We start from the raw sequence: 117,173 nt of genomic DNA, 5'->3' as shown, positions 1-117,173 counted from the left end.
ATTGGAATGCAAGAGGGTACACAAGTATGCCGAACAGCAATAACAGCAGATGAGTTCTTTCCCACCGCGTCTGCCCTGCACCTCCGTTACAACTCTTTAAGGAGTCCTCAAAGGATTGCAAAGTGCTCTATTGGGTTGCTTAATTTTTCAGTTCATCACTTGGTGTATAATATTACCACGTTAAGCACGTAGGTAAGAACTTAGAGTTAATCTTTAGTCTACAGCGTTAGCTGAACTCCCCCAGCAGCAGCTTCTGCGTGCCTGGTTGGACTGTCTGTGCTATCCTGGTCACATTCCTGAGCTTTACATTCACAGCTATATTTACTCGACTCAGAGTCTGCGAGTGTGTTGCAGTGTCTCCCAACATACATCCACCTGTCCCTATTTGTAATACTAAATAATCACTGTGCCACTGTATCTCCGGCACCAGACATCACTGTTAATACTTCAAATGTTGGAGGTGAAATAGCTCTCCATCATTCTTTGTGATCTCTGGGACAATATTGGGATTTATTAGCCACTGATCCACAGAAATGCACTGGCTCGGCTATTTTGGTTTGAAAAGTACTCCGTCTTAACGAGGATAGACCTCTACATACATCACTCTGCTGTTTGGAGGACTTAGTTTACACTTTATGCCACTATTTCACCTCCAACGTTACATTACTTGCAAACATGGAAGTATAATGCTTTTGAGTCACTTTTATATTTTAGTATAATAGAGAATTCAAAGGCATATATTAAGATTTATATTAAGCAACATACTTTCCTTCAGTCACAAGATTTTGATATCCCTGTTGATAGCGTCACTCACAGGGTTTCTGCAGAGTTATCGAAGTTAAATTTAAGACTTAAGTCCTTTTCAATACCACATAAAATGCACTTTAATATCCATTTTATGACCATATCGACCACAGTGATATGATTAAATCATTAGTTTTTTACTGCTTTCCAGCATTATATCACAATAATTAATCAACACAACCTGGGCTCATGTAAGTGTCATAAAATGGGTGGATTCATTAATCAATTAGGTTTTTCAATTAGTTTTAAAAAAAAAAACGTTTTAATACCTTCGAAGGCCTTTTTAAGGGAACTTAATTTGATGTGTTGTCGATTTTTTTAACTATATAAACCATTGTTGCGCTCAAGCCAGGCACTCACATTGCAACCCCTCCAGTTACACAAGATTGGTGTTTAAACAACAAGCACATCTGGACTACATCTGGACAGACTAATCCTTAAATAAGGACAACTGCTTACTATACAGTACGGTGTGATTTCCATTTAAATTAATGATGGCCATTAAACACTGAACATCCTACAAGCGGGGACAAGGGTACTTATAGGCAAACTTTAATTGCCATCAGTGTAATTACAGCATGCGATGTTGTTGGCTCCTACACCTCCCACACTCTACCAAGGCTTTTTGTAATAAACGCAGACATCACAAGCAGCTCCTGAGGGAAAGCATCATTTACACAATTAGCAGCTGAACTACTTCATGAAAAGTTAAAATGAACACCTCATCTGACCTGTGGCCTGCCTTGTCCATAATTCAATTCTGTAAATATTAATACCGTCACTCGCATGAATAAAACACAAGACTTAGACTCCTTTCATTTCATAGTTACTTTAATTTCTCTGTACAGTTTAAAGGAGCTTACAAAAAGGTCGGGTGAGGTCTAAAACAGGTAAGAAAAAGCAGACAGAGCAACAGTTTTTGAAAAATTGAAATTACAAACTAAGTTTTCTAAAGAGACACTGATCATTCTTGCCGGTGTGCTATTGTCCCAGGTGACGACGTGAGTTCTCGTGGTGATATACGGTCACGCGTCTCGGCTGATGAACCCCCTTCCCTTTGTAATCTCTCATGTGGTGTTCCGACTGTTGAGAAAAGTAAAAAAAAAAAAACATCAACACATTTCATTTAGATTGACAGCAGTAAGGACAGCGTGTGAAACAAAGGTCATGGATGTGGACTGTCACGTCTCGTTATTCCACACTGCTGTGCCACGTGTAGCACCTCCATATATCTAACAACAAGCTGTTCACTCATTCTCTAACACAAATGCACTGAATACACCTGGTACCACTTTGTATTTATAACTAATATCTTTATTAATGCTCAATAAATAATATATTAATGTTTTATAGATCAGTTGCAAGCCATTTATGACAACAGATTCTGGGTTGCCACAATCCTAATGGCTGGTATTTATCTTCTCTCTTTTTTTAATAATGCAAATGCATCATCACTTCGGCGGGTGTTCATGTTAATAAGTCGTTAATAACTGGTTATAAACATCAAGTCTGCATCATTTATTAATAGTAGCAAAGTAAAATAGTTGTGTAACTAATACTATACTTTATAAGTTAACAGAAAGTGTTCAGCCTACAAAACTTGCCTCGGAAAACGTCACTTTACACAAAAGATGTATCAGCTAATTACACTTTATTTGGTTATTAATATACAATTTAAATATAGGCAACAATAGAAACAATACTGTGTCTGTAGGTGGGGTTTTAGAATACACATCTATCGGGCAAAGGCTAAAGCTAAACGAATCATTTTTAAGCATTTGCTAACGGAGCGAAAGCCAAGGAACAACAACAGATTGGATCAGTACCCACATCGGCTGGCTGACATTATTCGCAATCAAACATGGATGTAATTAATGTAAAGGCTTAGTGAGTACATAGCCTATGATTCCTACGCTTATCCTCTTTGACCAATGAGAAAGAAAAGCCATTGGTGACCGGTAGTTTGACCACAAGCCTGTTAAAACAACTCGCTTTAAAGTTCATCGTCATAATCTTTATGGCATGTTTTAGCCGACGTGGCGTTATTGGAGCAGACCAGAGAGCTGTACGTATGACAAACACGCCACTGTCATGCCATTTGTGCTGAATCTTTTTTGCAATGTCTCATCAGCAGACCTTTAGATGTTTATTGATTGATCAAAAACTGGATATGGAGTCAGTTCATTTATGTACCCTAAATGTGAGCAGTATTTGCTGACACCAGCAGTGTTTAACATGCATCCAAAATGCAAGACGCTTACTGAGTGAAAAAGGTGAAAGTCCTCGATTCAGCAAATGAGAGAATTAACTACTGCAAGTGTTGACTGAGATTCAAGAGCTCAAAGTGAAATAGTCCCAGAGGGTTATTGGCGAAATAATGCAATTATTCTGCTGCAAAACAGATTCCATACGGTATCAAAACCACCGCAATCAACTTATACCTCAGGAGGTTGGACAAGATAAGCACAAAGTTACTTTTTGCGATCAGTTCTGACAAAGTTGATTGATGCCTTAGACCATGAGCTCAAGCTCAAAGTGAATGCCAGCGCTACAGAAGCAGGGAATGCTCACCTGAGTGGGACATTTAGAGGTGATGCTGGCTCAGCTCACACACTCCAACAGGAAAAACAGCTTTTGCGGCAAAAGCAAAAAAAGGGGCGAATGTCAAGTGTGCTTGAGATACTGTCAGAGCAAGACATGCACTTAAACAAGTCTGTTGTCTGTCCTCTGGGGGAGTTTATTGTCTCATTTTAGATGTTCCCTGATGTTTACATTTGAATGGTGGAAAGGGAACCAGTGTGGCGATGCCTTCCCCCTGACATCTGTGCGAATGCCTGACATCCACGGTCGAGTCTGTTAAGACGTTGAACCCGTTCTCAGTAATCCATTTACATGCGGACTAAGTGTGGAAATTGCTGTCGCATGCACATGTTTTTCTAGTGTCACACGTAAATGGAGAGGGGGGGTGTCGACTTTCCCTGCAGAGGCAGGGCTCACTTCTTTCTGGACACTTTCTGGATACTTGGAAGACGAAATGGAGTTTGATTTAAATTAAAACTCTCAGTTTAAAGCTCCTTTGAAGTATCAGGATAAGTAATGACACTGAACTGCGTAATCCCTGTGAGTCACTTAAAGACAGAGCGGGAAAGAGGAGGAACTGAGGCAGGTGAGTAATTGAAGGCTGCGAGGTTGGGATGGACTTACTGGTATCGCTCGGGTGTTATTTATCATGCATGGTGCTTGTGTCAGTGCTGCTATAAGGCTCAAAGCTGTGCTTAGTATTTGATAATGAATACTGGCACACGAAGTAATCATGTCCTTACATTCTAGTACCAGTATACAGGGCTGTGTAACAGCAGTTAAAGAAGGGACGGACACGCAGCTGGGGGCGATGAGTTGCAACATGCACACAATAAAAAAATAAAATAAAAACTCTAACATTTGAAATGAATATTAATAGTAAATGTGACAATGCAAGACAACGACAAAGTATAAAGCACATATATTATCCCATTGGATTTTAAAAGTGGGTTGTTTTTGAAAATGGCCACTTTTACTAGTTACTTTTTTTGGCTGGTAAAATATTTGACATGCCAGGTAAAGGAATATAAATTAACTTTATAATTTGTGAACTAAGAGAAGTCCTGAAGTGGTATGCAGATTTATGTTCTTAGACTAGCGGCTCTGCAAGCCGGTATTTAGGCACTTGAAGCTAAATGCTAACATCTGCAAGCTAACATGATCATAATGATAATATGCCGATGCTAAGCAGTTATGTTAACTGAGTTCACCATCTAAAAAGTGTTAGCGTGCTAACATTAGCAACTTGGCAATAAACAAAACAAAGTACAGCTGAGGCTGATGGGAATGTCGATAGTTTTGCATGGGTATTTGGTCACAAACCAATAAGAATAAGTGAAATGTTGACCTGAATGAAAGGTTATTCATTCTGAGGGGAACATAAAAGTCCGTACCAAATTTCATGGCAATCCATCAAATATTTGTGGTGATATTTCAGTCTGGAACACAGTGGTGGACCGATCGACCAACATTGCCGTCCCTTAAGCTAACATGGTTGAAAACCAATCTGGTTACAAATAGATTTCCTTTGGTATAATCTTACGAATCCAGGTGGTCTGAATCTTATTCTGTTGCTCTGCAGAGTAAGAAAAAAATGGACACTGGTAACCTTAGCTGTGCAGTGCACCACCGTGTCAGCATGGTGTGCAGAGAGAAGAGAAACAGGGGGCGAGGTCTCCCTCGTCCGGCAGTGGATTAGTGGATTTGGATTATCTGGGCAGACTAAATTACCCATTAGGGAAAATTGTAGCAAGCTCTTTCAGAGGAGCTGCTGACCACCCCCCCACACAATAGTGTGTACAGCATGGCTGGCACACATATGGGAGACACCCGAGTGACCAGAATCCGTAGCATTCACCACCGTTCATAGGAATGCCTTAAGACCCCAAAAGGTGCACCCACTGGGGAGTGAAGTGGCACATGTAGAGATGGTGCATGTGTCAGCAAAGCAGGATGTGTTTAAGAGCTGCTGATCATCACTTACTTGGTGGTGGGGGGGCACAGAGAATGACAGTGTGGTTGGGGGAGGGGTGGGAAGTGGTTTTGGCTAAGCTATTTTTATCTGGATTCCATGAAGACAGCTGCCATCCTCCCGAGTGTCGGTGAGACTTTCCATCACCAGGAACAGCGACACAAAAGAAAGAAGTCACTCTCACTATTGAGTATTTCTGTTACATTTGTGGGGTAATGATAATAAAAACAACTCTGTCATTAATGCTTTCATAGAGGCCAGTTGTGGATTGGGTGCTGAAAATCTCGTAATCTCATCCGGTTTAGCTGAAAGCATTACAGACTTTGGGCTCTGTAACTGCCCGTGTGCCTCTGTAATCTGCCCGTGTGTCCAACTGCAACTCTTTACCTGAGACATCAAATAGAGCGGCCGCTGATCAAACATCATTTGTGATAACGCTGCTTATTACGAGTCTTCAGACAGAAACACAAAACACATTTATCATTTATTTGTAGCCAATTCTCTGCAGGAAGTCTACCGTTTATATATATATATATATATATATATATATATATATATAAATATATATATTAAAGACCATCAGGGAATAAGGATTCGAACATTTCAGTATGTGGGTGAGTTCAGGTCACTTTTTTTATGACCGTGACATTCCCGACCCGTCTGGTGAGAGACCCAAGATAAGGATGACAGAGTGACGGTGACATGCTCCACAGCCATAAGCCGGGAATGTAATTCCGTCGGTGGTGGATCAAATGCCACAACATCGAGTCTCTCGATACAGCGCCGCGGATCCCCATCAGCATTCTCCCACAGCCCAATTTAGCACCGCATGCGAGTCAATGAATTCCTCCCTGAAGACGGAGGAATGAGCTGCATATCAAGGATTTAGCATTAATTAGTGAACAGTGTACACGCGGCTCGCTGCCGTGCTGTTCTTCATGCCACCTCGAGTTAAACAGAATTTAGTTTTGTATGACGATCCTTCAGAGGTGATTCTCCTCTGTATTAAGGAAATACTAAGCACAGCCGTGCTCTGTGATGCTGTGAAATTATGTTACAATGGACGTCAAGACGTTTTGGTAAACGTTAAACTCAATAAAATCAAAGTATCATCTCTCCACTTTGCAACATAACTTATCGAAGCAGCACGCTGAAGGCTGTAGATCATTTAACACTTTACTGCTTCCAAGAACATAAAGAGACACTACATTACACACTAATGTTGGTTTCTGTTCCGTTTCATAACTACGAGACAATAAACATAAACAATGAGCGATTAACATGATGCATTAAGAAATACAATTTTGAATAGACAAATATTTTGAGAAATGTTATTTATTACCACACTTTCATGTAAAAATATATCAATGGGGGGGGATTTACTGCAAAAATCATCTGAAAAGAAATATATAACTTTTTTCACCATTGACCACAATTCTTTGTGTTACAGTTTAGCATGTCGGGCTCATTTAATTTTGGTTGTAGGCAACATTTTTGACATTTATTTACAACCGTACTGACATATGCGACTGGACTGAATTTGAATTTGTATACACCTGCAGAGGACACCATTTCCCATCATTCAACGAAAGACTGAACTGTTCAGGAGATTAAAAGTTTTTGTGCATTTAATATGCTTAAAAGTGCAAAAACAAAAACTTACAAATGCTGGACACAAAATGAACTAGAAACCAAAAAGTTAAGTTTTCTATGATTTTTTAAAAAACCTTTGTCCTAAGAACATATTAAGATCAGGCATAAACTTCCCAAATGAACATATATAAGTAAATATAAATTGCAAAAACGTTTCCAATATATACAAAACCTTTCTAGAAAAGAAAATGCATGTATATCTTCTAATTCACTTTTCTTTATTTAGCCCGAATGCAACACAGTCTCCGCCCTATTCCCTTCACACATTATGTGGCACGAGGAGCTTGATTGCAGAAAGCACTGAAGCAGTGACGTGGACGTTTAATAAAACTAGCTTCTCCAACTGGCAAATGTTTGTGGACTTGATCTGGAAGAAGAAACGACAGACAAAGCAGAGAGGGAGAGATTATTGAGAAGAGTTTCAATGCCAGTTGTAATATTATTAGATTTATCACAAGCTCTGCACAATTGTTTTTGCATTTGAAGGTATGGTGCCGTTATTGGATTGAAATATTTCTGTCAGCATGAGATGGATAACGGCTTCAATAAAGTGTTGGAACCACAAGACCGATATTAAGTGATGCTGAGGAGCTTCATGTATTTAAAGAGGACAAAAAGGGGAAATTATTAAGGGATTAAAGAGGAAAAACAAACAAGCAGTCGAGCTGGACAGCTTCGTAAGAACAAGAACATGAACGTCTTTTGTAATTTATCAAATATCACTGAAATTGAAATGGAAAGAAAACGTTTTCTTTCAGCCAATGAACAATGTTGTACACGGTTATCTGATTTGAATATGGTTATTTTGTGGTCTGGTGTTTTGGGGTATTAAATTGTGGTTCTATATATATATATATATATAGTTTCAGTCAAATTATAGAGGCTTGTTTTGCATATTAACCAAAACAATAATAATAATCTAATCCAATGAATGAGTACAGTTTAGCAAAGCAGCATTGATATGAATGTACTATGCAGGGAAGTCACAAAAGAACAAGTGAAAAAGACGGAGAGAAGGATTATTAACAGCATGTGAACATGTCCGATGTGCTAAGCCTCGTCTCGAAACACTCCGGCACACTTCAGAGCGCATTTCACTGGAACACACCCCGGGGAACTCTGGCTGCCATGTGACACGCAGCAGCAAATGGAGAGCGAGAGAGAGAGAGAAGCAACACAAACGAAGGAGAGGTAGGAAGTGGGATTGAGGGACGAAAGACCGAAGCAGTAGTGATGGGAATGAAACTATAATCACAACGGGGCAATTAGTAAGGAAGAGCTAGGAGAATGATGTATATTTAGTACGGTAAATTTGATCTATTGGACATTTTTAATAGATTTTAATACAGTGAAATAGCATTAAAGCTCAGTTTGAATCTAAATGAATAAAGAGAAGGGAAAAGGCAAATAAAACGTAATAGACGAGGCGGTATTACATCTGAAAGGTTCTATGGGGAATCGTGTTGTGGTAGAAAGATGCGAGCTTCACCACAAGCACAACACACTGCTGCAAGGGACGAACAGGGACATGTGGGTCTGTCCATTCATTGGTTCACACACACACAAAAAGACATCAATTCAAATGAAATGTGTGGACCACACTTACTGGTTTGTAGAGCCAAAGGTGTTTCCAGAGAATCCTACCAAATGGAGAGAAGTGATTAATCGGGGGATCGTAGCAATAAAACATTACGACTGTGGAATTTGCACCCAAAAAAGGTGAAAACCCACAATTGTAATGCAATGCTCATTTCAGACGCACGATGAATCACCACATACTGGGTGGGCAACTACAATTAGGATTTGCACTGCTTGTATAAATTCATAGGATGAAAAATACTGGACTGAAAATGCTTCGTTGCCATTACTATGAATATACTGAAGAAGAATCGCATGCCGACTACACTTGAGCTACTGATCGTGCTGCTTAACAATATGTAACTAAGTGCTGCTGAGCAAGAGGACATTTGAAGACGACGAGGGAAGAAAAGAAGTAGCCGTCTCACCTCCCGCCTGCGGTGGCTGTTGTCCGAAGCCTGAGAAGCTGCTGGGCTGACTTCCAAACCCGGGGCCCTGTTGTTGTTGTTGTTGTTGTTGTTGTTGTTGTTGTTGTTGTTGGGCGAGGCCCTGTTGTTGGGCGAGGCCCCCGAACGACGGAGCGCTCTGAGTGGCTAGAGCGCCAAAGGACGGGCCGCTGGGCGGGGAGGCAAACCTGAAAACAGAAGCAGACACAGAAGGCTTGATGTGGTTAACAGCAACAAAAACTGTACACATTCCTTGTGTAGCTGCTACTGTGTGTGTGGATTGCGAGACAGGGGTTTAAGAGGTAATCCCACTCCCCTCGACTCCCATGGGGAAGAATAAGCAAAACAGAGGGGGGAGAGAGCGAGCAGGCCAGTTTAATCTGCAGGCAGCATGACCCTGGAGTGAGATTATCTGAGGGGGAATAATCTAGTCCTGCACAGTGCACCAGATGTTTGGGCTCATCAGAGCCACGCTCACTGTAACAAAACACATGGTGGACTCACAATGGTGATGAAGCTGGAGAAAGCATTAGAGCGGGATTAATGACAAGTAGGAGAAGATTTTTGATTTGGAACGAGTCTGATTTGGTGGGGGGCTGTAAGGAATTTTTCTGTCAAATTTAAAACTTAAATTTTGGGTTTGGAAGAAAACAAAACGTGTCTGTATTGCAGTGTGAAAGCAGCCTCCCTCAGTAAATGGACATGGTTTCAACGGGGCTACTAAAATTTGCTCCATTTGGTAAATTTGATCATCACTATAATGTATAATAGAGGGTTTAACGCCGTGGTGAATGGTGCTCTTCAGTAGCTTTATGTGTTATGTGTGAGTGATGGCGCACTGAGCGAGAGACGAAGCAGATGTTCCCTGCAAGCGAACATCAGCTGCTCTGCTCACGCCTCTGTATTACAAAAACGGTGCAGACATTCTCAACTCTCAGAGTAAACAGTTGGTTTAATGTGTTCCACTAAACCTTTTAACCTTTCACAGAGCACATTAAGTCCCTTACCCATATCCTCCCATATTGGCTGCCGCGGTTCCCTCTCCAAACACTTTACCAGCCGAGGGAACATGTTGTTGAGGAACCATGTTGTTGGGGAAGGAAGGGCTCGAGCCGAATGCTGCTCCACCACCAAATGCTTGGGAGCTCCCGAAGGAAGGGGGGCTTCCAAACACCGGGGCACTGCCAAAACCACCTGCAGGGAGGAAAACAGAAAAGTTTTGTAACAGAAACCAGCGGAACATATACATGGTCCTCAGCACTGTTTCACGAGCAAATAAATATTACAATTAGTATTGTTCATATCTCCAATACAAGTCAAAATGTTTCCCTATTGTATTTCACAAGAAGATACGGTGACAACAACGCGTCTTGTTGTTTACAGCACATGTTTCGAATCGACACACTGCGACAGCTTAAAGACGGGACGAGTACTTCTCACCAACTCAAAGCCACGGAGGTGGGCGTGGCCGGGGGGGAGAAGGGGTGGACTGAAATTACAGTCAGGCTAACCAGCAGGCCCGCAGTAAATAATTGATTGAGCTAATGTAACAAGATTACATTTCCCTGTACGTAGAACAGTGACGGGGCATTAGTGTGCTGAGTGGTACCGACATCCCAGTAGAGCTAACAAATAGCTGGGAGGGCTACCACAGCGACCAAGAGTGATAATGTTTCTTAAATAACTCATTCTAACTTTTTTTGGGGTATCAAATGTGCATATGCACTGTGACTCGGTGTGCTGAGAGGTAACCCTGCATCAGCAGTGTTCTAACAGGCAATGACACATCCTGACTAGCTCCCTGTCTGCTCTGCTGGGGTGAGGAGATAAGAGCCCCTTGCTGTAGCTCAGGTGATAAAGGAGAGAGCAATGTCAGCTGATGTGCAAGATGTCATTATGTGTAGAGGCCAAGGATTGCTATTATAGCCTTCCCACTATCACAGAACCTCACACATCGCTAAACCAGACCCCCCAAAAAATGTCAAACAGAGAATATCAAACACCTCTAATACGAGCCATATCGGGTGAATGTGTGTGGAATTATGAAATGATGTAATTACACCACTATTTACATTTGCTCGGCCTTTAGCTCAGTTCTAATTGAGAAAAGAAATCCCTACCTTAAGGACGTATGAATCGCATGAGTCTGGGTCTGAAAATGTCAGCACTATGAACGACACTATGAATGATAAAACGTTAACTGCAAACAAGCATCAATTGCATAGAGTGGATGAGAGCAGGGTGAGCCAATAAGAACCAAACTACTATTAGAATAAAAATGAACACGGGGGAAGCTGTACCTGATTTTGTCGGACTAGAGAAGGAGCCAAATCCCTGGGATGCGACGCTCCCTGCACCGGTGGTGAAGGTCCCGCTAGGTTTCTGCTCGCCGAAGGACGACTGTCCAAAACCAAAGGTCTTGGCACTGCTACTCCCAAACAGACTGGGTGCACCTAAAGGAGATTAAAGTTTTGTTTATTCTGCTTCAGTATGATGAAGCTGTGACACTCGCTCAACAATATGTGAACAGAAGTTGGAATAAAAATATTTGAGCCATCTTTTTGTACAGATGGCGTTAGCGTACCTGTCTGAGCGGGCTGCCCAAACCCTCCGGTGGGGACGTTGGTGCCGAATGGGTTCTTGTTGGCAGCGTCTTCGCTCGGTTTGCCTCCGAGGCCGGTGAAGAAGCCTCCACCGGCAGCTGAGCCCGCTGGGTTGGTGGCTGCATTTAAGCCAAACAGAGTCCCACCAGATGACGGCTGCTGCTGCTGCTGCTGGGAGAGAAATGTTAGTTAGACACTCTGTCCAGAAGAATGGAACTGGTTGCTCTATCATTCAATCAAAAAACTGTAAATAAATCAGTGGATGATACCTGGCCAAATACACTTCCGCTGCTAGCTTGTTGGCCAAACACAGGGTTGGCGGGGGAGCAGCCGAAAGCTGTAATTAAAAGAAAAATAGAGTCAAGACAGAGACAACCTCAGCGCGACTAGATGTCAGGAAGCGGATGATGCCATAGAAATGTTCTAGTAGCCGCTACACATATATATATATATATATATATATATATATATATATCTTCCTTTTCTTCCCCCGATATCATAAAACACAATAAGTGAACTCTGAGAGACAGGAGAGGCTGCGTCTTACTGCTGAGTCGATACATTAACATCAGCTGTCAAGACAAAGACATTCCCATAATATGCTGGGTATTCAGAGAATCTATGGGAATGAGACAACTCCCCTCAAGCCACCCTCTTTACCCCCCCCCCCCCCAAACCACCCAGGCAGGCAGTAAGTACACCACAGACACAATTGGATGTCTTCTCTGCTGCGAGATGACGGCTTTCCATCTGAAAGAAGTGTCACATTTGACGTCTGACGCTAGCTTAAACATCGTCAGACACAACTTAACTATTTGTAGCGGTGTAGTTCTGATTGGTATAATAGAACAGCACTTTTGAGTGACAACAACGTCTCCAGCTGACTTGTTGTTTTTACGGCTGACTGGTTCGAAATTGAGAACCTTGTGCACCCGATGCCTTTGAAAGCCTGGAGGTGTCGTTTTCCTTTATTTATAAATAGTCACAGGATTCCAATATAATACTGTGTTGTGGTGGAATAATGTAATGACTTCAGACGGGTTCAGTGTAGCATTAGTGACATTGGAACTGTAAATTGCATATGCCATAGAACACGGAAGACAAAAATGAAACTCAATGAGGAATCTGGGCATCTTTAATCTTTACAAAACTATTGCTTTATAGCTAGACTACCATTGCAACCCACAGATTTTTTAGAAATAAAACTGTTGGCCACAAATTCTCACCATATTTTAAGAATGAGCAGTAAGAAAAGAAGCGCATACTCACACTCACCTGACGGCTGTCCAAAGCTGAATCCTGTAGACGAGGATGTGGTGGTGTTACTCCCAAACACAGACCCTTGTCCGAACCCTGAGCTCTGGCCAAATGCCGGTGCAGTGGTTTGTCCGAACAGCCCCGAGCCAGTGCTGCTGGCTGTGATGGCACTGCTTGTGCCAAAGGAGAAGGAACTGGCGTTGGTGGCAGTAGCGTCACCAAACACACCTCCGCCAGCAGTCGCACTGTTAGAACTCGCTCCGAAGGCCGACTGGCTAAAAGAAAAGCCGCTGGGTGTTTCGGTGTTGCTGGCAGGCTGACCAAAGCCACTCACCTGGTCAAACACAGATTTGCCAAAACCAGTTCCAGTTGGTGTACCGAAGGGAGTTGAGCCAAAACCGGTGGATGCTGGCGCTGCTGGGGATGAGGGGGCCGCTGGGACCGCGGGGGCTGAAGGAGCTGGAGGAGCAACAGGTTGTCCAAACACACTGCTTCCAGCTGTAGTTGCTGTACTGTCAACAGTAAGGCTGGGGGTGGCAACTGCAGTGGCAACTGTGGTGATAACCGGTATAATACCAAGGGAACTGCTGTCTGTCATTGCAGGAGCAGGGTGAGTGAAAATGGAACCTGGTTTGTCAGAACTGGGCACCTGGAATGCTGTTGGAGCGACCTGGGAGACGGGTGCTACAGCAGGGGTGGCCGCAGCTGAAGTGGGCACAGGAGCAATGGCGGCGGCGGTGCTGTCTGGGGTGGCTTCTAATGCGGGAGCCGCACTGGCTGGTGCTGGAGCGGTGGCTTCAGTTGGTGCAGTGATGGAGGAGGGAAGGTTTGCGGTCAGGTTAAATGAGGCCAAAGGAGGTGTTGGTGCTGGAACTGCTGTGGCTTCTGTCGCAGTGGCGTCTGCTGCAGGCTCGAGTACTACAAAGGGACTGCCGCTGTCTCCAGCTGGTCTAGCAGCAGGTTCTTTTTCAGGGGGCGGTGTGGCTTCCGAAGGTCGCGGGGAAAACTTTGGTTCCTCTGAGGAGTCTGAAGGAGCTGCAAGGAGACTACCGAAAGACGTAGGTGAAGCTGAGGCAATGGAGCTAGACTGGGGAACAGAGAAGGCCTGCTTGGGGTTCGGTTCAGGAGGCTTGAACAAACTGCCTGACGCTGCTGCCCCCATGGACAAGTCTGCTACTGTAGAATCTTCTGCAGACTTCTGGAGACCTGAAGCAAAGCTAAACTGCGCCGCTCCCTTGCCTACACCAAGTGCCGTTTCCCCAAAGCTAAATGAGCCAGCAGCAGGTTTGGCGGCTGAATCTTTAGCCTCTTCTCCGTGGCCCACACGCAGTCCAGAGAAACTGCCCAGAGTCTCTCCTCCAATTGTCTTAAGGGGCTGTGGCTCTATCCTGAGGGCAGATGTGGCAAAGGCAGGTTTGTCCCCTGATGTGTTTGGAGGCTGGGTGGGAGACCCTGTGCCCAGAGCAGGGGAGGTGGATGTTGGGGTGAGGGCGAATGGCTCTTCTCCCGCCTGCCCAAACATCTTGCCATTTCCACCGAAGGAGAACTTATTCACATCCTTCACTGGAGAGACAAATAAGAAAAGGATGGGTGCGTGTACATTTGCCATCACCCTAAGTCAATTGAACGAGAAAACCAATCAAATCAAGCAAGAGGCGGGCTTTACTACTTTACCACTGACTTCCTGTTTTTATGCCGGTAGATATCGTTGGAACGGACATTGATATTAGCGATAGTTAATTACGATGATATATAGAATTTTCCCCTCCTCCTCATTCAGCAGCAAGAGCTCGACGTCTGCACTGAATCATTTTTCCCTCCATTATTTACATTTCATCGCTGCTCCCCCGGCTCATCAGCTGGTTTGCCTGACTCGCTTTGCCACGGTGCGTTTTTGAAGCGTCCGCGCCTGTTGCGCCGCGATCTGCCCCTAAGATTGTCTGATAGCAAGCTGCTGTATCGTCTTACCTTGTGACATTCCAGCTCCCTGAGTAACGGAAGCAAAACTGAAGCCTGCAGACCTGCAAGAGAACATTTAAGTCACAATGAACCAAGTGAAACTGAATATATGGGCAGAGTAATATTTCCAGAGGGATTGATATTGCCATAGCCAAATAGCCAAATGCAACCAATAGCTACGTCCACCCACAAGCTGATGGTCAAGTGCATTTTTAAATAATGGAAGGTCTTAGTTGGTCTCCCCAGATCACATTTGATTGGATACATACATTGATGATTATGAACATATAATATGCAACATGTTAGGCACACTTTATATTTCAGAATGCTTCTTTAAGTTTCATAATTGACTCACCCTGATGCAAAGGAGAAGCTTTTGCTGGTGCTTTGCTCTGCTGAGAAAGCAGGAGCCACTGAAGCATCTGTTTTAGACGATTGACCTGAAAGACACAGAAGTTTATTACCCGATATCAAGACAGAATCGTCACCTCCTTACACTCTTGTTTCCGTCTACACTCTGACATTGCGTTCACTCTAATCAATTTACAATCACTAGAGACCATATCATATCATATTCAAAGCTATTGAAATGGCATTCAGCAGCCCAAAAGTGAAGGAGATCGATTCAGAGATGTCAGGGTATTTCTCCCGTACAGACTCGGTGTCTATTCTGGGAGGATTTGTGTAAATGTTTTTAATTATTTGTAAGGGTTGGAGATTCACAATGTCCGTGATACGCCAACAAAGACGGCACAGAAAAGACGCTATGCTACGAGTCCCAACCCGGCATTACGCAGAAGCAGTACGACAGAAGTAAATAATACATTTTTTTCCAGACATCAAAGCAGAGTGCTGTTTCAAAGATATCAGTTCTTTTAATCGATTCAGAACAGCCTCGATCGCAGCAGCAGTGTTGCCTGTAGCGGCCTCCATTGCTGTTATTATTACTCCTCTGTTCCAGCGTACAGCGGCATTAGACCCGCCCCTGGTGCCGATTGGTTTATCATTAAAAAAACAAACAGCTTAGAGGAAACTATGTATGCTCCTGTATCTAAGCAGTGCTTACCAAACACAAAGCCTGTTTGTGGAGAGGTTGTGCTTTCATTGGACATCTTCTGGATACCTTGGGAAGGATTCTGTAAAGACAGTTTTTAAACGGGCATCGGCTATTAGAGGTTAATTCTGCAAAGTCTTAATACAGACAAACAGTATATCCATTGTGTATGATTAAAAGACCACAGGTTCCTCTGAACACACCGCTATATCTGCTGCAATTTGAAGGCAGATGTAGAGAAAAAGTGAGTGTTTATGTGCACACATGTGGCTGGAGATCAGTATGTTTTGGGTCATTCCCATTAAATTGAACCGTGACGAAGATTTGAGCGAGGAGTTCTCATGTCACCAAACTGCAATTTGTAACATCAACATGGGAGGGAGCTGGGGCATTTCTCACCCGTGTAGTTAATGGTCCGCCTTCGCATGTAAAACTGTCGGCAATCTGTGAATTGTCACAAGTTGAACAATCTTTAAAATTGCAGGCAGAGGAATACTAATACTGAATGTGCTTCATCTTAAGTGTTTAAAAGACAGCATGCAAACGGACAAAATACATTGAAGACATGTATGTGCGGCTGCACCAAACAGTTCCACTTGGAAATCTCAAACACTACAGGTGGTCAAGTCAATATTGTCATATTTCTTTTAATCAATTAACCTTCTTTTTAAGAGAATCAGATTGTGTACTGAATGACATACAGCTGTGTGGGTGTACAAACATATGACAAGATGATTGACAGCTTGGGGAGTGATGGGTAGATGTAGCACTCACTCGTTTGGCCTGGTTGGAAGACACTGTTGCAAAGACAGGAGCTGCTGGATCTGGTATTGATGAGCTGGGAAACAGAGCAGAACAAAGAGTGGAGAGAGCGTTCAGTGTTTGGTTTGTTAGAATTCTGTCCACGTGGATTCAATACAACTCACACATTAACATCTAGTGAGATGTTAATGTGTGAATGAGGTATGCACAACCAAAAACCTGCTCTCTGCTACCAAGTATTTCCTTTGTGTAGGATTCCTTAGCTCAAAGCCTAAATGAATGGTAGTTTAAATTTTAACCAAATCTTTAACAATGTCGATTTTGAAATTCTTTGTTTTGGTAAAACTAAATATATCGAGCTGGGAATCACATGAAGAAATGTCTGAACCGTTACACTACTGCGAGATAAAAGAGTAGGCGGGAATCAGAAAAAAAAAAAAAAAACACATTCAGAATCATCTTACTCTCACAATGCCTTGCTGTGCTCGTTAGTTATTGTGAGCAGGCTTTATTTGGGGAAAAGCCGCAAGGACGGACGGCCTGCCGAAATATCAAGCACAAAAAGTGGTGCACAGCCCAGTGAGGCAGAAAGAGGAAGGTGCAGGAGACTGGAAGGGGCAGAACGAGAGTGTGTGAGTCATGCAGTGAATTAAGAGTCCAATGAAAGACATGAAGAAGAAATGGAAGTGAAAAGGATAACGGTATTAAAAGAGACAATTAGACAGTGTGCATAGAGTGCAGTCTATTCACAGTTTTGTTTTGGCTCCATTCTACAGCATACTGTTTTTTTTTTTAAACATACTGTTATATATTACATCATTACGTCACTGTTTCATTTAAAATCCAGTGTGCTGGAGTAGAGCCATGACATACAAATAAGGGAGGTTTGTAAAAAATGCAGGAAATGGAAGCAGAATTTTGAGCTGAACATTAAAAAAAAGGTAAGACTAAATAGACAGTGATATTTATAAGTGTATAATTATATGGAAGAGATGGGATACTTGAGGAAAACAAGCTAGAAAGCAGAGCCTCGTGAGATTAGGTGGAGTCAGTGACCTGATAAATGTCTGCCGGGGAGACGCATTCAAAACAAGCAGCAAACCCCTGGAGGTCTACTCGCTGTATCACAAATAGATCCATGTGGATACTGGCAGGATTTAACCTCATATATATTATAGAACATGTTTAATAGTAGACTGTATATACATAGACAGGACAGATAGGATAAGATGGATAGATCAAAAAAAATAATTATTAAAAGAATAAAAAAATTTGCTTAAAAATTTGAATTTTCAAAAAACTAATTGAATTGATCTGCCACGTTAATTAAACATGTGATAATACGACTCTATTCCAATTCAAAGTGGACTGCATGAGAACCAGTTAGGACATACATTGCTAAAACGTGTCATCAGTTAGCGCCCACAAACTACAAATCTTGTGTGATTGTTTACAATTATTCTGTAAAATAAGACAATGAAAGTGTCTGTTTTGTTGATATCATTGTCACTGTATCATAAGAGCCATATCCAGACCTGAAATATTAAGCAAACACCACAGAACTTTGGCTGTATTCCTGACTTTAACTGCCTGAAACTTATAAAAGTAGTTGTCATAAGACTTATGTATATATATATATAGTTTACACTTCATTTATTCAAAACCTCCCCTACCGTAACACAACTATCTGTCACTAACTTAAGGAAATTTCCAGCCATAACTCAAAAGAAATCGATATAATTGTTGTGTTTACCTGATGATGTTGGAAACCGGCATAGGAGGCCCTTTGTCTCTGAGCTCCTGGACATTGACCACCTGAGGAACCGTCTTCAAAGTGGACTCTGTCAACGTAGTGACCACAGCTGGTACACACACACAAATGCATATGTAACCAAATCACACACAGATGGACATACAGTATATACACACAAACATATACATGTTTATATTTTAAAAAGGAACACACCAGGCAGGTGTAATTATATGAATTTGACATATCCATGGGGATTCATGCCTGGTTTGAATTGTACTGAAACAGTTTTGGTAAGTGATTCTAAGACATGATGGGGCAAGCACTGTGCTGGGTCGTTAAGCTACCAGGTTGATATTATTTCTGGAAGTCTGTGTCTCCCCCTGGTGAATTACAGCGGGCACAGCAATACAATATTATACAAACAGCTTCTTAGACACACAGTGTTGCCCAGAACAACTTAATACATCTCCCATTAACCATTTAAAAATAAACTAAGTAGTATTTTCAACTGCTCCCCCTACCTGTCTTCTGATTGGCCATCTGCCTGCGTAGAGCAGCAGTGGCTGCAGCCTGCTGGGCAGGGATGGTCCTCTCAGATGGTGGGGCTCCATGTTTTACCGTCTTTGTGGCGAGAGCAGTGCTGTCCGCCCCACTGAGGTTGATCTTATTGGTTGGAACTGAAATATCAATACAGCAACAGTTATGAAACAAAGCATGTCTGCTAGTGTTTGGCAGCAGTCCTCTCCTGGCTTTGAAGGACAACTTTAAAGGAATAGTTAGTGTGATTTACTCACTAGGGCTGGCAATAGGGCTCAGTCCGAAGGGTATTGGGTGGATTTTTGTTATGGGAGTTGACTGGATGGCCCCAAAGCCAGGCGCGATAGAGGGGGTCCTCACAACTATGGGGTGGCGGGGGTTGGACAATGCTGGAAGGATGACCGGAAGCGGTTCTGGCTGTAGCTCCTCCTCCAGCTCCAAGTCAGCTGGGTGAGGCTCCAGGGACTGGGACAGGGATGACGTAGAGCTCACATCGTCCAAGTCCTCGTAGTATTTAGGTGAAAGGAAGGCCGAGCGAGACAGGTTGGCTGGAGAGAGAATAGACGAAGAACATCTAGTTCACCGATAACCGTGGTATAGCTGTATTATGGTAATATTGTTATTTTTCTTTGTTTGACTGCTATTGGAGTCCATTTGAGAGTTTTCGTTTCACGGAATGACAAATTTAAAGTCAGTGGACCGAACTTACACAAGAAAAAATGACTTGTAACCCTTGTTAAAAATCAGTTTGTGCAAGACGTGTGTACCTGGTGCAGTTGAGCGGACAGGAGGCATCTGTCCCTTTGAGAGGAAGTTACGCAGCTGGGACTGTTTCACTGGTGAGATCTTGACTGCTGGAGAAACGTATATATGTAGTATATGCGGAAATTGAGAAATTTGATAGCCTTCATTATTTTTATACCAAAAATATATAAATGATACCTGGAGACTCGGATTTGGTTTTAGGCGGGGTGGTGTCCAGCCTGGCTTTCAGGAGTGCATCCCTTAAACTCTCAAGCTCGCTTTCCAAACTGTCATAAAACACAAATACAAGTTGTTTAGGTTGTGAACAACAACACATTTTCTAAAGAGCTGTTTGCAGTGTACTGGTGCAGATAATTACAAATCAATGTTAATGTCCCATTCCACACTGAATCTTAATAAAAATCTACAAAATGCAAAACTCATTCATCCCTGAAATGTTCACATTCCTCCATCTCTACGACTGTTCTTTGCCAGCTCCTACCCAGCAGTTGTTTCGGTGGCGGCGCTGCTGTTTATAGTTGGAGCGGTAGTCTTGTTGTAGAGGCGCAGTGAGGTGAGTTGCTTAATCAACTGGTCCAATCTGTTCTTCTGTTGGTTGATGATGTACAGGTTGTTGGCCAGCGTGGTGAACAGACCCTCACGCCCCGGCACGGCCATGTGTCTGTGAAGAAGATCATCATTTCATAACAAATTATACTTAAACACCAAGCTTTTCAGTACCAAATTCTTAAAATAGCAGAAGCTTTGTGCTTACTTCTGCTTTTTCTTCTTCTCAAGGTGTTTCTCCCACTCCACATCCAACACGTCATTGACGTCTTCCACAGCAAACGTGGCGTACTGGTAGAGCCTGCGAATCTCCTAAATAAGGAAAGAAAAATCAATGAAATAGAAGAAATGCTAGGAGTGTGTAGGCGACTCATTTAAAAGGCTTTACGAAGAGTATCGATTCATGCAAACATTTCACCTTGAGGTGCTCCTCGCTGCGGGGGTCCAGAGGTTTTTTGTACAGCAGCTGTCTGTAGTTTCTGTCTCTGCTCAGCTCACTCTGGGCCTTGGCTTCTTCTGCACCAGCAAAGCCCTCCAGCAAGGTGGTCTTCAGTGTACCAATGTCCCCATGGAGAGACTGTGAATGAGAAAATAACATGAATTCAACTAGGAGACACCACAGCAAACGTACGACAGTGAAACGTAAGACCATTGCATTGTGGGTAGGAGGCAGTTGTTGGGTGTGGGATTTAGTTTTGGTTTTCTAACCATGGTCTTACCTCTGTTGTTTCCTTAATCTCCAGGGTGAATATATGGAGGTCCTCCGACTCCTTCCTTAACTCCTTCATCTCCTCATTGGTGCCAACCTTGAAGTCAGCTCTCGCGCTTCGTGCCTTAAGATCGTCCAACTCCTTCTGGAAGTGTGCAATCTGATAACAAGACATGTTTAGTTATAGTTAACTTGGCAATCCTTTGTAAATGTAAGCATGACTGCTTCACGTGTGTCAGAGTTGTAGTATTAATGCAGTTACGAGTGAGCAGGAAATAGTCAATTAATCTAACCTTACCGATGTTATTGAGTCATTTAGTCTGATGTCATTAATGCTTTATAACTTGGGGTAAATTGTGCTGTTTGTGAACCAGTCTACCCAGTTTACATCATTATTATATCAGATTTTGATCAAGTGTCAGGCCAGATATGTCGACAATGATCTCTTTTACTCTACAATCTCAACGGGTCATATCTTAAGAAAACAAGCAAACATCAGTTCTGCAAGGTTAGCGCTAGCTAGCTAACCTAGCTCAGTTAGCTTACAATATGTAGCTAGCGTTCCGCTAGTATTTTTGTCCCCATATGGTTTGGGCCACGAGGAGAAGTGGTGCATGGTACTCTAGTGTGTATTGGATGATGTGTCTCACCTCCTCCAATATACCGGCCATAATGGGATCGGAGTCTTTCTTTTGCTGCAGCTGCTTCTCCAGGGCCTTCACACTAACAGCTGCCTGCACGGAGAAGTAATAAATAAAGTAGATTAAAACCAGTAGGAAACACACAAAAAAGCTAAAACGTCTGTATTTTTAACACAATTAACACTATGGTTCTTTAAATACTAGGGTGAGGCTCAGTGCCTTCCTACGGTGGATACTATAGAATAGGAGTAGAAGGGTAAATCTAACAATTTAACGCTTCATCCACACACGTGCTCTCTAGAGCGCCATTTGTTCTAATCCTATTTCTATGGTAGATATATTTATCTTTTGACATATTTTTTAAATAACTAAAAAGGTCTCGTCAATGTATGAACAGATAAAACCCTTCAGAATAAACAGATAGGACCTGTGGAGTTTGGACACGGCCCTGGGCAGCAGGAGCAGGTTTCTGGACGACTGCGGGCGGCATGCTGGTTTGAACTGGACGCACTGGGGCTGAGACACAACCAACAGCATTAGAATCACAAGCCCGAGCCATGAAACACTTACCATTTAAAGAATTCTTTGATCAAATATCAAAGAAGAATGACTGCAGCAGGCTTACTCAATACAGCTGGTGGCTTAGCGACTGAGAGCAGAGGGGCGGTCAGACTACTGGAACTGGGAGCAACTGTTTTGGGCAGCGGGGGATTGAAGGAGAAAGACTGCGGGGACGCTGCTGGGGTCTCCAGTGCTGAAAACCTAGGGAAAGAGCAGACAGATTTTCTGAGTCTTTGTATGTATGTATACAAACGTCAATGTCTCCATTGCAATACCGTGATAAATGATAGGTCCAAAATGACTTACCTCTCATTTAGATTCAGTTTTACTGCTGATGGGGAGGCAGCAGCAATGCTCTGGGGTGTTTGAACTGGAACTGGGGCTGCCATCGCAGATGGTTTGATGGAAGGGGTGAAAGAAAATGCTGAAAGAGCATCAGCGGCAGGTTTGGAGGCAAACGAAAAGCCAAGGGACCCCGATCCAAAAGGTGCGGGCACCCCCATTGAGAAAGGTGGAGGAGCAGAGGTGGCGCATGTCGTCGGGACCGAGAAACTGAAGCCCGATGACGGTGCCATGGATGTCGCGGGAGCAGCGGGAACCATGCTGAACGGGGCAGCGGAGAACGATGCAGCGGGGGCTGGAGGGGTGGAAGCAGCTGCTAAATGAAGACCGAGGTTCGGGAATGGAGCGAGGGCAGATGGGATGGAGGCAGCAATTCTGGGTGGTTGGGCTGCCAAAGAACCTGTGAACAGAAAATAAAGTGGCTCTCATTTGACCTAATCACACGCTGGGCAAGTTGTGTCGACAAGACCAAGTCACTTTTCTCATGGTTCTTTCTTTGGCACAAAATGTGTTGAGCCCTTTAGGAGTAAAAGCAAGCACTTCACAGTCTAGTCGAAGATGGTTTGGCTTGATTGACGGGTCTCTCAGGCTGTGAAACCAAACTCCACTTAAAAATGCCCCTTTAGAAACCAACGGGTGGCATGTCAGATGATACGTCCATGAATTTCAACAGCCTTTGATGGCATCACACCAGAAAAAGGAAAATCTTGCAAACACTGACTGACAAGACTGCATTAGATGACTATCTCTTCAGGAAATGTATCACTTCACGTCACAGGCTCTCTCACCTGGCTTGGGCAGTCTCTCCCCCTCCAAGGCGAGGACAGTGGGAGCTGAGACCAGTTGCTTAACCCCAGGATTGAGGTTGAGCAGAGCAAATGGGCAGAGCAATCCCTCCGTGGACAGCATCAGCATCGTGGGCGCTGGAGGCAAGGTCTTCTCATCAGCTGTGAGAGGGTGGAAAGATGGGAGACAGACATTCAGACAGAGAAACACCATAGTCTACATGATGTGCAGAGAAAGACTTAACAGCAAGTGCTTTATGCTCACTATGCCATGTTCAAAATGCTGTTTGTGACTCATTCTGCCCCCCCAGTGGTTAAAACAAGTACCCAGAGTTCAGTTCAAATAAGGGACAACCGTCCTAAGATGCCTCATTTGGTAAAGCAGTCCATCGCATCGCCCCAATCTCTTCACACCCACTTCCCTGCACTCTCCAAAAATCATGCAGTGCGCTGTGGGCTGAAGAACCAAATGGCAAAACCCAGCCTAAACCAACATTTAAATTATGTCTGAGTGTTCACACTCCGAATTAAAGATGCATTAGTCAGAGTTGAGACGCATCAAAAAAAGTACACTTTGTCCTCTACAGCTTTCTCAAATTTTCCTGAAGTATAACTTCATCTGTGGGTGACAGCAGTAGCTGCTCTTCAAAGACGTTCCAGTGTTTGATTCATTACCGCTGACTCACCTCTCTGACTATTGTCCTCTGCTTTACATATTTAATATGCAAAATACGTATTCATGCAAACACAGCAAATGCGTCACAAAATAAAATGATCCTAAGTTATACACAAAATAAGCACACAACGCAGAGAACAAAACCAAAAAACAATAGCATCCTAGTTTGTGTTGTATTTCAGTTTATGGAACTAGAGTCCAAAGTTAATGAGAAGTGAAAGTGGTGACAGCGAGCGAGCAGAAGGGAGCGGCACATCGTAAACCTCATCAGCATTCTGCAACCGGATCGTCTGGGCTTTGTTGTTTGTTGTGGTCCTCTAGCTTGCCTGAGACATTTTAATGAGGGCATTTTTTTTTCTCTAACTCTTGTTCCCCTCCCCTCACTTTCCCTTTCTAACGTCTCACTTCAGATAAAGGTTTTGATCAGACTATAATCATGTCAAAATGTTGCTTCAATTGCAGGTTGTTGTTTTCTTTGTTTGCTGGGGAGGGAGTTCTTGGAGTGACGGGGAGAGATGGGGCGAGACAGCAACAGCAGCTCTACGTGAGCGTCTGGCAGACAAAGGCATTTAAGATAGAACAGTGTACTGAGACGGCAGCTTATCTATATTCTTTACACACGCTGCAATACAGCACTGCAGTGGATGCTGTATGCACAAAGAAACCTGATGGATTTCAGCCTCATCTGATCATTAGGGGAGTATTGAACATAACTTTTAAGTGCTAAAACAGACTTTACTAGGCTCCACAATTGGTGTTATTTCGCCAAAATTGGTCAACTGACCACCACCTTTAGTGTCGGCTTTGCCAAAGGGAATTAAAGACAACCATTGGGGGAAAGTGCAATGGTATTGTGTCAATGTGCAAATCTGGTCAGGCAAGTGAAGAGAGTGACTTACTGATGTGGATCTCCTGCTGGCTGGTGAGGTCTATGGCTAAGCCGAGGGGCAGAGTGTCTTCATTCGTCTCGGTCACTGGAAGCTCAGCCCGACTCGCGTCTTCCAGGATCCAGAGCTCCCAGTTCTAAAAAGGACAACGATCAGTCATGGTCATCACAGTCTTTGAACAAGTCGAATTCTACACTTAAGACCGAAGATAACACTATTTGTTTTGTAGTGGAGACCTCATACAGTAAATTGGAAAAACTTCAGGATATCCACAAGCTGTCCTTAAGAAGGCTAGTTAAGCAATCGGCATTGGGTTTACTTCACTCCTGGAATTTAAATGGAAAAATACACCTTTAATTTCTAGTTATATTACTAGTATAGGTACCTTGTCCTCTGGTCTGGCGGATATGACGCTGACTTCAATGGAAGCCGCTGATGCCGCAAACACAAGGTCCCTGGATGAAATAAATAGGTGAAGCAAAACATTACACCAATTCAACAGGACACTGAAATAAATCAAACTTAAGCTGATAAACAACACAATGATCGTGCTTTTGGGTGGCTCCTCTAAATGGTGGTCATTCTTACCAGTCCTCCACATGGCTCAGAAAGTAGTGGTGCTGTCGCTCAGTGCAGCTGCCGTACACCGTGTCACTAAAGTTCAGATACTTTGTCTCTATCTTCTCATCCTTCTTCTACAAAAAACAAAAACATAAACAAATCACACTTCAACACATTTGCTTCATGTACATTCACACGCTGGAACAACAGATGAAACGTCTGTATGGTGGAAGCATACTAGCTGCTTAATGGTTTAATTTTACCAGAAAGAACGCCACCACAGATACTGAGAAGTACATGCTGGTCATTAGACATCCAGCTGTGATTTAAAATGTTAAAATACTCAGCCACACAGTTGAAATGAACATGGAGACCTCAGTAGCTCTATGAAACCAACAACAGCCTTATACTGTATGGCTTAGCCGTCATTTGCATGAAGCGTCCTACTCAAATTACAATACTTACAGAGGCGCATGGGAGCTGCAGTAGCAGCCTATATGTGCCTACAGAGCCACTACACAAGAATACGGTGACAGCACAAAGCGTGTGGCCTTCAAAGCTACAATATAGAATCTGGCAGAGCATCTAATGCTACACTGGTTTCTTCACCTTGCTGTTGTGGCCATGTGGAGAAAATATCTTCAATCAAACACGAAACATTCACGTGAATTTCAAAAGGAAATATATTTAACTTCATTGAAGACTGGAGGGGTGAAACCCGGCAATAACCCAAATGTGATTGGGTGGAGTGTGGATGTAGGGCGTACTCACAGGAAGGGAGATCAACACTAGCTCGGGAGGGGTCTCCAGGGACCCATCTGCAGCAGCGTAAACCACCGCAAACACAAAGGTTCTCAGCCACAGCACATCCAGAACTGTGAGAGACAACGGGAAGGAGAGGCATTAGCCGCAGATGGGATTCAAACACAGTCATGAAAGTCAAACTAAATGACGTAACATGTATTATACTGGTTTTATATGCATTTCATAATCAAGCTCAGTTTTCGGGCGTACAACACAGCTGTTAACACGTTTTTATTGGTCTTACCTTTGACAGGTTGGTCAGAGGTGTAGAAGTGTGGACATGGGATACATTTTTTCTCTTCCAGTGCCTTTTCAGAGGAGGAGAAAGTCAGTTATCCATCTTGTCAGTCATTGAATGCTGCAGCTCTGACGGAGCAATGAGTGCTTTATTCTTAATCACGGTGATTTAGGTTCACTTACTGGTGTATACTGACTGACTGTGGAATTCATTTTTCCTGCAGCGACTTGTTTTCCTTTTGGACTCCAGCAAACTGTGTGAAACAAAGTACATTAACTAAAGATATAAGGAGAACAGGTGAACTCAACTAGTATGCGCAGCCTCCCACTTACTACATGTGATGCCGCTTGAAGCTGGTAGCTCAGCCTGCACTCTGACACCGTCGGTAACATCCAAAATCATCAAACGGCCGTCAGACAGAGAGGCAGCCAACATGGACACCTGTCCAGGATTCCACTTCAGGTCTTGCACTACAGTGCCGGGGGGTACTGCTGGCAGTAAGGATGCAAATGGAAGCTTCTGTGGTCTCGCCTGGAAAGGCAAAAAGAAAAGTTGAATAAATGAACATCGGGGAAAGAGAAGTAGTCACATTTAAAATGTAGACTATGCCCATCTGCAGTAGAGGTTCACAAACTTTGGATTAATGAATTTGAATTGAATTTTAAATAACTGCTGAATGTGTTTTCTTAATATTCGGGGCTGCTGCACATAATTGGATAGCTCTGGATGATAATGTCAGCATAAAAAGTTCACCAAATGTCCATTGGAACAGAGTCAGCACATCGGACAAATACTTAGTGGAGGATCGTGGTGATCCCGAGACCTTCAGTGCTGCACAGCTAGCCGATCTTCAACCATCTGTTCATGTTTGTTAAGTAAACAAACACATATAAATACTAAAGCAGTCACCTTGTTCACGAAGGTGCGGACGTCATAGAATGTGAGGGACAAGCCCGCCCCCTCAGACATGCCACACACTGACAAAGTGAGCTCATCACAGCTGAGAGCCAAGTGGTGCAGAGCCAGTTCCACAGTCACCTCCGCCAACGCCGCTATCCCCTCGACTAGAACAGAAGAGGAACATTTGATTGCATTGTGGGAAAGAGACATGGGAAACTAGATTGGATAAATATTCAAATTCAAAACTGTACGGTCACACGCATACTTATTTCGTTGGCGTTGCCGTCAAACGTATCAGCAGACAGGATGTCTCGAGTTTGGTAAACTTTGAATGTTCTGTCGAGCCCGACGAAAGTTAAACCAAATTTGTTCGAGATGGTGAGCAGACTGCTTCTTTCTCTCGGCAAATCTTCAGCAGGGTCAAAGACTCTCGTTTTCTTCATCTGACGAAACTGAAAATCCTGAAGAAGGAAACACACAAGTACTGATTGTTACTTTAGGGTGAACAGTTAGGGGTGGTTCACGTTATGTGGTTCCAGTTCAATAACTGCAAACTAAACCGTACCTCCCTCTAGGATGAAATGCAATACAGTACAAGAAACATTTCTTTAACTGTGGGAAACATGAAGCGGCCTGCTTTGCTTTTAAACAAGTAGCTGACCTACTTTCAACTTGACTGGTTGGTGCACAAGTCGGGTAACGTTAAGTGACGCAGAGTCTCAAAATGAAAGTTTAAACCTAGGTTGACGCAGGCACGTCACGTTAGCTAATGATGCTAAGCTATATCTTAGTTACTAAACTTGACAAGTGTTAAATGTCTTAATTTCACACACAGGACATTGTTAAGTCCCATACTGTCACGTTAACGTTCAACTCTTTAATGAGAATAACGTTACAAGATGTGGCGGATGTGCTAATAGCTAACGTGTTAGCATAAGTAGCTGGCTACAACGTCAGAAGATAAAAGTAGGTTTTTCTTTACTTTTAAGCGGTTAACAACGTCTCTAACTGTTATTGTGTCCAAGTTAATATGGCTCCTTAACGTTGTATGCTTTGTGGTGTGGTTATCTAAACGGAAAACATAAACCAGGCCAGCTAGCCAACCAGCTAAGCTAGCCGGAACCATAGAACTCAGTGCGAGCTAACATTAGCTCACACATGCTAACTTGTCAACACAACTTGTAGATAACGTCATACCTTCATTTCCCTCTCAGGAGGGGAGTCTGTGTCGTCACTCATTTTGAGGGACAGAAGCTGTTGCTTCTCCTGTAGATCTCTTGTATTTTGTTTATTCTCTCCTTGTCTGTATCTGAGACAATTTTCCGATCAACTTTTAGTCTGTCAGCGCAGCTGAACACACGCCGCGCGATTTTGCCATAGAAAAAACGTCACAGCTACGCAGGATGACAAGTAGATCCCAGAGCACCCTGAGACCACACGAGCTCGACTACACCTCCTCTACAAAATGGGGACAATTTCTGGCATATTTTTGGAATAATGTAGGGTACTATTTAAAGACAAACACAAAATAGATCAAGCTCCAATGCAGATTAAAAAAAAGAAGAATTTATGAAAAAATTACGTTAACAAATTCCCCCCCACAACACTATTACCAAGCCATTACTCCACTTTTCTGTCCTGCAAGGATTCGGTTAATATCAATCTAATAACAAACACTTTGCGATTAAATCAGTCAAATAACATTTAACAAATAGGATAGCACAGAGGCCTCGGAAACTAAACTTTAAGCACAATTAAATTGCTTTTCCTCAAATGGAAATTCTAAATCGACCAGGACTGAAATCTTAAGGATTGTGATTAACTAACTTTTGTCAAGATGTGATTTCCCTCCTTGAAAATGTCCTGCTATATTTTATGTGAATCCAAATGTAATGCATTTCCATAATACATCACAACTTGCAAACACTTTTCAAACAAGGTTGAAATGAGATCCTCTTGTGTAAAGGGTATTTGTGATCAAATATTGGTATTGGTCAAATCCCTGAAGGTACACAGCTTTCTTATAGAAACAACCTAATAGCATATACAAACGGAGACAAAAGAAAGAGGAGGGCAGTATATGGTGAAGTAAGGACTTTTATTAGAAAGCAGAGTTTTCTGTATTGCATTTAAAGAAATCAGGTACTCCTGGACTACACAACTGAAACTGGTGATGGCAAATACCATGATGGGAATGAAAGGTAGATTCTTATGCAACATCAAAAGTGGCAACTTGCATTTCTGTTGTATATATTATTGATGCTTGAGTCAGAAGGCGCATAAACATTTTAACATTTTTCATTTGAAACATAAAGCAGTATCAACACTGAAATTGTCCCATCCCAGTTTGCCTGGTCCAAGCCCTGTCGATAGTGAAGAACGTTGCCACGATCAAAGTGTAGGGTTGCATGATAAGACCTTTTGCCATATGGACTATTGTCCATTGAGAGGTTACCAATTAGCCCAGACTTAGGATCAAGTCCGGCACATGCTTATTAGAGCGTTACAGATATGGTCCATGTCAACATAGGACAGCTCTGTTCACGAAGCACCAAGGTATCAGTCAAACATCAGTCAGTCCTCCTTGCAGAGACACACACTTATAACCAAGAAGGCTCGAGTTTATCATGTCCCTCCCCTCCGGAAAGTAAGCTAGCACAGACCAAAGCAAGCTGGAGAAAGACAAAGCAAATAGCAAGAGCACAGCAATTCATGTCAGATCTCCCATAATGCACTTTGGGTCTCATCCCTATTGTGATTGTCAGCGCTCTGAACACATGGCTTTAAAAGTTGAGTTTTCTCGTCGTTCGCCAAACCCTCGGTCACTCTTTCCTACAATTTTTCTAAGTAGTTCTAAAGTGCTGGCATTATGTTCAAGGACACATACATACAAACTTTTAGTGCATTTTTTCTGAGTCTGCTGAAAGTTCAAATGCACACTCAACTGGGTAGTTAGTCTATGAATTCCACTCTTAATCACTACTTTGCTGTCATTATAATAGTTTGAACTTGACGCAAACAGTCAATAAAAGGCCTGGGTGTGTGATAAAAATACAACCCTACTCGTCGCAAGACTCCAAAGTCTTTGTTTGCTAACAGTGACAACAGTTATTCAGCTTAAATTACATGGTGCATAAAGATCAGAGGTTTCATTGGGTTAGAGTGAGTGTCTGAATGGCATGCATTTTTATAATACAAGTGTCTCTTTTGCATATAAATGTTTCGTTTTCAGAATAAACCAGTCAATGGAACAAAACTGTGCCCATCAGATTTTACAGTAATGGGGATGAACGGAGCACTACGTAAGGTTTTAGAAAGTAAGTAACAATTTATTTGCAAAGAAATGTTTGTGAAAACAGGTTATTTTCAACCAACAATCCCAGTCTATCTATTTTATTGTTATTTCCAACGATCATCTAGGTGAATGGCAGATATTGCAAAAGACAAGTTTCTGTCATTAAATTTAAAAAAAATTAAAAACAATCTTAACTACAGAGTTTTCTGTGAAGGAGACACTGGTTCAATCAAAAGATATTTGTAAAATACATAACATTACATACATTTTACATGAATTTTTGCTTTTAGCCACTTCAAACAGTTCACCCTTCCCAAGGCTTAGCCGTGACATTCTCTGAGAATATCTCAGTTTATAGTGCAACATCATTCAATTTTAAATCCACCCTGCGCAAGAGAAATAGACCTTAAGCAGAAGAGAAGCCAGAGAAGTTTTTCCTAAAAAGGTTGGAATTTTTTGTTGGCCGGGACAGAGTCGGACATATTTAGCTTGAAGGCAGACGAACAGTGAAAAAGCTCAAATGTGAATGCATCGAGGGAAATAAATGTTTATGCACGTGGGATTATTTAGTGAGGACTATTCCAAAGTGAAGTCTCTCAACGGCCTCATCATAAATTTCAACACGGGAATGCAATAGATATAATTTTAAATACTTTTTTTGGAGGTCTGTCAATTGTATAAATAATGTGAGGATGTCAGTCCAGGAGGTTGTTGCTGATTAGCTGTTGAATGCATCTAAGTACAGTAAATCTGTTATGAGTTCAACTGGCAAACATAAAGTGAGAAGATGAGTGAATGCAATATTAATTCATACTGAGCAAAGGTTCTTTGATTCCAATTTTAGAAAGGGAAAACATCAGTCAATGTCTGTATCCTACCCCTACATGTACTTTGTCTTGTTCGTCTCCGATCATAAAGGTTCACGTCACAACAACATCCACACAGTCGCAGTCTAAGGCACTGCTCCACGCCCCTTTATCCCTACAGGGGAGTATATTAATGTCCCCCACCCTATATTATTTACGCATCCATTTGAACTGGAGTTTATTTCATATTCCTCAAAGTTAAAAGTAGTGGCCGTGCAACAACAAAAAATTGCCTGTAAAAAAATAAAAAGAACCAAAAGCAGGCTTACAAGCTATTTTGTGATCTGAAGTAATAACTGTGAATTTGGTTGACTTCCAAAATGATGTACATTTTGGGAAGACTGTTACCTAAGTTGACAAATCAGAAGTGCAGGTGATCTCATAAAGTCCAGTAATAAAGAATATCTTTATTTTTCTTGTAAGCAACTTTAGGAACCGAAGCTCAATAAATTAAAAACAACATAAAGATATCATTTGTTGAATCTTGAAGTCTGTACAGATTTGTGAACAAATTACGAGCTTGTTGGGGATAATATAGAATAAACCATAGAGTAATAAAAGCATCACCAAGTTTACTATGTTAGAGAAATACTCCCTGCTGTTCACTACCTTGGAAGACCAGTTTAAAAATCATTAAATCACTCAAATGTAGGCTTGAACATCATACAGCCTCATGCAATTGAGGAAAAAGTGAGTCATATAAAAAAAACGAGTATTTGACCATTATTCAATCAAGGCTTGGACCCCTCCCCAAAGCAGTGCTACAGTTTACATTCACTCATCATCCCAGTCATCCCATCACAGCCCTGTTTCATCTATGGTGGATCACAATTACTCCAAAAGAAAAAGAAGAAACCTAGATACTGTAAACGTTAATATTATTATTACCTATTGCAATTATAACTCTGTTTCTTGTGCAGAGCCATCTTACAGCTTCTTCTAAAGAATCCGACAGAAGTCACGTAAACACAACCTTTGAGCACCGCACTGAAGCAGAAACAAACGGATCAAATATCTCGGGCATATACTGTATTTTTTTGCTTGGTTGTTGGCTTATGCCATCAATTTTTACAGTGGAAAAGTATTAATTTTGCCAATAACCTTGGGGCTCATTCAATTTGATGGTCTGACCTTGTGATTAAATGTGCTTTGACGCGAAAAACAAAAAACATACAACAGTGTATCTCTTAAAATCAATGCACAAAACAATAAAGGAAGGTTGTTTGGACTATGTCCCTATACGCGTGGCAGAAAGCATGAACAGCAGAACAGATATCAAAAAGAAAATGAGTATGACACATACAGGTTTTTGTCCGTTAGACATTGCTTCACTCCGCCCCCTTCCGAAATATAGAAAGTTATCTTTCAGAAAGACCTCTCTTTTGTCTTTACAAACCCACAATCTTCTCATCAAATAAACAATCAGGGTGATGTGGAGGACATTTTCAGTTTTTAGTACAGTCACATTTTGCCTAAACTCCTTAGTTTCCCACCCTTTGACGTCGAGTGCAAATGCAATAAGCCAGCAGAAATTGCTCTTATAAGTTTTATTCAATAATTTACCCCCCCCCCCCCAACCAACCCTTCCCCAGGAAAAAAAAAGAAATAAACAGGATGGAAGCAGGGCTATGTAGTCTCGGTGCCATTAATCACACCACCACATCAAGGTGAAACAGTGCTTCTCTCTTCTACTGCTCAGTGTAGTGCGCTTCCTCCTACTACTCCATTCATTCAATCTCCTCTACACGTGGCGACAGCACGCCCCAGAGTTAGAAAAGACACCGTAATCGGTATTGTGTGAAAGGCAGTCGATCCCGCGTCACATCCCGGTCAGTTCCGGACACGTGTCGGACTGAGGTCACATCCCAGTGAGAAATGGAAAGAAGTCCTTGAACGGCATATCTGGAGGCAACAGTAGCTGTTTGCTTATTTAGATGCAGGTTTGTGGCTTTGTTGATGTTTGCAGTAATTCTCTGTATCCATTGTTCGTATTCATGCATGCAAGCTTGGGTTTTAGTGCATGTTCTTGTCCGTGTCTCTCTCTTTATCTCCAAGACAGAATGATGTAATCGAAGAGGATTTTTTTTTTTCAAAGATGAAAAGCACTGTTCAAATTTGTTTTTTTGGGACAGTGAATTTTTTTCCTGCTTCGATGCAGATATTAAAGGCTAAGTATCATAAGGTGTGAAATGTGCACATATGTGTGTGTGGATCTGTATGTGTGTGTGTGTGTGTGTGTGTTTGGAAGGGGCGGTCTGGAGCAGACACAGGCATCACATTGACAATCTAATCCAATATGTCACGGCCAGATATGCATGAAAACCCAACTCCATGTGATAGATTATTTGTTGGATTGTCAGGAAGTCTTTAGCTTTCCTAAAAAATGACGTGGCGCTTTAACACAAAGGAAAATTGTTCTGTCTAACGATGGTAATGCAGTAGATGACCTTTAATTATAATACAGGTGTCGTTATATATTCATACATATTTATCATACAACAAATAAGCTGCTTTTTAAAAGAGCTTCGGGTTTTTTTTTTCAAAGGTTGCTTGGGTAATTTTTTTTAGATGTGGCAAAAAAATCAAAAAACAATCATTTTATATACCATTATACCACAATCCATAAACTGCCAGCAAAGGCGCCGTTGCTTTTGCAAAACACTTGAAATTATGAATCATTCCAGCCGTTTGTTCTGCTATCAGGTCTTTGACATATTGCTGCAGGAGCCCGAATACTGAGTAAATACTGAGTATACTAAGGAAAGGGTGGAGCAGGAAGGGTGGCTTTTCTTCATGTGCCATGCCTGTGTCTACATTTTTTTATGAATGATCTACTTCCACTATCAGTAAGTATGCGTGGACACGAGCACACGGGTGCGCATGCATGTGTGACAAATTCCTGTATAGTAAGATGTACGAGCGCAGCTTCTTGTGCCGAATAATTCCCGTTGAGGAAGCACAGAGGAGAAGAAAGAGTGGTGGACGAGATGTTAGAGTAGGAGAGCAAGCCAAAGAAAATGCGGTGTTAAAACAAATTTCACAACGTGAGCGGCAGCCCGAAGGGACATTCACTGTCCGTTCACCCTCAGACCTTGTCCAAAATTTTCCACTTCCTGCGCGGGCGGCGTGTCGCCAGAATTGCCTGCCTCAGCTCCTGGGATCAAAGTTGGCGCCCCCAGTGATCCGTCCGCACCTTCTAGCCCAGCATCATCCTCATCTTCCTCCTGATCCTCCTGGACCACTCCCTCGCCTTCACCTTCAGCCTCTGCTCCAGCTGCCCCAGACCCGGGGCTGCTGTCTGCCAGCGGTGGGTGAGTCCTGAGAGGGTCCTTGCGATCGGGATACAACCTTTGGTCTAGGGCCTTGAAGTCAGGCTCGAAGGGGAGGGATACCCCTGGTTGAGAGGCACTAAGCGCCAGGCCCAGACCCACAGCAGCACCCATGCCCATTCCTGCACGGTACACCTCCATGCCGTCAGGCAGCATCGACTTGATCTTGGGCAACCATCGCTTGCGGACACGCCTCGCATTTGTGCACATGTCAGCAGCAATTACATTCATTTCACTCTCCTTGAAGTTAGGGTTGAAATTTTGACAGTAGACTGTGAAAGAGAGAAAAAACAACAAACTCCATGTTGACAACTTGTGCTCTTTTGCAATTCTATCCCATATATTTGATGATTTAGACAGTGAACCTACGTTTGACAGCGTTGAGGACCCTGCTGTCCAGGGGTTTCCTACTGGGGTCACTAGTCGAGGAGCGGATACCTGTCCCACAGCTATTGGCTAAAGTGTTTCTGCAGGGACACAGAGTCAACACCAGGGGGCAGAGTCAGCAGCAGGCACATACAGTAGACAAACATGGGAACACACACAACCAACCGCATTGCACAACATGGCCACAGATGGAGTGTGAAAGTTGGTTTGAGACAACAGCGGCAGTGTTGGAGTCGTACAAATAACTCAGATCTTACAGTAAGCCCTTAAAGACTCGTACAAACTGTTCTCCTTAGTTGTGCATATCTTTACACTCACCTATCGAAGAACGTGGCTAGCAGACGGCGAAGCAAGACTTTGTGTTTGATACCAGCACATAGATGACAATTCATCAGCTGTCCTCGAGTCATGAACACCTGTGTACCTGGTGTAGAAAAAAAAAAAAAAAAAGGATTTGCTGAGAAAACTACTCGTATTACAATCCATTTGTCTTTTCACATTCTAGGACTTTGTCCTTTTTCTCTTTGGCCCTATTGCCAGTTAATCTTTTATTCTTCTGCTACAGTTTGAAATTAATGTTCAAGGAGATCTTTCACGCAGGTAAACAAAGCTCCAGCTGTGACAAAGTAAAATCAGAAATCGGGAGAGGAATTTATGTTGAAGGCCATAAAAACAGCACACTATTAAATTACTTGGCTCTGCTTTCTTTTGAAAAGCATCACTTTCACATTCATGTATTGTATTCTGTATCTTTCACGCCGACTATGTAACTGAATAATCTGCTATGTTCCATTGTGTTTTTAAATTACATCAGAATCTGATAGAATCTGCAGCATGCGGTAACTTTTTGACCTCTTGTACCAGAAGGTTTTTTAAGTGATTACTGACTCCAACTTGCAGTGTTCAGGCTCTGTTCTTTTGTCTGAAAAGATTCAATACTAAATTGATTAAACCTCCTTTATATGAATTACATTATCTACATGTTGAATGGTACCTGGTCTCTTTGAAAGTCTCTGGTCTGACTGCTAAGAGCGATGTCTGGCAGTCACACCAAAGAGTTCAGTTTTTGTTTCATCATACCAAAAAAATATATATATTGTTCTTCATGCTCTCAGAGCCCTGTAAGGGCCATTTGGCAAACTCCCAGCAGGCTGTCATATGCTTTTTACTCTAGAGTGACTTCTGTCTCGTCACTCTACCATAAAGGTCTGATTGATGAGTACTGCAGAGATAGTTGTCCTTCTGCCACGGTCCTCAATCTCTGCAGAGAAGCTCTGCAGCTTTGTTCTGTCCCTTTCACATCACCACAGTGATGTGGCTCAAAACTACCATGTCTGCCAATCAGAATCGAGGGTCAGACGCTACTAAACGTTGTTTTCATTAGTGATGAGAAGTCAATTGAATGTTATTGATGTCCTTCAAATGGTTTAACCAAAATGTCCTAATTATATGGCTTAGCTCTAATTTATTTTAGAGCTAGAGTCCAGTCGCGATGAACGGTGATGAGTAGAGATCTCTGACGGCAGTCTCATACGGGTCAAATACAGGTCTCTTGCATAAAAGGGTAAGAGTCACTCGGATGTGGGGAACCTCCCACAGTTACTGATTTTTTTGCGAATAAGCGGCTCTAAACAAAAGCCTTAATTTTAAAGGTTTTCTGTTTCACCTGCAGTTCTCTCATGTCCTGTATTTCACGTCATCAGTTTTATTTGACCAACAATTGAATTTTAAATGATCTAAATGTGCAAAAGGGTGGAAGTAGGAATACTTTTCAAACTCACTACATACAAGTTACTCTCTGCATGTGTGCACGTGGTCAAATGTGAGCAAGTCAATGCGTGTGAGTGAGTGTGCGCGTGCCTACCAGCTACCAATTCCAGCTTCTCCCCAGGGTCCCCCTCAGTGTAGAGCTTAGGGTGGCAGCGGTAGCCTATCTGGCTGATGAGGCTCGCAGGCAGCGCCACCAGGTCCCTGCGGATCAGCACACAGTTGCGGCTCTCCAAGGCCAAGGGCATCGCTGCCATCTCTGGCTTCTCCTGGACTGATAAAAGCAAGCGAGAACAGAAAGGGATACGAAAGCTTTTGTTACAACAGCAAAACAGAAGCAGATAAATATGGATGCGTCCAGATAATTACTATAAACTACGAAAAACAACTAGCATCCATACCCTTCCGTGCCCTCTATCTAAAGAGAGGCTACACAATTTAATTAGTAAAGCAGGTTTGTGTAATCTCAGACAAGCTTGTTGTGTTTCAGAAATGTTTCAGAGCATTGCAGATGTATCCCAGATAAGTCATGATGCTGCATCCGCAACTTGAGTTTTTGGACGGGGGACAGATCCGAAGCTGGGTGTTAGGTTCTTACTCACAAAATGATTTCCCCTAACCTCTGGGATGACTTGTGAGAGTATGCACATGCACGCACCTCCTGTGCACGCACATGTAAACACAAGCACAAGCACAAGCACACGCACACACACACACACACACACACACACACACACACACACACACACACACACACACACACACACACACACACACACACACACACACACACACACACACACACACACACACACACACACACACACACACACACACACACACACACACACACACACACACACACAGAGAACAGGAGAAATACATATTTTAAATGCACCTGCACATGCACCTAGTGCATCTAGAAAAGTTTGATTAACGCATGTGCATTCACACTTAAACCTACCACACACGCATACACACAGGAAAGACGTGCATGGTTCTCAAATATCCCACAATGTCACCCTGGGGTGCTCTGATTGCAGATAGAGTGGCTTTCATCAATATCTGAAACTCTAGAATTTGACAAAGCTGCAGGATGTGTGGTGTGTGTGTGTGTGTGTGTGTGTGTGTACACATGCGTACGTGAGTTTATGTGTGAATGCAAACACAAGTGTGAATATACTGTAGCATCTATGCCTGTATGTGTAGGCAAACCTGCACCGACATGAAAACTATAACAAAATGCAGTACAGACCAGCTGTTGTAGCTGTGATAAGGAGGGTGTTGTTGGTCACGATGCACTCCAATCATAACTCCATGAAGCTATCTTTATGCTGAGAGAACCCACACACACACTGGAGGCACAACATCCTGCTTTTTCAAGATGCTCAGGATACATGATTTATGAAAGATTCAATAATGGAACTGGGATGAAATGAATGTGCATCAGTCTTTTTCTTTCTGGACAATGAGGAACTATGTTCCATAAATCGGACATTCACGGGTGTATACAGTATTTCTGCAAGTCATGTCGAGTTTTACTTTTGTGTCGGTCTGATATCAAATTAATTTCCTCCATCCGAGCCAAAGGCAACTGAGAAAGTAATTCACTGACTCAGGTCTTACATGAATAGATTTTGAAGATATTGGTGAGAGAATATTGATGCCAGCTTGACATTTAAATTGTCTTGTTAGCATTTTCTCATAACCGACTTTAATTGCTGGAGTTTAGAAGTAAATACTATAACAGCAATGAAATATTCTTGCTCGTTTGTCGGAAGATACCAAAGTAACATTAGGTTTTGACTTTAACTGAGAACATAATGTATTTTTAGAAGTTTTTAATGATGACAAATATTCAAGAGTAAAGCTTCAGCGATGAGTGCTCTGCACCAAATACACCAAAAGCACTGCAACACTTCACGAAAGATTTCATAAAAGCATCAATTCAACATAATACTCACTCCCGTAAGGGTTAGCTGAACGCCCATAGAGATGACTGTAGGAATCCTCTGTGATCCCATCATAGGGCTCTTCCTCAAACTCCTCATCCTCATTCTGGTAGGATGTAGGACTGTCAGTGGTTGGCAGGCTGGACGCTCCAGGACTGGACCTCTCAACTCCGGCTCCTCCTCCTGTTCCACCCCCACCGAGTCCTTGAAGGTGGTAAGAAGGCAAACCAGGGATGGCGGTCCCACCAGCCGTCGTGTAGAACAGTGAACTGGCCCTCGCCAGCCGACTCCCCAACTCCGAAGACGAAATCTTGTTTTGCGCCAAATGTGTTGTCAGGGGCGTCGGGTCGCCCCCTTCTAGTTTAATCTTACGTTGCGACATGAGTAGGGATGGAGACCAGCCCGGGGTTCCCAAAAGGGCAGCCACCGCTAGCCCGTTTCCATTATTACAAGGACTCTGCGGCTCGGATCCTGTTTCCTCTAAAGACCCTGCTGTTTGCGAGTCACAGTGAGGCGAGTTTGCCTTGAACATTAGGTCCATGCCTCTTTCAACTATATGCTGAATCTGGAGGTAGCCAGCTGTGTACATGACCACCAGCTGTTCACTAGCTGCCATTGTTAGCTTCCCTGTATAGCAGAAAGTGAGGATCTGCTCAAAGCAAGCAGGTGTGACTGAGGAGGGCAACTCAAACTGGCTCTTGGTGGAGCTGCTGAAGAGGTCACGAAAGTAGAGGCTGCTGGCAGCCAAAACGGCCCGGTGGGCTTTGAAAGCCTGACCTGGTTGATAGAAATAACAGAGAACAGAAAGAAAAAATAATTGATACACAAAAATTCTAAAATCTTTTCAAAGTTACTGGAACTAAAATAAGATTTCCTACGCACAAACCTTTGACCAGGATGGATACATCGCAGTAGTGTCCCAGCAGGCGCTGCTCATTAAGGGAGCCCAGAACTGTGGCTCCAAAGTTTGGGATCTCCACATGGAGCAGCTGGGACATGTTGGCCACAGAGGAAGAGGAAGGTGGGGTTTCAGATATTCAATGCAGACTCCGCCACTGAGAGAGGCATCTGCAAAAAGAAGGAATGTAGAATGCGTCGGTTAAACGAAATGCAGTGACAAGGAAGGAGTGCAAAGACAAAGCGTGAAAGAGGAAAAGACATGCCTGAGGTATAGGCAGAGAGGCGAGAAGGGAACATTGAGAGAATCTTAAAATGAAGGGAAAGAGCAAGAAGGAAAATAGAGTTGAGATGAAGTGAGAAAATGAATACGGTTGAGGGAGAAGTGAGAGGTGTGTGAAAGAGAGATGGATAAGCACAGATAGTGGGTGAGACAGTAGAGGCAGGAGAGAGAAAGGAGGAGTCAAGTCAGTCCACATAGAAAAGAAAAACCAATACAATGCTGTGCCTAGTGTACATGAGGACATTGTGAAATACCTTCAGGCTATGTTGTTTTAACTCGACTTAAATTCCCAAAACCTTGAACTCATTCCATGTATTGCACTTAGTGCATCAAGCTCGGGCTTTGCCGACCTGTAAATCTGCCTTCACAACAACTTTTCTAAAGGAAGGAAAACCACACCGAATACAACCAGTTTTTCATGTCAGAGTTTAGAGATACTTCTTGGTTTTGCTGACTCGTTCTACCGTTGTCAGCATTTACCCTCTTTCTAAACCTGGAAACCAAACAACACAACTCACGCCATACACACAATCTCCCACTAACTTTGATTTCATCCTTCTCAGTGAAATACTCCCGGCATGTTTGCGCCATCTTTCCCTCCCTGAACCTTGTGTCATTGTTTTTTTTTTTTTCTCCCCACCAACCCACACACACACACACACAAACATATACGCACTGGTTTCATTATTAAGCAATGCTGCAGAACAGTTTCCAGGAATACAAACTGAAAAAAAATGTCACCGCCTCTCTCGCTAACACACACTCTCTTGCTCTCTCTCTCCCACCTCATGCACTCCATACAGACAAGCATGCACTCTGGCTTACTTACATAAAAGTGTAAACGCCTAAACACACACACACGCACACACACACACACACACACACACACACACACGCACACACACACACACACACACACACGTAGACTACAGGCTGCATAGGGAAATTACTGTGTACTCTGGCACGCAAGCACTCACCTGGGGAAACCAGCACACGACACTCTCTCTCACATGCACAAATGCAGAGAAAAGCGCTCACTGTTATCCCAGACAGTTCTGACCTGTGTAAGCCAGTCTTCTGGTTAAAACACACCATGGAGCCTTGGCACTCGCTAACACACCAGCAGCAGCCGGGACCAGGACAGAAGAGGAGTAGTTAGAGATGGAAGGAAAGCACTCTGATGTACTCCGTCTGGTCGACTCTCTCGTTCACTTAAAGTGTCATTCCCACTGTCTCGAAGATGATTCTCTCCCTGCTGTCTGACTGACTTTTCCTCTGTCTGTCTTCCCCCGGCCTATCCTCTATCTCTATATCCTCCAAAGCCCCATTCTCTTTGCTCACTGTCTGCCCTAGCGCTGTCTCAAAGCCTCCCTCTGCTTCCCTGTCATTATCTCTCTCTGTTTCTCTCCCCTCTCTCTATTCTCCAAGGGTTGAATTCAACAAGTGCCGCTGTAGAGAGAGAGAGAGAAAGAGAGATAGAGAGAGAGAATGGGGAGGGAGAAGGAGAGCAGAGCAGAGCGAATCAATGATGAAAGGAGTGGGAGGCTCACTGTGCGAGTGTGTGTGTGCATGTGTCTGCGCGCGTGTGTCTGATCAATGCAGTATCTATACGTCGCAGGGAGTGGGAGGGAGAGAAAAACACAGGCTACAGTTACAGACAGAGACTGGGCAGAGCTAGAGAGAAGCAACGGAGGGAGGGAGGCAGGGAGGGAGGGTGGGAGGGAGGGGAGAGTTGAGACAGAGAGAAAGTCATTTGAGGACAGTACGAGCAGAGAAAGACAATTAGGTTGAAGCAACTTCTGCCACTTGCCCCTGGACACAGATGCCTATATGGTCCAACAGAAAGGGGGGTGGATGACTAAGACAAAAGAGAAATGAGAAAAGCTTCCAGAGGTCACAGCCACCATTAATTAATTAAACATAGAACAGCGAAACTTCTGAAATCCCTTTTTGACGCAAGTCTGGAGAGAATGCGTCACGGCGTCTTGGTAAAGCAGCACTTTGCTAAACTGGAAGCTTAAATACACACAATCCTCTAATCCTTCCAATTGTAGAATTGAAAAGGTTCATCAAAAACACAAGCTGTCATTTCAACGTATTTCCCCATTGTCTTACAAATTTCAGAGGGACAATAGTTAAAAAAAGAAAAGAAAATGGTTTTTACTTTTGAGCAAGTGTTGTGTATTTTCTCTGAATCATGCGAGGACCTCTCTGCCAAACACCTACACACAAGCGGAGAGAAGTTCTGGCTTCACGCAAGACTATTTTGTATTTTTTTCTTTTCTACATGAATCGGTAATTTAACTGATTAATTCACGCCTCCACTTTGCTGGCTCAGCTTACTGAGGTGACACTTTTGTGTTTTGTGTTGACCAGCACATGGAAGGCTTCCCTAAATGTTGCTTGATGTGGACGAGGGAGGACAGGAGCCAGATGTCACAGCCTGTGACAGGGAAGCAAAGATAAAAGAGAACAGCTAACAGAAAGGATACGTTCCAGAACGATGTGTGTGTGGGAGGATCAGAATGCAAAATTGCTGTGACAGATGAGTGCGTTTGTACAATACTGTATGTGCGTACACACATACACATGTCAATGTTGTGTAATTCTTGCATGTCGGAGCAAAAACACAACGGAGGAAGCTCTCCGACCTTTGCACTGCATTTCGGTTGAGGAGACGGTAAACGTTTCAGCCAGTGATTTCGAAATCATTTCACCTCAACACACAATTTGTAAAAAAAAATAGTAAAATGTCCCCAGAAAGACACATTGTGATTCTTTTTTTTTTTGCTAAATAAACCTCAAGTGGTGAAAGTTGTGCTAAACTGAGCAAACTTTTACTCCTCAGTCACAGCGGAAATATGAAAGGGAGGATATCACAAAGTGTTAAATAAAGTGAGTCAGACTTCGGTTTAGAGAGCTTTGCCCCAGCAGTGTGATATCTGCATGGCACATATAGCCACACATGAGTGAGCACACACAAAAAGCACAGTCGAACGCAGGAGACACAATTCTGCGAACACACTTAATCGAAACAGACGAACACACATTCCCCCCCCCCGTTCTCCTAAACGCACGCCAACACAGTCAGGTAATCTCCCCGTGCACACTCAGCAATGGTCTGTCTGTCTGTCTGTCTGTCTGTCTGGTCTGTCTGTCTACCTGCCGGACTGCTTGTCCATCGGCCCATCAATAAGTTATTGTGACTATTGTGTCCTTACATCTCCTCCTTGGTTCTCGCCTCTCCCTTTTCTCTATCCTTCCCGCCCTGCATACCACATACACACTGTCTCTCTGCCAATTAATGCACACAGGGCTGCATTGCAGTGAGGTTGGCACGTGCCACGGCAGCAAGCACAGTACAGAGTCTACAGACATGCATGTACGTGCCAGCCGGGCAGAAAGAGAGGGAGGGGGAGAGGGGGATGGGGAGGAGAGGAGAGGGGGGCAGTGAGGGAAAAGAGGAAGAGGGAGGGGGCGAGAACGAGCAAAGGAGAGTGAACGGAGAATATGTTGAGTCAGGCAGACAGGACGGCGGTGTGGCACACTGCACATATATACACCGACACACGGCCGCATTCTCATGTAAATGTATGCGCCACAGAATCTGAAGCCGATATGCATGCACATGTACATTACTAGGACGGGCACACGCATTCAGAAGCCCATAAAAGCACACACACACACACACACACACACAAACATTCACACGGATATTGCAGCCTCCTCCCGCCTGCATTAAATAGACTTTGCACATCCGTGATGAAAGAATGTAAAGGCATGAACTCCCTCAACGAGTGACTACATGTGTGTGTGCGTGCGTGCCTCTCTGCTGCCTGTGTCCTCATTTCCTTCTGTGTTTGCATTTCCATGTCAAAGTTTCTCGCATACCTAGGCGTGTTTTGATAATCAACGTTATATATGCGGCTGTGACTTTTGGCACTACAGACACTCTGTCAGGCGTGTGCACATGTGCACGTATGTTCGTGCATGCGTGTGTGTGGCAGCGTAGTTTGTGATTTAAGATATGAGATCTGATTGCTGTTGGTTGCTTTGTTGGAATGCGTTACATCCATTTTAATCAAGGATTCATACCTACGCACAGTGTTATTAACTGTAGCAGCAGGTCCAGGCATATTTGAATAATGTGAAGAAATGAAACGATTCGCCAGATGGCAGACAGACACATACATGCACACAGACTTAATTACTAGTTACACTGTAGCGATACCAAATAACAATAGGGTATCATTCAAACACAAGACTGCAAAAGTCAAACACAATTATGACTCATGTATTTGCAATTTAGTACTTTATAGAACAGTTCCACTAACTTGAATCTAAAAGTTAAGTTGGCGTCATAATAACTTTTAATCAAGATGCAGATAATAAAAACCTAACTAAGCTGAACATACAGTCAGAAGACAAATACAGAGAAGTCATCACGCTAATTCATATTTTATTACAGTACGGCAATGCACAAATAAAAGGAAATTAGAAGACATTTTTGAAGTGCGCTGAATAGGAACAGCTCCTTCCTCTCTTGCTTATGTTCCCGCTATACAATCTCAATATGAACAGTCCCCTCGTTATAAATATTCAGATCCTGCAGTTGTTCTCATGTCTAAAGTGTACCAGACAACAGATTCTATCCACGTTGAGACGGCAACGCTCCCTGGCAACAGTTCTACCAATCGGGACCAAGCGGGTGTCTGACTGAGTCTGTCTGAGTATCATTATGGGATGTCGAAAGAGAGAGAAAGAGAGAGAGAGAGAGAAAGAGAGACGCTGCTTAGCACTGCTTTTAATGCAACATCATTCTCTGTGTATAGACCCTGCTGGGTGACGTTGTCTGCACATAGTCAGGATCAAAATCGTCTTTTCTTCAAAAAAGAAAAAAGAAAGAAAAAGAAAAAACCTCCCTATGATTCATGCAGTTATGTAACAAACAGACAACTATGAAATGATTTGTTGTGGGCTGAATGTTGTCTGGTATATTTCCACTTGTATTCACTTAATATGCACCAATAATGTAACTTGTGGTCTGAGTAGGAGAAATGGCACAAGTACCTGAGAATGTATTTCTTGTGCTGGAAACAGAATGACCACGTACAGTTTTCTGGACGTCAGCTGATTGATTTGTTGAATTTCTGGTTATATGAATCTGAAGTCGCCTCTTAGCTATTCACTGATAAACAAATCCATATTTTTATAATAACAACGAACAAATGACCGTGCGTAATGTGAAAAGGGGTCGCTCAAAGTGACCAACCCTAAAGAGACAGATGTTTTTCTCAGGAGTTGTTCGAGACCAAAAAAAAAAAAGAAAACGAGCTAAAGGAGATTGAACGTTCGCCGTGTGTCCAGCAACACAACTCCAAATAAATCCTCATCGGAATCTGCAGTAAGTGTAAATAGGCTACTGCGTGCTAACAAGTTAGCATATAAAACGTCAGGGTGGGTTAACAGATCGTTTGCTAGCAGCGGACAAAATCAATTGTAGCTACAAGTTCATTTAGAATCACGCTATGTGGGTTGTGTTCAAATTTATTCTAACAGGTATTGTATTAGGAGCCGTTTGAACGATGAAAACTAACGATTCTTTTTTTGAAATACCGTTTTTTGTAGCTATTCTCAATTTTATAACAGAACTCAATTAAATTTGCGGTTTGAGATTCAGACTGGTAAGACATTCATAATTTGATACATTTTTTTTAGTGCCCACCCCTATCACATGCAATATTAACTGTTATTGCTACTGTAATTAGTGGACACGGTTTATTTCCCCTAAAATCAATCAGTCAAAGGCTCAAATGTCATTTGTATAAAATGACGAATAACATCCATCCATTTCCTAGTGCAGGGACAAGGCAAAGGTGCGAACATGAACACGTACTGCAATACATATGTAAAAAACGCAGCCGCTTTATGGAGGAAGACAGCACTGCAGCAAATTAACGACCTCTTTTTGCAGCTTAAACTCTGACACGTCTGTGGTTGGAGACTTCACCAAACACAAAGTTGTGACAGGAAACTCCTGTAACGGTGGGCTACCGGTCTGTGTGGCTTGTAGTCGTGGTAATGTGCGTGAGAGAAAACGAGATAGTGGTAAAGACAGAGGAAGAGCATGTCCGTGTGTGCGTTTGTGAGTGTGTGTGTGTTGATGATCCTCCTGAGGCAAAGGCATTGCTAATGAACTCCAAGTGGCTGTGGGAGGTAAACAAACAAACAGAAGCAGCGGCCACTATATCACACCAAACTCCAGCGACTAGACACACCCATATGTCAACTCACATATACCCTTTGAATATACATGATGGCTTTTGGGCGTACAGTTGAGAGCTGAAGAGATAGAGGGAGAGAAAAATTGAAAAGGTACATTAGGGGAGAATAAATTGAGAGAGGCGAAAAAAGGAGGGGTGGAATAGAGGAGTTAGACGAACAAAAGGAGCGAGGACAGAGAGAGGGAGTGTGTGTGAAAGATGCAAATAGAAAAGAACAAGAGAGAAGTTGACAAAGCACAGTCACGGGGAGAAGAGAGTTAGAGAGAGCAATAGGGAAATCAGTCTGAGTGATAAAGAAAGGTAATGCTGAAAAAAAGAGGTCTGGATGAGGAATGAAACTGCGGAAGCCAAGACGACAAAACACACAAAGAAAATACAAAATGTTGTAGAAAAAAAATCAAATACCATTAAGCTAAATAGACCTGATTGGCTGTAGCAATAATTTTATCATTCAAAAAATGATCAGAATGTCCAATAATTTGGTATGTGGTGTAATTTCAAACCGTTGTATTTGGAAGGCAACAGATGAGGCCAAGTGATATCAACAAACTGACACTTTGTTCTAATCAAAAGACATTCCACCTCCACATTACTGACGCCAAGATGTCAGTTCCAAAGAGTCTTCTCAGACTGCTATTTTCTGGGAAACAAAATCCTGCTACATGACAGCGGAAAAGGACAGAAAACACTTAGAACAACAGGCAGTTTTTTTTTTTTTTTTTCCAGTAATACTCATATTGCAGAAGCACAGGGGCCAGCGGGTCGTTCCAGTTTATAGCAACACATAAGTGTGACGTTGGAGCAGCAGGGAAACTCACGCAAGACTGAGATGTTTTGAACAAACACTGACACAAGACCGAAAATTCCCCCCCGATCTCCAACTTAAAAAGGAAGCTACGAAAACCAGCACAGGAAGAAAAAGGAGGGAAGAGAGAGTCCGCCAAGGCGAGGAATGGCATCAGTAGAACAAATGCGTGGATGTTAAGCAGCAGCATTTGTGTGTGTGTACACAATGATACAGTATACTGCATCACGAGTGCCATGTGATATTTCTTTGGGGCCAGTTTCATTCTGATAAATCCTTTACATTGGCATCGGCTCCCAGCTGCCATGTGACTGGTGGGTGTCCAAAGCGTAACACACAACTGTACATTTTGCATGAGCCCAAGGGTGCTAATTTCATGCTGGTGTGCACTTATCTTCTGCCAGCAAAGTATCAGTTTTGATGGGCTCAGGCAGATTTGCCCATTTGGTGGTGACATTACTTAAAAATAAACTGATATTGTTCTCAATTTTGGTATGCATGGCATATTTAATTACAGTTTCATTGCAAAAGTTGGGGACTTGTATGAAATAATTCTGTAAAAAAAAAAAAAAAAAAAAAAAAGGGAGGGTTATGCAGTTTTTTCTTATCCTACCTTCATGAAGGTAGGGTTTACGGCAAGGCTCATTTTATCTAGGTGTACCCAATTGTCGGAGCAGTGTGAATGCATAGAAATTGCGAAACTTTTTCACGGTACAAAGTGTATGTGAACAGATAACAGCGTTTGCCCTTGGCATCACAGCGGGGGTGTTGAACTCCTGCTTTGACAAGGACATCGGTTTATTCTCCGGAGAAGCCTTTGTTGCATCTCGAATGCGCTCCCTCATTTCTGTATACGGAAGGTAGACAGGTTTGAGACGGAGCTGATTGGCTGTAGTTGACGCCTGCCTTTAGAGCTCCTTGATAATTTATTCTTGCAAGTACAATTACAAAGCAGGGGTGTTACTGCTGTGCTCGCGCTCCTGGCCACGAGACATCTGATACTCAAGTATGCTAAAAACGCAGCGGATTTGTGCAGTTGCTTGCACTTTTGTTTGGAAAAGCACAGGGCCCTAAAACCCCATGGATATCCTCCTTAACGTGACCTTCATCTGGGGACAAGGGCCATGAGTGGGCCTGCCGAGTGTCACACAAGGACTACAATTAAGTTAGATTTCACAGGAGGTCTGCATGTGTGCGAGTGTATGTGTATCAATGGAGACACTCTGTATGCTTTTTTTTTTCTACCAAAACGTGATTTGATTTTCATGGTGAACCAGACAGTGAAAAATGGGAAATGGGGTGAATCAGTATGAAATGAAAGCATATCAGTGGTGATCCTGCACACGCTATACAGAACAGAGACACTAAGTGAACAGAGTGAGTGAGAAAATATTTCATTGTACAAACCGTATGCATTTTTAACATCGATCTGTTGAATAGATTGACTAAAAATTCATCAATAATCAAAACATTTTTCATGTTCAGTGTTATTTACCATAATGCGTGTCCTTAAGGTCTATTAAACCCACGGAGTGCATTTCCTTATAGAAATTCTTACATTTCAAATCTTGAATTGTTTCCATCCTGCCTCGGTTGGCACATTGCCGTGTTTCTTTGTGCATTAGTGCCACCGACTGTGGAATAGCGTGAAACCGGTGGAAGAAGTGTGGATTGCGTCGCCTGCATCTGTGCATGCTCGTACATGTGCGTGTGAAAAAACAAAAACAAAAACGGGGACCTACTCATAAAAACATTGCTACTCGACAGGGTATGATTATTTTTTCATTTTTAGGTTTTCAGATTCACCATAACGTTCTTCTTCCCCTCCTCCCTTATACTTCACACTCCAAGTGTGGTTGGAATTTATATTCGTCTTTATGTCAGCATTGTGATTCTTGTCTACGAAGATTCTTAGTCATCCAGGTCAAATTCGATCTAGAAGCCAAAGCGGGCTGGATTTGCCGTTTCAGACTCATCCAAGGAACTTCAAAAGGTTCTGGCGGGTGGGGAGTTCCCGGGCGTTTGAATCTCAAAGAGCTTAAGCTTTGCTGGGGGAGTTTTAAGCTGATAACGGAAACAAATAAAAAATAAAAAAAAATTTGAAATGTGGTTTCAAACAGTCAGAGTGTTTAGCTAAAATTATTTTAAAAAAATCTGAGCAAAATAGTTATTTATCAATTTCACAGCCTCATCAATCCAAGCCCTGTTAGCTACCAACATTTAAGTAATGTGAAAATGACTGCACTGTAACATGTACGTTTTGGGAGAGTGCCTTGGAAAGAATAACTAACTTACTATCCAGGGCTCGTACCAAATTCCTATTGTTGTTCCTGAAGCACAGCTCCATCCATGAGACTAAGGAGCTTCACAAGTTCTTCCCTTTCTCATTTACGCTGAGAAAAAAAGTCTCCTTTGCCGGTCTATAGGTTTTTACCAGCTGCAAAGCCATTTCAATGATAAGGTCTTTAGGCATTCATGTGTTGGGAGAATGTGACACATTATGCCAGTGAATGTTCATCCAAGAACAATTAAAAATGATAAGGATAGCAGCTGCAGCAAGAGTGTCAATCAAACAGGGGGCAAGTGAGAGGAGAAGGATTGTGGCACCTTTACGACAAACTGTGTTAAAGTTTCCAGTGCATATAGCACAGTGAGTATAAGAGTGAGCGACAGGAAGAGAGTGACACAGAAGAAGAGAGAGAGGGGTGGGGTGGAGGGGGGGGATATGGAGATGATGAACATGCCATTTTGATCACCCCGCGCTGTGCTGAATGTTCTGCAGTGACACATGCGTGACATCAGAGCAGCCCAACATGACCGCCAGAGGAGCCCAGCGCAGTGCAAAAAAAATAAAAAATGAGGACACATCTTTCAGCATCAGTGCCCCACTGTCTACAGACAGGCATACACAAACACACACCCACACAAAGACATATACAGAGAGAGAGCAGCGCCCACATCGGCTGAGCCATGTACATTTTTTTCAATTAGAGCAGACAGAATGCTTTAATTCATCATCTTGCATGCAAGAGAAAAAAAAAAAAAAAAAACAGGAGTAGGGGAACGAAATGCTGTTTGATATGATCATCAGGGTAGGTGACTCAAAAGGCCGTCTCATGACATGGGACGTTTCCCATAATAAAAAAAAAAAATAGAATGCTAGTGTCTAGTGTTACGTGCTATAAAAGCCTTGTTTGTTCAAGTGCACAGCAATACATTCACATTTATTTTGAGTGCATTACCCCCCCCCCCCCCATCACACGCAAACACCCGTCAGTGTGACCTAAGAGTCTCCCAGTCAGCACCAGACTAAGCTGGCATACATGTGATCAAATAACATGCCACCTTGGTTAACCTCATGGCCAACACTGAGAAGGGCCCGAGCTGACCTCTGCGAACAGAGCTTCTCAAGTCAGAGTTGAGAGAACATTGACTAAATGAAAAGGGCATTTTTCACAGTCGTATGTACATATAGATGGGGGTCAAATGAGGATGAGTGTTATTGCTAAATCATGTGGTAATTCCACAGAATGAACTCACACAAAAGTGTACGTGACTTAAAGTGCTTGCTGTTGCGTGATCCTGTACTAAAGTCTCAGTTATAATAGCCTCCCTTAAGGAGATAACATCGTGAAAACTTTAAACAGGATGTTTTTTTTGCTTTTAGTAAAAGGTTATTTTGGTTTGCGGATGGACTGACAATATGGCCTATACTGTTTTTCATATAGCTACAAATGTATCAATTCAAATAAATATATTTTCAATGTTAAAGTAATAGTTCCACATTTTTGGAAATACACTTATTTGGTTTGTTTCTGAAAGTTAGATGAGAAAATCAACCCCACCTTCACATTCATATATAGATATATAGATATGAAGATACCGACAGCAGCTGGCTAACTTAGCTTAGCACAAAGACTGGAAACAAGGGGAAATAGCTAGCCTTGCTCTGTCCAACGGTAGAAAATAAATAAATCTGCCTACCAGCACCGCTAAAGCTCACTAATAAACACGTATCGCATTTGAAGAACACTCAAGTACAAAAACATCAAGTTGTCCATTTAAAAGGAGTTACGTGCTGGACTATTTTTTTGTTTTTGGTAAGGAGCAACACCTGACAACGTTTTTTTGTATGGGTGAAATAAACGAGATGTAACGTGTTACATAGTGAGCTTTCGGGGAGCTGGTAAGATATCTTGTCTTTTAAAAAATTCGAGTTCTAATCCTAAATTCGAGTCCTAATGCTAAAGGCGCTAACCGGCTGTAGCTACGTAGCACATCAAGGGATGATTAAGTTAATTGTTGCCTTCAGAACAACCACAAAACAAGGGACATTTCTATAATTTAGCATATTAACAACCAATAAATTTACAGGCAAAATCAAGTCAGTGTGGCTTTCCCCCTTCTGCAGGAACACAACTGCAAGCATCAGGTAAGTAATGCTGTGATTTTACAGTAATTGCAAACGCATGTTAGCTGGGGAAATGGGAGGGGTGTGTGTGTGTGTGTGTGTGTGTGGGGGGGGCTGTGTAGTGAAAACTACCCGCCTCAGATTCCTGTCTTTTTCCACTGGCTCCTACCAGCATTCTGCCAGGCTGTTAGGACATGAAGAGCACATACAGGACAGGTCATCGCCACAGAGAAGGGGTCAGCCTATTTGCTTTCCTCGCTTACTACCTTATGCGCTAATTAGCATGCTTTGTTTACTGGCACGAGTCTAGAGAGACTTGAAGTTTGCAGCGATTTAATTATGTACAGCACACAGCGAAAAGAGCATGGAAAATTGAGGTGGGCTGCAAGGATAAATGCCATCCACAGTGCTCTCTCTCTCTCTCTCTACTTCTGTGTGTATCTGAATGATTCTGTGGGTTTTATTTATGCGTTTGTGAATTTGTGTTTGTGCATGTCTGCATGAGTCACCCCCCCCCCCCCGAATTATAGGTTTGACTTTCACAGTAAATCGAATGTCCCCTCACCGAAACTTGACGGATCTGAGAAAATTTATCAAGCTACAGTCTTCAGTTACAAAAGCCCTTGCAAAGATATGGGGGGGGGGGGGGGGGGGGGTTTAAAATGTTGGTATATTTAAGGTCACACATTCTTCTTTAGAGATATTTAAGTCAATACAAGTGACCTTATGGTTGTGAGCCCTGACATAAATACACAAAAGGAGTTCAACCAGAGTTCCCCGAATGGGAAATCATGTGCCAGGCAGTGGCGGGCCGTCAGGGCCAGCTAAGCCTTCTCTGCTGGCCTAAACAGAATCACAAAGTTATGGCTATTTTATCATTTAATAATTTTTCACAAATACACTACATGTATTATCATTTCCCCCCCCCCCCCCCCATTTGCTTATTTTCTCATTGCACAGCTCCTGTCTTCCTCTGTTGCTCTGCTTCCAGCCTGCAGCGCTGCTTCCAGCACAGCTTGTTTCAAGGAGAGCTTTTATCCAATCAGATTCAGCCCCTATTTCTCTACGTAAGAGAGGCCCGAGGTCCTCTAGGTAGACCTTGCAGATTAAAGTAAATGGGGACGATATTGTTGATTGTCATAGTCTTCAACCAATCAGATCTTTAGTTTGACATGTTGGGCGTATTCTTTGACGTGCCACTGCTACCCAGGTAGCCTGCTAAGTACGTCTGCATTAACGTGCGCCGTGATTGGTCAGTGGGCCAGCGTGACTTTTGTCAAACAGAAAGCTAGCTAGCAGATGTTAGTGTTTACTAAGAGTTCAGGTTGAAACATATGTAAGAGAAGTTATGACATCTCTAGCGTTTTGCTTGGTGTAGATTCTTTTTTTTTTTTTTAACCTAGCTGTGTTTTTTAACACTCAATGGCTGAAGGAGGAGAAACGGGTTTCTCAAGACCAGAAAAACTGGACATCACATAAATATATGTGACTGGTTCATGCGAGTTTGTTCTTGTTATTGTGTTAATTACGTTGATTCCGACTTGTCCGTTAATGACAAAGCATCCCGTCATCGCGGGTTTTGCCGCGGTTGTTTTCCCGTTAAGCTAGTTTAGCGTCGCCTCAGCTGTTTTTTGTTTCATTTTTTTTTGTTCCGGGTTCAGAGGTCACAAAGCCCGTTGTCTGTTACGTGAGCGCAGTCCACCGAAAAAATTATATTTCCCACAATTTAAGCTTCTGCATTTTCCAAATTCACTAGTATTATTCAAACGTATTGTTCGGTTCGTAAGCCTCGTACCGAACGGTTTAATACAAATACGTGTATCATTACACCCCTAGAAACAAATAACGGTAGCTGTGGCTCATAATTAGGTTATTCAACCAGGTATAAAATGCACGGCCCAGAATCGCCCCTAATACATGTTACAATACCAAGTGAAACAAGCTCTCTATAAGGCTACATAACCTTCATTCATTTTTTTATGTGATGATGCCACAAATACCATAAAATCAGGCAAAATAGCTTCGACTGTGAAGTATTAAATAAAATGTTCCATCCAATTTGGGAATGAAATCTCATGACCATCAGAAACACGTCCTTATCATACTTCTTGACACATAATTCTTCGCTACGGCTACGTGCTCCTATTCATGCTGAAAATACTTGGAACAATCAAATGTGCACATGCTCCCTTTCTTTTCTTTTTTTTTTTTCTTTTCTACTCAAGCACAAATGAACACACAGACACACACACACACACACACACACACACACACACACACACAAACACAGGCACGACATTCATGCCATGTGATCTTGCTAGGCATTATGCCAACGGCCAAACATGTCACTTACCAGAAATCTCTGAGACAGAGTGAGAGAGCGAGAGAGTGAGAGAGCGAGAGAGAGAGAGCTAGACAGAGAGTGTTACAGAGAGAGAGTTGGAGAGAAAGAGAGAGAAAGAGATTCTGCACATTTGTCAGTTTGTGAGAGCTCCTTCTTGTCGAATGCAAGTACAGTACATACACATGGAACATGCGATTTAGCTGCTGCAGTTATCAGCAATGTAGTGTGTGTGTGTATGTGTGTGTGTGTGTGGGGGGGCAGTCAATTCTGAGAAAAGGAGAGACACGTGATCTCTGCGATCTAATGTGGAATTGTTCTGAGGAACATGCCATGTTTACTGTTCATTGTCTGAATTCTTGGAAGGCTTCCTGAAAAGCACGTAGCCAAAGTAGCCCAAATGAGCTACAGTTTAAGGTTCCTAATGGCTTTAGCTGATACTCTCTCTCTCACATTTGCTCCCTCGTTATGTTTTTTTTTCCACGTTTCTGTACTTCAGCATGTACATAAATGCACTGTACCCGTGTGTCCGTGCACAGTAAACAACAAACAAAGTACTTAATGGTAGTAGAAACTCAGATCCATAACAATATTACCATCTCTGTGTAGACTACAAACCACTGGGGGGGATAAGAAATTAATTTTAAGGGTGCATAAATAAACAAAAAGCAACAGATTTCCTTATGATTTACCTTAGCCTCAAATCTGTGTGAAAGACTGAAAGTAGGAGGGACTGACAAAAGGTAGTAGTGAATTCCAAGAGCCTGCTACATGACTTATTCATTGGAATGAGCGGTGCATTTGAGGAACTGCCCAACCCTTTTTGGCAATCACCTTTTAACATGCAGTCTGGCTGCAAATTAATAGTGTCATGTCTTCCAAATTCATTGAGGGAGTCTTACACATATATATCATCAAAACCCTTTTTAAAAAACTATTGATTTAGGTGGAAAACGTTGCCTACCGGGTAGCTGTATCAGTTAGAAGACAGACCAGGGAACATTAGTCATTTGGACGTAATTTCGTTTAACTAAGTTAATCTATTTTATCAGCAGTGCAGCCAGATTCACCTATAAAGCCGTCAATCTGATTTGATGAGAGTCCCAACTTAATTTGGGCTTTGATGAGAAAATATGTGGACAAGGCAAGGTCACCGGGGCCTCCGACTTTGTTTACTATTAATCTGCATTTCAGGAGATGAGGATTTATACCCCTTTAAAACAGGAGCTGTATTTAACATTTAGAGTTAATATAGCAGAAAACAACCATTTGCTATGTGAGGAAAAACATGGCTACCTGGATAAACCCGTTCCACCTCAGGTAAACACTGTTAGCTCTGTCAGCAACTTTTTCGCAATAGTTTGCACTTTTAGAGCCGTTAGATGAGCCGGCTCGCCGTCGACACGTTGAGAGCCTTCGAGAGGCAATCGGAATGCTCCCAAATCCCGGATCTCGCACCTCTAAACCCACACAGAGTGTTGGTTCTTCTGTTTCTATCTTTCAAACCTTTTTGGATGGCTAACACTAAATTCATCTCAGAGTTATGGACCTTACCAGGCTTTTATACTGAACTACCCCCCGATACTGACAGACACCATCAGCACATTAAGAAGAGAACCAAACTGTCATATTTTTATATTCCATCTCTCTGGTACATTAGTTTAAGTGCTCTGCGAAATACTACATGACAAAACATTTGCACGTTGGCCAAACAGAACCAATAGGAAATGGTTCATATATGCGAACAGATTTCAGTTGCCGCCACTCAAAGGAAACAAACACCTCGACACCTTACAAACCGCTGGAGTGCAGACCAACTGATATGTGTAGAAAAGGTAGATACAATTAGAATCGCCTTCTTCTAAAACATACAAGTCACATTTCTGACGTCACAGTTAACCTAAACTGTTCCAATAGCAGCAACCAACATGCCTGAACACACCAGCAGCAGCAGCAGCAGCAGCAGTTGTGCTACATAGTGGATACAAGAATGTATGAGAATATGATGCATGACTGGTGCCCTGTATCGCATACCATCAGCAATGACTCATTACCGTCTCAGGAAAGGAAAATCAAACACACATAAACACACTCCCCACATGAGTATACACGCATATAGAGTGCAGATAAAAGTGCACCAAGCAGACACACACACACACACACACACGCAGAGCAAATGAAGGGGAAAAAACTCCAGGTTCTGAATGTTCCAAGTGTGTTATTGTTGTCCTCAAATATTTGTGTTCTCAGAAATTAAGAATATCATAGTTTGTATAACCTCAATATGCCTTTCATGTGTCGAGGCAACCTCAATTCTAGTTAATTCAGGGCTGTAACAAGAGATGAGGCAAGCCTCTCGCAGCCTTTGTACTTTCTCCCTCTTTCACCCTTCTCTACCAGTATCCGCATCAGTTATATTTGAAACTGTGCTGTCGTTCTCTCTCTCTCTCTCTCCTTGACACTCCCCACTTGCACACAGCCCTGGGCCCCCTTGTGGAATGCTGTATAATGTGAGGCCTATGGAGGAAGGGCATCCCGGGACACAGCGAGGGCACACACACACACACACACACACACACACACACACACACACACATGCGCTAACACACTCACCGACACACGCAAACACGCACACACAGACAAATACAGCTGTTGCGAGCCATCACAGCCCTTTGGCAGACGTCCAAGTCAAAGTCGAGTGGCGTTGGAGGGCCTCCGTTTCGAGAGAAAGAGAAAAAAAAAAAAATGTCCCACATTTTCCATGTATGTTGTGTTAAACACTCAAGATAGAAGCTTGGCAGTAAAAGACTCCCATTACCCCAATCTGATTTCCCCGTATTTAGGGGGGAGGGATATCGTAAACCACCTTGTAAAAGCTACCTTTAAGTCTGGCAGGCACACCTATGGATTCACACTGTTTTACTAATTCAAAAGGGAAGTACGATACACCTTGTTATGCCCCATGATGTTTCTACAGGGGAGAAGCAGAAACAGATGGGCACTAAAAACGCTCAAACACTCTGAAGTGGGACTCAAAAGTGTAAAATGGCGAGGAACACCACTACGCCACCTAAATGATTCATACGAGTCCATAAGCCAAGCTGTCGTTTTAATGTCCAACCTGCGCGACACCTGTCTGGGGACCAGGATGCTACATATACTGTAAGCTACACACTCGGTCTGTGTCGAAACCACATGACAGAGATTAAGACGTGTAGACCATAACTAACTTGGAAATATTTGGGATTTTGTATTTTTCATAGTCATCTTGAGAATAAATGCACGGCTTGGCGGCGGACTAGAGAATAAGAGCAGGGTGACAGAGAGAGATTGTGTGTGAGAGAGGGAAGGAAAGTGACAGGAAATGAAGAAAATTGCCACAAGTTGCATGCTGGCTAGCCACACACACACACACACACACACACACACACACACACACACACACACACACACACACACACACACACACACACACACTGCACCCATGTATGTATATGCAGGAGAAAGGGGGGGAGGGGGATTGCATGTATACTCGGATGACTCCTGCAGGGTTCAGGTGAGGTAAACAGCTGACACTACAGCAGGCAACAATAAAGTGTATGAACCACATTTTTTTGGCCCAAATACTGTATAGCCTGTGTCATGTCTTGTTTTGTCTCGTGTACGTTGGAAACATGTTAAAGAAATACCTGGAACTAACAATGCTGACAATTGAATGCGTGGAAAATGCTTAATTAAGGTTGAGAATTTGGGAAGCCAGCCGCATACCGATTACTACACTTGTGCAACAATGACCCACACAGCAGCAACTTCAATTGATTGGTGTAAAGTAGGCCCATTCCTTGACGCAACAATGCAACATATAGCACTACAATGGATCCTTATGGGCGGAGAGATTTTTTTGTTTTTTTTGTTTTGCCTTCATCGTGACGCAAGACCGATAAAATCGTGCCTCTTTCTCTACTCATACAGTTGCAACTAATGACACCACTATTTCCTGTGGTTAAGAGTTTAAAAGTACTGCCCGGCTTTATAATTAGACTACAATCATTTATGGATGGTAAAGAGGTACACATAGGACTCCTTAAATCATTCTAGTACCGCATGGTACACCTATTATCCTCCGCGTGAAAACATTCACGTTTCGCGAGATCACTTCATGAAAGTTTAGGAGTCGTACTTAGTTTAGCTGGTAGTTTCATCTAAATTAACTCCCATGCTGTAATGTCAGCAGACAGTCGGGGTGTGCGGTCTGCCTATTGTGGCTCTAAAGAAGCAGCAGCGAGGGGATAATGCACGGTAAAATAAAAAAAAAAGACCTATGCGTCACACAAAAGCTAGGCATTGTAAACATCAAGCCAAGACAGAAGGGGATATATTTACCCGAAAATATGTCGCTATTCCATAAACTGCGGCTGTCAGCTGGCGCAGATGTGGCAGGCTTTTCTCTCTTCGGATAACCTGTAAAGTTTGCGGGGTGTAAAAAAAAAAGCAACCCCACAACAACAGCAGGGCCCGGTTTCCCCCCTCGTCCGCTGGCTCACTCTATATCACTCCAGTCCTATCTTGGCTGCTCGTCCCTCGCTCGTCTCTCTCGCTCTCTCCCCCCCATCTCTATCCCACTCTCTCTTTTCTCTCTGCCCGCTCCTATCCCTTTGCAGGAAGTGAACGCCGCTCACATGAACAGTGCATGCAGCCTGACATCATGCACCACCCGGTAAAGAGTTATTTTTAAAGACGCAGACGTGTGTTGTTGTTTTTTTTAGGAGGACCTGCCCGGGTTACTGTAGGTACACTGTAGTCTACGCGGCAAAACGGACCGTCAGCGGCGTTCGGTCATACCGTGCCGCCTTTACGGACACGCGAACTCGGTGCACTCTGCGGGGCTTAAAGGTGCAGACTTCTGTCTGTGCTGTACCAAAACCCACGCGGCGAGTTAAAGCCCGCTACCGACGCTGGGTGTGATACGTATTAAGGGGCCTCATATGCGGCTGTGAGTAAGACAGGAGCTCGTTGTGCTCCTAAAGGAAATGTACATGCGTGGTTGCCTCACATGTCCCAATGTGATGACAGCTCACGCTACACGGTGCGCATGTGCGCTGTTCTGCTAAATTATAAGCGCCAACTGGCGGCGGTGTGACCTCAAGTCAACTTTTCTTTACTGCAGGCATGCGATACCACAGTGACACAGCTCACTAAATAAATCACTGCTACTGGCTCTACTGTACTTCACGGTGGCAGGATATTCGCCATGATTTTCACAAAGAATGCAACATTATATATTTTGAATGTTTATATGACCATATACATTTGAATGTATTTTGTATACTTCTATACTTCACCTATTTGGTCTTGCGACCCTTTGAAGCCAAATTGCAACCACTCGCCAAACTGAACATATTCAGACATGCCATAGTTGGATGTTAAGAAACATAATTATCCTAACTCCTTAATCATCTTGTGACCCCTGGAAAATTGATCACAACCTCCAGCTTACGGACCCCTGTCGTAAGTGATCGACGTTAAACTACAGCAATCTATCATACTATTTTGCAAATCAAATCTTTTCTGAAAAGAAGCATTCAGACACCAGCCATCAGATAAACGTTGAGTAAAACACATAATCAACTGCATTTATAAATTCTGATAAAATGGATTTACTTCCTGGTATATGGCCTAACCAATTTAGTAAACGTATTTTGTCACTTCCCACTTATTCCTGTGTAAACTTATCTATGTAGGCCATATCCCAATTTGTTGCGATTCATGATGGCACTGGATTATCTTTATTTCTCTCTCTCCTTATTATATTATATATTATAGCTCATCTGTAACTTTCTGTCATCTCACGGTGTAAAGGTTTTGTTGAAATCTCCAATAAAGTACCATGTATTTTTCTGTACCAGGATGAGGAGTCCTGTGATATTCCCACATGGTTTTACAGTGTGCTGATGGCATCTGATAGAATTCACAGTGCACTTATTGTACCTCTTAGTATTTAGACAGTGTATGGTTGCACTGTATCGTCCCTACATGGACTATCATGTGTCTGTGGTACTCGGTAGCGAGTTTATAATGTCATTATACGTAGGTCGGTGCCGTAACTACAAATTCATTAAGGTTTACAAGGAAATTAAAGATTTTTCATCATGACTTGCCGTCCAGCTTTACTTGTAAAACTGTAACTGGCCTAATAAAACGGCAGCGGATTTTGTTCGCTCCCGTTGTTAACCGCGGTCTAGCAGCAACACAGCAGATCAAACTTTGGGTGAATGAAGTTGACGTGGCATGACATGCTTCATGAACTTCAAAAGATAACCAAACACAAAAGAGGCGTCAATGTCAATCAATGATCTGGACAAAAGTTTTTAAAAAAATGAAACCGACCAGTCATTCAGACGTAAGCAATCAACTTCAGCTTTTCAGACAAAAAGGATAATTGAAAATGAGCAGGCCACGACGTAATCATCACGCCTACCTTCTGCACCATGTTGACATTACAAGACAACTCATGTTCTCTAGCGCTCCTCTGTTGTAACTGGGCTGTCGGATCGGCCCAGCTCAGAGCATGAGGCATATTACGTGTTGATCCTCCGAAAGAAAAGCTTATTGTTTCCCCCCCTCCCGATTATCTAATTACAGCCCGAGGCCATACCAGTTTCAAGCATGTCGCAGTCAGGCCACCAGCCTCTGTGTCGAAAGCTCCCATCTAAAGATACTCTTTTGCTCTGTTTTTTCACACGAGCCAGATAAAACCTAAAGGTGATGCTTGGCACACTTATCCTCGCAAATTATGTGGGGTTAAGTTTAAAAGGCTTTTTTTTTTTTTTTTTTTTAGTGCCTCAGCCCTCCGATTCTGTAAGCATACTCAATGCCACGTGAAAACGAGGCTATATAAGGTGATTGGGACACAGCCATTGCCATTGTTATGCTTGGCAGGCACGGCGGGGTCTAGAGTCGTGGCTGGTGTTTGCGTGCTGGAGGAAGCTAAACAGAGAAGTCTGTCAGAGGCGCTCTGAAAACAACGTGTAAGAGATCGACTGATGAAACATTTGACCTAAAGACACTCTCAAATTCAATTTGACCCGTCACACACACTCTTGTGACACAGCTCGAGGCATGCTATCATGGGTGTTGGCCAACACAGTAAACACATTCACTCGGCCATGCGTTGCAAAAGCACCAAACATTTCATTAACAGGAAATACATTTAATAACTTTACAAAAAGAGTTGATGGTCACTTGTTCTCCTATTCTTCCCCACCATTTTCACAAAACCACATTACACACACTGTTGGACAACTTTCTTTCTTTTTTGGTCACTTTATCCACCATAAGATACCGAGTCTCTGTGGTACATGTATGTTTACGTGATATAGTAGTTTGTTTACACAACCGTATATCTCTCAACCTGGGAATCGTGCTACAGTTTTCCGATGGGGGGGGAGGGGGGGGGGGGGGCCCGGCGCGTGGCATTTTTGGCACAAATTACATGTCTTGCATCAGACGGCCATGATGCACATCATTCATATGTTCAGTCACTTTGACATGCAACATTGACATTTTCCATTATCGTAAACAAATGAGTTTCTAGTCAAGATTTCAAAAAAGTTGTGAAAACGGTTTACAAATGGCATGAAAATACAGTTGTAATTGAAGCGATTTTGACCCTATCGGTCTCTTGAGAGTCCTACATGATGACTCGTGACTGACTTCATGCATCAGTGTTGATATTCAGCCGCCAGGTGGTTGTCTCCCAGTTATACAGGACCAACAATCTCAAAAGGACTGTCCACACAGTTGTTACAGAGGTTCTTAATGGGCTCTATCATATCTGAAACTAAACCAAAACGATTTTTGAGTTGACGTCGAAGGGGTCTTCTCGACTCGAGCCGACAGTGATGCAGAGCAGTGCTACGGGCCACGAGAAAGGTAGATGTCGTCCCATAACACCACGGTCGTTCACATCTGGAGCTACATGTCCACGAACACCATGAAGCACCAGCCGAGGCCCCCCACCAGAAACATGGTGATCTGCATGCTGTAGATGATCAGGTCATTAAGCACCCCAAAGTCCAGGCGCCGGTGCCCTAGCAAAAGCAGAATGATGGACAGCTTGTACTGCAGCCGCAGGAGTACGCGCACGCTGACGTACTGCACGAAGAAGAGGACGGAGAGCGCCACCCAGAGCAGAGAGGTCAGCAGGCTGCAGCCGAAGTAGAGGAGGAAGCGGAGGAAGCTGTACATGCAGCGGGAGCGCAGGTACAGGTCAAAGTTGTTGTACTTGGTGCGCACTAGCTTGGAGGCGTGCGTCGACCCGCAGGCCGAGTGCATGCAGGTGGTGTGGGGGCCATGGAAGCTGCGCACCCGCCGTGGGATGGGGATCACAGGCATGGGTGGGCTACAGGAGCCCAGCGCAGTGCACAGGAGTCCCAGTGACAGGCGGAGGAAGTTGGCTTCATTTGGTTGTGGAGCAAAGAGTGGCTCTTGCAGGAGCCCAGGAATGTGATGTAGCTGCCGGTAGGGCCCGTCTGCTTTGAATTCCAGTCAGCAACGTTTTCCCCTTTGAATGCAGCAAGAAATTACATTGTTACTTCATGTTTTTATATATATTTTCATAACACACACACACACAGTACATTGTTGCAAACCTAAAACGAGGAAATGCAGGCCCGTTGGGTATAGCTATATTTCAACAGATGGGTGTAAGCTTTTGTCTGAGCATAAAGCTAACAATGTGTGTATTAATGGCTAAATCATAGCTAGCACACACTATATCCTGCCTAAAAAACTATGAACTTACATATATATTGTGGTCTAGAAATAAGTCATCGTGCAGAACCAATGGTAATCTTACATGCAACACTACGACGACTTCCTCCTCACCAAAAAAACAACAACTGGCGTTTGAGTCTCAGACGACTGGAGCATTGTTTCACATTATAGACAGCTGGCTGGTGACATAAACACACGGGATTTGTTGTCTTTCTTTTCCACGATGCACTGTTTCGTGCCAGCGGAGGTGAGGCGGCGGCGACGGCGAGCCGGGTTGCGTGTACGTCGCGTCGCAAAATATACGAGTCATCCTGCTGTGACGACAGCTGCCGAGTTAAAGGGGAAGTGCTCCTGAAGAAGGATGCTCGGTTTTGGAGTTCAGTTCACGCAGCCATATGTTGAGCAAACATTAAAGTGGGATTATATATTGTTTATGTGTGTAATTTTGGCATTGGGAGGGTGATTTCAGTTTGCTTTTAGATTCAAATCTACATTGGTATAATTAGTAATTTTCCCTACTTCCCTAAAACAAAAGAAAGAGGTAGATTTCAACCCCATTTGGCCTTTGGAACTATTTATTTTACAATATTTTACAACATTGACTACAAATACACACGATTCAGGAACTAAAACACCACAAAATTATATATATATATATATATTTAAAAAAAATTCTGATTAACAATTTTCAGTATTTTTATAAAATCATTATTTCTGCCATCCCACATCTACCTGCAACATTTATGTTAGAGGGCTGGGTAACTTTTCCCCTTTATTACCAAAACAACTTGCACTGCAAAGGTCATGTGTGCATCCGTAGTCATGAGTCTGTAAATCTCACACAAGGTTGCACAGTGCGTCTACACGCAAGTGTGTGAAGCATCTCTCTCTGTATATCAAGTAACCTTCATTGTGCAGATTTATGGGTTGCCGGAATGATTACATGCCAGCTATCTGTCAGCGAGCCGGGTGGCAGCAGGTGATGCTAAATCATAATACGGCCTTTAAAAAAAAGTGAAAAAAATAGTTTATTGCAGTTTTTAATAGTGTGCTGGATCACTTTGCTGGGAATTTAAAGCTGCATTATACAAACTAAGAAAAACAAACCTTATCATATTTCAACAAACACTCATAAAACTGTGTACTTTGCTTTCACATTATGATCAAATATATCAAATAACAATTTGAGTGGCGGCCAAAGTCTGAAGTCAGCTCGGACCAGACAAAGTAAAGTGGCTGTATATAAAATGGAGGGCATTTTGTCCACAAGAGAGCGCTCACTCTGCACCACTTATGTATTTTAAATGATAAATTCCCATTAAAAGCAAAGTGTGAGAAGTGTCAACTGCCACCTCAGTCAACATCAAAGCTATGAAGTGGTAACTGGCTGCAGCCTAAAAAACCCACCTAACACCAGCCATACTGTGGATGGTTGATCCATCTGCGTGGCTTATTTTTCTAAGTATTCTCCTTGAAGGCTTTCTGATAAAGATTTTTTTTAAAGCTTGGGGTCATATGTTGAATCCATTAGAAGAGCTGCTTACAGTACTCCCTTTCATTTGCTCGTGTAATCATGTAGCCTACTTATGAACTTTTTGTCATATCTATTCCATCACTGTGACAAACAACCTTAAACCGAGGCACTGGAATCTTGATTTAGTAAAAAATAAGAAGCTTCTTCATTTTTAATATTAACAGACAGTTACATCAGGGGATTTATCATAGGAACCGTGAACATTAATTATGGCCTCATCCATATCTTATGAATTTTAAGGTACAATCTGAAAATAAATCACATGTTATCCCATCAAAGCTCATTCATAGTTAACTTCATCGCTATTCAATCATTGCCCACCTGTGGCCACAGTGCCAGTGCTTGCAAAACGTCAGTATGGTTTTACTTTTTAAGTTACTTTTTGTTATTTTGAGACTGCAGTTTTGAACACCAAATATAACTCACTAAATCCCAAACTGAAAACTTCTTAAACTCGATATCTCAGATACAGATACTGCTGATCCTAGTAATCTTAAACTCACAAAATACTTCCTTACACTGTAAATCGCTGAGTTATCACACCCATTTAGCAGTAACTTGGTTCGGACACTTTCTTTCTTTTTTTTTCTATCTTTGCACTGAATTGGATTTTTGGGAGAAGTGCAGGTTGTTGCCCTTCTTGTCCCAGCTGAAGCAAGAAACGTCTCTGCCTGTCTTCCTCCGTAACTCCCTAGAGAAGTGTTCTTGTAATGGGTTGCAGTATTTTCTGGTTAGAAGATTAATGGTGGTCTTTTAGAGAAAAAAAATACCTTGAGGGTTATCCTTGCTTGTCGGATAGTGAAGAACTATCCCTTCTCAAGGATACTGTAAGTAATGTTGGCCCAGTAGAACAGGACACTGGTTGATAAAGGGCAAGGAATCAGAATGATCTCCATGAGACTTCACATTTATGTTGGCCAAGTGAAATTCAAACCTGAGCATTAAAAATGTTAAACAGAAACAGTTGAGGACAAATCTTAAACGACAGAAAGGTCAGAGGAATCGTAGAAGGATAAGTTGCTGTTAATTTGGTTACACTTTGATTGTTAAAGCACGCAAGTTTAAGTATATGATCTGTAAAAGTGTGTCAAAAACTGACAAGACACAACCTACAGTTGTCCAACACAGATCAGCTGTTTCTTTTTTAATGAGTCTAAATCACATGAGTTGACCTATTTACAAGGCTCATTGATCAAACAGAACAAAGCAACGTTTGAATTTAGTTGCGATGCCAAGTTCCAAATTGGTGCTTCACAATCGGCGATCTGACATAATCTGCTCACAGGAACACATGTACAATAGGAGAAGTTTTCTCTATAAATAACAATCATACCGTGCATAATATTTAAAGAGAGAAGGTATTTTTCCCCTTTTCACATGTTTTGTATTGTCTTAAACGTTTTAGAGCATTTTTATTCTTTCTTGAGAAACAGTTGGATGAAGCTTCCCTTGTGGGATGTTGGCCTGGAGATGAGCACACTAGAGAAAACATTTAGATTTTCCACCACAGGAGGGAGCTGTTTGTTCAGGTTTCACTGCATGTAAACAGTGCTTTCCAATCGTGCTCTGATGAGGAAGCAGCACATTTAAGTGCACGGCACCAAGCTATATCTCTTCCTTCTTATATAGGCGTTTTTTGAACAAACTCCAGCTCTGCTGTCTTTGATAAATGGCCACACGCAGCACTGTTAAAGCTTCTAAATAGTGCCAAGTTTAGATTTTGCCTTTCCCCTTCATCTGGTTAATAACTGCATCCAAGCTGAGGAAGCTCCTCTGTCTCGTATCATTATCAAGAAAAACGATGTCAATAAAGTGGATGCTAGCAATTTAGGCATCCAAGTGCCCTTGTAAAGGCTGTATACTGGTTGTAATCATACATTACGACAATATTATTGACTCGTATTTCTCCCCTCCAAAACATGAAGACCTTTGGAGTATTGCCTCGTCTTCCTGAAGGTGGAGGTTGGTCAGGGAAAGCGGATTCTGTGCAGGTTTAAGTGTCTTTCCAAGTTTGAAAGCAGCTGAAGAACGGTGCCTTTAAAATGTCATCGCCAAGGCTGCTTCTTCACGCACTGACAAACTGCAGAAGGCCAAATCTGCTCTGTACCGGTAGCCTTGTGGAGTGGCAATTGCGATCCACGGCCATCCACCCAATGCATTGCCGTCATGACCCATAGAGTGTCTGGAGTAAGCAAGATTAAAGGGGCAACATGTCAAAATCCTCTTTGACTCCTCCAAATACACTTGGGCTAAATCAATTAATTCATTAACTAAGTAGAGGTCAAAGCCAATAGTTGAGCTAAGACAAATTGAATCAATTAGTCGGGCTAATAAGATGAGGGAGACTTTAATTAGTGAAAGTTTCTTCAAAGCCATGTTTGTGCTGTGCTGCGTTATGAAGCAATGGATCTCCTATAGAAAGATCCATTAGGCCTGTCAGAACAAACTTTGGCCACATGAAAACATATGCGCGTCTACCGTTTTATGTGCTTTCTGTCCTCTTTTATTTGTGCCGAAGAGATGTAACGTGCGTCTCTGAGCGTGTTTTCCGTAGAGGAATCAAATTATAAATGAAAAACGTTTTTATTTGAATTGAAATGAAGAAACGAAAGAGGAGAAAAGGGCCTAACACTGATCCATTTCCAGGCCACTTAGGTGTGCAGACGATGCCAAGCCTCGGAGAGCAAATTAAGTACCCAATTAAATGAATTAAAATAAATCATGATGCAGGCAGTCGGGTCAGACAGTTGCTTCCAAGTTTCTTTGCTATATAAAGCTGAATTATTAAGGAAATCGCCCCAAGCCTGTTCAAACACTTTCAATCTTCCTCAGTGTTTTTTTTCTCGTGGTTTCATCATCTCTTGTGTCTGTGAAGTGCATGCATCTGTGTGTGTGTGTGTGTGTGTGTGTGTGTGTGTGTGTGTGTGTTTCATAATCCTGTCAAGCCATCTGTTTTCATTAAAACCTGCTCCTGTTGCTCCATAGATCCCAAGTATTCATCTGGCCAGATGTTACTTTGAACTATTGTAGCTCAAAGTTTTGCTGGTTGTTTTGCACAAACCTTAACAACTCTGAACAGCTTAGTCAAATGTGTACAATTAATTTTAAAAAAAACACAAGTTCACATGTGTTATTGTTTTCTTTAGGGCTTTGAGGACTCCTTGGGGAAAGGCTTAAATTTAAAATATAAGAATTTTATCCAACATTTTCATTTAAATATTGCACTTTTGGCCTCCAGGTTTTGCCTTTAAATAGTAACCTATTAAATAACACATCCTCTCCTTTTGGTCCATCTTGTCTCTCCTTCTTGTCCCACACGCGGCTGGATTGTGGCTGGCTATTGTTAATCCTTGGCATAAGGGGGTTAGGCTGGATTATCGATTATCATGTGGAAACATCTGCATGCGTGAGGAGGGTGGTGAAGCTGCATTTGAATCTCCAAGACTTCACATATCATGAAGATCATCTCCAGATCCACTCTCAACTTGCCATTTTAGCACACAACAGAATATTTCATCAGTCACCAACTATAGGAGGTTCAAAAAAAATCAAGGGTTTAATATACCTTCAGTAAAATTTGAAATATTATTTTGAACAAATAAGAAAACTCCTCTCGGCCACTTTTCAAACAGGCCCACTATGGATTGTGCTGATAACTTGGTTACTCCAAGAGAAATAAAAGACCGGTTTGGTTACTTGGATCAGGATATCTAAAGTCCTTTTTAACTGTACTGTACTGCCATTTTGTTACAGTGATAAAAAAAAAAAAAATCTGCTACCAATCTATCATTGGTTTTGTGTTTTGCATTTTGCATATAGACCCATTCTATCTGCATATAGAGCCATTAGTATGCAGGGATGATTTAGAGGGCAGGGGAGACTAGGGGGATTAGGCCTGATTCAGTCCTCACTGGGGGGAGTTTGAGGATGGAGAAGGTTTACATCAACAAGCCCTGATTTACGTTGGTGAACAGATGGCGGAGAAATTGCTCTGTTTGGAAAAGATGTGCAATTTATTTCAGTTGATATTGTAGCGAGAGAGAGAGAGAGAGAGAGAGAGAGAGAGAGAGAGAGAGAGGTTCCTCATCACTGCTTTTAATTAATGCAACATCATTCTCTGTGTATAGACCCTGCTGGGTGACTTTGTCTGCACATAGTCAGGATCAAAATCATCTTTTCTTTAAAAGAAACAAAAAAACTCCCTATGATACATGCAGTTATGTAACAAACAGACTATGAAATGATTTGTTGTGGGCTGAATATTGTACGGTGAAAAACAGGCTTTTCTGAAGTATGACGTGACACTGTGATATGGGCATGTCTAGGAAATGAAAAACTTAAAACCTTGGTACAGACGCCCTATGAGGGTTTGGTGAACTTCTTTTTATCCCACATGAGTTTGACCTGTCCGCCCCACAGTGTCTGGAACAACACCCCTGATGGATACCCTCTTGTCAATTAAGGATCCATACACTACCATTACATCAAATAAGTGGAAACATGATACAGTTAACACATACTGAATTTGATCAATACAGCCCACTGCCACTTCCCATCTACACACACGCACACACGCACACGCACGCACACGCACACACACGCACACACGCACACACACACACACACACACACACACACACACACACACACACACACACACACACACACACACAGCATTTTAGTATATCATTGATTTATGGAGATTCAGCCTGCAGAAACATATTGATCCACATGAGGAAGTTTTGATGGAATATGGTGATTCAGCATTTTAATGATTGATATAAACAAGTGGTCCCAAACGTAGTATTTTCTACATTTTACACATGACTGAGAAGTGTGACAAAAATGTTATTTGTAAATCCAAAGCAGTCCTATTTAAAAAGTGATCAAGGGCCTGTTGATTTTAACCAGCATGCAGAGAGAGAAAGGTCAATGCTAACGAGAGTACCTCAGTGAAGGCCGTGCCAATACAGGCAGTTAAAACTGAGACGGGTTAGAAACCTAGCGTGTGAGATAGGACTGGACGTCAGTCTGTGCTTGTGTGTGTTTACGGAGTGCAAGAGAAAGGATACCAGTGCGGTAAAGCTCGAATCACTAGCCGCCATTAGCCTGATTGGCCTGAGAGGTCAGCAGGGGTCAATTGATGGGTCAATCACATTGTGGATTTGATGACCCAACCGCATTGGTTTGGCAAATAGAGGGCTTGGACGCTGGACACGCTCTCCCTCCCTCCCTTTGTCTGAGTTATTGTGCACGCCAGGGCTACGTTACATTAACACAGAAAAATCTATCCGATCACTTATGCTGATTTACGCCTGGACTGCGCTGCCCCGTCAACCCTCTTGACCACCTCAAGAGAACATTTTTAATGCAGGAAGATTTATGCTGCAAATTACTTCACAGTAGTAAAATACGAGTGCATGAGATCTGACATCTGAGTCAGTGGGTTCGTGTTGGATTTTTTTCAAACCATACTCAGTATGAAATTTGGTATTTTATGTGTGATGTTTTCAGATCCTTTCCTTAAAACAACGTCACTACACTGTAATTGTGACTCAACATCTTTTCACTATTATCAATTACGGACATCAGTTCAAAGTAAAAAAAAAAAGAAGAAGCCAGACCTACATGTGTTGTGAACCAAAACGTGGCCTAGATAGAAAACACAAGATAAACGCATCAGTTTTCAAAGCCCGTCTCCCACTCTTTAGCAAAGTGCCAGGAGATCTGCGTATCTTTATCGGTCGCCCCATTAATGATACAGCAAGTACAAAAGTACCCCAGCTCGGATACCACTCTTCTTTTAACCAGCCAAATCCAGATCCGTCTGAGCTACCAGAAAGGAATACCTCCACACGCTGCGCCCAGCGACATGGTGTCAGGGGTCAAAAGGTTGAGGGTCAGGAAAGCAGGTGACCTAACCTCCATTGCATCACTCCCATCAACACACCAATGAAAGGATTAAAAGGGGGAACCTGTTAACCGCATTTTATTTCCTTTTTTGTTTGTTAGTCAGCACCTTTTCTTTTTTTCTTTTCTTATTATCTGACTGCAGAGAGAAATAAAGTCAAACCAAGATTTTAACAGAAATTACTAAAAATCCAGACCAAGAAGATATTCTTCCTCAACATTAAGTCCATATGTCTAAGTAAGGAATACACATTTTTTTTTATAAATGATGTAATATTATTGTTTATTAACAAGTTCTCTATAAGCCCTACACCTTCGCTTCACTAGCTTGATGTAATCAGGCCATGGCCAGTTAGCAAAATGGTGTTTTAGAAAGTAAAGATTACAGCAAAACTGGGATCTTGGGGGAGCAGAGCAACGGTGACATATCATCATCTTAGAAAGTTAAAATGGGGAACAGGTTAGCAAACAGTTGCACATTTATGCAGCCACCACATAAAAAGCAAACTTTGCATTCATTTGGAGTTATGCTTCTGGCAACGTAATTAATGCAAGTTCAGTATTCATGGCTCTGGTCTGGTCTCCCATTCCTGAGGGAAATATCTGTCTCTTTAGCAGATAAATGCTCCACTACGTTCAACAGCTAGTTGCTAACCTTGTCTGTCTGCTGTTCGGTGGTGGGCTGGTAGAGTACAGGGGGTTTATTGGAGCTTTTTTTTTTTCCAGGAACAGCTTCTTGCTGCATCTGGAAATCCTGCTGATGTAAGTAAGTAAGTAGTGAAACCAGAACAAAGACCTGAAAGATGCTCTAAAGCTGCTCAGGACTCAGAGAAACATTAGAGTTATGTATGTGAATGAGCGAGCCACCTGTTTCACATCCATATTGAAATAAATATATTGATAATTTAACTTTAATAATACAAATTTGAATATTCCTAGACCCAAAGAACATTCAATTATAGATTGCATGGAGTTACAGAAGCTAGTGGAACTCGTCTGTCTTTCGCTTTTTGCAGAATTCCCGTCTTACTGCTACATCGTCACTCGTTAGGGACTCCTTTTCTCCACTAACCCTTCACCACTATGAGTTTACTTCCTGCTTAGCTGTCCACCCCTTTCTCCTACATTTCCCATCTCCACCGTTGGCTCCGGACGGAACACACATAAAATGTATCGGTGAGTGAAGCAAATGGAACAAAAATCAGGTTTAGGATATCAGTCCTCCCGGCTGCCATTTTGACAATAGCTGTGTTCAGCAGTGCTGCAGATCAGGTGTCCAGCTTCACACACGGTGACCCCAAGTCTGCAGGTTTGCGGTTACCTCCAAACTCCTCCAATATTAAACACAGACGTCTATTATCTGCAACTGGTCTCCCTTTACACAGGGACACACGCAGAGACGCACATGCACGCACATACACAAGTGTCCGCCTTCACACGCGCACACGTATTTTGCTTGGTTGTGTTGTGTGCGTTTGTGTGAACTATGAGGACAATGGATGGGCTCACAATGAAATATTTAAGGAAGAGCAGCAGACAGCCTGTAAGGTGCTAGAGGTCACATCACCGGGAGAAACAGGTAACATCAAACTCTGTGTTATGTGCTTAAAGCTGGAATGGGCAACATTCACTTCCTTTTTCTTTCCTGCAGTTGTTTCCTGCTCCTGTGGACATCCCTGGTGTTAGCTTTAGCTTTTAGCACATGTGCTTTAGCTCAATATTTGTGACCAATACTTGTGATATAGTTTTCTTTGTCAATTATTGTTTCCTTTTGTTTCCTCACATTGAGATATGAAAATATACTTGAAAAACAAATGATGAAGGAGTGCTATTTTCGAACTGTTATTAAATATTTTTGTTCCTATGATCTCGGTTTTCTTTTTTGAGCAGTGGCTCCTACCAGGATAAATAAATCCCTCCACAATACCTAGGATGTCACAACATTTTCGTGCTACAAGAGGAGACTTGCTTAAGAGCTTGTGGTGGCTTATCCTGCCCAGGTGGGGTTTTGTCCCAGTCAGTGAGCTACAAAGAGTGTTTAGCCTCTCCTGAATAATCCAATGAGAGCATCCGGTAGATGGAGGCCTGGGGTTCGAAACCTGAGAGCGACATCTGACACACAGAGAGGACCTGGGGACTGGATGACTTCGGGTGGTTGGTGGTGCTGGTGGTGCTGGTGGTGGTGCTGGTGGTGGTGGTGTGGCTTCTGGACATGTCACCTAACCCACAGCTCTCTCTGTCCCCCCCCCTCTCTTTTGTCTGCCTTGTGGATGTCTCAATGGGGCAGAGTGGGTAGTGGTTGCAATAAACACACTCTCTCACCTGGCTTTCAAGGTTCTAGTTTCCACCTGAGAGTCTCTGCTCTAGTTTTGATGTATTTCTGTGGACTGGCTACTGTGTGTGTGTGCATCTGTATTCAATATTATTGATAAAATAATATGGTGAAGAAACGCTTAAAGAGGCTGCCGCAATATTACCTCATTCAATAAACTCTGATGCCATTTAAAAAAAAAATCTAAATAGCTAGCTAAAACAAATATATGGTAAATGAATAGGCATTTCCGAAATGCCATGTTGCACCTTTTTCATACATTTCGCACCAAATACGTCATGGTGTGGTCCAGCCGTGACAGAGGTCCATGTCCTAGCTGTCAAGCAATCATAATTACTGTATATTTGTTGGCCACCTCTACGACTCGCCCTGAACGTGGTGCTCAGTAACTTATCGCCCCGTCCCTAACCTTTCTGGGCAGAGGGAGCATCCATCATCTTAAAGTGCGATCTATTCCGGTCCACATTCAGTCAGGAAGGGAAAGGCCTGAGCCAGCGTGTGTTTGTGTGCGTGTGTGTGTGTGTGTGTGTGTGTGTCGGCACAACTTATGGGCTGTCAGCACAAAGTGCAGAGCCTTGCCGGAAACCGACAAACACCGAATGACTGACAGGGACATTGCGCCGTTATGTGTATGTGTGCATGTTTGTATGCTTGTGTGTATAATCATGCACATTAAACCTACCTTCAGTTATATTTCTCTCTTTGCCTTAAATCTTTCTGGTTTTTTTTATGCCATTTGTCACGTAGTGAAGCAATGTGCACAACCACCACTTATCATTATGATGGCTTCAGTGCTGTCACCTAGAAATGTGACTGTGGCAAATTAGACAAGCCTTCTTTAATCATTGCTGCAGCAATGGCGTTCATGCTTTCCCAAGACTCCTATAATTGTTTATTTTTACATTTTAATGTACCTCTATGTATTTTCACATCTTACTCCCAAAAACATAATAATTTCCTTCTTGGTGACACCAAATGCCAGTAAAAATGTTGCTATCATCTTACTGCTTTATCAGTACACCTCTGTCGCTTCTCAGTGTAGCTCTTATTCTCACATTTTCTCCTACATGACTCCTCCTCCTTCATTTCTCCTTTCCCACTCCTTTTCCCCCACTTTCAAATGTTCTCGCCTCCTTTTCTACTCCCTCTCTGTACCATGTGATCCCTCGCTCCATCTCTCCCCCCGCTGACCCTCCTCTTTCCCATCAGCACCCCGGGGCTGATGAATGCGTGGCCTACTATTGATCGCGATGGGTGATGGATGATGGCTGGGAGATGAGTGATGGGGTGCAGGCAAAGGTGCCAATAAGGGGGCAGCCGGAGGGTGGGGTCTCCCCTACTGGCGCTAATGGGAGAAGACTAGGGTAGACGGGCGTCCAGCCCCGCCTTCTCAACCCCAACCACGTTCGGTGCTGCGTTTCAGCTCTGCTTTGCATTTTCTTCCCACACACAGCATCTGTGGGTCACGCCTTCACGTCCAGTTTGAGACAGGCCTCGCATTGCATCCGGTGTGTGTTTATGCATGTATGTTCTGTCTAATTGCACGAGGCTGCAGAAAGTGTTCATGTGTTCCTGTATGTGTAGCCATGAGGAAAACAAAGGGTAAGGGTGTGTAAGTGTACATGTGGAGGAGAGAGAGAGAGGGGGGGGGGGGAGTACCCAAGTGGTGGTTAGTACGAAAAGATGATGGATGATGGGGCAGGAGGGGAAGACTGCTTCGCAGCTCCAAATTGATATCCCAGCAAATGTTTTTGTCTGCTGTGAAAAATGGTGCTGCAACCCTCATCTCCACTGCCCCCCTCCTCCCCTCCTCCCTCCCTCTCCGGTTTCTCTTCTCTCGCTGCAGTGAATCACACCCTGCAATCCATTTCCAGCACCCAAAGCTTTACTTCCCGCTCCCCGGCATCCTGACAGCAGCTGATCACCACATCAGGCCTCATGGCTTTCCCTTCACATTGTATACCGGGCTCTCATTTCCTTGTTGCCATAGAAACCTGCTTCGGATTATTGTTCGTCACCCCTCATCATTTATCCCCTTCTTTGCCTTGCCCCTCCTGGTGCGGCATTTAGAGAGAACTACCTATCAGAGACTGATCAGCTGTGGACTATTAGTGTGGCTGTTCAGGGAGGGGTGGAAGAAAAAGTAAAAAGGCCTCCAGGGAGAGGTTGGTTGATTCTCTAATTGAGTGGGATGATGTGAAAGTTTGGTAGCCGTACAGTTTAGAAAGGCTATGCTGTTCAGACTCTTCTAATGTACCCTTTATATAGTATAGGTTTGGGCAAATTTGTGAACAAAGTAGATAATTAAGAGTAGTCTAAAGAAAGAGAGAAAATAGATTAAAAGTATTCAAAAGATTATAAAAGCAAGTTGAGATGTATTTCCCCAACATTCCAGGCAGACATTGTTTGTTCTGAACAGTATGAAAATCAATGAGATGACTCATGAAGCTTGTTTGGGTTGCGCAATCCATCACAGTAAACATTGAGTCTGGCGGTCTTATCATAATAATGTGACTGAGACAAAACCTTCACCATTGTAGCACAACTCAAGCAGTCTGTTACTCATGGAGTACTTCACTTTCATATTCCACAAAAAGGCACGGGTACCAATGGCTGCCTGAAAAAGTACATTGACATTTCTCAGACACAGACGCATGGTTTGCAAAATCATGTAGAACACATGTGTTTTCTAGTAATTTGGACGAAACATGCACTGATATAGACTTCTATGTTTTTAATCTAAGAATGAAAGTCGCATTGAACATCTTAAATACAGAATATGACAAAGGATTTATCTTACACATAATATACATTATGGTTTTAGACCCAAATAAATTGGTTAAGATATTCTTGCAAAAGTTTTGGCTTGTTTACAACCTGTCTCACCACTTTTTTTCCGTGCCTGAGTTCACTGAAGCAATGTCGCCACATTCCCAGAAGTCAGTGATTACTTTGGTGAGCACAATAAAATCCCAATCGATAGAAATGCTGGAAAAACCTAGAAGAAATAAGACCCATGTTGTTATAAATCTATTTGAGGTTTTATTTGCGTTGCTATTCCTTGCAGTTCATGCAGTCTGTGTGGGTTTTAACGACACATTCACACCATTGGAAGGCATACTTGAAAGTGCTCCATGCTTCATGGTTCTGTGGAAAATCAAGTGGTCGGGATGAGAAATGAGAGAGTAATGTTGGGAGAAAGGGATCAGAGAGTTGAGAGATAACAGGAGGGATACATGTAGGGATGAGCTCACTTCTTTTTGCGGTGCTTAAGGAGAGAACCATCTGCAGGAGAGATTTTGCCTCAGATTAGGAGTGAGGCGAGGCTCCAGTGGAGAGGATTACGCCCGCGAAACAGAAGCAACACTAATACACGACAATCCGGCTGCCTGGCTGGAACAAGCTCTGCCACCCACCCAGGAAGACACATTAAAAAAAGAAGGAAAAAGAAATACAGAGACTCTGTCCTAAAAAACACACATACTTATATCAAAAGAGGATGTAAGAATTCTTGGAATCGGCAGCAATGAGGCAGTGGGCCAAGAGCAATATTTGGGAGACAAGTGATAAATATTTGTCTCTGCAGAGATCATAAATCAGCTGATTATTTATCACCCTGACTGTTCTGTATCTGGAACACCTTGTTAATTTGTCTGTTATAAGGACATTGTTTTACTGCTGTTCATCACTGAACACAACATTGACTAGATTATAAGAAATTCGGCTGAACTTCACCAAATGCTTTGCTATGAATGCTTCATCTTTCCTCTTTTTTTCCATCAAAGAAGTGAAAACTTTAACGACAGCATACTCTAAATCTGAGGATAGAGTCCGGCTATGTTTGGCTCCAGGATATGTCGTAACTCTAATCCGAGTTCACTAACTGGGCTGCCCAGTAAAGGGGCCAAGAAGCCTACTCCCATAAGACCAATCTCTCTGACATCTGGGCCTCTGCCTTTCTCTGGGCTCCAGACAGATGTTGGTTGATTGTTAAGCTCCCAGGGTTCTTAGGGAAGGAGAAGAGATGGTTGCCCGTGGTTTAACTGTGTTCTAAAATAGCTCTGGGTCAATCAGGCATGCTAGTATGACAAAAGGTTTGTGGATGTTGGCGTCAATTGAAAGATTATGTAGTGAACTTGGTTTTGACAATCGTTTCAATATTATGACCCTTAAATTATACCGATAAGATAAGGGTTGAAGCTCTCTTTAAGGTCATGTTCTCAGTTGTTTCTTTGAATTTGGGGTTTAAGGCAAACATTTGTGTAGCAATGTCCCGTCTATTGGTTGGCTGGTCAGTCCACTACTTTCATCCAGGTTGAATTATTTTAAAAATAACGTGGATTGCCACAAAACTGCCCCTCATCAGGTCAAAAATATAACTATTTTACTTTGTGACTAAACACTTGCAAAACTAATGACATTCTCATCAGCTGTGTTTTGTGATTAGGAGTAATCACTACAGTAAGCTGCTAACACACTAAACTGAGTTGGTGAATATTGTAAACATTACACCTGCAGTAATATCAGCATGATTGTTAGCGTTGTCCTTTTGAGCATGCAAGCATGATGATGTTAGCCTTTAGCTCAAAGCACTGCTGTGCCTACGTAGCCTACAGCCCCACAGAGCAGCAACAATGTTACACGTGCTGCCCTTTGTAAAGGCTAAACCCTACAAACCCACACTGTTTAGGCCCAGCAGGTCAAGGACAATAAGAGCTTGGACTCATGGCCGTTTTCTGCAGCCAAGGCCCTGAAAGCCATTTTCCAACCAATTCATCATGATAAACCATAAATACAGTTAGCTCTTTATTGCTGAACATGCATTACAATATTAGCATATTGTTTATGGATGAATCAAGTCAGTGGACAAAAGTCACATTGTGCATTTTTGTGTTGGAACAGGCAAAGGTCACAACATAGTTCAGGTAAAAAAGAAAACCTTCTCTGCTGCTTCATCAGATCCAACTTGACGTCAGTCAGCTGTTTTCTAACCACAGAATGACCTACTATGGTAGACATGCAGTCAATGTAAACGTGCTAATACTCCTATCAGGGTCGTTTTCCTGCCCCCTGCTCACTTTAGCACTCTTGTCCAGATTTACAGTTTGGGGGTCAGACGACTTGTTATTCTCAGTGCAAAGAGATTTATGGACTTAGGGTGAGTCTCTCTGGTCAGCCAGTACTGAAATAATTAACACATTACTGACACACACACACACACACACCTACACACACAGACAGTTATCACAATGAATTGTACTTATGTTTATTATAAGAATAAAGCCTGCAGCTTTACTGTTTTGGCTCACTCTCACTGCTCTCGTAGGGAAATTCCCGGCTTGTGCAGGCAGCTGTTTTTAATGAAGAAGTTTAAAAATTCCCACTGTTCACTTGCTGCTGAGCACCAAATGGCAGACGGACACAGTTAACAACTATAGCTGGTGAACATAGTGGAGCATTTATCAGCTAAAAGAACCAAATACTAGTTCCCTCAGGAGTCGGAAGAGACAAAACAGAGTGAATAATCAACAGGAATACGTTTCAAATTGTAATCCCTTACACTACTTGTTACTGAACAAAATAATCACATTATTATGAATGACTCAGTAATGTGTTGCATCCCAACATGATTCCGCAGTACACACGTTTGTTGATTAAACTGTGTTGCACTCTTACTTCACATGGATTTTGGTTTATCTCTGCAATTACCAAGCGTTCTTTCAAAGTCTGATAAGTGCTCTCAAGTTAAAATGCATCATTATATTTGACATGCCACAATCCAGTGGGCATGGATAACATTTTGCTTCTTACCATAGATGCTAAACTGGGAACCCACTTTTTTCACCCCATAATGTCCAATTGTCTCTCTATAATAGCCATGATATAGTTTGATTGGTGGATTAAACACTTATCCCTCCCCTCAGTCCGCCTTATTGATTTTCCCCGTCCCTCTCTCCCCCCCCCCCCCCCCCCCCCCCCCCACCTTTCTCAACCCCCCTCCTAAAGGTGAGGTGGATGCATGGCCTGATAAATGGCAGAGGATTGATTTGTATTTAATTAACAATTTGCTGTAGACTCTCTCTCCCTCCTCGCTCTATACCCCATCCCCACCCCTGTCTTCTTCTCTCTATATGGTCTCAGACGGCTTGTGAGACACGCAATGAGGAGAGGAGAGGTGATGCATGGGTAATTTATAGTCTGATCGATAAGTCCCGGCCTAACATCTACACTGCCTGGATATGAGGGCCGGAAGGAGTGTCGGGGTCCACAAACGGGCAAGAAGGTGACTAAAAACATAATGAAAATGACAAGACGCGATTTGTTCAGATGCTAAAATAAAGGGTAGAAAAGTATGGAAGTGGGGTACGACGCTGAGGAATGACGGTCAAGGACATTAAGAGAACTAAAGGATGAACAAAAACATGAATAAGTGAGAGAAAGAAAAACAGAGGTGAGATTAGTTTTGCACTGATGTTGGTGCACTTACTGCAGAAAGCCTGTCAGTCTTTGAACAACTCTTTTTTCTAGCACTTGATATAAAACTATTGAAGTGGAAATATGACCAAAAGGAAATACAATGAGTCACTGTTGTGTAGCAGCTTTTGTCATAGTCAATTTGAACAGATGCATTTAAAGCAAACTGCTATGTTAAAACAATGTCTATTTTTTTTACAGATTTACATTTATTACTCAATTGACAGAAAATAAAATTACAGTCATATAAATTATGAATTAATCCTTCAAAAATATCTTTGAAGCAAAAAAGAAAACAAATATGATATAGTTCCAGCTCCTCAGTTGTGAGGACTTGCTGATTTTTGTATTATGTGACTGTAAAAATAATATATTTGGGCTTTGACTGTTGCTTGGACAAAACAGGCAATTTTAAGGTTTAAGGTTATTGTGATTTTCCTTATTTGAAGGACAAAGCAATGAATATCCACTCACGCACACACATACACACAAATCTATACATATGTATATATTCAGTATATATGTGCTGTTATTCAGTGATCCATCCATCAGGGGGCAATGCTGAGTGTGAGTTCATAGTCTCGGAGCTCTTCAATCAACAGACAAAAACATGAAAAACACCTCTTCAAGCCAACTTGAGACACCCGATATATGCTCCACCTCTCTGTGCAGCAAAAAGCAGCCCTCATTATGCTAAAATGCTAAAATGCCTCAAGAGAAAACAGATTCTCATAAAAGCAATGATGCACGCATAAGATACAAGTGTTTGCATGACTTTAGAGAGGCAACAAATTAATTTACCCAGAATGAACCTGCACCAAGGTGAGAACAAAGACAATTAGTCGGTGCTGCCCTGCCGAACCCCCCCCTTCAGGATCACTGGACACCCCCCCCCACACCGACAAAATGGGCCGTTTAGTGGGCACAGTGCGGGATGAGACCGCAGCATTTACAGCCCTCCCCATAAAAGTGTTTTATCACATATCTTGTAATGCAACACATTAAGGGTTGCTGTTGTTATTCCCAGCAAGGTCATTTTTACCCCCTTCCCCTGCGTCTTACAGTCTACATCAGCGTCTCGCTCCCTCTTTCTCTCCATCTCAGCCTCTCCTCGTTGCTGTTCTTAGCACGCCGTGACACCGAGACGTGATGGTATTATTATGCCCATAAAGGTGTGAACACTGGGAAAATATACACACAAGCAGGAATAGCAGAGGGCTACATGGTGACAAGGTTATCTGTAGCATCGCAGCATCCACCCTACATTCCCGAGCAATGGTTTATCTGTGTTTGTGTTTACTTTTTTGTTTCCTTTGGTTCAGCTCCTATGCACATTTCTTTGTTGGGGAGCTTATGTGAGATGTGTGTGCACTACGTTTCCACACCCTGTGTGTAACCAAGTGTGTTTGCACAATCTTCTGTGTCATTGTTGAACCGCTTTTGAGTTTATCTTGGGATTATTATTCTGTCAGACCTACTTTTACCTTTTATCTGTATTTTATTCAGATTTTTCATCCAGTCATCATCTTAATGAACACATAAATATATATTTTTTTATTATTATTCTTCCCTTCATATTTAAGTCCACAGGCTTTTCTGGTAATCCTATCAGTTCGGCCTTACCCCCTAACCCCACAACTCTCCTCCAGATCCAGCAGTAATAAAAGAAAAGCATAATCCAGTGTTTAGAAATATCAGATTTGCTTGTTGGAATCCAACGAGCCATGTTGGATTAAGGATGGCCTCGGCTGACACACAGGCGTTGTCTCTGAGCCCCCTCCATGGACGGAGAGACGGGGAGAGAAGTGTGAAAAGCACCAGTTTGAATAGTGTAATGGTGGAGATGGCAGCAACATGAAAAGGTGTCTTCATCTTAAACACTGAACACAATCCTGGCAAAAAAAATCAAAGCATAAATTAACAACACAGCCCTTTTTCAAGCAGTTTGGTTCAGAAATAGAAATATAGTTCTTTATTAAACTTAAACAATTACCTTTTGCACACTGTATGTGTCTTTATTTTTCATTTGTGTGTGTGTGTGTGTTTGTATATAAGGGTGATCAAGAGAGAACATGTATGTGTGTGTTCATTTTATTTATGGCTGCCAGGATTTGAGATGATAGAACAGGAAATTGGGACGCTTTTTCATTTTTTCCCCTTCCTATTTTACGGCACCCCACTCATTTCTTTAATACCCTCTAAAATCTAAATCCGTATGCACACATGCATCCTGGACAATGCCCCCGATGTGAATTTTATGTAAAACGCACCCATAACTCTAGTCGACGGTGTAACATATGACTCTATGTAATTTCATTACGTAAAAGGGTTTTGTGTTTGTTGGAGAGCGGGATGTATGTGTGTGAGAGAGAGAGAGAGAGAGAGAGAGAGAGAGAGAGAGAGAGAGAGCGTGGGCACGTGCACTGTTTGTGGTTGGGGGGGTTAAGAAGATAGAAGAAGTGATTATAAGTAAAGCCTTATTTGTGTCATGCCTGTGCGTATTGTGCAGGGTCGAGGGTGAGTGTGTGTCAGCATCAAGATCACAAAAATGCAAAGTGGGCTGAGGCATTAAATAAAGAGGAGAGCCTTTCATTGACATTAGAGTAATCCAAACAGTTTTTGTTTGGGAGATTTGACCATACACTTATATAGGCAGGCAATCTCCATATGGGACTAAATCGAAAAGGTCAGATCCCAATAATTTGTAATATTCTAAGTAATGTAAAAATGAGGCTGATCTCAACTGCGATAAACCTCAGGAGGAATATAAATGAAGATTAGAAATATGCCTTATTTTGTTAAGTATATTGTATTATGTTGTTTGTTGAAAACAGCACTTACATACTATACCAGTAACCCCATACAATCATGGATATTGTAAAATGTATTATTTAAAAAAAACATGTGCTGTGTGTTTTCTATATGATAGTTTGTGATGACGTGTACTCTACTGTATGTCGTAGTGCATTTGTGTATGAATCTTTCAGTGTGTTGTTATCACTCTGCATGTCTGGGTGGGTGTATACAGGTTAATATCTCTGCATGCTGCTCTGCATTATGCCATAATTCTCACATGTGTCCTTGTGTGGATTGCATTCAATTACTGTAATTAGAAGTTGAGCTAGACTGAGTATTTTATCTTTTCCTGCATTGTTGTTTTTTAACCTTTTTCTCTCCATGTTTGTGAAGCAGCCCACTGCAGGCGTGATGCACTGAACTGTTTCAGGATTGTGAGAACAGGTTGTTTTTCCTCCTGTTGTGTTTAGAGATGTTTCCCATTTGTCCTTTCTGGATTTTTTTAGGCATTTGAAAAAGTCTTGGACGGTGAAAAAGCCCTTGTTATGTAGCTTTAGCTGCAAATGGAAATATAGTCATGTCACTCTCTTTCCACTCAGTATCTTTTATATTCTCTCTCTACATAAACAAGTATACATCACACACACACACACTGCACACACATGTTAACATCAATGCACATACACAGATGCACACCTTTTCTTTTATTCAGGATGTGTCGATCTTTAAATGTGGAATTCATGCTCTGCCGATATTGATTGGGGTGGTGTGTTGTTTAGTAGCAATGGCAGCGAGACCATGAGTGTATTTGTACAAATATATTTGTGTGGTGGGTGGGTGTGTGTGTTATATGTGTGTGTGTGTGTGTGTAATCTGTACCAGACACTCCAGTCTATTGGATTGAGATTCATTCGCTATTTAAGGGTCAGGGTTCGGGCCACGTGTGCGCTGCATGCCTCACTGATCAATACCTCCGCCACACACCCTGCCTGACCCCAGCATTTTGTCACCGTAAATCCCTGAGCTCCCCTTTCTCCTGTTCGCCACCCCCTCATCCTCCTTTCTTTTTTTTTTTTTAGCTTCTTAAGTCACTGAAAGACGTGATGGATTCAATGGGGAGCACTTTGTAAGATCTAAATACATTTAATGTAGCTGGAGATGGCCCTTTGATGGCTAATGCTTCAGAGATTCAAGAGATGGTCTGGTCTCAGGAGGGATGTGCTGAGGAAGGTTGACTCAGTTTGTGGGAGGAGGAAGTTGGAAAAAGGGCTTTGATGTTGAAATTAGTGGGACGCTCTGCAGTAAGAACCTGTTCTCAGTGGAAAATTGTACTTGATTATGCAAAAGGAAGTATAATTTTTTCAACTGATATACACAAAAAAGTCTGCTTTTACACTGAACCCAAGTCATACTGTATACGTTTGTTGGCTAAGCTAAGGGTTATATAGTAAAATTGCTCTTAACAGAAACTGTAGCCTGTTGAGCCCCCCCCCCCCAAATGAACCAAAAGCTACGTACAGATTTATTCTCTTGTGTAACAAACATTAGGACTGTATTATGTTCAAAGGATATGCTATTTCTTTTGTATATGTCTGACATAAAGAGGCAATCAGTCGACACAAAGAATTTCCTGGCCTCCTTTTTCTGCATCTTTTACACACACACGCACGCACACACGCACACTTCCACATGCACAGGTACACGCAAATACACGCACAGGCAAAAATAAAAACGCACAGCACATTTGCCCTTCCTCGGTGCCCTTCACACACGCTCCTCATTGCATACAAAATGCAAACACGGTGCCCCTTCACCTCCCATCGCTTCTGCTCTACATACCGCCCTCCCTCCACCTCTCCTGCCTTCCTTCCTTCCTTCCTTCCATCCTTCCCTCCATCTCTGGGCCGCCGCCGATGGCAGCCGTCACATCGCGCAGACTTGTCTGCCTGTCTGCTTTGATATAGTGGCATAAGGTTTGCCTGATCACCAAGGTCAGGGACGAACAATCTATTCAATCCACTCATTATTATTAGGGGTATAAATAAATTTGGATGGGAGACTGTACCTTGAACCTTGAACCTTTGCCCCGAGCTGAAATTTATCTTTTTACCATTTTTTTCCCTGTTGCTTGGTGACAAAAGGTGTCTCTTCCTCAACCTCTCTACAGCTCGCTCTCTGGTAGTCTGTGGTCTAAGTGTGCAACAAATCCATTAACTGAATGAGATGGATGCTGCCACTCTACATATGCAATATTAAGAGATGCAGCTTCCACATAGACACATATCCTCTTCCACTAGACGGATGTATCATTTTATTAATGTATGGCAGTAATATTGTTTTAATTTTATTATAGAAGCAGATACATAATAATCTACATTTAAAGTTATTCATTCTTGGTCAAATTTAGGAATTTTTACACTGACATGAAATACTACACCCTAAAAGTAATTATAAATCTTCAAACCTTTTATACCTGCCCCTCAACATGAGGTGGTTTAATAGTTGGGATTTATAGTACAGCTTTTGTAAAATGTATTATTTAAAAAGAGACACAACAAAGGTGGCTGGGTGGATGAAAATACTGTTAATTCCAATCTGTGAAGTTGGTTGATGTAACCCTGCAAACACCGGGCAGAAGGTGAGAGCATAATGCTGTCTTATACCTTTAAGGTTTGGTTACAACATGTTAAACGAGTAGTTTAACTTTGGGAGGTATTCCTTTCAGTGCTGCTGAAACACGCAGTGTCTCTTGAAAAGACTACACTACGCTGAGAAGAGATCAGCTCTGTATGAATGTGTATCAACTATGAATCTCCAAGTCGCAACATATAAAGTACATGAACCTTTTCGGATACAATATCTAAGCTTTAAATCACAAGCACTGTACTGTATTCTGCTCCTGCAAGAGTTCGCCGTCTACCTCTTGCTTTTGTCCCTGATCCCCCCCCACCCCCACCCCACCCCCGTTCCCCCTCCTACCCCGAGAAACCAAATTATAAAATCATCGAGAGCATGATGAGATTGCTGCTCGGTTATTAATCTTCAATAAATACATCTTGACCCAGGGATTAAGTGTGTGCCCTCTCCACCCCCTTGTCCTCTCCACCCCCCCCCCCCCCCCCCCCCCCCCCCAGCTACCCCAACACACCACCCTCACTCATCTCTCCAGAGATGCTTTGACATGAATTATGAAGAAAAAAAAGGAAAGACAGCAACGGGGTTGAGGGAGAGAGGGGCTGGAACAAATGCTCCAACCTGGATTGACTGTTTTTCGACTGATGGCGGCGACCTTGGGGGGGCGCTCGGGCTGAAGCAGGATTACTTCTTCTCGCTGGGAAAGACAAATAGCAGAGCTGGAAACGGTCAAATGGAAACCTGGGCACTCATGTTCAGATCGGTACAATTCATTAATGTACAGACGTGCTACGGTTACAACATGCTCGCAACTCAGAAATGTAGAAAAATCATATAAACCTTTAAATTACAGCATTAGAACATCTTAATATACCATATTCAAAAATAAAACAATACTCTATATAAAATGATATATCATAACTAATTGATTATATATGAAGTGGAAAGCATTCTGCAATGTATATGATCACAAAAAGGAACTCATGCACCTGAACACTGTTAAAACAGACAGATAGATCCATAAACTCTAATCGGTATAACATCACAGGTAAACTGTGGTCCTGCAGCTGCTTTATATTGTGACAGATGTCTTCTTGTTTTGTCAGGCCTAATGAGAGAAGACCTGACTCCTGCCACATGTTTCTGGCCTCATTGATTCCCCCCCCCCCCCCCCCCCCCCCCGCGCATACGCTGAACCCAACAGGGCTAAGCAGGGGGGAGGTAAGGTGAGCTCTAACTGGTGGAGACAGTTGAAAAATGTAAAAAGAAAACCCCAAATTGACATTGTAATTTGTAAAATGTCAGTGAACATGCACTTGGTTAACTCGGCAGGTGTAAACATTAAGAAAAGTATATAGACAATATGGGGTGATGTAAAGTGTTGAATGGGAACTGCAGCATCACGCTGAGAGCGCCAACATTTCTCAAGGCATCACCTGAAGAGCATTATTGCTACTTTAACATAGCTTCATTATTAAGTGTAATAATTAGGTCGTTTTTGAGACAGCTATGACACAAAAAGCTTAAAGGAATGCTTGAGGACATTTTTGGCTTTTTTGCAGGGGGTTAGATGTTAAGATCGATAAAACTCTCATTTATATTCGCTAGATATGAAGCTGCAGCTTAGTTTACAGTTTTTTTAATATGGATTAAACATTAGAGGTGCTGTCAGGCTCAGTTGCTGTTGGCGACCTTTCTGATCAGTTTCCAGTCACTATCTCTCTTTTCTCCAATGACGTACTAAGAGGCTCTGAAAAGCTTTGGCCTAATTGTAGATGGATGGTGCACACAAAGGATGTGCCTGCTTCTTGCCACACGACTTGTTTGACTCTGACTGGCTCGACACGATGCCCATCGAGTTACCTCTCTGATGACAGGTTGCTAGATTACAGGTATGAAAAAGAAGATAAGATGAAATGCATCTGTCTGAAAACAGCCACCTGGAAACAATGCTCTAAAAGCTTGATATCCTGGCCTCTTTTCCCCACTATGAAGCGATATTCTATAACATGCAGGGCTTGCCGTCCTCGTCTCCCCTCCCTCCATTTCATGCAGCCAACAATAAAAGTGAGCCACGAGCTCTTCGACTACCCTCTCCTCCCTTTGCCACTTCAACTGCTGGCTTCAAAACAACAATTATACAAAGTGATTTATCACCTCCTTCAGCCCGAGATCAGAGCAGACTCTGTACCAGCAAGACCCTCTTTGATGATCGTTGTCAAACAACGCATTGCCGGTTGGATTTCTGTTGGAAGCAATGATCATGTGTGTTCCCAAAAATACTTATCCGTTCTTTGGGTTTTCCAACTTTTGGATGCAGGAATTCTCAATCTCCCATGTCTCTCTGGCTCCTCCCCGACCCGCTGTGGCTCTGAGCGGTGACAGCTGAGCAATGGCCTTTCCCGGGAGTAGCGATAATTGAAAAGCGCGATGGCTGCTGGTATAGCGACCATCTGTGAGTCTGAGTGGTTTGGTGAGTGTTGCATTCGTGGGCGGGGAGGTCGAGGGTTATGTGAGAGCCAGACAGCCTCCCGTGGGGAGCTGTTAACACCTCATAGCTGCCGAAAGGCCCCAAGATGGCCCTTTGCTGAGCCAAGGCTCCTAATGAGAAAACGGGTGATTATCCCACTGTGAGGCAAATACAAACAAGGTCTGTTATGAATCCTGACAACAGTAACAAGAAGGCAAAATCCAGCACAAATATGTTTAAAGCATCAGTATTTACATTTTTCTAATAACCTGTCTGCCAGTGGCTGTAAAAACACAGGTTTGTCCACAGCAAGCGGCTAAACCTTTTTGTTTTGTTAGAATTTGTTTGCGATAAATCAACCGAATTGTGGAAGGAAGATTTATCACCTATAAAAAAACAATTAATGCTGAAATGATTACTCAATTATTCAGTTGATCCGTGGAAAATTAATTAAATCCAGATTGGATAATCATTTGTTTTAGTCATTTATCAAAACAGTGTCAAAATGCAAAATAGCTGCTTTCTTTGCTTTCTAATATTAAAAATGGACAGTTTTTTTATGTTCATTTTTATTTCATCCAATCCATACAGTAATTGATGATAAAGATACACTTGATCATAAAAAATAATAATTGTTAGAATTCTGTCAACTTTTCATGCCATTTGGTGGCTTGACATATATATCAAATGAACCCGTAAAGCAGCTGTCAATGACGATACTTGAACAAACACGCTGTCTGAAAATCAGTATGCTTCTCATGGCCACTTCCAGGGTAATGCCCGGATGAAGTGCTACGAAGATTGCATAAAAAATGACAAACATCTACATGCCAGCAGTGAGAAGAAGCGCTGAGTGATACATTAGCCGATACATTTCTAATACGAATGTCCCTGGGTGCATTTCAGTCAAGCATTCCAGACAGATTACCAGATATTGCATTCCCGTCTAAGAATGAAATGAAGAGATAATTATGCGGCCGGCGGGTAATGGAGAGGTGGAGCCGTGATAGATTTGATTAAAGTTGTCAGTAAAAACACACGCTAATGACCGTGTTGATTAGTTAGATTGCTTTAATGTTAGATTGCTGCCATTAATCTACAGCATGAACAAAAGTATCCTGTTGGTCAGTGCTGTGTTTGCAGTTTGTTTGACTCTGTGTGTGTGCACCAGCTTGGAGACACTCTGTTGTGTGTGTTCTTTCTTTAACTCCACAGTCTATTACATTAAGTTTTAAGCAGCTTTTAAGCTAAGTTTGTTTGTGTTGTTATTAGGAAAATCTAACTTTTTTTTCTGATAATTTCATTGAAAAATAAAAACCCAATTCATATCTTCTATTGAACATCTCTCTTAGTTTTCCTAGCACCTTTTCCTTTCCCATATCTGCCTCTATATACAACCAGAAAGCCCCAACCACTGCTGGATCTTATTCATTAACAAGTTGCCATAATTGATTGATATCTGTACCGCAGATAATCCACTGTGCTCCTCGTCTTCTCTCTCCCACATCCCTCCCCTCCTCCAGAGATCCCCAAATGAAACGCTGCTTCCATGCATCCGTGCATATATTAGGCACACACACACACACACACACACACACACACACACAGACACACACACACACACACACACAAATTCACGCACCAAGCGGCCTCCCCTCCGTTGCCGCTCCATTAGGTCTGAATTGTAGCTGTGATGTGTGGGACCCAAGGGAGGTGTTATTGTCAGACCTGATTTACTTAGCACCATCTGACATGGGGCTGGGGGGCTTGTGTGTGTGTGTGTGTGTCTGTGTGTGTCTGTGTGTGTCTGTGTGTGTGTGTGTGTGATAGACACCAGGCGTGCTGCCAGGCTAAGAGTCCTTTACAGAAAGGACAGTCAAAAGCAACAGTTTAACAGTAGCTGCAAAGAAATAGGCAACCTCAACAATCATTGGGATTTGAATTTATATTTCATGATTTACACCTTGTCGTTTATATTGACTAATTGTTATACTGTCAGCACTGGTGATTTTATGAGGAATCTATTTTCATTTTTTGTCTTGTAATTTAGAAACTTAAAAACCACGTTTACTGTAATCAATTTAAATATCATTAATACACTCATGACATGCTGTACTTTAAAATCTGAAATCATTTCAATACATACAGACCAATTGTTTTCTAAAATAATCTAAACTCAAAATATACAATTTCTACTATATCTGATATCATCTGAACACACGCTGTAGATTTAAGCAGAGGTCTTAACTTTAGATTCATGTGCTTGTAGAAATATTGAGTTAAATGTGTGGCCTATGGCGTTGGAGTAGAGATAGAGCTACAGGCCTTTAGACAAAGACAAAACGAAAGACGACACAGTTCTAAAGTTGGAGAATGAGGGAGAGAAAAGGTACAAAATTGTCCTCTTCGTCCGTGTGTCATGCTGCCAACAACAGTCGATGAAGTCTTGTACCAAAAAAAAGGAGGAGATCGTTAAGGGGAGACCCTAAAGTTGAATAAGGTAAAAAATAAAGAATGTAACTAATAGATATCACCTTGAAACTTCCCCTGTTGATCAAAGGTTTTTATGAAGGGACTTTTGGATATCAACTCCATAAATCCGAGGATATTGTCAAAAGCCATAAAAAATGTTTTTAGGAATATAGGGTTATATAAATCAGGGTGTGAATGATATATGAACAAACCCCTCTGCAAAAACCTTTAGAATATAGATTGGAATTGGTATGTGTAAGTGCTACTGAAGTGGAGATTTCTGGCTCAGAGCATGAGAATAACCTCATTTAGTGGAAAATGGCCTTTAATATATATATATATATATATATATTTATTGTCACTAAAAGTGAAGAATGTGTACAATTTAACTAATAAATATCACCATGAAACCTCCCCAGTTGATTACTTACATTATGACAAACGTTTGTTTTTGTATTACAAGTTTTCTGGAATTTTGTGTTTCAACATGCAAATGTGGAATTGTCTAATGTTAACTTTTGAGGAAATTAGGAGAAATCTGCAGCCACAAATTTCCAAACTATAATAAAATAAACACCTAAATGTGTTTTTTGGATGTTTTCTTTCCACTGTCTGAAAGAATACATGTCTCGCCTCGATTTGCCGTAAATAAATGTAGTCTTCTAATGACACGATGCACAGTTTAAATGTGAATATGTAAATGTTCAGGATTGGAGAACAATTCTACTCAATTCTATGAAAATGACAGTAGTCTGCTGTGATATTAACAAATGCTATCTTTACTGTAATGCAATTGATATGTGCTGCACAACTGCTTTAATGAGTTTACCATTAAATCACATTCATTGTCTCCCACTGAAACACCTTAAAGGATCAGAAGTAGATTAGTTATTTAATTCAAAGATTTTCAGATAATCCTGTCTCTATTTATTCCCTATTTATTATCAGATTATAAATCTGGGATGTGAAAAAATGAATGCTCAGTATCTCAAAAGTGCTGTGCTCCTTGTAGAAATAATGTCGTACTTGAAGTCATGAAGCATTTGGCTTTCAGATGTTTTGTAATTTAGACCACTAATCGCGTCCACAACCAGGTACAGTTTTTGCTAACTTTGTTTTATTTTCTATTCATCTTTGTCTCTGCACATGTAATTGCTTTCAATAACCCCCGCACATGCCATTATATTGGACATAGGATCACGCTTGTATTGTGCATCTCTCAGCATCCTCATCTTCAGCAGCTTTACTCTTCACCACCAGGAAGGAGAGCTTTTTTTCTCACATAGTTTTCCCACCATTTACGTAATTATTGTGAAGCTCCCTACATTCATGTTGTTGTCTTTTTCTCACCTTCTTCTTACCCACAACCCATCTGACAAATTGCATACCCAACTTAATCTAATTCCTTACTCAGAAAACGGTGGATTTCCAACTCAATCCGAAAGAGTGGGGCGGGGTAATCCCAGATGTTTGCTTAGAAGAGTTCATCCATTGGTCACCAAAATCTCACACCTGCTGTGTGACAGAGCTTGTCCGCTGTGTTTTCTTTTCAATTCCATGTGGTCAACAAATTCAAAGACTCATAAAAAGCTCTATAAGTGCAGGTAGCTTTTGCGTATATGTCTACAAATCAGCCTGTCTAACCCCAAATACAAACAGTTTAGTACACTGCACACGGTGGGTATCTAGGAGATTAACACAGCCTTTGACACTTCACTCTCACCCCCTTGCTGTCTTCGCCAAACCCTCCTTGGATCAAGTTACACACCTGTCGTTTTTGCGAGGCAACAATGATACCTGCCACTCAGCTGGGAGGATTGGGCTGGATATCCTGTCTGGTGTTCCTTTTCTTGTTCTGGGAACCTGAGGAGCAGAGCGGGCGACCGTTAACGGTGGAGGAAGTTGGAGGTTGTACACCAAAACAAAAGGTTTGAGGACAGCTGGCTGTCACCTTCGTGCATTTTAAACTTCACGTATAGCTGCACAGAAAAGCTGCACATTCATGCTGACAGACATTCATGCAAAATGAAACACAGTGAGCATGCAACAGCATACATTTGCTGAAGGCTTTTGTCTATAACTGTCAGAACATAAATTCTTTTCTTCACAATTGTCGGATTTCGCACTATTGTTATTTTGAGTTTTATATTTCCTACATTAGAAAAAGTACAGAAGCAGGACTGTTAGCAAATATACTCACAATAAAGTATCAAAAGTACAAATTCTCATAATGAAAAATGTCCTCTTTAGAGTGTCGGATTATAATAGTTGATGCATTCATGTCTGAACAACATATTGTTGTTGCTGGACAATGCAGGCACATTTTAAATACTTTATAGTCCACTTGATAGTTTATTATATACTAATGTATCTCATGTTATTTGTTGATCATGTTTTGTATGTAATCTACAAAGTAACTAATAACTATAACTGTCAGATAAATGTAGTGGAGTACAGTATTACCCCCAAATATGCAGTAAATGGAACGTAATGGCATAAAATGAAAATACTTAGTGTCAGTAAAGTACAACTAGTTCAAAAGTGCACGTAAGTACAGTACTTGGGTACATGTTCTCAGTTACTTTCCACTTTTGGTTGTACAAAGTAGAAAGATTTGATATTTAATATAATTCAGTTGAAATTGTCGTCGCACAAACAGTCTTTAGTCTTGGCTTTAGAGACACTCTACAAATAAATAAATAAACACATTTTAAAGAAAGTAAAAGGTTTACAATATATCAGTTGAAAATCACCTACAATCATGCAAGGCATTCATAACACAAGCCATCATAGAGGCAAATAAATAAACATGCAATTGCACACGCACACACACACACACACACACACATTCATGCACTTACCTACACGTATACGGTTTAATCTTCTTAATTGAACCTGACTTTGAATAACTAAACAAATGAGGAAATTCACAAGGGGCATTTGATCCCTTCTCTGCTAATGGATTGGAGATTTCTTTCCCATAGGGGCATTTGGGCAAACAAGACCCAGTAATCTCTGAATTGATGAGTTGACTCTCTGTCTGCATCACATTTCTCCACTAAAGAGCTGTTGAACCCCTGATACAGGGTTGGTAGTTAGCCAGATACTCAATTTGCAGACACAGCCAGAACATTGGGGTTGCTCTGGTTTCACTCTCAGTGCTGTGACATGCTATAGATTTGCAGGAAAATATAGATGTAAGATGTAAGATATGAGATAAATGTCAAGGATGACCTGGCTCACGTTTCTTGGCTTTGACAAGAAACTAGTTGTATAAATTACTTTGCAATGTATCATGGTTCTTTAACCACTGTCCACAATTATTTTTCAGACCACTAGTCCAACCAGAAAGGATAAAACTTCATTGTTGATTTGGGTGACAAATTTATTAAAGTCCTGCCATTTAATCAGGAATCATCGTCATCATTACCAGAGGGAATAAATAAGACATAAAACATTTTCCACATAAACAAACATATACATCAGACCCCCGGGTGCTACAGCAAGTTCATCCTTGGGGTTGTTTTCGGTAGAACGAAACGAACAAGATACATCTGAGAACACACAAATGCATAGAAGTAATTGGACCCCTAGGTACCATTTAAGACAACATCTACATTTTTGCCTATATCCCTGTTTAAGAATGTACAAAGTCCTCATATCCGGGTTCCTATTTATGTCCAGGAAGGGGTTTGTATAAAAATAAAGTCTCCACAATGATAAACCATTATATATATATATATATATAGACATTTGGCAACAACCAGACATTTAAAGACTCTGAACTGAATTCTGCACCTGAACACAGTGTAGAAAACAAAGAGATGAGAATAAAGAGGGGGAGTTGGTGAAAATCCAAATGATTGAGTCTCAATGTTTGAAAAAGCTTATAGTGGTATCTGGAAATTGAACATCTTTGACAGCTTTCTTGCTTTACATACAGTTTTACTTCTGAAGAGCAATTGTTAGGCCAAGTGCTTTTAATGAAGGACCTTTTCCCCCCTCCTTCCATCCAGATCCCAGATAAGGACAGCAGTCTATTCCTTTGCACAATCACTGTCATGTGTGACACAAAACTCCCCCCCCCCCCCCCCCCCCCTCCCAGAAAAAGTCAAATTTCTTGTCGTTGACCAATCAAAACTGCCCGTGGTCCACTTCATCTAACCAGGATGCAGGACTGGCAGGAAAGTCTGGGTATCCTCCGCTGCTGCCAGTCGAGAGGTCCGAGCTGGGGCCGTTGGCGGCACTCATGGAGCCCCTCACACCAGGGTTGATCCCGGGCCCGCTGCCCGGGGTCATGATAGAAAGGCCGGAGTCGGGGTAGACCAAGCTGGAGACGAGAGGCTGGTGTCTGGGTAGCGCCTGAAGCGACCCTGGCGACTGAGGGAGGCCGTAGGGGCTGTTGGAGCGGATGTCGTGGAACTGGTCTTGAGAGGGAAGAACGCCATGCTCCAGGGGGAAGGAGCTGTGGTTGTTGCCCCCTTGGCGGCCCCCCATGGCTGGAGAGGACTCACTCAGGCTGCTGTAGATGCCATTAGCGAGGCCAAGCTCTGACATGGGTGGTTCATCTGTGCAACAAGAACATGATGGACAAAGGTGATATTTGTTATTCAGATTGCATGGCATTCACTAAAACTGTAGTCGTCCACAATGGAAACATTCATTTATTGTATATTCCTTTCATACCGTCTCTTTTCTTTCAAATTAACTGCAGTATGTAAATGTATTGTTCTTTAGCGACTGAGCTAAGATGCTTGCTTTGTTAGCTTGGATAGATTCATCCCCTCCTCAACATCTCCTTTATTTGATGAAATAATGAACAAAGCCAGGAGCAAAATGCCGAGGTGGCATAAACGCAGGGACAATGAAAAGAAGTCTGAAGAAATATTGTGACTGCAAGGCTCCCGGGATGCTAATGTGTTAGCAGTTAGCTTACCAGCTACAGTAATTCATCAGCTAAACATCCATGAAGTAACTCTATGAGAAGTCACTACAAGCTTCTGGAACCACACATTTCATTTTAATGTCCAAACTGGAAATATTGTAAATATGTTTTTGCATTAGGAGATGAAACTCCCGGCCATGATACACCGAAATGGAATAAAGTCTTTTTTACATTTTGTATTTGTGTTTTACATACAGATAACAGTCACCGTAGGAAAAGAACAAGTGCTTCAGTTTCAGGGTCCTGGTATGGTGCATGCTGGCTCACTGTCTGGTTTTCTTACTATGACAAGTCAAATGTCTCCTGTGAAAAAAGTGCCCACTCTATTCATCTTGTGCTGTTGACTCTGTACCTGTAAAAGACACCTCGGCATCACTGTCCATGCCCTCCTCCTGAATGCTGTCCTTGTCGGATTTGGAGCTTCCTCGTGACCTCTTCATGTTGCGGAAATACTGCCCCCACCTCTGCCGACCGGCATCTTTCTTCAGCCTTTTCTCTTTAGCTCGCCTGTTCTGAAACCAAACCTGGAGGGTGAAAAGACGAGATGGCTTTGGTGACTTATTAGAAATGCATTTGACTGCTTACCACAGTAAGTCAAATGAGGCTTGAGTATAAAATAAAAATAAAAACTGATAAATTCATCTTTGAGACAGTTGCAGCAAAATTAAAGAAAAGTGTTTTCCGACACATTTATTCACCTCATTTACATATTCCTCTCGGTCTTGAGGACCATAGAACACAATGTTTAGTCATCATGCCTGAGTCAAAGTCCTCTACATACAAAGTCCTCTGCTCTTTCCTTGATGCACATATTATGCTTTAATGCATTGAAACAAAATTAATGTTCAAGGACTGTCGGGATGCGGTTTCCCACCTTTGTGACTCCAAGTGGAAGACTGAAACAGTGACACTGAATCCTGGGAGCAGCGTCTCCTACGCTAGATGTATCAGGCATTTAATTAACTTCACTACAGCTACACGTTTTCCTCACCCCTGGGAGCAGACAGGTTGGAGTGCCACTCTGTTTAAATCATTCTAAGTTTTCTATATCCACTTTTGATCTGATTTATACATTTTACCTTTAGAAAACATAAACAGATAGTCATAAACTTCAACTAACCTTGCTGAAATCGGATACAAAATGAACAAATGTCCCATTTCTTATTATCTTTATCTTGCGCACACAATTAATCCATTTCAGTCACAAGTACAAAAAGCGGTTTTACATTCTCCTTAATGATATTGCGCCCTAAGTGAACCCTCTTCACCCCTTCTCTTTCACTGAATAATGAGCAGCATTTTAGTGGCTTCCGTCTCTACTTTTGTCCTTGCAAATAAAACAATATATATGACCACCACCTAGCAACCGGCGTGAGGCTCCTCAGCAGCAGACAATATGCGAGGGGCCCTCTGAGCATTGTTAACGAGCTTGCACTTAAACCATGCTGACTTTCACTTGGACTTCATTTCACTCCATCTAGCCGTAAATTCCCCGCGAACACACACACTTATGCGTACAGTAGGCTTGTGCCAGTTCAGCCACAATTGTCCCTCGATAATGAAGTGAGGACACTAATGGAATAGCCCTTAATGGATAATAATATACTTTACCTGCACAACCCTCATATCCAGGCCCGTCTCTGATGATAGCTGCTCCCGGACGTGACGGGCAGGTTTGGGAGAGTTATTGTAAGCGTTCTTCAGTGTTTCCAGCTGTTTAGCAGTGATGGTAGTTCGTGGCCTTTTTGCAGTAGAGTCTGCTTCTGAAAAATGAATTGACATCACAAAATGTAAGCCAGTGCAAGACAGTTATTTTGCCTCAAAGCTGTCCATTTTTTTTACGTTCCAGGCCTGAGGTCTTGAGAAAAGCTGTTAAATTTCGCAATACTTGAATTAACAATAAATAGGAACAGTCAATTTGGCTGCATTTAATCTGGCTGCTATTATACTTGTACAGTTTTTTCAATTAATTTCTGTCTCTAACACTACACAACACAATATGTATGATGATTGAAAATGTTACTGTCAACAATTTTTTATGCGAATATATTTTGGGTCAGTATCATGAAAAACCTTGAGAGAAACACATATTCACAGCAACCGAAAAAAGGAACAAGCTTGTATAATATACAACTTTTTTAATTGACCATAAATGGATAAATTCCCCTCTGCCTATAAACCAAAACCTGGCATCCATGCGCATAATTGCATCATGTCTGCACATCTGTTGGCCAGCACAGCAAAATACAAAACCATCATCCAAATGGATGCTGCCCAAGTAATTGCGACCTCTCATTAGTAAAATAAACGTGTGTGTTTTCAGTGAAAACTTGCGTTAAGTTGCTGCGTAAATCAACACTTGGTGTCGGCCAGTAAATTCAAACAAACAGATGGGGAGATAAAACTTGACCATACCAGTTGGCCCTATCAGGAGCAGAGCATGCTGGGAAATGATTGTGGCATTGGTTGATATAATCAGGGTATGTAATGAAAATATTTTGTGCATAAAATAGTGTTGGAGGAAACAACACAAACAACACATGTTAAAGTATAAAAAGTATAGATACCAGATAGCAGGTCTATGAATTATGTGTTTTTGCTAGTAATATATTTTTGAAAATATGGCTTGATTGAACTTTTTTCTCTACTTGTTAAAAATATTTGTGTAATTTCCCTTTAAGAAAATGATCCATTTGAACAATTATTACTAACAAAATATATAAGAGTTACTTTGGTGTAAGTAGCTAAAATATGATCGTAAAGCATAATTGCTTTGATGCATTTTCAATGATGTGACTTCAAATTGTAATAATGTTAATTTGTTATTGAGTAATACATGAAAATTCTCTTTTTCTCCAGACTTTGTTGCTGCTTTAGTACACATGAATAATAGCAAGAAACCACAGTGTAAATTTACTGCAAATGTAGAATTTAATAAAAATAATAAATGCCCTTATGAATGCATTTAAAAGCATTTAGATATTTAGATAAGATAAATAAGCTAAATAACCTGATCAGTGCTTGCAACTGTAACATAATACATATTTGTTTCTTGATTGCTCTCTCTCTCTCTCTCTCTCTCTCTCTCTCTCACACACACACACACACACACACACACACACACACACACACACACGCGCCTCTTTCTTTCTGTCTCTACCCAGGAAGGCCCCCACGATAATAAGGGTTATTGAAAGCTGATTCCTTCAAGCCGCAGAGTGCAAGTGGAAACATCCAGGCCTCCACTTTACGCAGTTTGCTATCGATTGGGTTGCGTGCAACGACGCAATTAGCACAGGTGGGTCAGAGTTTATGGGTGACCTCATTGTCACGTCAAACGCACAACTCAAAGCAGGCACTTAAAAACATGTCTGCAGACAAACGTATCATATAACATCCAGAGTTAGGATCCGTTTTCAGGCCACCAATAGAAATGCTGAGGCAGTCATTGTGCAGCTCACCTCTCTGCTTGGCGGTCTCGTAATCGGCCTTACACACCAGCCTGCTGTCCTCCATCAGATAGTACTCGTCGCCTGTGGCCAGTTGCCTTTTGCACACGATGCAGGCAAAACAGTGCAGGTGGTAGACAAAGTCCTGCGCTCTCCTCACCACCTGTGTGGGCGGGATCCCCTGCTGACAGGCTGCGCATTTGGTCCCGAATCTCCTTTTGGGAAATCAGACGGTTTCCATCAATACATAATAACTGTCTAAACACTATTGGCGTCTGAATATATCTCTAATAAAGGGAATTATGAAGGGAAATGGTTGAAATGGCCCCTGAGATATTTTTGAAAGCTACTCACTTGAAGAAATCCTCTTTGCAGTAGACGCTGTCGCCTCTGCTGAAGCACTTCTCCGACAGTTGCGCCTGACAGTCGCTGCATTTCAGGCACTTGCTGTGCCAGTGGCGATCCAGCACTTTGAGGATGAAGCGGTCCACGATGTGTTGATTGCAGCCTGCACATACTGGGATTTCTACAGGAGACACGATGGAGTCAACAAACACATTTTAGTCGACTAGCTTTGAGAAATGGCGTGAGGGAAACAGACACGCAGAGTGACAACTGAACCTGCTTATTGTTCTTACTGTGTGCACACTTTATGTTAATCTACACACGTTTAATTAAGTAGAGGAGACGTGATAGCTGGAATAAGTATCAGCAGCTTGAATAAACGAATGATTCACTTTTTTTGTCCATTTCCTATTTTTCTCCTTTTTTTTGCGTTTTAAATAGTTGACTATTTGGTCGTATTTTTATGATTTTAAAATAATATATAATTTTCAATAGGAGATCAAATTATATTGACTTGTTTTTCATAAATAGCATGTAAGACCCTTTCTACATTCGCCTTCATCATTACATCATCATCACTCTTTTAGTTTCAGATACCTCAAAATCAATGTATTCCCCAAATGCAGTAAAATAACTAAATACCACTATAAATACAATTGCATTGCACAGTATAAAGACACACATGCACAAAATAGAGAAATAGTATAGAAATGACAGTAGTGTAAGAAAACGTGCACATGGACCTGCAGGGATTTTGATATCCCTATAAGGATATTCATTTATTTCTAGTCGGCCTAAAAACACGAGGCCAGTGTCCAAACGCAGGCACCTAATCACCACATGCATGAAATATTTAGATATTAAATAAATCAATTGTTTTTATTGTATATTTTGGAGGCGGTCCTTCATGGAAAAGAAGGTTAATAAATGTGCTCGAAGTCAGACTCGGATAGAGGCATTTAGCCTAAATAAAACTTGACTTGAAACCATTAGTGTATTCTAATGCCAATGAATGGCGATTATACTGATTCAAATAAATACTAATAAATCCTTAAATGCAATTGTGCAGATCCGAAGTTTGCAGGATTCTCAAAATAAAATAAAAATTAGACCATAAATGAGTTGTAAGCTAATGTCTCATCTTGGTAATTAATAGCTCGTCAATCAAATAGTGGCCGGCTTCTTATTATTTTGTCACGTGTAATCACCTTTAACAAGCAGCAGCCACTTTTACGCAAGGTCAATTTCAGACAGACAGGCCTGCAGCACGTAACATCTCCAAACCCCATTTCAGATATTTTAACAACGTTCCCTCAAAGCAACAGCGACGGATTAAAACAACTCTCCGAGACACATTTAAACACAAACAACATGAATAGGGACAACTGAAATGTCAAGTAAGACGTCATCAGGTCGCATTATCACTAATTAAAAGAGGTCCAACCACTTCATATTTCATCCGTGCAAGGAATCGCATCCCTATTGTTCTGCTGTGGACAATTCATGAACCATTAATGAACCATTTCTTCTGGCATCAGCAGCGAAGCCCTGCACAAGTTGTGGTGGGAGCCACGTCAAGAACAGGTGTATCCAGGTCATCATTAATTCAACGCGCTCTGTAAAACTAGAAAGCTGCAGCCTATAGTCTCACGGTGCAAACCCATGAGGTGTCCAAGCAAATTGCTTGCCTTATGGGGCCCCACTTGGAATATTGAAAATAAAGACGCTTGCAAATCCCAATGGGAATCTCTTGAGTTAATTCACAACTTTGGAGCAGGTGAGGTTCCAATCAATCCAACACCCTCCCCACAACTGGTCATTTTCATTCATTATACTATAGTGAATAATAAACAATCAACCATTTAACAAAAGTTAATAGAACAACTTTGATATATATGTACGCCTTAGAATACAGTTTAAATCACTTTTAAGCGGTATTCTTCAACATGTACAACTTTCCGAATCGTATAACAACGGTTATGTCAGACTCAAATACATGTAAAAGCAATTTCCAAATTAAAACAGTGCGTAGACCGAGTTACGTCTCTTTTACCCTCCAAAACAGTGCACTAAATATGAAATATAATATATCTAAATTTGAACGACCATTCATGTAAATCAATGGTCAAAAGCCTGATGCGTAAAGCAACGAAAATGGACAATTACAAATAAACTGTAGCATCCATCCTCCGTGTACTACTTATGATACCTATTCAACATGGAAACATTATCAACACACCACATTGAAGGCCTGCTTAATTAAAGACACTAAAGTCAGACAGGCTGTGTGTGATCACATGATACACACATGTGTGTATATCATCAGTGCAAAAACGAATAAATTGATATGTTGGCTTCCGATTACCTTTCCGCAGCGCCTCACTGTGCGACAGCACAGCAAGGGGCATCTCCGTGTTATTTGGTGCCTCTTTTGGAGAGTTGCGCTCACTATGTCCATCCATTGCTCATGATTTTACGCTTACATTTATGCAACTCTTGTTTGTGACCCATCCACACTCATACACACCAGGCAAGTGTTGTCAAATTTGTGTATCAGGAGCCCCAATGGCGAACACGAGCGTGCGAGTGTCCGGTGGAGTTCGCTTTTATGCTCCACTGTGTTGAAGCCTGTGCAGGATTACGCTGCTCCGTTTCCTGGGCGACAGGGAGGTAGATTAACATCACCCACTGAGAGTACCTTTCCCGGAAGAGGAATAAACAGGAGGTTCAGTGTTGGGTGGTAATGTTACTCTGATACGCACAATTAGTCTAGCCAAATAACACGAAAACGCGTCACATCTTCTTTAAAAACCTCGTTTTTCTCCAACTCTAAAATTAATAAATTCTCCTAAGTCTTCTCACATATTGTGATGGATTTTTGTAATGTTGTTTTTGCTGAATCATACATTAAAGGAAAAGGAAAACAGAGTGTTCATGGTATTGCAGTTTTGAAAACCCAGTTATTGGAAAATATTCTGCAACTAATTCAGATTACACTTTTAATATTGCTTAGTTAGTAATATTGTCTTCAGTGTTTTGAGTAAGAAGCCCATGCATTTAGTCAGAACAAAGTGTTAAATATCGCAGCGTTTACATGGGAGTGATGCCATGAGTATTTGAGAGCTACAGAACGAACTAGATCTACAACCTCTAAAAAAAAATCTAAAAAGAAATCTTGTTGTTGATGTATTATGTAAATCGACCAAAGTGGTTTCTAACTAGGATTCGGATCTATTTGTAATTCAGTTTCCAGTACTGCCATGCGTAAAGGAGAGATTGGGCCCCGATGGAACACAGTTCCTTGTCTTGGGCTGCCTTTAATTAATTCATTTTTTGTTGTTGTTGTTGCAAAAAATAAATATAGCAGTGGCCCAGCATTTTTTTTTTACTCTCAAATACTGTAATCGCTCTATTTTACAGACAGCTGCAAGTGTTTTTACACTTGGAAGAAGATAAAGAATATCACCGTTTGGTTTGTTGCTATTATTATTATTATTCAGGTACTTTTGTGAACAAAAGTGATTGTTTTACGAATTTAATATACTTGCTTATGGAGCAATGTGTACAATATTGATTCTGATCAAAAGTGAAATAAGTGCTTTTGAAAATCTTACAGAAACGCACGCGCGCGCAGACACATACACACGCGCACACACACACACACACACACACACACACACACACAAACACATACACCCACACACACACATACAATCTCCATCTCCTGTGTGTTGAGTGCTCAAAGACAAGTGTTTATTTAGAGGAGAGATTGGCTGTTCAATAACATGTTGATCGGGCCAACACCCCAATGAATTTTATTGACACTGATCTTTGGCACAAAAGAGCGCCTGGGGAAATCACGGGTAGTGCCACAGCCAGCCGGGCCGCTGATGAATCCAAAATCAATGTCCCATTTGCCTGTATTTTAGAAGTATATGAAAGACGTTTTGGAGAAAGCTGTGGGATTCATGGATGCCCCTCTTACTTTTCAGCTTTGTAATCATTTTTGATGTCATATTGATCGCTCACTTTTGAGGGGGCGAGCCCGACAGTAATGTGACAACAAAGCGATAAAATGACCATCAGAATAATGGTCAGTCAGTTAGAGAAAGTTGCAAGGACGATCAAGAAAATTCACGTTTTTCGTTGGAATTTCTTTTTTTTTTGCTTGAATTTGAATTTGTAAATTCGGTTTAAGTTTATGTTTATGTATAAGTATTATGTGACCTGATTCAAAATCATATTTTCGTAGTTTTGTTCTTCATAATTCCACACGTGCCTTTTATTTAAAATTAAATTAAAATGTATTTTTTTGTGTTGCCTTAGTCACAATGAATACAGCCGTACAACAACACGAAACAAGCTTGTTTTTCTACATCTTTAGATGCCACTAATAATTTAGCTATTATGGGGAGGCTTTGAATCCGACCACTCGTACACCATCACCTCCACTGCAACCTCAGGTGTCCCACCTGTCGGGGCAGGAATGTCACCTGTTGAGCATATTATGTCGGTGGTGTGCGGGTGGGAGCAGCTCCACCGCGCCTGCTGGCAGTCTGTCTCACAGCCATAGCGAGGCTGCTGTCGCCACAGTGGGTCCGGGCCTCTCCATCTCCGCATCTTGCGCCCTGCTTGCGCTCCCGTTACAACCGCAGGCGGCGGTGTGAAATGACAACACGCGCGTAACATCTGTTGGTGCGATTCTCCAACAATGAAGGCTCATTACAAATTCATAACGTCTCCCACACGCGCTGCAAAAGAAGCGCCTCTAAACGGTCTGTATACATCAACATGGGTCAATGAATAACAGTCGGGTTTTTCTGCAACTGCCGCAACTTTATATGACATATCAATGTCTACAATGTGTCCCGTTTGGGCGCATCGAACATTCAAATGATGAAACATTAAATAATTGGAATTTCAGTGTCCTTGCTTTTCACATTAAAATAAAAGCAGTTCACAAGGCCCATTTCACGCTTGTCAGAGTCCACTCAGCAAAACAAGAGCCTCCTGCAGTCCTGCTGTACCGATTTGCTGTGTGATCCACTATTTCACGCCGAATTGTAACTGACCCCCAAGACATCAATTAAAACCCGGCCAAGTGATAATGCTCATCTGCACAGTGAAAATAGTCAAAATGGGCTCTTACCTTGGCCTGAACTGTACCGGGAGAAATTTCCGGTGTTTTGACAGCTTGACCCCGGGTGTTCAAGCAACATTTCGAAGATGTCCCGGTGTTCCAACGGAAGAAAGCAGCGCCGAAACGCGTGCGAAAAAACCTTAACAATAGGCTACTGCGTATGGACGGTGGATTCAAACCGGCACTTTCCTGGAGATTTTATCCTCTCGAGAGTGAGTTGAGCGCTCTTCGGTGGCAGCTTGATTTCTGACAATTGTTAAAAAGGACGCCCGTCGACCTGTCTCCTTTCGTCAGCCGCCGAGGACGTGCACTTTGAATATTCATCAAGTTGCTCTTTGATTTCTCGTGGATAAGCTCGAGATGAGGTGGAGACGACGGTCGGGTGGCAGTGGAAAAGTGTCTGACCATTAGCAGCGTCAGCTGACCTGACTGTGAGCCCGGCAGCCTGCGACTTTACTGAAGTACTAAAGTATAGGCGGCGGTCAGCGCTGCCTCTGTCCAGGGTGCTGAAAGGGGGAGTTCCTATAAACAGACTGGAGGCGTGTGTGCTGGTCCTGTCCCCCGAGCCTATCTTTAACGCGCTCACACACAAACACACACACACACACACACACACACACACACACACACACACACACACACACACACACACACACACACACTCACACACTTGCTTGCCCTCCCATCTTTCTCCTTAGCTATGTTGCGGTGCACGTGTCTGTCTTTCAAGGCGCACAATGGGGCACTGCTCGGGACATTGTTGTCATGCTGTTCAATCGCTGCGTCTCTCTTTTGTTGGTTAAAAAGAGACCGCATCGCATTATTGATACGAGTGGACGGATAGTACAACATACCGTAAGGTTATAATTTGTAGTTTTACAGGTGGGTTGTACCGAAAAAAGATAAAGTATGTGCACGTCTTTACTGGTTGGATTAGTTTAAAATGATTGACAGGTATTCGTTTTAAACGCTGCTTTAAACTTTTGATTGAGAAATATGACCACAGTACAGAAACGAGTTCGAATCTTAAAAAGCACAGAGGTTAATGTAGTTCAATAGTAATACTTTTCTTTCTTTCTTTCTTTCATGATTCCTTAAAAAAAAAATATTGTCCCCAATTTATCCTTTTCTGTAAGATTTCAATTCAGGCGCTTGCGCAGAGCTGCGCGTCTATTTGGCTCAGTGCCATGCTTCAGGCCTTTGACACTGTGCCAATTACCACCACAACGCACAAAACTACTCTGACGTAGTCCTACAGCTTTGATTCAATTTTGCTCGCCCAGCATGCCAGCCCACAAGTGGTGTAAGCCAATTAGACCTATGCTGTTCATTAGTCCACTCAGGGCAATTAGCCTCCAAAGCAACCACCTTTTTTCATTTTCTCATTCTACCTCACCAAATTCACACCCTCCATTCTTCCAGCAATTCCATTACATTCACATAATGTTGAGATCTAAAAAAACATTATCAAGCGGATGTTTGTTTTGATGGATAAGGAGCAACTTTGTGGGTGTTTTCAAGGGCAGTAATCTCTGGTCAACAGGTCAGTGTGGATCTTTATGCAGATTAAGGGAGAAGTGTTTGTAAATCTGGAAGGAGCTGTACACAGTAACCTAAAGCCAATGCAGCATCAAAGGAGCTTAGACTACAAGCACAACAACAGGACTGCTTTGCTTTTCCTTTCATCCAATGTGAGAAGAGAGTCTTTGCTTTTTTCATTTGTAACGCAGTGCATGGTGGACATGTGTGACCTATCCTTATCTCAAATAAGGCAAGATAAATTCATCATCTACCATATTAATAATTTTCCTCAATTTATTATTTTGGTAAACTATAACATCAAAATGATTTATTACATCACCAAGTTATGTTAAAGAAGGAATTTGAGGAATAAACTGAGCAAAAAACAGCAATAAAAATGAGTTCTGGTAATGCCACTCTTTTTAAAGCCAACACAAACATTTTGTTTTCCGGCATCCTCGGCTCACTCGCATAAATATCATGAAGAGCCAAACCCGAAAAACATGCCGAGGCTTTTATCCTGTTTTGGCGTGTCCTCTGCGAAACCTAAAGCATCATCGCAGAAAATTGGTAAGAGTGTTAACACACCTGGGTCCTACTTGAGATGGCAGCTGCAATCAGCCATTCAGGGTCCTCCATAAAGACTCGGCCTCTTGCTCCTACAGAACTTGATTTTGATGTTGAATATGAGCAGGTTCAACAGGCTCACAAGTGGGTTAGACAAGCCTCGGCCAGACTACTTGAAAAGAACAAACAGTATGCTGCACATGAAAAGAGAATGGAATAGTTTTACGAAAACAAATCTTTACTGAGATCTGTTGTGTTTCATATAATAGAACATGAACTTAGCTTATATTTTATTTTTGCACAAAAAATATTTCAATTGGAGCAAAGACTCCATCTTTGTTTTTTTGCAGGTGTAAACAAAAACAAGACCTTAGAGTGAACCTCATATGCAATATACTGTCCGATTTAAACTATATTTTAAGAAGAAAAAACATGCTAACAATAAACACCCGATGGGCGTAGCTTTGTCTTCAACAATCTATACAATATGTCTCACCAAATTCTTTCTTCTGATAGCCATGGGTTGGATTTTGTTTAGATCTGTTACCATTAGAGCCCTTAACTTAATGACAAAAATATGGGTAGAAGAATGAAACGTTTTCAGAATAACCTCCGAATCTACTGCCTCAAGGGAGATTTTTTTAGAATTATTTTGAAATGATGTAGTCTTTCAATGTGCTGTCTTTTATTCATATAACATATGGAGCACATGATCTTGCTTTGTTCGTACCTGTCATTTTACATGCTTGCATATGTCCACAAGTGGCCCTGTGTGCTGTGCTGTCCCGGATTGTGCACATTTATGTGCATGCATGCCGTGTGTATGCTTGTAACTGCTTTTGCACAGCTGAGCTGGGTGACTGTGTGTTACCGCGGGGGGTCCATGTGTGCCCTTGCCACCCCTCTGACACCGGGCTGCCATTGTGCTGCCGTCATGATCAATCATGTCCTCCAAAGACTGGCCTTATTCAAGAGGGAGGGGACCAATCACACGCCTCATTACCCAGGCTTGGTTACTCCTCAGCGGAGTGGTCCCAGGACACCTCAGCCTGTTGCTGTCTGGAGAGAAAGAGGAAGAGAGCAAGTGTGTGTGAAAGAGTGGGAGAGAGGGAAACTAAGCGAGAGAAAGAAATAGTTAGCAAGAGGGTGTCAAAGACGGCAGGAGAACTAGGACTAAGAAGAAGTTGTTGGCCTTGGATGTTGTATGTCAATTTTCAGATAGGTCTGATTCAGTGGCTGCAAGATAGATAAGCCAACAAAGGTATTAGGACAGAAAAACTTAGTTGCTGACCCAAAGAATATTTCTAGATATTGCAACCCCAACCACCAGTTTTAGATACTGTAGATAAAGGCCCTCCCTCTGCGTCCCCTGAGCAACCAGCCTCTAGTTTTCCACCATATAGGCGCTTTCATTGTTTTGAAATGGCTCCATCTGGCAAGGTTTCACTGACCAGGCCAGCCGTGGCTCGCTCCCCCAGCAGCTGGCTAAACTGCCCAACCGCTTTTCCGCTTGGCCCTCGGAGTAACCGACACTCTATGGTGGCTTTGCCCCTCCAACATACTCCGACACACACAATAACACACAAGGTTAACTGTCCCCCGGCCTGCCAGTCTTGGGGTCAGATGGCTTGAGTGGTGGGTAGGAATGGGTGACACCATTTAGCCCTTTGTTATTCACCCAAGAGAACTGGAGAAATGGTTCAAAAATGTTTCATGTGTACTGTGAGACATTTGAAACGATCCTTGGAAATTCAAAGAAAAGGACAAAAAGGTAGAAACCGTCTCAGCTGTGATTCAAAATCAGTTCTATAATTCGTCACACTTCTTATTGACTTATGGGCTTAACTCAACAGCTGGCCTGTAAGAGTCAAATGCAGGTTTCATTATTTGTGCATGAGGGTCTACTCTAGGCTAAAAAGGCTGCCACCTCTGGCCAGCATAACCCCCTTTGAATATTGATATGCTAATGATGAACAACCCAGGGAACAAAGCCTGACTGCTACCACTGGAAACCAATACAATGGCCCTTCAGTCAGGCCTTGACACTTTTACCACCCAACATGTGTCCCTGGTTTCATGCACAGACAATAAAGGCCAACAACTGCCCATCCATTTATATGGGGGATGCTGTTAGTCAGTCCCGACGAACTGTCTGGGGACCCGACTGGTTACGTTGTGTTTTCACCATCTTTGTTCTGGGTGGGAAATATCAGCTTTTTAGAGCACTGATAAGCCACCCCAGAGGCAGACATAATGCCTGGGAGGTCAGAGTTCAAACCTTTCAGGCAGAGCTGAGGCTGGACTTAGCTTGTCATTACAGATGTTTGCCTACTGTGGGGTCTATCTGGATTGCAGGTGGTATATTTTGGTATGAATACAGAAAATAAAGATTTCGGAAGAGCTTACCAGGGATACGAGCTTTACGTCTGTGGACTGGTTTAAAGTAAGTTATGTAGGCCTAATCAGCTTTGTAAGGCTTGATGGGATATTTGTTATTGTGTTGCAGTGTGGCATGTTTTGATCAAAAAGAGGCGACCACGTGGTCAAGGATGCATGGCCAAGGGTTAGTGGTAGACTATTTAACAGAATCAAATCTAACACAAATTAATATTTCCACATACTTACTTAGTTGTCTTAAAGCTAGGTGATGTTGCCATCGAGGACAATGAGGCTCTGTATTTTCTCTGGGAATTTGGGTTTTTATTCTACAATAAAAAAAAGACAAAATAAATCTTTTGTATTCAGTATTTCCTTCATGAATTATATTCCTGACCAGTAGGGATAAGTCAAGGAGTCTTTAAAAAATACGATTTAAATCAATTGTAACAGGTAAATTAAGTGAATAAAATATGTCTAAATAAAATAATAAAACAATTTCACAAATTCTATGAATGTAGTTACAGCTCTGACGTTGCAGTTTGAATCTTAAGCTAAATGTTTTATCTATGTGATCATGGTGACACATTTATAGCAGGTTACTTTTTTATATAAAACGGGAACATTCAACAGAAATATTTCATAATCACATCTAAATTCGGGGCTTCATTATAGCTTAGTGCTGTGTAAGATCACTGTTTAAACGGAGCATACTTTTGTCAAACATATCTTTATCATCTTGTACCGTCCAGAGGGCCCTAGGATAATTCAATCAAAGTGGCAGACAGAGACAAAAGACAACATTTAAAATAAATTACTGCCAAAATAATATTACTGTCTTGTAATTTACTGGTAGCATGTCATGATGTCATTTTAAATCCATACGTAAATCCTTATGTATGTCGATACCCATATGAGGCCTAACCAAAAACTGCTAATATTACAAACAAATTACTTAACCCTTTGAATGAGACATCACGGCTCAATTTAATGTAGTGTTTGGATTTTTAAGGAGGTCATGTGTTGCAGTGAATGCTTATAATTTAACTGTAATTGAACTCTCTGTCCCGCCCCTCTCTCTCTCTAATCAACCCTCCAAGAGTGAGCTAGACCCCCAATCTGGACCAAAACTACAAGACGAGCAGATGAATTATAGTTCCTTCTCTGCGGCATCAAACAGTCTCAATTCGCAAGCACAACTAGTTATTGTTTTGTGTTACTCTTATCCTTTTTACTTTATTCTAAAACCCCCTCATCCACTAATACCTCAACCCCATCTTTCGTTTCCTAAATCTTACTTTGTATCCACCTTTCAAAGTCTCCATTGACGTGTACCCTTTTCTTTCGCCATCAGTAGGTGGAAAGTCAAGAGACGGACACTGATTAGCGACTGTACAAGGAAGCAGTCACTTCAAATGATGGATGTCATCATACTGCTGCAAAATGAATGTATTTATTATTAATAATTTATTTGCAGATTAATCATACTCCAGACAGAGTAGATTAGAGCCTAGCAGACACCCAGCCTGCCATTAGTATCACACGGTCCGCTGTTTAAAAGCTAGCATTCATCATGGTGTCGCTAATAGATGTCATTATCGCTGAGCTGTTTGGAATCCGGTAAATTAGAAAACAGTTTATTGGGAACACTGTACACATCACCCCATCATCCTGGGTTGACATTGCAATGTTTTTTTTACTATTTGTTTACATTTTCAAGTAACTACCATGTTGTTATTGTTGTGCATGTGTTTTTCCATGACCTTTAAGAAGTTGAGCAGTTGCAACACAATGCACTTTTCTCTCAATACTCCATCAGTGATGGCCGTGCTGCATTGGGAGTCAGCTCTCAATTGTCTTAGACTAACAGGCTTATGGCTAAAGATGGATGTTTGTGTATCAAGGGCTGGTGGAGGATATGTGTTTTTTTTTTTTTTTTGCCTTTCTTTTCCACTGAAGGGAGGGGGGGGGGGGGGGTGTGGGTGGGGGTCTAAACATTACGGATAAGAGGCGGCGCGGCACACGCCTGCCTGACTGTCGGTAATCCCACAGTCTCAGACTCATGACCCACTTTCTTGGAGGAGCGTGATGGAGCAGCGGCTTCTTACCCTGGAGGAGCCTCCAGACACAGGGTGGAGGGGTTGAGGGACCCCCCCCCCCCCCCCCTCCTGCCATGTCAAGACAAAGGAAAAGACAGACTCTTCTGAAAGCCAAATAAGAGGTTCAGGAACACTAATACCTCAACCTGATGCTCTTATCATTCTAATAAATAATTCAGAGGGCGTGCCACTTTGCTCTCAGTGCAAAATATCTGTTAGTTGGAGGCTTCTTTTATTCCTGATTGCACCTGTTGTTATGCTTGAGATTATTTACAGATACTAGCAAACCTTTGACTAACAAAAATGTCATTTTATGCAGATTTTGTTAAATTTGACTAGAATATTCAAAATTGAGTCAGTGGAACAAATTGGCAAATAGGCCTATTTTGTAAGCTTGACTTTCATGCCAGATGTACTTTGATTCTTCTTGGGATATTTTGTAACTCTTGTCAAATGCAAGGACTTTGCTTTTGTTTCCTGAATCAGGAAACTGGGAAACCAATGCTATTAAGCAAAGACCTGAGCCATTTCCTAATTAAACCACTGAATTAAGCAGAGATCATCCACTAATACAAAGGAAAAGAAAAGAACAGCTTCTTCTGTATTGTGTCTTATCCCTTGAAAACATACTGACCGACATCATGGCACGAGCCACAGGCAAATAGGTCAACAAGCGATGCCTTGATGTATTAGATCATATCACCACCAAATATTTATTTATTAATCACCACCTGCCCCTCCTCTTCCATCTTTTTGTTGTTGAAAACATCTCCCCACGCACACCACAATGCACGCCGCTCTTACTTCTCTCTTTATCTTAATCCCTGGCAGACTTTAAGTGTCTGGCATCGGGGCAAAATCCCAAACTGGAGAGGAGCGTGTTTGGAGACCTAATCCCCTTACCCATAGACTCGAGTTGCCCTAAATTCACCTCTCCCAAAGTAGGCCAAGAACAAGGAGCCACAACAGAGAAGCAAGCGGCTTCACGAGGGCTCAGCGTTGTAACGCTGCCAGACAGACAGACAAGAGTGACACACACGTCGGCACAGACACACAGACAGACGCATGGACAGATGACGTATAAGCTGGTCTACCAGTACGGGAAACACACAAAGCTGACACACAGACACACCCAGATGCTAACCTGAAAATTAGACACACACTTTGCTTCGGTGTTTTGTTTTTATCTTGCGCTCCTCACACAATGCTGAGTAATACACAGACTGTCTCCTGCAGTACTTGTCTTCAGCCACGGCCTCCTTTTCCTATTCTTCAGCAGCCACCTTTCAGTGTTTGACTCGGCCTCTGGAAGGGATGACAGATCAGCTCTGCTCCTGTGTGTTTATTCTCTGTTTCTCCTGGTTAGATGATAACTTTCTTTGAGTATACAGCGGCTTAATGGGAGATAATGCCCTGTTGTCAGCATGACAGGAGGGGCCTGCTAAGTATAAGCTGTGAACACAAATCAATAATTTTCTAAATCACATCCCCATATGCTGTTTTCATCAACCTGTAAGCCCGTGCAGAAAATGCCCTCGGTCTAAAAATCCGTGGAGAGAGACATAAAAACGCAAAACTTTAAAAAGGTGAAGGTGGAGAGTGTTGAAGCACATTTAGCGACAGGGACTGTCTCCATGGAAACAGCTGTTGCCATGATGACAGGTGTAACGAAAGACATGTCAGCTTCAGTCATTTGTGATCGAAACATGTGTATTGTGGTTCCTTCAATGACAGAAATGCCCCACGGAATGTAATCCTTCTCTTGAAATCGAGTGGTCAGTTAGGAGGTCATGAACAAGAACTTTCTAAACACATGTTAAACATTCTAAGATTCTTTGTTAATCAATCTATCAGATATAAAGATATAGATGCATACAGCAACTATATTCCATTTCGGACCAACGGTTTAGCAGGCAAAGCCCGCAAAACAACACCCAAATGGCCATAAGTATACACTTGTCCATACTGTGCCGTGAAGTGATCTTTTCCAGGTGTGATTCCAATGCATTGTAAGTCATGGGGGACAAACTTCACATCACATGTTTAGTGTAAAATATAATTCTATTTCCGAAATAGCTAATATGAGGTTTTAGCACTGAGTCAGACACATTTTTTTTCTCTTTGTGTTTCTATCCCTCAACTATAACACAGTCAAAGAAGACATTTCACACTACAGAGAATGCCGATTATGTCCCTCATCAATCACATTTTGTTTAATGTACATACGCGTAAACATTGTTTTAAGATTTAATGATTAACAATTCATTTCTTTCATTTTCTTACTGTCTGTGTGCGGTTTATGTACTTCATATTCTTCAACTTAACAAATGTCCATCTTGAGTAAACCCATGCCAGAGTAAACGACACTGCCACCCTTTGGTCACTGGGAGAATATCTACGCACATGTTGAGTTTACAGTGGGTGGTACAGGACACAAATGTCTGCTCAACATTATGGAAAACTGAGAGAAATCTGAAAGCTATATGCTTCTATACTAAGGGGATTGTTGGAGGCCAACGCATTGTCTTGGGGGTCGCTGTAAGATAACCAGCATTCAAAGAGGTTTAAGGATAGAGCTGAGAGACTTCAGCTCCAGTTGGATTCTCAGATTTAAAGGCTCATCCACTGCTTTCCTCCTTCCCACCCTCCCTCTCTTCATGGTCTCTCTAGATCTGGAGTAGATTAGGTCTGATTTTTCCATTATGTAAATTATTTTCTCCTGCAGCCCCCTGTCATCACTTAGTATTATTGAGAGATTGCTTTATCACGAGTACCAAACTGCACATAAAATAGCCAGGTTTTAGTAAAAGGCCTGTTGTCCTGCTTTCATAAATTAGAAAGCCCATATGTTGGATAATTGTACTGCCAAGAGAAACAACACTGGACGAAGAAAGATGCTATCGTAATGTATTTATCAGGTGCTCACCGGGTAATATTACACTGATAGGTCATGAATATTTGTTGCATATCTGTACAAAAAATATGAAGCATAAGCTCCAATTATTTTTACTTTTACTTTACTTTTTTTAAAGTGATGTCCAATCACTGATGTCATTGTCCGCAAAAAAAATCATGGATTTCCATGACTTTCCACGCCTGTCTGGTTGTTTCTAAACTTGGATAAATGTGAATTAAGTGGATAATCCTTAAATAAACAGTAACTCAAACACTCAAGTACATCTAGAGTATATGTACTATTATATTTAATCCCCCATATTCACCAGAAATTGACTACATGGGTACATGGTATTGAATATATGGAACGCAAAAACAAATGCGTTAATAATAACAAAAAATAATAAAAATATAAATTGAAAAGATATGCATGTCTTGAGAACACTGCAAATCTGTTTAAATCAATGAGGGCACAGATTGAAAGTAATCTTCAGACTGCCTCACATGGGAGGTCAGGTGGTCTTAAACAGGCTTAATCTATAGACTATATGATAAACCCGAGCTTTAGATATGTAGCAGCCTGCACAGAAGGTCACACTTTACACCTACTGCAACATAAGCTGTGTTTGGAACTTACTGGGGCAGAGACAAAAGCTATAAGTATGTATTCTATTTTTTACCAGCATGCATTCATAAATGCCAAACTCCTTGTTTGCAATCAACTTCCATCTTTTTATTTATCTGTTTAAGCTGGTTTCTGTTTACCTCACAGTATTTATGCCTTTCTGGTGTCTACAGTAATTGCAGCCCCATTGTGTGATTCACATGTTTGTTGTCTTATAAACTAAAAACCCTTTTCTGACTGGTCTGACACTCTTTATCTGTTTTACTTTTATGTTTACCTTAATTCCATTTGAAAATAAACTTTTTCAAGTTAGTATTTCGCATTTGCCTCACTTCATGTTTGGACCTTCAATTCATTCTGGCAAAAACATTATGTTGACCTGTAACTTCCTGACAAAACCTTCTATTTCCTGAGCACAAAGCTAAACATGTTGAATTGGCAAGCCACCAGTTATTCACCTTTCATGAGTTAACATAACCATAACTTGTGTAACATAGTGCAACAAGTGGCATCACACATTTTCACAAGATGCAGATGATGCACACTTGAGCTTTTGCAACTCAGGAATGCTTCCCTATCCCTTTGAAATGGCATACAGCACAGATGTCACAATCAATGGAGAACTGGTGCTTTTTACTTCACTTTCTTTTTCAGTCTTTCGTGGAATCCCTTTTATCAGGGACGAATACTATGACCATAATCATGCCAAGAATCTACCTAGCATTTTTTTTTAGGATTAGGATACAAATATTCTCAGAAAGAATTTACCAATAGCTTGCTGCTTTAACTGGTTAAAGTCAAACAAAACAAACTTAAAATATCCCATTAGTGTTTAGGCAGAATCCTCCTTATTTTTTCCACCTACATGTTCCCAGCAGAAGCACAATTGTCTTACTAGATACATTCTTTATCTCCTTTGTGGCCGATGATATAAGCATTGTAAATAGGCCCCTGTTTCTGGTAAAAACTATCTTTAATATATTTTGGCAAAGGGTGTTCAGGCCATGATCAACAACAGCAATAGTTTGTCCTCCTGGTTGTGCTGGTGCAGTGTTACCGGTATAATTAGTGCTTGTGCAGTTGGAGCTGTGATAAAGATGTTTCAACCTCCGGATTATCAGCAGCACCACAGTGAGGATTGACTGGTCGCTCAAGGACACCAACAGCAGGGGAGCATCAGATGAGAAGCTGGCACAAACTAATCCCCAGCTGCTGAAGACCACCTACGGCTCCTAATGGTAACAATCGAACAACCAATCAGAATCAGAAACAAGAAAAATATGTAAAACTAATCTTTGATGTTTTTGAAAGGTGGGAATCTGGATCCAAGGCCAACCCTCAAACTGGGCAGGTTTGAAAGCAGAGATGCTAAGAAAGCCTCCATCACTGTTTAAGGTGCTTTAGAAATAATATTCTCAAGATCAAATTGTGTCAAAATGGTTTATAAAAGTATCAAAGACAATAGAAATGTGACCATTGTGACACATGGTGGATTATGTAATTAAACCCACACGTGTTTGGCTTTTAGGAACATTGATGAAACAGTACTATGATGTATTTTGGAGTAATGTATCGATGGAGTCAGGAAAATGCATGTCCCTTTCATACGTACTGACTAAAGTTACTATAACCCGGTGAAAAACAATACAACATTCTCAAGAGTACGTAATAGATGCAGGCAGATGGTTTTGTTTTTGTAAAATGGGCTGCCTCACAAACGAGAAACAAATTTGAGTTGCTCAGTTTAAATCTGAAATCAGCTTACCTCAATCTCATTTTGCTTTTGTTGCTCCTTGTTGTCTGTAATGAGCCGCTGCCATGCACAAGATCCAGCAGAGATATACGGCCAAAGGATTAAGGCGAAAACACAACAAAGCGTATAAGAGACCAAAAACATTTTTTTTTAGAGAAAACAACAGCATATAAGAGTATGAAGTAGCTGATTTGAGGAGCTTATTATGTCAAATGTACAAGTCGGGTTTCATTAAAATAAGTGGTTTCCATTGCAATAATGTAAAAGCACCAACAACAAACACAGGATAAACATACAGTGCTCTGAAGACTAGTAGCTGGTCGTTTGTGCTCGAGGAACATTTTTATTACAATCCTTAGTTTGTCGAAGCAGAAGCTCTGAATAATAAAGACATTTGATAAAACATTAATTTGACAATACAGTCATTTCGTTAATATATATCCAAAATGATGAGTATAATAATACCATTTTATCTATATTTTCTAAATGTAATCATAGAAATAGCTTATGCCAGTGATATTATGGGAAGGATGGAAAAAACATGAAAAATAAAACTTTAGGAGAGTTACAGTTGTTTTCTTTCATAATATTTCTTACATCACATGTACAGTAGACCTGCATTTGACACAATGAGAATAATCTATCAAAACTGATAACTAAGTGCCAAGCATCAGGAACAAAATTACAATAAAAGAAATATTCAATACTTTAAAAGATAACAATCTAGCTGATTTAATATCTTATTTAAGAAGTCCTCATAAAGAGTTGAAATAAAATTGAGCCTCAACACAAACTTAACATGATAAGGATTGCAAAGATTGTATTTTTGCATGGCCATCAAATTATTTCCTGTTTTACTGTTAGGTGTTCGTGTTATTGTGTCCACTCCGTGTCGTTCCTGTCATGAACTCCCATGTCTCTGAGATGCTACAGCATGGAAAACTGAAATTGCTCTTTTAGGCTTGTTGTTCACTAGTGCAATGCTGCTCTCTTATGGTGAGCCTCAGATACTGCAGAGACCTCTTCATTATACGATAATAAGCCTTTATTGAAACTAGCATTATGTAATATGTATATTTAGCATTTAATGTGTGAGTAACAAGCTCCATATGGCAATGTTATAAATAAATATGGATACATGGATAATCCTCTATTAATATTAAAGTAACTATGAAGTAATAAAATGTATTTAAGAAATACAAATATCAATGAAAGCAGCGTGTGCATTTTGTGCATTTTTAAGAGATATAAACAAATGTGTGAAACAGGACCATGCCAATGATGCACCTGAACAGAGATGCCCTTTTCTTCTGTTCCTCTCCGTTGGCGGACACAGCTGCTAATTTGTTTTGTTTGTTAGTTTAGGCTGTGTTCTAAATAAATGTCTATTTATTACTTTTAACTCATCTTGTCTCCCTTTATGTTACAGCCTTTGACAGCCGGGCTGTAACAGGAGCTATTATTTCTGATTCAAGACTCAATTTTAAGACTCAATATTTTAGAAAATGTACAGATAATATGATTAAAGAGTTCACTCAAAATATGAAAGTAAAAACCCTGTAATGTTTGTGAGATGAGGAACAGGGAGGCTGGGACTACATGAATGTTTTAATTAGATATACTGCATGAATGACTGTAAACAAAGCCCAGTGAACAACTCCTGAAATTCTTCTTCCTGCTGACCTTCAGTGTCTTAACTTCCCACCTGAGGCCCAGGTGTGACGTATTGACGTCACTGCTGAGCTTGGGCACAGGTGAACCTTCTGACCACACTCATCTGCTCTGTGACGTCGTCAGAGGGAAAACATTTTTGGAGGAGAGGCAGCAGCAATAAAACATCGAGACAATAAAGTTATTTTGAATGTGTCTGTGCATGAAATGTGTTTCCACACGCGGTACATAGTTTGGCCTCGCTCACCAGCCAAGCACATTCAAAGGCTCGCACGCACAAAGCAACTCCCCGGCCTGTGACGTAATTTCGGGGGGCGGGGCCCGTGTGATTTTACGGTTTATTTGCACAATAGCTCACTTCCTGAGCAGCTTTTCATTGCTGTGGTGAATGAGGGAAGAG

At 41.9% G+C, this 117,173-nt stretch overlaps 4 protein-coding genes across 19 annotated transcripts; all 4 read right to left on the bottom strand.

Moving 5' to 3' along the window:
• Window positions 1-6,675: 6,675 nt before the first annotated feature.
• On the bottom strand, window positions 6,676-28,766 carry nup214 (nucleoporin 214). 10 transcript variants are annotated; one of them, XM_076086908.1, is made up of 37 exons: window positions 28,571-28,766; window positions 27,639-27,834; window positions 27,383-27,537; window positions 26,806-27,004; window positions 26,656-26,726; window positions 26,480-26,543; window positions 26,203-26,306; window positions 25,459-25,565; window positions 25,256-25,325; window positions 24,883-25,006; window positions 23,311-23,469; window positions 22,487-22,922; window positions 22,245-22,381; window positions 22,047-22,135; window positions 21,629-21,712; window positions 20,989-21,138; window positions 20,688-20,846; window positions 20,478-20,581; window positions 20,205-20,384; window positions 19,901-19,989; window positions 19,726-19,812; window positions 19,216-19,506; window positions 18,943-19,098; window positions 18,422-18,530; window positions 16,681-16,744; window positions 16,306-16,350; window positions 15,919-15,988; window positions 15,208-15,292; window positions 14,862-14,914; window positions 12,912-14,456; window positions 11,906-11,973; window positions 11,618-11,810; window positions 11,334-11,486; window positions 10,041-10,227; window positions 9,016-9,221; window positions 8,616-8,649; window positions 6,676-7,376 (listed from the first exon to the last, which is right to left on the bottom strand). In XM_076086908.1, exons 1-37 carry the CDS (start codon window positions 28,610-28,612, stop codon window positions 7,340-7,342), a joined length of 6,102 nt encoding a protein of 2,033 aa, XP_075943023.1. In that variant the 5' UTR covers window positions 28,613-28,766; the 3' UTR covers window positions 6,676-7,339. The 10 variants fall into 10 exon arrangements, with proteins under 10 accessions (XP_075943023.1, XP_075943040.1, XP_075942995.1 ...); XM_076086925.1 differs by having other exon boundaries at window positions 11,618-11,804; XM_076086880.1 differs by having other exon boundaries at window positions 12,906-14,456; window positions 28,571-28,765.
• Window positions 28,767-29,452: 686 nt separating this feature from the next.
• On the bottom strand, window positions 29,453-60,188 carry nacc2 (NACC family member 2). 3 transcript variants are annotated; one of them, XM_076086964.1, is made up of 8 exons: window positions 58,374-60,188; window positions 51,786-51,833; window positions 39,856-40,037; window positions 38,982-39,746; window positions 37,115-37,291; window positions 35,569-35,674; window positions 35,233-35,330; window positions 29,453-35,135 (listed from the first exon to the last, which is right to left on the bottom strand). In XM_076086964.1, exons 3-8 carry the CDS (start codon window positions 39,965-39,967, stop codon window positions 34,603-34,605), a joined length of 1,791 nt encoding a protein of 596 aa, XP_075943079.1. In that variant the 5' UTR covers window positions 39,968-40,037; window positions 51,786-51,833; window positions 58,374-60,188; the 3' UTR covers window positions 29,453-34,602. The 3 variants fall into 3 exon arrangements, with proteins under 3 accessions (XP_075943079.1, XP_075943075.1, XP_075943089.1); XM_076086960.1 differs by lacking the exon at window positions 51,786-51,833; XM_076086974.1 differs by lacking the exons at window positions 51,786-51,833; window positions 58,374-60,188 and adding an exon at window positions 41,127-42,699.
• A 152-nt stretch (window positions 60,189-60,340) lies between these two features.
• tmem250 (transmembrane protein 250) lies at window positions 60,341-63,047 on the bottom strand. 3 transcript variants are annotated; one of them, XM_076087001.1, is made up of 2 exons: window positions 62,794-63,047; window positions 60,341-62,553 (listed from the first exon to the last, which is right to left on the bottom strand). In XM_076087001.1, exon 2 carries the CDS (start codon window positions 62,382-62,384, stop codon window positions 61,965-61,967), a length of 420 nt encoding a protein of 139 aa, XP_075943116.1. In that variant the 5' UTR covers window positions 62,385-62,553; window positions 62,794-63,047; the 3' UTR covers window positions 60,341-61,964. The 3 variants fall into 3 exon arrangements, with proteins under 3 accessions (XP_075943116.1, XP_075943102.1, XP_075943111.1); XM_076086987.1 differs by having other exon boundaries at window positions 62,848-63,047; XM_076086996.1 differs by having other exon boundaries at window positions 62,877-63,047.
• A 30,474-nt stretch (window positions 63,048-93,521) lies between these two features.
• On the bottom strand, window positions 93,522-103,345 carry lhx3 (LIM homeobox 3). Of its 3 annotated transcripts, none has more exons than XM_076100257.1 (6): window positions 103,270-103,345; window positions 98,136-98,307; window positions 97,794-97,996; window positions 95,944-96,095; window positions 94,685-94,856; window positions 93,522-93,955 (listed from the first exon to the last, which is right to left on the bottom strand). In XM_076100257.1, the coding sequence occupies exons 1-6, from the start codon at window positions 103,343-103,345 to the stop codon at window positions 93,522-93,524; spliced, it is 1,209 nt and encodes a 402-aa protein (XP_075956372.1). The 3 variants fall into 3 exon arrangements, with proteins under 3 accessions (XP_075956372.1, XP_075956454.1, XP_075956286.1); XM_076100339.1 differs by having other exon boundaries at window positions 103,276-103,345; XM_076100171.1 differs by lacking the exon at window positions 103,270-103,345 and adding an exon at window positions 100,492-100,588.
• Between the last annotated feature and the right edge of the window lie 13,828 nt (window positions 103,346-117,173).

Source organism: Anarhichas minor, unplaced genomic scaffold (genome assembly GCF_050575085.1).
Source record: "Anarhichas minor isolate MPS153535 unplaced genomic scaffold, ASM5057508v1 ptg000002l, whole genome shotgun sequence".
In the NCBI taxonomy this organism is placed as follows: domain Eukaryota; kingdom Metazoa; phylum Chordata; class Actinopteri; order Perciformes; family Anarhichadidae; genus Anarhichas; species Anarhichas minor.
This window is presented reverse-complemented; position numbering and strand designations above follow the sequence as displayed.

Coding starts and splice junctions, on each gene's coding strand:
- tmem250 (XM_076087001.1), bottom strand. CDS start 62,384: ATGCCTGTGATCCCCATCCCACGGCGGGTGCGCAGCTTCCATGGCCCC.
- lhx3 (XM_076100171.1), bottom strand. CDS start 100,588: ATGGATGGACATAGTGAGCGCAACTCTCCAAAAGAGGCACCAAATAAC. Junction 97,997..98,135: donor TGCAAAGAGGATTTCTTCAA/GTGAGTAGCTTT, acceptor ATTTCCCAAAAG/GAGATTCGGGACCAAATGCG. Junction 96,096..97,793: donor CGAGACCGCCAAGCAGAGAG/GTGAGCTGCACA, acceptor TTCATTTTTCAG/AAGCAGACTCTACTGCAAAA.
- nacc2 (XM_076086964.1), bottom strand. CDS start 39,967: ATGTCCCAGCTGCTCCATGTGGAGATCCCAAACTTTGGAGCCACAGTT. Junction 39,747..39,855: donor TGTATCCATCCTGGTCAAAG/GTTTGTGCGTAG, acceptor TCTATCAACCAG/GTCAGGCTTTCAAAGCCCAC. Junction 37,292..38,981: donor TTCAGCTAACCCTTACGGGA/GTGAGTATTATG, acceptor TGCTTTTATCAG/TCCAGGAGAAGCCAGAGATG.
- nup214 (XM_076086880.1), bottom strand. CDS start 28,612: ATGAGTGACGACACAGACTCCCCTCCTGAGAGGGAAATGAAG. Junction 27,835..28,570: donor CTCCTGAGAGGGAAATGAAG/GTATGACGTTAT, acceptor TTCCTTCTTCAG/GATTTTCAGTTTCGTCAGAT. Junction 26,727..26,805: donor TTCAAGCGGCATCACATGTA/GTAAGTGGGAGG, acceptor TGTTTCACACAG/TTTGCTGGAGTCCAAAAGGA.